The sequence below is a fragment of the Carassius carassius genome, chromosome 20 (genome assembly GCF_963082965.1).
Source record: "Carassius carassius chromosome 20, fCarCar2.1, whole genome shotgun sequence".
NCBI classification, from domain to species: domain Eukaryota; kingdom Metazoa; phylum Chordata; class Actinopteri; order Cypriniformes; family Cyprinidae; genus Carassius; species Carassius carassius.
In genome coordinates this window covers 4773967-4918145 of record NC_081774.1, presented here as the reverse complement: position 1 = coordinate 4918145, position 144179 = coordinate 4773967, and the positions used below count along the sequence as shown (strand labels likewise).

The 144179-nt window shown below is 37.5% G+C and overlaps 3 protein-coding genes across 4 annotated transcripts; 2 read left to right on the top strand and 1 right to left on the bottom strand.

Annotated features, from left to right (window-relative positions):
- Positions 1-60496: 60496 nt before the first annotated feature.
- On the top strand, positions 60497-89443 carry wu:fb63a08 (MAM and LDL-receptor class A domain-containing protein 1). The gene is made up of 51 exons (XM_059502641.1): positions 60497-60964; positions 61062-61102; positions 62013-62102; positions 63709-63956; positions 65932-66013; positions 66141-66496; positions 67282-67822; positions 69232-69428; positions 69593-69973; positions 71677-71960; positions 72517-72782; positions 72918-72968; positions 73045-73182; positions 73320-73576; positions 73699-73783; positions 74031-74096; positions 75541-75678; positions 75763-76022; positions 76148-76232; positions 76367-76471; positions 79890-80027; positions 80161-80450; positions 80534-80618; positions 81306-81565; positions 81691-81775; positions 81910-82014; positions 82191-82328; positions 82461-82720; positions 82831-82915; positions 83054-83158; positions 83305-83442; positions 83583-83842; positions 83956-84040; positions 84174-84278; positions 84448-84585; positions 84716-84975; positions 85101-85185; positions 85321-85425; positions 85568-85705; positions 85819-86078; positions 86189-86273; positions 86415-86519; positions 86666-86803; positions 86944-87203; positions 87314-87398; positions 87536-87640; positions 87785-87922; positions 88036-88295; positions 88406-88490; positions 88625-88754; positions 89070-89443. The coding sequence occupies exons 1-51, from the start codon at positions 60888-60890 to the stop codon at positions 89104-89106; spliced, it is 8301 nt and encodes a 2766-aa protein (XP_059358624.1). The 5' UTR covers positions 60497-60887; the 3' UTR covers positions 89107-89443.
- Positions 89444-89847: 404 nt separating this feature from the next.
- LOC132096957 (uncharacterized) lies at positions 89848-91970 on the top strand. Its single transcript, XM_059502640.1, has 4 exons — positions 89848-89968; positions 90805-90933; positions 91511-91745; positions 91805-91970. The coding sequence occupies exons 1-4, from the start codon at positions 89896-89898 to the stop codon at positions 91968-91970; spliced, it is 603 nt and encodes a 200-aa protein (XP_059358623.1). The 5' UTR covers positions 89848-89895.
- Positions 91971-108806: 16836 nt separating this feature from the next.
- On the bottom strand, positions 108807-138302 carry LOC132096116 (paired box protein Pax-3-like). 2 transcript variants are annotated; one of them, XM_059501299.1, is made up of 9 exons: positions 137932-138302; positions 136711-136946; positions 135971-136100; positions 135241-135384; positions 120819-121018; positions 120011-120176; positions 119255-119475; positions 112398-112661; positions 108807-110339 (listed from the first exon to the last, which is right to left on the bottom strand). In XM_059501299.1, the coding sequence occupies exons 1-9, from the start codon at positions 138014-138016 to the stop codon at positions 110322-110324; spliced, it is 1464 nt and encodes a 487-aa protein (XP_059357282.1). In that variant the 5' UTR covers positions 138017-138302; the 3' UTR covers positions 108807-110321. The 2 variants fall into 2 exon arrangements, with proteins under 2 accessions (XP_059357282.1, XP_059357284.1); XM_059501301.1 differs by having other exon boundaries at positions 135971-136097.
- Positions 138303-144179: the final 5877 nt, after the last annotated feature.

The window sequence follows — 144179 nt, the reverse complement described above, 5'->3', positions numbered from 1 at the left end:
GGCCTTCTGTCCTCCTCCCTTTCGGGAGCCAGACCAAGAGAAGCTAAACTGTATGTGTCCAGTGCGAGCACTGGACGCATACGTCCACAGAGCTGCCCTGTGGAGAAAATCAGACCAATTGCTTGTTTGCTACGGTCCTTCTAACAAGGGTTCTCCTGCCACCAAGCAGACCCTTAGTCGTTGGATAGTCGAGGCTATCAACGTCTCCTATGAGTCCTCTGGTCTTCCCCCTCCTTTGGGGGCCAAGGCTCACTCTACTCGGAGTATGGCGGCCTCCAAGGCCTTCTCAGCAGGTGTGTCCCTCTTGGACATCTGCAACGCTGCGGGGTGGTCCACGCCCTCCACATTTGTCCGATTTTACCATCTTGACATGCGAGCCACGCCGGGCTCTTCTGTTCTCTCGTCTTAGCTGTGCTCTTTTGACTACACACTAGGCAGGGATTTGGAAGTCTGGCAGCGTGGGCACATCGTTCCCCAAAAGCGTTTCGACGCAGCTCGAGTTCCTGAAAAGGAACGTCTCAAGGTTACGTATGTAACCCTAGTTCCTTGAAGGAACGAGACGCTGCGTCGCAGAGCCATACTCCCGGCACCCCTGCCGGCGCTTGCTTCCCTACTCGAAGCTGAAGCCAGCTGCACGGCACATGCTTTTATAGCTTCCTGGTCGCTACGTCACCCCGCCCGTGACGTCACGCCTTCCCGATGGACTGATTGCACACGATATTCAGAGTCAGTCTCGTCAGGGACGTTCCCCAAAAGCGTTTCGACGCAGCGTCTCGTTCCTTCAAGGAACTAGGGTTACATACGTAACCTTGAGACGTTTTTTCAATGAGAATACAGTAAGTAATGAAAATTTATTTTTTCCCTCATCTAGACAACCTTAAATTTCAAGATGGTGTTAACTGGTTTTTGACCCAACACTAGAAGCTTAACTGCTTAAACTGGTTAATGTTGATAACTAAAAAACATGTTTTAGTTTAAACTCATTTAAGCTTTGCCAGTTTAAACATTTAAGAGCCAAAGGACGCAAGCTCACGCGCAGTGATAAGATTTTTGCGTGCACTCATCCGAAGGGCACTAACCCATGCCTCAGAACACACACAAATATTAAGGTCTCTCTGCAGTATTGTGTTTAAATGGACAAATTCACACAAAAATTATGTGAAAATGCTCATCTTGGTAAGTATCCTACAGCATATATAGCCGGCTGAACATAGGACTACTGTACCAGTGCACTCTCTTAAATGTACAGTCTTTATATTAATCAAACAGCAACAGCAAACAAATCAATCACTGCCCGTGACTAAAAAGCTTTTGTAACTTTAATAAATAACAATCTTTATTTTATACAGTCCAATATGCAATGTTGTTTTACATTCGATTACTTTATTCAATTTCTGTACCTAAAAACTATTGTTAGACCTCACAAAAATAACTAAAAATCACTGTTTATTTTATTTGTATCTTTACTCTATTGTATTTATTTGTGCTGTTGCTTGTACTTGGATAGTAGTATAGTTTTTCCATAAACATAGCACATACCGAACCGTACTAAAACCGTGAAACAAACCGAACCGTGAAAAAGTTTAACCGTTCCACCCCTAGAAAATATACTAGAGCTAGAAATATTGTGTGAAATAAACTAATGTTTATTTAGCTTCTAGGACAGACTGAGAAACAAGCTCTGTGTGATACAATGTTTAAGCACTTTTCAAAAGGGAAGTAAAGAAAGCCTATTTTCATTTTGAAAAAAAAAATGACAAAAACATATCATTCATATATTATGTTGTCAAAACTGTAATTTCTCTCTAAAGTCTCTTAATTTTGGTCAGTGTGAACAAACCTTGCTGGGAATCACCTTAGCTGGTCTATGTTGGTGTTTGCACCAGGATTGAATGAAAGTTTATCCCTTGGGAATACTTGTGGCTGTCACTTCAAAGAAACATTCAAAACCATTCAAAGACACTCAATTCCAATCGCAATCGATGACCTCCAGTCACTCAAAGGAACAAGGTCACTCTGGGTATAAACAGAGCTTTAGACAGTGAGACCAGGAGACAGAAAGCCAGGGGTGATCTCCCTCCCAGCAAGGTCGAGCAGCCCCTGTCATTTCATTGCCGTCCACACCTGATCTCTGTGCTAGGCTCTCTCGGCACCTCGACTACGCAAAGAGAAATTGTGTGTGTGCTGTGTGTGTGTGCTGTGAATAATCTCAGTCAGGGGTAAATGAAAACCTTTAATAAGCCATCTTAGTCTCCTCAGAAAGAGCTGCCACTCACTGTGGACACGCTGTCATTTGCATAGCTACAATCAGGACCTCTCACATGGTCTCACCTGCTCCTGCACCAGAATTTTAATTTGAGGTCTATATGCTTGTCTGAGATTTTCATTTTTACAAGTGTCTGTCTTTCAACCAGAATGACCGCCCCTGAAGAGAAAACAGTAGAGAGTTTTCAGCAAAGTCACCATCGCTCTTTCACTGATTAGGGTTGCTGCCATCATGAATGGCTTGCACTTTTTTCATAAAATAAGTGTTTGAAGGGACCATGGGCTTTCAAGTTCTGAAATAAACAAAATGCATACCCCATACGACTTATTCAGTACATTCCATGTTTCTGAATTCATATAGGTGGAAATTATAGTGAAATAATTTATGCAACTCAATATGGAGCCTATTGAGCAAATTGGATGTCATGACCTCAAGCATGAGACCTACTAGATAGATACTACTATGGGCTACTATTGTCACAATAGCAACAGCACTGCACTTTTTTTATCATACATGATCCACTATCCCCCATTTTCTGCTGTTTCCTACACTTGGGTGCACACGAGGGTTAGGTTAATGTTACAGTTACATACATAACACACACATATCCACCCGATTATCACATCCTACGTTAATATCCCACAATAAACACAAACAGACATCAGATAAGGTTACATGTAAGCGTTTATTGAACTTACCTGCACATATAAAACACATATTGTATAATATGATGAATATTTATGATTATGTTTATCTGTTATAATACTGAAGATTATATGAGTCTTGTGTTTATTGTTATTTATGTAAGTGCATCACGTTAATACTCACCCTTGGAAATATATCGTAGAGTCCATGTGGGGAGGAGCATTGGATTTAAAAGCCAAACCATTATATCTATTTAGTATGGGGTTGTAGTTGGAGGCAAACAATTTAAGTGCTTTATGTGTACTATCTTTTTGTAGAAGGTTTTAACAGCAAAGCATTATGTTGTATATATATATTTTTTTCTCTGTTTTTACGGTTATCACTTATACATTTTTTGCACTTTGGTGGACTATAAATAGTCTGTGAATTGATACGGACACTGTCAATAAAATCACCTTTGCACGGAAGTTTTTGCTGCAAAGTCAAACTGTTTTGACCTGTTGGTCAAAACCGAAAACTCAGCTCAAACATGCATAAAACACCTTTTAGAAATCGACTGTTATATTGAAAATGTAATCGATTAAATTCAATATAATACCATTAAATATGAAGTGTTTGTATACTATCGTATTTGATTAAATTGTAGGGCTTGGTTTGTTTGTTTTATGGAAAGCTTGGTTTATTAGGTCAATATAACACTATTGACTACAAATCTTCCATTTTATTATACAAATGTGACATTAAAATATAAAATTTTATATTAACTGTTCCAAGTAAAAAAAAAAAAAAAACATCTCTGGTTCACAGAGATCATCACTCCCTGGCAGCAACCCATCAAAATTAGTACTGATAAAAAAAAATCTGAAACAGTTATGACAATGAGGCCTCATTGACTGAAATCACAAGACTTTGGAAGTTTGCCATGTGCTTTATATCTGATTTGAAACAAATGATTCACATAGGTTTCTAAGCTTCACAAAGCAATGTTTCAAAAGTGCCTACCACTACCAGTGTTGGGGAAAGTTTCTTTTAAAAGTAATGCATTACACTATTCCGTTACTCCCTAAAAAAGTAACTAATTATGTTACTTAGATACTTTTTATGGAAAGTAATGCTTTACATTACTTTTGCATTACTTTTGCATTACTTTTAAATATGAGCAGGCCTTGACTGTTTTTAATATAAGTTGTATTTATAGCAAATATGAAAGCCCTTCCACACCAAAAAGTGTAATGAATAAACCTCAGGCTGAAGGAAAAGTAAATTCACACCTGTACAGTAGAACACAAGAGAAGAAGGTTCAATAATTTTCAGCAATAAAAGAAAAAACAATGAAGCACAATGGTTAGTCTATCTAAAGTAATTTTTCCTTATTAATATGGTTGAACTGGATCAGCAAATGTCAGCAGCAAAGACACTGGTTAATAAAATGAGATTAGATGCATCTGTGTTCATTCATTTCATTCATTTCATATTTTATTTCATTCTTTAAAAAAAAAAAAGAAATGAAAAGGAGCAGAAAGAAGATAAACTTATAATATCTGCCCCTTATCAACATAAGTCAAATTACAATTCCAAAGAGGTGCGCTTACAACACACGTCTACTTTGCAGCACATATACATAGTCATAAATCAAATATCACATTTTCCTGCTAAATAGAAGCATAATTTTTCTTTATTAGTAATGCTTTCACACTCTTCTTAAAAACAAAAAACGATGTTGAAGTTTTCATTTCGCTATTTAGATTGTTCCACAGACTGACACCTTGTATTGAGACACATCTTTCCTTTAATTTTGTTCTGAACTCAGGTTTCTGAAAGACTTCAGTTCCTTTTAAATTGAATCTACTAACTCTCTTGATGAATCTATTTTGCAATTTGTCAGGTAATGTTTTCAAATGAGCTTTATACATTATTTTTAGAAGGCTATATTCGAATAAGTCATTGAATTTTAAGATTTTTAACTGTATAAATATTGGATTTGTCTGGGCCCTATGTTCACTTCCATTTACAACGCGAATGGCACGTTTTTGTAATTTAAAAACTGGTTCTATATAAGTCTTGTTTGCACTTCCCCATGCTTCAATGCAATAGGTCAGATGTGGAACAATCAATGAATTATATAACAAAATTAAGGCACATTTATTAACAGATACTTTTACCTTATGTAACACGACTATAATTTGGGATACCTTAGATTTAACATGGTCGATATGGAATTTCCATGTCAACTGTTCATCGATCACAACACCTAAAAACTTAAATTCATGAGTCCTTTCAATCTGTACTACTTGTACTGACAATGCTGCATCAAAATCCTTATTTATACAACTAAAAATCATAAATTTTGTCTCACTAATATTTAAAGACAATCTATTGGCGTTAAACCATCTCATAATTTTCCCAAACTCATACTCTACAACTTGTAATATGTCATTTATATTTTTGCCAGCATAGAATAAAGTAGTATCATCCGCAAACAAAATACATTTTAGTAACTTAGAAACATTTGCTATATCATTCACATAAAGAAGAAAAAGTACTGGACCTAGTACCGATCCCTGGGGTACACCACAAGTTATTGGACAATTTTTTGATTTTGTGTTATTGATTTCAACAAACTGCTCTCTTTCTTTTAAATAGCTTTTGACCCACTGATGAGCTATGCCTCTTATACCATATTTATATAATTTACTCAATAATATTTCATGGTCTAAGGTATCGAACACTTTTTACAAGTCCACGAAGACACTTACAGTAACATGTTTCTTATCCATAGCATTGGTTATTTCTTCTACCAGTTCCAAAATCGCTGTTGCAGTTGAATGATTTGAGCGAAATCCATATTGACTATTATTTAACAATTCATTTTTATCCAAAAAATGTTTTAATCTAAACACAAATAATTTTTCTAAAATTTTAGATAACTGTGGTAACAGGGATATGGGTCTATAATTGGAAACATAATTTTTATTTCCTTTTTTGAAAAGTGGAAACACTTTGGCTATTTTCATACGTTCTGGAAATTTCCCTGTAGTGAATGAAAAATTAAAAATGTAAGTAAAAGGCTCAACAATAACGTCTATAATTTGCTTTATCAGTGACATTCATATCTGTATAATCATTTGACTTTTTATTTGCAAATTCATACACAATTTTAAAAATTTCACTCGCTTGTACCCTCTCAAGGAAAATGCTGTTTACACTATGTGGAATAATAATATTTAATTATTATTGTTATTGTTATTATTATTAGTGTTATTTAATATATTTAATTATTACAGGTTTGCATCATATTATGAGTTTGCATTTCACTGTTCCCTTTCAAAAGGGAACTCTACACTACGTCAGAATGACGCTTTGGGGGGGAACGCCTCAGGCGTGACAGGTGTCTGAAATCACTATCAAATCACGGCAATCATAATGACCGGCGACAGCCCGTGAATCATTAACGTGAATGATTAACGTGCGACCTGCAAGTATAAAAGGGAGCCTTGCAAACATGACAAACATCTTTTCGTCTTCAGGGACTGTCTGTTTGATATCGCTGGAAAAGTCGGCAAAGAAAATGAAACGCACGGAGAAGGCTGAAAGCTTCAGGAAGTGTGCGGATCCGTGCCCAAGGTATTTGACGCCGGGTGTTTCACACGAACTGTGGGTTCTCTGTCTGGGCAAAGAGCATGCACAGGCGGCTCTTGAGGGAGCTGTCTGTGCAAACTGTGAGCGTTTTGCTTTGAAAACGCTCCGCTCTCGTCTAGCCTTCTTCTCGAGTGAGGAGGGCTCACCATCTGTACCTCGTGGCTCAGGTCCCGCTCGCGCTGAGGCAGAGCGGCGACTCGCGTCATGGGGTTCCCAGAGGGATCTCGCCGATCGTCTTGAGAGGGGTGTTAACCTCTCAGATGATTCGGCGGATGACGAGGGTGAGTTGCAGGTGGATGACGAAGAGGATTTTTCTCCTACTGTTCCTGCAACAGATGCTCTTCAGGACGGGCAGGTGATGGATGATGAGGAGGTCATTCAGGTGGACCCTGAACCCTCTCAGCCACCCTGCCCCGTGTATGCTGAGCTGCTGGATGTAATGGAACGCGCCACTGACAGGTTGCAACTGCCATGGCGGCGCGTTAGGGGAGAAGTTGTTCGTGGCAGGCTGGACGATCGATTTCTCCCCGGCCATAGACCACCAGCTCAGGCGAGCCTTCCATTTCTTCCTGATCTCCATACTGAGATCGAGAGGGCATGGAAGAACCCATACTCTGCTCGGATCCACCGACATCAGCGGGCTAGTTTCGCTGATGTTGAGGGGATCGGCGAGTATGGGTATGTGTCGATGCCGCCCATTGACGAGACGTTTGCGAACCATCTCGTGTCTGGGCGGGCGTCGACACTGAGTGCTCCAGCCCTGCCAACCAAACCGCTCAAGACCACAGCGCGATTGAATGGCAGAGCATACAAGGCAGCGGGTCAGGCCGGTGCTGCCCTGCACACTATGGCGGTGTTGCAGGCGTACCAGGCCGACCTGCTGGGGGATCTAAGACCTGTATACCGCTGAGATCCGGATCCGAGCCCAGACAGGCGGGAGAGCCTGGCCCTTCACGACCTGAGGGCCGTAGACAGGGCCAGAGAGCTAGTGTCGCCTCTCGTGCACCCCCTCCATGTAGGAGCAGGTCACAGGCGTGACTCCCGCAGGAAAATGAAGGATCTGAGGGAGGTGATCCAGTACAAACGATCACAGCGTTAGTGATGGATCATCTCCTGGAGGGCTGTTACTATCCTAGCCCTCTCCTCTTTTTCCCGACTCCCCAGGCGTTTCTTACACCAGGCCTGGGGCTGGTTCTGATGGCCCGCCTCGGCTTGGTTGGTGAGAGCGCCTCTTTCAGGCATGTAAAGTGATGGCCCCCAGGTTCATAGAGAACTCTCTGGCGAGTCTTCACTCTGCACGCCGCAGGTGGACTGGTTGGTTTTTAATATAATTTCTGTGTGTATACTAACACTGATTTGTATTTCTCTACAGACCTTGTTCCCTGTATAGACCTAGGGAGTCATTCTTAGAGGAGCAATGAGGTAAGGTATTGGAACTTCAGGGCCCTGAAGCCCCCCCCCCCCCAGCTTGTGGCTAGAACGATTTAGGGAGAAGCTCAAAAAAAGATTTGACTCCCGTGTGAGTAGGTGATGGCCTTCCTGTCATGACATTTTTATGCGTGGTGGTCCACCACTCATTTCTATGTTAGCCTCAGGGCTTTAAGCCGCCTAGGGGTAGAGTAGTTGGTCTTCCTAAAAAAAAAAAAAAAAAAAAAAAGAAAACTTTTTTACTTTAGGTTTAGACTGACGCTGGCGCTTCAGATAGATCTTATGTCCTACCTTTCGGTTTGTGACATTGGTATCCTGAGTACTTCGCTCCCCTGGCAGTAGGTTGAGTGTTTCACAGCCTCTCAATCAAGTAGGCTGTGGCTCCTCTGAGCCCTCAGGTGGATCTATGGTTGTAGGTCGGCCCTAACCCGGGCCGCCTCTGTAGCTGGCCTAGGCTATGTTTGGGATGTTGGAGGCGTTTTGCTAAGTATAGCTGCCGCATTTTATTATGTGTAGGCTTCCTCCCCGAGATTTCAGCCTCCTCCCTTAAATGGGAGTTGTTGGCCAAAGCCCGCCCCTTTCACTGCATTCAGGGGTGATAGAGTAATGCAGGGTGGTAGTTGAGGTATGATCCTTCAGGCGGGTCAGGCTGTCTTTCGCTCTGCGATGTGATAGTTTGCCAGACCCTGCCGAACAGAGCTACTTGTTTTTAGGCCTCTAGAGCTGGCTCCACTCAGCCCGTTGAGCTGAACCGCTCGGACGATGGGTGAAAGTTGGTTGGCTTGCAAGCAAGCTCCGCTCCCCCAGGCTGGGCACAGGACAAATCCCTGTCACCCTTTGGAGCCACTTGCAGGCCCGCTCCCTGTCTAACATTTCAGGGGCATATGGTGTTACTCCCCCGCTAACGCAGGGTAGTTTTGAGTAATCCATTCTCAGCTCTGTATTATCTTCCTCACACCATGATGGCTCCGGTTGAGCAGGGAGTTCTAACTACATTTCATTCCGGTATTTGAACTCCGCTCCCTTGAAGCCAGAGGATTGCCATGAGCTGATGCCCTTGCATTTAGTAGGTAGGCCCTTAAAATGGGGCCTCCACTAGGCAGAGTGGCGTATGTTGTACTCCCCTGCTATGAGGGTATTGCTTTTTGCTGAGTACACTGCCTTTGGCAATGTGATTAGGTACCAGGATGCTGTTAGTGCTGTAGTAACAGTTTTTCTGCCTTGAAGGCTGCACAGTTAGGTAGTAGGCCCCAGCAGGCCTCCTTGACTGGGTAACCCCTAAGATAGGGCTCCTAGGCCAGCTCACCTTTGCTGGTTGGCCCTGGTAGTTTGGGCAGAAGACTCACTACCGAGTAGTAGGTCTTAACAGGCCTCCTCGGAGGTGGGTCACAACATTGTGGAGCATACACTAGGTCAAAACTTTAGGAAAGTTTTTTATTAGTATGGTTCCAGCAGTGTTCATTAAAGTAGCAGAAAGACTCGCTATCAGCTAGTAGGCTCGACCGGGCCTCCCTGCTAGGCGAGTCCCCAGCAGCAGTACACATCCAGCTGATTAGACCGTTTCAGGAAGTAGGCCTCTTCAGGCCTCCCTGAAGATGGGCTCCCACATTTTTTGTGGAGATCAGGTAGTAGGCTTTACTAGGCCTCCCTGAGGGCTGAATCCCTCATACTGTGGTACTAAGTGGCCCTGAGGTTGAACTATCAGGTAGTAGGCCTCATAAGGCCTCCCTGAAGGCAAAGCCCCATAGACAGTCAACTGGACTGCCAGTCTGGCCCACTGTCAGCTGTGGTTTTCAGGTAGTAGGCCTCTCCAGGCCTCCCTGAAAGTAAGCTCCTTCATGTCATGGTTCTCTGGTAGTAGGTCTCCCTGAGTAGTTTCACAGTGGTGCTGGGTTTTGTAAGCTAGTGGCCGCTTACTTTCAGTTTAGCAGACCTTATCAGGCAGCTACCAAAGGTGAGCTTGCGCCCTGGCTCGACTCAAGTTTTTATTCTCTGCTACGGGTTCCCTCCTGGAACCTCTTTATCTTGCTACAGCCTGGTTGCCTACCAGGTAGATCTAATGCTCCCCTCACTGAGGGTCAGTATGAGTATGTGGTCTCCTGAGTCTGATCAGTCGGTCGTAGGCCTCTCATGAGGCCTCCCAGTTAGATCAGTCCTTAGGCCCTCACAGGCCTCCTTAGTGTTTTGAAACACAAACACTGGGTTGATCCGTGGATCGAGTAGAGAAAGTCCCCTCGCTGGCAAGGGTTGTAATGCACTATGCTGAGTCATACTCTCCAGGATATCCCGTCTCTGAGATCCGGTCCGAGTGGTTCACTGCCTGCTTCGCAGTCCCTCGGGTTGGATGCCTTCCTAAAGGCAAGTGTCCAGAGGCTCTGTCTTCGGACAGACAGGATGTGGCCAGACTATAGTGTCTTGTATGGTGACACCAGGTCAGGCCTGCCTGGTGGCATTTCAGGTGGCACGTTCCCCTGAGTAGTGACTGGCTGGGGTTCCCTCAGGTTCCCTAGCCACATTCCCTAGAAGGGACCCCTTCTAAGAAGTTGAAGTTGTGGTCCTAGGCCCTTGAGCAGGCCCAGGTAGACCTTTCACTAAAACTATGCTTTTGGAGGTTTTTCTGTGGTATCATATAGCTTGGGCTATGACCGTAGGGAGTGCTGTCACTGACAGCCCAGTGTGACCTGAGGGTGAGTGGTTCTAGCGTTTCATTTGAATTTGCTAGTTCTGTCAGTTGTCACTGCCGCTTGGCAGGCACTCCCCTTAGCATGGTGGCGTTGCTATATCGTTCCCCAAAGCGTCATTCTGACGTAGTGTAGAGTTCCCTTTCGAAAGGGAACGTCTCAGGTTACGACTGTAACCTATGTTCCCTGAGAACGAGACACTACGTCTTCCTGCCATGCCTCGGGGCCTGCCTGCAACAGTCCCTTCAGACGATAGGATGTTTGTCATGTTTGCAAGGCTCCCTTTTATACTTGCAGGTCGCACGTTAATCATTCACGTTAATGATTCACGGGCTGTCGCCGGTCATTATGATTGCCGTGATTTGATAGTGATTTCAGACACCTGTCACGCCTGAGGCGTTCCCCCCCAAAGCGTCATTCTGACGTAGTGTCTCGTTCCCTGTTCTCAGGGAACATAGGTTACAGTCGTAACCTGAGACGTTTTAATTTATTTTGATAAATACTAAAACTGTTTTTTTTGCGATTGGGATGAATTAATGCACATTCACATTTAGTGTAGAACTACAATAACAATGTTCACACAACGCCTCTGTACTTCCGATTTCTCCCAATATGGGGACAGGAGACTTGTCAGTCAATAAATGGGAAAACAAAGTAACTGGCGTTACTTTTTTGAAAAAGTAACTCAGATATTTTTGTGTAAATTAAAAAGTAATGTGTTACTTTACTAGTTACTTGAAAAAAATAATCTGATTACGTAACTCACGTTACCCACAACGCTGATCACTACTGGTCAATATAAACCACAAACACACAAACACAGACACAGACACACAACAGCAACAGAGTTTTGGAATGACATGAGGGTAAGCAAAAATGTCAGAAACTATTGCTTGAAGATGCTGCACTCATTCTAGGTCACCGATTGAACAGTCATATTTGTGACACTGACCATGTTGGACAAAAGGTCAGATGTTCTTGTTTCCACTGAAGCACAAGATGCTCTTTGGATCAGTGTCACATCATTCTGAATAACATAATAATCAAGTTTAACTTGTGGGTTTCATGCAGCTCAAGTGCTGCTGTAAATAAAACAAAAGAGGGCAAACTAACAACTAAACCATTATACAACATTAATTCATATTTTTCCATTCAGCCTTTTAAATTAAACTGTTCTAATATTAATATATTTTGTAATAAAAAATAAACCCTACTGTATGTTTAGCATATATTTTGATTTAGTTGATTAACAGTTTTTTTTCAACTGCTTACATTTTCAAAACTTTGCCTCTTTTTTTCAAACTTTATACACAAATACTATATATATATATATATATATATATATATATATATATATATATATATATATATATATATATACAGTACAGACCAAAAGTTTGGAAACATTACTATTTAATCCAAATTTGTTTATACCAGACATCATTGATGCTGAAGGTTCTCACCTGTGTCTCGCTAACATGAATGACAATGACATTTGCGAGCTGCAGGAGACAGGGCTCAATGACTGGCCTTGCATCTAATTAATTTTAGGGGGAAATGATTCTGTGTGCTATAGTTGATCAGCTAAAAGCTTAGACTTCAAAAGACCAGATTCAACCAACAAGAATCCATGTAAAATACAGATATACAATACATGTTATCATCCACAAACATGAAGTCAACACTCAGTTGACCTACATGTGTGCAGAGCATCCATTAATATTGAAGTTATATGTCTTGTACAAAACTACACAAACACTTATTATTAACAGATGCTGTGGTTAAATGATTTTTGGTTAAACTGATTAATAAACAGCCAGATTCCAATCATTTAATTGGTATTTGATTAAACTGGTGAGCACAGACCCTGGAGCAGATCCAGACTGCAGAGCTTCACTCGTCCAGCTGAAGATAATTCTAAAGCTTAGCAGGACAATTAAATAGGTTTGAATGGAACACTGGGTAAAGCCTCTCTAGCACAAAAACTCTGGATCAGTTGTGAAAGTTAATGATTTCCCCGAGACACCAGCCTGACTCATTATCCTTGGATTTGTCAAGGAGACGCTGAAGAGTCCCAGTGAAAATCCAAACAGATTAAAAAAGAAAATAGTGAAGAAAAAAAAAGAACATTTTTGTTCACTGAAGTTAAGACCATTTTTCCCTTTAAAAATGTAATTGTATTTGGGAGAAAGTGAGCAAGTGTGAACTCGTCTTCTGTTTTCAGAGGGAGAGTGCGTCAGACTCCGTGACATAATATTCAAATTAATTCAGGACTTTGGACTGTCTTCTAATGAAGTTTTAACTCCCTTTGTCTCCATAATTGAACTCATTTGAGAGGATTTCAAAGTGATAAATCTGGCACAGAGTCTGAGCAGGTTCAGGAGGCAAGAATGAAAGAGAAACAAGCCGTGTAATTTTAGAAAGACACTTCCACAGTATTCATCTCTTGTTTTAGACTTAACAGGAAGGAAATTAAGATTTGAATTTGAAATGAGAAACTATATTTGTCCTTTTTGATGTCGGATGGAACGGTTTAAAAACAAAACTCTGCGAGAAGAAAAGCTTACGTCGTATTAGTCCAGGCCGGTCTATGTTGGTTTGGCCGAGGTTAAAACTTGCTGGTTAACCCGCATGACCTTTTTGGTGAAGCTGGTTAACTAAACACATCTTGCTAGGTTTGTTTGACATGAATTACTTTGAACAGAATAGATGTTTTTGGAATGTATGCAAATGAGACTCTAGTGATAAAATGTCTAAAATGTGTACTATTTTAATAGTTTTTAGCCGAATGACTTCAGAAGATTGAATAATATATGCCTGAGCTGTATAGACTACAATGTTGGAGTCTGACAACCAAGACATTATATTACATATATACTTAAGTATATAAGATTTTACTCCATAAAATAAAGAATATCAGACAAATTTCATTTTCATTTTGAACTTTCATCACACACTGGGGACAAGAATCAGCAATAAAACTCTTTTCACCATATTACCAAAGACTCCGCAATAAAATTAGTCTGGTTGACTGGTACAGTTACTGAATCAAATGATTTAATTCAAAGAGCAATAAAGAAATCCACAGCTTTATTCATCCCAGATTGGATCAGCAAAACCAATCTGCATCATTTCATCCTATTACTGATAGACTCTAAACATTTCTGCTTCTTTGACACTTCGGGGAATGGCGGTTTAAGCACAATCCCTTCCTTACTCTCTGATGCATTATTCAATGATGGACCTGTTCTCTTATGGAAAGTAAAGTCCCACGGATCTGTCTAAATGCTGGCTAGAATGCAGCACTGATGGAAAATGCATGTGTGCTGATGTCACCTCTCTCTCTCTTTCCTAAAAGCTCTCATCTTCAAAGACACGACCAGGAGGAACAGCGCCGCATTAAAAAAAAACTACCGCAGTATGACTGCACCATCAAAACATCATCTCTGGTCTTTAATTAGACCCTCTGCACTGCACACACCACAGGCAAAAAGGAAAGGAAGCAATACAAATTAAAATAGCAGAAAAAGAAACTGAAGGAAGAAGAAAATGGTGTCAGTCATTCTATTTGAATGTTATTGGGTTGGCATGCTATGTAGAGCAGATATCAGTTCCCCCCGGACAAATCAACACTAGAATAGAGGGCAAAGAGTCAGATTGAAGTAGAAGAAGCTGTGTAAGGTATTTCAGCATAAAAACCTCCATTTTATTCATTTATACCATTCACAAGCCAGGTTAACCACCCAGGTATATTTACAGTAAATGAAGTCATTGTCGTTCTTTTTAGCAAAAACACACCTAGTATGTAAATTATGGTTATTATAGCATTGTTAATGTATTGCAGAAAAAATCTTGTTTTATTTAATTCAGCATAAATGAATGGCAGCACCACAAGCACACTGTAAAAATATTTATGAACAAAGATTATTGGAGTGTGTTTCTACAAGAAAATATTATTAAAGTTTTTCTACTCCAAAATGTCACTCCTAATTCAATGTGCTACTTGCCATTTCTTTGTAATTAATACTTAATTTAATAAATTAATAAACATCATATTAGGAAACATACGCTATGTTGTTTTGCCGTACACATAGGGTATGGCAAAACAACAAATAAAATAATAAAGTCCTAATAATAATAACAATGGTCCTACAAATTCTATACTAAGTCTATACTTTTATTTTGTGGTAAAATACAAACCAGACATGTTCTTGAAAAGTTTTGTGATATTTATCTAGTAATATCTTGAAAAGTGTCTTTATGGCTTCTGTCAGTCTGCAGGCCTTGGCAAGCATTGGGCCTGTGTGTGTGTGTGTGTGTGTGTGTGTGTGTGTGTGTGTGTGTGTGTGTGTGTGTAATTATCACTAAGCAGTTACACACTCTTTGTCTCTCATTTCTAGTCCATTTGATGGCCAATGTTTTATTCATGCCTAACATGCTTGTTTTACAAAACATGATGCTGGGGACTTGGGTTTAGACACAGTGCCAAGACTGGATACAGAACAGGAGAGATGGACAGATAGAGCAATAAAGAAAATGAAGAAAAGAACAGAGGAAAGGAAGCCAGAAAAAAAGCAAAAGAAAAGAAAATTGACCCTGGTGATTGTTCCGAGTTGCAGTGTAGTTTTCAGATGTGGTTCCAACCAACCCCATGATCTACAAATGAGACAAGGACAGGATATGTGGCTCCACATAAAATAATAAAGCACCTGTATGGTGCAGAAATATGAACACAGGATCAAAGTAAGTGCCAGTCCTGAGCAGTGATTGAAACGGCTCCAAATGAGCCACTGAACTCAATCCACATGCAAGCAGTGACACAGGAACCAAAAAGAGAGTGAGAGAGAGAGAGAGAGAGAGAGAGAGAGAGAGAGAGAGAACAAGGGACACATTATAAAATAGATCAGCCTGGCTTTTGAATATTTAATATGACATATAGTCAAATACTCCTACCTGACGAACTTAATGGCAGACACTGGTAAATAAGCTCTAACTACAACTAACTGTTTCCATCATTTAAATTAAGAAAAAAAGAAAGTTAAATTAAAATATTAAAATAATAAAAAATAACAATAACAGAAAAAAATACAAGAATTAAATAAACTGCTAATTCAAATATATTAATACTAAGAATTAATACTGTAAAAGTGTAAATCAATAATTGAATAAATCAATCAACCAATCAATCATTCATACTGAATTATCACTGAGCATAGCTTTTTTTTTTTTTTACAATGGTTTCTCAAGTTTCACTTAATTTTAATTATATTATATTTATTTATTTTTATATTATATAAACTATAACATGACTCTTTCTGAATCTTTTAATATAATAGTTGGTCTGCCCCTGCCGGGAAGCTGCCGGGACCATTATCACATCCTCACACACGTCCCGCACTTATCACAGCCATGCTCTCTGCAGCTGAACCCAGGGGAGAGGACCAGCTGATTGGCTGATGCTCGCTGACAGCAGGTGCTTCTCATCGGCCATGTGAGAACAGAGACTCAGTCCGCAATACAGGCTCTGTCAGAACATAAGGCATTCTGGGAAAACTCAAGAGGTCCCCTAATAGACACTGCCAATAATGGGCAGATCATGACACCCTGCACTGACTCGCTAACAGAAACACAGCAAACACACAAACACAGAGACTAGAACAATAAACATTACACACAGGGGTCTTTTCCAAAACTTAGCATTTTAATGTGCCACATTTAGGTGTCAATTTAAAGAATCAATTAAGACTAAAGAAAGAAATGATGTTTGGAACAATAGCATGAGTAAACGATGATGGGAAATTTCATTTTATAAGCCCTTTAAACTAGGAACCAAAAATTACGCTACCTTTCAAGATCACTTTAGCCTTATTCTAAGGCAGCATTATATGTAGACAAGACATAGTAATCCCAGAATGCACCACGATTAGTGTTCAGTCTCTGTGTAAATGTATTTCTTCTCTGATGATGGTGAAAAAAATAGTGTCCGGTCAGAATCCTGTGTAATTTAGACGGCGAGGCAGAAATCAACACGGGGTTCAAGGGGTTGCGTCAGCTGGCAGTAAGCAGTCTTGACACTCAATAAATGGAAGACATAAACATGTCAAACTCTATCTTCTCTCATGTCAGCCGCCATTGCCAGCCATCGATTAGAAGCTTTTTGTTTCCTTTATTTCTTTGCTCCATCTATCAGTTCCTCAGGCTGCTCTGGGACGCAGCTAAAATGCAGGGCTCAGCCTCCTCCAGCTAAAAGCACTAATCCAAACATGAACAGATATGCCATAACAGGTCTCAGGATCAGTGATAAAAGTGTCGACTTTATTATCAAAGAGAAGTAATGATAATATGCTTGCCACAAAGTAAATAAAAGAGATCTAAGCAAAGGGGTAAAGTTTATCCAAATGGTTCTCAATTGGTGGGTCGCGGATCTGCTGTAAATGGATTCATGGACAGCAGGACAAACAATGCTACTTACAAAAAATAAAACTCAAAGTAAAATAAACTGACTTTTCAACTTCTAATAGCAAGACACAAATGCATACCAAATGTTTTGCTTCTGACATCACTCATTATTCATCCAATCTCCCCTGTATTTTGTAGTTGAATTAATCAGATGCCAGCATGGACAGTTTGTATGATATTATTATCTTAGAAAATGCTGCAAGTTAAAATATAAATAATAATCTTTCAATGGCCATTTAGCTTAGTTCTGCATGGTAAATAACTTTGGTATTGTTTTGGGTCACCACTTTATATACATACTTATATCTGTGACCTAAAGCAAATCCAGCAGAAAGCCAATGATTATTATTAATAATAATAATAATATGTTTATATTCATAACTTTGACCTAAAGCAAAAAAAATTTAAAGTCAATTGATTTATTTATTCAAAAATACAATGAAAGACAAAAAATCCCAATTATTTATAGAATAATGCACCATGAAATCTGAAATGTGTTAAATATTCAGTGAGAATCTTTATACTTATAACAATAATAATTTATTATTATTATTATTATTATTATTATTATGGTGTGTTACAATTTTGTATTTTTTCAAAAAAAAAAAAAAACACTGAACTTTGAACAAATTTCAGTTTTCATGGTGCATCGTTCAGAAAATAATTGTAATTTAATTAAAATGTTTGTCACTGTTAGAGCAAAAATTAACATCTATTGCCAAGGTAATTATGGTGAAAAACCCTGGAGTAAATTCTTCTATAAAAACAACAATAATACTTCCTCAGTAATACTGTAAATACATTTAATGTGATGATGTTGCTGCAATTTACGTGAAGCACACAGTTTGTAAGTAATCAAACAAGGCTGTACAGAAATGATATGCTTGCGAGAGAACACACCGAAGCTCAGCTTTCACTAAACTGCATCACCTTCGTTAATGTAAAGCTACTAATCATATTTAATTACAGCAATGGCTTTGAGTTTTGCATACAGTGTGACTAACTCAGGAATATTTAGGTGATCAAAAATTTGAACATATGGAGAGAGCTGATGAAGAAGAGGATCCAAGCGGATGCGAGATAGATTCCAGAGACATTTTAAAGCTTGAAGTTTACAGTATTCATGAGAGAGTCAAAGTGTTTCACTGTTTTTGTCCTCCCTGATCCATTCATGCATTTATGCCTGAGATTGAGCAAAGAAGAGAATGGACAGTCATGCTCATAAGGTCACAACAAGGACCCTTGCTGTCACACTATGGGATTGGGAAATGACCCAAACCAGATTTAGGTCATCAGTACATAACCGGCACTATGGGTGAATCTAGGTACATTTTGACACATTGAGGTGACTGGGCAAAAATGTCCTGGTTAACCTAAATTCATCCTACTTGATGATGGAGCACACAGTGTTATGCTGTAACTAACTAAAATTAACATTTAAAACATTTAGTTTAAAACGATCAGTTCACATATGATTATTGCTTTGGTGACAAACAAATAATAATGATACTGAACTCAAAATTATCAGACAGACAGACAGACAGACAAAGACAGACAGACAGATAGATACTAGACCTAGGCATGGGCCGTTTACCGGTTTCAAGGTATACCGCGATACCGAAAATTTAATGATTTCAAAAGCACTAATATTTTCCAGTATACCGTTCCTGCAGTATGCGCTCTTTTGCATGTATCGTCAATGACTGAAAGAGTAGGACTCCCTCAGGCTGAGTACAGTTTAGAGAGTAACACTGACTCCTCCTCCTCCTGTTGGTGCGAGCAAGCGGTCAGTCAAGTGTGTGTAGGATGGCCGAACTTAAGGACCCGGTACATTTCACATTCAGCGTTCCTTTCCATCTCACGCACAGCCGCGTCCACACAGCTTTCAAAAGTATACTCAACCGCAGATGAGTGCGGATGGATGAGCTCGACACATGCGCAGTACCACGGGGTGTGCGGCAATCCGCTAGCCCTCTTGATGACGAAAATAACGTAATGCCAACGGTGCGCGGACAGTCAAAATATAATTCGGCCTTTACATGATCGGCAACCAGCCATTTTTTGCCTTACTGCAACTCTCTGTCATGGACTTGCACAAACTACGTTGCAATGCAATCATTTTCCAAAATGTAATTTCATTGAAAATATGAAGTCTGTTGACGCCCGTTAACACAGGCCAGAGACGCTGAAGGCAGGCAGATCACTCACTGTTCATGATGCACGAACATTTGGAAGAAAATCCTCAATACTGATTTGGGGATTTATATGAATGTGTTTCTGAGGGGAACTGACTGTCTTCTGAAAAGTTTACATGGTATAATTTCACAAAGCTTGTCAGAACATTCTGTTTTTGCTTTCAATTGGATTATTAAATCAAATGATGTGTATGATTATTATTATATAACTAAATTATATGAAATTATATAAATTATATGTATATGAATTATATAACTAAAATTAAATAACTGTAATTACAGATTTAGGTTAAATAAAGATGTCAGTCTATATTTTGTTCTTTTTAGGAAAAAAAAATCTAAGAAAAAAATTAACTAATTCTATTGTTGCTTATATTCTGTATGTTGCTCAAAAACCAAATATATTGTGTCCAGCAGGGAAAAAAAAAATTCAGATCTGTAACAACAATACTGTGAGACCGTGATATTTTTGCTTAAGGTTTCATACCGTCAAAATCTCATACCGACCCATGCCTACTAGACACACAAACCAAATGCTTGCCCTTTTACTCAATTATAGACTTAGTATCTCAACTCCCCTTAGCATTAAAATGGACTATGCAGGTGCACAAACAAAGTCAGTTAGTGACTCCAGCCACTGTATGAAACACAAGAAGGATGAGTGAGAGGGAAGGAGTTAAGAGAGAGGAGCGGCATGAAATGAATGAGGATCTCGACGACCCTCAGTCCCACCGTTATCAGCATTTACTCAGACAAATTGGAACAAGCGATGACATGCATTATACATTAGATGCCATTGTGACACGCTTGTTGGACTAATGGGATAAGAAATTGTATTTACCCAGCATGCCTCTCAAGAGCTCTCGCCGGCCTGTGAGTGACAGTGATTGGTTTACCCGATTCTATAATTTCCACACATCTGTAATGTACACTGATTTAGTATTTCAGTACATGGGCATTAATGTGTTTTCCGACAGAATTCCAATGGATTGATTTTGTTCAAAGACGCAATAAAACTAATCTGAACAATACATCTGAGAAAAACTGATGAAACGGATCATTATTTATTCAGCATTCAGAAAAATACACTCATAAAGAGAACCAAAAATTTGAGTGTTGAAAATAAACCTGTTGATAAACACAGCCATTATAGTGAGATTTCCATGGACATATTTCTTTCAAACAGTGCTTCGCTACATCTACAATAATTGTGATACATTTTTTTTCTTCTTAAATGTTAATCATGACCGATTCATTTGAGTGAGCCAGTTCATTCAAACAATCATTGGAAAAATTTCAGTGCCAAAATACAGATTTTTATCATCATGTCAACGTGGGGGGGGGGGGGGGGGTCAAGTGTTCCCAGGTCTAAGTGCACAAAGTGCGTGAAGTGGGCGAGCAATATACTAATGTTTCATGTTGATGTCAACAAAACGGCTTGGGATTCATTATAAAAATTACTCGTTTAAATGATTCAGAGTTGACTCTTTCTTTAAGAGACAATGACTTTATACATGGTGCACTTTCATATTTAAAACTTTGCAGGAAGTTTACATTCAATTACAGCTGTTACACACTGCATGAAAGGTAATTTTCAAAAATACATAATGGGGCACTTTAACAATGTTGCGAACGATAAATATTACTTTGCACAACTGACAGAATATTTACTTGCCATTGCTGCCATGCTGCAGAAGATGATGACAATTTAAGACCATATATGTAATGTTGATTTTGTCTATGACCTAGACACACCAGTAACTTATATTTTGTAATATCATGATCATGCCAGAAGAATCAGATTCTTCCTCACACTCAGCATTTCTAGATACATCTGTGTACCCTGTTTATAGAGAGTTTTTTTGAAACTAAAACACCATTTCTAATACAGTATATCCAGATTAATGTGGATGTAGCCTTAAAATCCATTTTCCAAGCTCTGGCCTACCAATCACGCACTACAATTGAATCTGCCCAATCACTGCCAACATGCAGTCTGAAAACAGCACTTCTGTACCTGCATTAAACCCCCGAACTCATTACCCTTAATTAAAGCACTTGTCTAGTGAACGATCTGCGTATTGATTGCACAAAAATTACACTCTTCATTGATTGCACTCAAATGTGTGCATTGTGCTATGTTCTGTATTCTCAAAACAATCAAAAACCTTCTCTAAAAGCAATAGCACCAATGGGCTGATTTACTACTTTATATCTTAAATTATGAAGCACTTTCAATAGCTGACTGCCTGTTATATAGCAATACGTAAAGGTTTAGACAAATTTGTCCACTAAATGAATTAATTACAATGCAATTTAAATGTTTTCCATGCTGGACGTGATTCATGCCTCCTCTAACTCTTTTCTCTGCTACTAACACAGGTTCTAAGTTTATTAGTGTGGAATTTCAATGCATAAAATCTGTCATGTACATGTTTACGTGTCTCCGTGAAACCGTGGCTTATATAATGTAATTGGTATGTAATGTAATTTAATCCTTATTTATTGCATGGCATTAAGAACTAATTGGCAGTGGAGAGCACTGAAAGGAGAACATCTGAAATGAGCTCATTACACTGATAATGTATTTAGAGAATAATATGTCAAGCAGGCATTTACACAGCAATGAATGTGCAATAAAGAAAAGAAAAGAAAAGAAAAGGTGAAAAGACGGTAGAGAAAAATAAAAAAAAATTAAAAGAAAAAAAAAGAATGAGAAGAAAACATTCCTTCACTCTTCTGACACTGTTTAGGAAAAATACAAGGGACAGTTGTTACAAAGTAAATGTTATATGGATTCACAAAGTAAGAAAACATCAGTGCTGCAGTCATCCTTTGAAACCATGCCCTCTCTGCATACAGTAATGAAATCTGGATGATATGATCAGGCTTTTCCACCTGAACTACCTGCACATGTTTCTGTACAAAGACTGACACGAAACAGGTAGATCATTCTAGCACAAACACAAGCAATTTACAGGAGTACAGGATGTATTATCAATGTAAGGCAGTAGAAGGCAATTAAAATTCAAGGGGATGTGAGGAGACTTTTCAGTTTGTTCTTGAGTATGTGCAATTCATTACATTTAATTCTGGCTTAGTAATTAGAGTAAGTATTAAGCATTGTTGCAGTGTTGTATTAATCTGAGGAGTTGATTTCAGGGGTTCTGTGAACTCCAGGATCTATCTGTGAGTGTGTAGGCAATTAGCAGCTCTTTCTAACTAAATACCCAGATGCAAGTTTTAGCACTTTCCTGAGCAGGTCATTTATAAGCCGTGTGACTAATTAAAACAAAAAAAGGGAATTGTGAGGAAGTGAAAAAAATGTGTTTGTACTACCTTTTGTTTGGTTATAATTCTTGGCAGCTGTGCAGAACATTGTCATAAAAAAAAAAATAATAAACAAAAACACGGGGGTGTAGAGCATCCTGTGTACTTGTCTCACTAATTAGCTTTAGTCCTTGAGAGTGAAAATAATTGAGACCTTGTGTCAAGACAATGACCGTTTGAAACCGAAAATAGCAGAGCTTGTTGATGCACTATATACAGGCGGTAAAATAAGTATTGAACAGATCACCGTTTTTCTCAGTAAATATATTTCTAAAGCTGCTGTTGGCATGAAATTTTCACCAGATGTCAATTACAACCAATGTAATCCATACATACAAAGAAAACAATACAAAAAAGTTCAGAAATTAAGTTCTGTGTAATAAAATGGAAAATGGAAAAGGAAAAAGTATTGAACACGCTTACTGAAATGTATTTAATACTTGTTGGTAATGACAGCTTCAAGATGCCTCCTGTATAGAGAAACTAGTGGCATGCATTGCTTGGGTGTGATTTTAGCCCATTCTTCAAATCTTGAAGATTCCATGGGCCTCTTGAACTCTGATCTTTAGTTCTTTCCATAGATTTTCTGCTGGATTCAAGTCAGGTGATTGGCTGGGCCATTCTAGCAGCTTTACTTCCTTTCTCTTCCAAATGAGAGTTTCATTGACTGTGTGTTTGGGATCATTGTCTCACTGGAATTATTAGAATTTATCAGGATTAACCCCTTGAGATGTATCATCTCGTTTTCGAGGGGGTCCTTACAATGAAACACAATTACAACTTAAAGAGCAACAAGATTACAATTAACAAAACATCAACAAACAGGCAAACAATAAAACACCACCAAAAACACTACCAAAAAAAAAAAAAAAAAAAAAAAAACAACAGTACACATAACAACAACGACAGTTTCAATGATAGCATGTGCAATCTACTATAAAATAAGATAATAGAGATTGTTTAAACAACCGAAAAGAAGTGATGGATCTAATATCTATAGGCAAATTATTCCAGTCTAGTACAGATTAAAACATAAATGCTCTCTTACCAATTGTTTTTTTAACACGAGGAACAAGAAAGTAAGTCTGGACAGAGTGCCTAACTTGATGATTTGAAGAAAAGAGTACAAAGTATTGTTGTTGATAACTAGGATAATCAAAGTAAATACATTTAAATATAAATTGGAGCCAGTGAGTCTGCCTTCTCACATTCAAAGATGGCCACTGAAGTGCATCATACATTGTACAATGGTGAGTGGAAAAAGAACATCCTAAAACGAATCTACAAATTCTATTATATGCCGAATTAAGTGAGACAAGATCAGATTTTAATGCAGTCTGATAAACCACATCACAGTAATCAAAAAAATGGAAATATTAATTGAACAACTAGTTTCTTACGAACATTATAAGAGAAGCAATTTCGAGATCGATGCAAAATACTCATTCCAACATTGACTTTTCGTAAAACATGATTAATATGTGGTTTACAGGAGAGTTTAGAATCAAGCCATACACCAAGATATTTAATAGTGTCTACTCTATGCAGAGGAGTACCGTCTTTACATGAAATAACACAAGAACAGGTTTTAGAATTAAGTTTATGTCTAGAATCAAAAATCATAGTTTATGACTTGGTTTTATTAAGAACTAATTTATTAGCCAAAAGCCAGTCTTGTAAACTATTAAAATCCGATTGAAGAGATAACTGAATTTGTAAAGAATCAGAATTACATGTATATATGACAGTATCATCCGCATAAAGTTGAACCTGACAATTTTTAAGAAGTAATGGTAGATTATTTACATAAATAGAAAAAAGAAGTGGTCCCAGAACTGAACCTTGAGGCACACCTCTTTGCTGAATCAGGAAATCAGATTTATTCCCATTTAGGACAACGCATTGTTTCCTGTTGTGCAGATATGAATTAAACCACAAAATTGTACTTTTTGAACAACCAATAGCATGAAGTTTATCTAAAAGCAAATAACGATCAACCAAATCAAAAGCTTTAGTCAAATCAAGAAAAATAGCTCCTGTAAGCTGTCCACCCTCATTTCATCTAAATCATCCCGGTGGATGGCTGCAGATTTTTATCAGGAATGTCTTAGCAATTTTTCAATTCCTCCTTCCTTCAATTATATGAATTTTGCCAGTGCTACACCATGATGTTTTGGGGCCATTTGCCCTTCAAGCATGGGGTGAGTTACGGCATCCAAAGAGTATAATTTTGGTCTCATCTGACCAGACTATATTATCCAAGTATTTCACAGGGTTGTCTAAATGTTGTGCAGCAAACTGTAAATGTGCTTCAACATGCTTTTTCTTCAGCAATAGAGCCTTGTGTGGTGAGCGTGCATACAGACCACGGTGGTTGAGTGCATTACTTTTTGTACTTATTATTTTCTTTGAAACAATTGTACATGCTAATTCTAGGTCTTTCTGAAGCTCCCCACAAGTGGTCCTTGGCTCTTAGACAACATATATATATATATATATATATATATACACACACACACACACACACACACACACACATATATATACATATATATATATATATATATATATGCTATTATAGTATATACTATGTATACCATTATATTAGTATAGTAGGTTTATACTAAGACTCTCTATTCTAACTTTTTTTTTAAACATCACAATGTTCCGGACCCCTGTGGCAATAAATAAATTCACTCACTATTCATCTGACTATTTATTTAGTTTAAACAACAAACTGAAACACTGCACCAAATGTGTGTTTACGTATCAACACCATATATGACATGAATGTGCTTGTCAAGGCCCTACAAGCACACAGATATTACACAAACAGATATTACACAATCATTATCGTTTTGTGCAATACTTTTTAATACATATTACAATTTCAAGAGGGATTTCAATTCTTGGTGACATGTAGTCAATAATTTATTGATTCAGGCTAAATAATTGATGGTAGTGTGAGAGATGGATCATTAGGATGACTGTGATCCTCTACTATGAGATTGTGAGATTTCTGTTCAATAAATAATGGGTTTAGAGACCATTATCCAACATTTTACTAAAATGGATTAAACCCAAAACCACAAAGAAGTTTTAATGCCAGCTAAAAAAGCATTAAGCGAAGCGACTAGGGGATGAGAATGGAGTAAACCTGAATAAGGTCATAATGACACTTCATTCTCCCAATGAGGCTGTCGATATACAGTAGATGAAATAAGTAGAAAATATAAGTAAAAGACTGGCACCTTGACCGGCAGAGACAGCAGATGTTTAAAATCCAGTTATGTGATATAAGTTCCTCAAGGGAGGTTTTTTGCTTGACAATAAGGCCTGGTATACCTGCTATTAAGATCTGTCTCGGATGATCACAGACGATTAAAACAGACAGATCAGTGCTTACACTTAGTAGCAAAAAGGTCTGATTTCATGACTGCATACAGATATGTATACATATATATATACACACACATACATACATAATTTATATTTGTTTCATGGCACCTTTTTTATGCCTGAAAGTGAGTATCACTGATATACTACTGATGTCTCTAGGAAATAATTTTCTTTCCCTTATTATTTAACCATTGATAATAGCCATTCAACATTGCAGTATAATTGATCGCTATCAATTTAACATTTAATAGACTTACAACAAATTAGACAGATTCTAACAAATTAGACTTAATAACAAATTCTAAGTACTACTAGTTCCACCTGTGTTAATTGTGTTAAATATTTTTAATGACGTTAAACTGAAAAAAATTAAATACCTGAATTAACGTGCAAATTTTAACAGCAAATAGTGCATATATACACAGAAAGTGGGAGGGAGGGAGGGAGAGAAAGGGAGAGAAAGACAAACAATAAAGGATATAGGAAACATTTTGACAGATCTGAAGAACAGCACTTTCTGAACAATAAAAATAATAAATACACCACACAAAGCATAAACGGCCTGGTTTCAAAAACTAGTTGACAATATAATAAACACTGTAACATATATAGAGTGGTCAAAAAGTATGAGACCACATTATAACCACATATTCAAGCCTGCTAATAAACAGAAAGATTAAGGCTTTTTTTTAAAAAGAAACATTATGATGCCAGTTAGTTTTTACATTTACATCTCATCTCTGTAAAAATGTCTGTTAAATTGCAAAACAGCTCAGTCCTACTGCAGGGCTAGCATGCCTCCACACATGCAGAGCTAGCTGGCTAATCAACGGGTATGTCAGCACCTTAGCACAGTAATAGCCTATCTCACACTGATAAAGAGTCAGTCACATGGGATGCGGAAACCCCCTGTGGGCGAAGACGCTGGCTCTGCTGCAGACCCAGAGAGACGCAAGAGGGCTTCAGCACAGGATGGGCCAGTGGGCAACAAGCTAGCTGGCTGTTGGCCGTTACTCGGTTGGAAAGCTCAACTAGCCTGGCTTTCCAAATCTCCCTCTCGGACCCCTGTGGGTGTCGTGCTCTTGTGACATCTGTCTGAGACTGATACCACAAAGGGTATAGGAGCCTCTGGGGAGGCTGTACACCTCCAGCTCTCTTTAAGCTACCAATGCGGTTTTCCTGATATGCTTAAACTTATGACAGAGTTCATAACTTTGACTATTTAATTAGTGAAGTGTTGTTAAAGCAAATGTCACTATTGCTATATAGTGGAGCAACGCCCGGTCAGTTTTTTAGTGTCTCAGTTCCAAAAGTATTTTCCCCATTTATTTTTCCCAATTGGATTTTTAAAAGTCTTAGTTCATGAGCTATAAAGCAGAACCAAACCAACTGATGTAAATCACAACTTTGGTCTGAAGTAAAAGCAAATAAAATAGTACTTACTCTTGTGGTGTACCCATTTAAAGAAATGAATTGTTTTGTACTGTATGTTATACATAAGCATAAAAAACCTTACACATTACAACACCTTATCAGTTTGAAACTACTCTCAAAGAAATTGTTTAGAACTTTACCCTTTAAATGGTGCATTTCATATATAATGTGATGTAATGTAATATGTGAACATTAATAAAATGTTAAAGGGGTCATATGATGCTTTTTTAAAGATCATTATTTTGAGTATTTGGTGTAACAGAATATGTTGACATGCTTTAATGTTAAAAAAAAAACATTATTTTTCAATTACTGTGCATCATTGTAGGTCTTTTATGCCAATTGGCCCAGTGTATTTTTGTAATATGTATTGTCCCAGACTACATAAATAATATAATATAATATAATATAATATAATATAATATAATATAATATAATATAATATAATATAATATAATATGATATAATATAATATAATATAATATAATATAATATAATATAATATAATATAATATAATATAAACATTTATGGGGATTTTAGTGTTCAAAACGTGTATTCATGTCTTGAATTCTTGAATTAAGTCTTTCGTTCTTATTATTCTTTCTTGTATTATTTAAGGGAATTGTAATTCAATAAAATTACACGTTATAAATGCACCAAAGTAGTTATATATTTATACTGCTTAGCAACTCTGTGGTAACCACCCACAGTATTTAAATTCAGAACAGTTTTATGTCTGAACTTTCAGAACTCCAAAGTCCTGCCAGCACACTTTTATTTCAGTCTAGCTGATAATCCAGTACATTCCACCATAAACACTCCAAACTGTAAGTGTTCTACTTCTCTCCTCATAGACCAAAAGCTGAAGCCATCCCTGCTGGGATGAGTTGGTACAAATGTGTTGCAGTTACTTAAATAGGTACTTACGATAGCAGTCGCCACCCCTTTTCACCGTATTTTTGATAATGCACTCAACTTTTATTCGTATCGTGCGTCCTTACATTAACATCTGTCATTTCCTGGCAGTGTGTTGTCAGGAGAGCAGAAAATATCTGTAACATTCCACAAATAGTGACTCTTTCTATCTCCTTCCTGTGCTTGTTTAATGAATCCGTGTCATAGGCAAGATGGATCCCATTACAACGTGTCCCTCGACTCCCATCACATTAGCATCACCGCGCAGCGAGAGGAAGCGTCCACAATGGCAGGTAATAATCATAAGCTATCTTGTACAACACCTGAATGTCGTGATTACATCTGCCAAGACGGCTGTTCAAAGAACCAAATGGCTAAAAAGCATCATTGGGTTCAATAAACTGGCATCCTGCACATTAAGCAGATTTTTTTAATTAAGAACGTACATGCTTGTTTCATAACACGGTTAGTGTTTTTTCATGGCAGCGGGTTAATGCGACTGAAATTGTTGGCGTGAACCCGAGGCCATGGCGAGTGTGACTGAGCATGTGGTGGGCTGAGCATGGAGTGTGATTTTCAGAACAGCACCTGAGATCATCAGACGATGAGACATTTCCAGGTCAGTAAATAGTCTGAAAAAAGGCACGAAAGGTAACAGAATAGACCAGAATACACCTGTATTGACAAAAGATAAACATGATATGAACCATCCCAAACAGTATAAGTACAAGGATACACTATAGTGATATAAGATTAACTCAGAACTCCCTGATCACATGCCACTTTAATATAATATAATATAATATAATATAATATAATATAATATAATATAATATAATATAATATAATATAATATAATATAATATAATATAATATAATATAATATAATATAATATAATTTTTAATAATAATATCAACTTATCACAGACGACTCCGTTTCAAGGAATAACTTATAAATGTTTTAAGAACTAAAACCAAATTCACTAACAGCTGGGATACTTCTATATAGATCATTGTTCAGCATAAAACCCTTTTTCATTTCCATACACAACCTAGACTTTTAAATCAAATGATGATAAAATTATAGAGAACCACCAGCCACACTAGTACTACAGCCACACTCATCACTTTCTATGAATTACGTTCACACTGTTTTTGTGGTAATTAATTAAATACTGGTGTAATCAATCAGTAAATCATAAAGAAGTGCAGAGATCATTATAGCTAATTATGTTAAACTAATTATGATCTCAACAATGCCTTACTGTAATGGTGGTCAAGTCTCTTAATCAAGTACAAAAAGTTAAAAAAAAATCTAATGATTAAAATATTTCACACTGTCATTTTCTTTACGCTCTGTTCATGAAGTAAATAAGAAAGAAAGAAATACAAAAACTGTATCCAAAATAACAAAAACTACTTGTATATACAAAAATCTTGGAACCAAATCCACCTTTTACTCTAGAAAAAAAAAATGATGATACATGGTACAGTTTATGTTAAACTAAACTAAGCAAAGCAGCTTGTAGTTATACATTTTGTGTTGTTAGACAATTAAATGTTAGTTTCATCTAATGCTGAATTCTTGTCAACAGTTTTAAAAAAATAAGATGCCCAACTTAACATATATACCTAAGAACATGATTTTCTTTTACAAGTTATTAGCATCATTACTTGCTAAGTCACCTAAGTACTTGCCTGTGCTGATTATGCCGCACTATTTACCAGGTAATTATGATCTTGTGTTTAGCGCTTTTCTGTACTCAGCAAAGCCGCTAATTGATGCCAAACAGTGGGGGGTGCCGTGACCTGCCGTCTTCAAAATCTCACCTGGTTACTTATCAGCTAACATGCAAATGCTCTTAAATTAGAAGTGACAGAGAAATCAGTTCATATTGAGCTCCTCTGCATTTATCAGCTCTTGACCTTTGACCTTGGCTAATGGCCTGTTTACTTTAGCATTCTGGCACCCGCTGGTGCCAGCAGGAGTCATTCATCTATTGATTGTTCGTTTTGGATCTGAAAATGCTCATTAATCTGATCGATCACATATAGACGTCCAGCCTGGGCCGCTATCATTAGACACACCACATGTTAGCAGGTCACTGTGACTCGCAGGTAACTCATCTGAGAGGCAGTGAACTCTGAAGAGCACAAAGGGTCAGCAGGTGGTCAGACGACATAAATAAAAGGCTGAGGCAGACTGCATGAGTAGCCTAAATATGGCACACATGAGAAGAGCCAGATGACCATCTCAAACAGAGGGGAAAAAGAGAGAAAGCCAAAAAATGTATAGCATGAATATATATATATATATATATATATATATATATATTCTACCTGATATAAAATACAGCATGCAACAAACAGACCCCAATCATTTCAAATTTGCCTTTTTTTTTTTTTTACTAAAATGTACAAGTAATAATAAAAGTTTTTTTTAAGCTAAAGTAAATGTAATGTTAATTTTGTATCAAATACCATGTCATCACATCAACATATTGTGTAATTAGACTGAATTATTGTTAATTGTTTTACCTAAAAATAAAATATATAGTATTTAAAACTATAATACATGCATACATACGCATATGTAAATCCAGAAAAATCAAGCATTTACTCATATACAGTATATATATATATATATACATAAAATAAATAAATAAATAAAAAACCTGACTGACATAACTGGGCCATGTTATATTTATATAAACATCCTTCAATATTTTTTTTTTTTTTTACATTAATATCATTTCACTTAATTAAGTCATGTCTGTACTGCTTGTTCACGTTACCTTTCTTCAGAGCAACTTTCATTTCCTACACTCAAAAGGTCACACAGACAGAAGAATGCAAATGTAGCGATTTCCCCACAAGATTCTTTACCTGACTCATTTCCATAAGTTTTGTTTCCGGGGAACCACATCAAAGAAAAATGCAAACAGCTCACTCGTCAATGCAGTGACAGGTCAGCTTTGATCTCGTTTCATTTCTTTCCTGTTATATCTCGTTCTCATTTATTTTTACCTCACTTTCTGCCTGATTAAATGAATTAAGAGAGAGAACTGAGAGTGTACGTGTATCTTGAATGGTGCGTGATGTATGGAGAAGAGTTGTTGTTTTAGTCCACACAGTTTCTCAGATGTAGTTCAGCGACTGATACTGTACTCAATGATACCATTTACAGTTATTTACGTCACTTACGTCACTTCCTGTTTGTTGTTGGCAGCTGTACTGCGTTTGAGCTCCGTCACTATATTCTTTTCATTGACTATTTTTAACCCAAAAATCAATTTTATACATCATCGTTTCCGTTTATATAACGTGTGAATATATCCTCTATTGTATTCTACAACAAAAACAATCAGAGCGCCTCGCTATCACTAGTTTTATTTTGATCTCCCGGGTCCGCTATTAGCTTTTAGCCCGTTAGCATCAGCGGCGTGGTTGCGCTAACATTGCTAATACTCTATTCACACACATTACCACTGCTGTACTCACTGTTACTTGCTTTAATGGCGGATGAATGTCTCCACTCTGTGCAGCTCGAGCTCGAGGCCGTGGGAAAGCAGATTCGCAACCTGGAGGTGAGGCAGGCCCAGCTGAGAGAGCGGAGAACAGCGCTGGAATCATCCCGGGCTGACGCTCACAAGTCCGGGGTAAGTATACAGCGATCTGCTAACAGTCCCACCACGTCTACTCCGTGTGTTTCTCTGCACAGGCCCGGTGCACCCAGGACGCGATCTTCCCAGATGTCCTTCACTGCGACGCCGGGACACCACGGACCCTGGGTGCATCCACAGCGGAGGACGCGAGCCGGGTCCCGGGCGACGACTTCTCCCCCCCCTGCCTTCGACATCTCCATCCGGAACCGCTTCGCTCCCCTCCGCGAGACAGGACGCGACGCTGTGATCATCGGAGACTCCATCGTCCGACACGTAAGTGCTACGTTAGCCGAAGGTAAAGTGCACACTCATTGTTTGCCTGGTGCTCGTGTTCTCGATGTTTCTGCGCAGATACCCGCGATCCTGAAGGTCGACGAGAGCCCCAGAGCGGTCGTGCTTCACGCCGGGGTTAACGACACCACGCTGCGGCAGACGGAGACGCTGAAGAGGGACTTCAGCAGCCTGATCGAGACGGTTCGCAGCACGATGCCCGCGGCGACGATCGTCGTGTCAGGACCACTGCCCACGTATCGACGAGGACACGAAAGGTTCAGTAGACTTTTTGCTTTAAATGAATGGCTGTTGTCATGGTGTAAAGAACAGAAACTGCTATTTTTTAATATCTGGAATCTTTTTGGGAGCGTCCTAGGCTGTTTCGCGCTGATGGATTACACCCCAGCAGAATCGGAGCGGAGCTGCTCTCTGACAACATCTCCAGGACACTTCGCTCCATGTGACTAGTAAGACAATTCCCTAATAACTATTATGATGAGTTTTGTTCCACCCGCTTAAATGATAAAAGTACTTGTGCTGTAAAAACTATTAAGACTGTGTCTGTTCCCCGAATAGTGAGGTCAAAATATAATGTAGGATCTAGAAAAAATCTCATCGTAATTAAACCAGAAAAATGTAAAGTAAATGAACAAAAACAATTTTTTAAGTTTGGGCTCATAAATATTAGATCACTCACACCCAAAGCAGTTATTGTAAATGAAATGATCACAGAAAATAGTTTTGATGTACTCTGCTTGACTGAAACCTGGCTAAAACCAAATGATTATTTTGGTCTAAATGAGTCTACTCCACCAAACTACTGTTATAAGCATGAGCCCCGTCAGACTGGTCGTGGAGGAGGTGTTGCAACAATATATAGTGATATTCTCAATGTTACCCAGAAAACAGGATACAGGTTTAACTCTTTTGAAATACTTCTGCTAAATGTTACACTGTCAGACATGCAAAAGAAGTCTAATGTATCTCTTGCTCTGGCTACTGTGTATAGACCACCAGGGCCGTATACAGAATTCCTAAAAGAATTTGCAGATTTCCTCTCAGACCTTCTAGTTACAGTTGATAAGGCGCTAATCATGGGAGATTTTAATATTCACGTTGATAATGCAAATGATACATTAGGACTTGCGTTTACTGACCTAATAAACTCCTTTGGAGTCAAGCAAAATGTCACCGGGCCCACTCATCGTTTTAATCATACACTAGATCTAATTATATCGCATGGAATCGATCTTACTGCTATAGATATTGTACCCCAATGTGATGATATTACAGACCATTTCCTTGTATCGTGCATGCTGCGTATAACTGATATTAACTATATGTCTCAGCGTTACCGTCTGGGCAGAACTATTGTTCCAGCCACCAAAGACAGATTCGCAAATAACCTGCCTGATCTATCTCAACTGCTATTTGTACCCAAAAATACACATGAATTAGACGAAATTACTGACAACATGGGCACTATTTTCTCTAATACATTAGAAGCTGTTGCCCCCATCAAATTGAAAAAGGTTAGAGAAAAACGTACTGTGCCATGGTATAACAGTAATACTCACTCTCTCAAGAAAGTAACTCGTAGTCTTGAACGCAAATGGAGAAAAACTAACTTGGAAGTTTTTAAAACTGCATGGAAAAACAGTATGTCCAGGTATAGACAGGCTCTAAAAACTGCTAGGGCAGAGCATATCCACAAACTCATTGAAAATAACCAAAACAATCCAAGGTTTTTATTTAGCACAGTGGCTAAATTAACAAATTACCAGACGCCACCTGATTCAAATATTCCACCAACGTTAAATAGTAATGACTTTATGAATTTCTTCACTGATAAAATAGATAACATTAGAAATTCAATAGCAAATGTAGATTCTACAGCGTCTAACACTTCAGTTTCATCCATCGCACCCAAAGATAAACTGCAGTGCTTTACAAATATAGGACAGGAAGAGCTAAATAAACTTATCACTGTATCTAAACCAACAACATGTTTATTAGATCCTGTACCCACTAAATTACTAAAAGAGCTGTTACCTGTAGCCGAAGAACCGCTTCTCAATATCATTAACTCGTCGTTATCTTTAGGTCACGTCCCAAAACCATTCAAGCTGGCGGTTATCAAGCCTCTTATTAAGAAACCAAAACTAGATCCTAGTGTACTGGCAAATTATAGGCCTATTTCAAATCTTCCATTTATGTCTAAAATTTTAGAAAAAGTTGTGTCTGCTCAATTGAGCACCTTCCTGCATAAAAATGATCTGTATGAAGAATTTCAGTCAGGTTTTAGGCCCCACCATAGCACAGAAACTGCACTTGTTAAAATTACAAATGATCTGCTTCTTGCGTCAGATCAAGGCTGCATCTCATTTCTAGTCTTACTTGATCTTAGTGCTGCGTTCGACACCATAGATCATGACATACTCATAGATCGATTACAAAACTATACAGGTATTCAAGGGCAGGCTCTAAGATGGTTTAGATCCTACCTGTCCGATCGCTACCATTTTGTTTACTTAAATGGGGTGTCATCTCATTTATCATCAGTAAAATATGGAGTGCCACAAGGATCCGTCCTAGGTCCCCTTCTATTTTCAATATACATGTTGCCCCTTGGTAATATTATTAGAAAATACGGAATTAGCTTCCACTGTTATGCTGATGATACTCAGCTATATATTTCAACGAGACCAGATGAAACTTCCCAATTATCTAAGCTAACAGAGTGTGTTAAAAATGTAAAAGATTGGATGACAAATAATTTTCTCCAATTAAATTCGGATAAGACAGAGATATTAATTATTGGACCAAAAAACACCACACAGAATCTTGTAGATTACAATCTGCAACTAGACGGATGTACTGTTACTTCCTCTACAGTCAGAAATCTGGGTGTTATATTGGACAGCAATTTGTCTTTTGAAAATCATATTTCCAATGTTACAAAAACCGCATTCTTCCATCTTAGAAACATTGCCAAGCTACGAAACATGTTATCTGTTTCTGATGCAGAAAAGCTAGTTCATGCTTTCATGACCTCTAGACTGGACTATTGTAATGGACTTCTAGGTGGTTGTCCTGCTTCGTCAATAAACAAGCTACAGGTCGTCCAAAATGCAGCAGCTAGAGTCCTTACCAGGTCAAGAAAATATGATCATATTACCCCTATTTTACAGTCTCTGCACTGGCTACCTATTAAGTTCCGTATCAGTTACAAATTATCATTACTTACCTATAAGGCCCTAAATGGTTTAGCTCCTGCGTACCTAACTAGCCTTCTACCACGCTACAACCCATCACGCACCCTAAGGTCACAAAACGCTGGACTTTTGGTAGTTCCTAGGATAGCAAAGTCCACTAAAGGAGGTAGAGCTTTTTCACATTTGGCTCCCAAACTCTGGAATAGCCTTCCTGATAATGTTCGGGGTTCAGACACACTCTCTCTGTTTAAATCTAGATTAAAAACGCATCTCTTTCGCCAAGCATTCGAATAATGTATCTCTTAAATTGTGAGTGTAGTTGCATCTGCATTTTTATTCTTTAGCTTGGGTTAAACTAATTTTACTTTGTTGGATCAGCAGCTATGCTAATGATGTCTCTATTTTGTTTCTATGTTTTGCCACGGGATTTACATCCCGTGGCATAACTAGGATTTACACAAGCTCCAGTCTGGATCCAGAACACCTGAGAAGAGATGATGCTGACCCTCAGAGGACCCCAGATGATGCTAACCTTGAATCAACAAACAGAACTAACAAATATTGCTACATGTGTGACTGCATCCTATAAATTACTATTAATTATTAATATTGATAGTTCATCATCTAGCTGACTACGTCTTGTATTATTATTATTATTATTTTTATTTTTCTAAAATCCTGTCAAACGTGCACAAACTACTAGCTACTACTAAATATTGTAGAAACATAATTTTCTGTAAAGTTGCTTTGTAACGATTTGTATTGTAAAAAGCGCTATACAAATAAACTTGAATTGAATTGAACAGTTATTTACTATGCTTATAAAAAATCCTTACATGAAGAAAAGGAGTCAATTAGTTTACAAACTAGCCTAAAATACAGCAGTCTAGAAATGTGCCCTTAAGAACTGTAATAGTAAATCAATTTTAGAAGCATCCAATAGCCCTCACAAGGAAAATGGCTTAATAAACATAATAAATAATGACTTAATGTATAATGCAAAAAGGACAGTGTGAGGATTAGGGGATAAAAACATCATTAGCCAAGTATAAAAACATGCAAGTCCTTGCCAAGATGGGCAAACAAAAAGTGTGTGTTGTGTGTGTGTGTGTGTTACTCCCAGCAGCACCCCAAAAGCCTGCAGATGTTGTGTGTATACGTGTGTGTGAGTATGTGTTTCAGAGTGAATAAATCCTTTGATGGTTGGAAAGTCAAAAGCATCACACAGACATCAAAAGGTTTTTTTTTTCCTTCCCACACACAGCACTAGCCACTTCAGACTGACTAAACTGCACATATCCTGTACACAGACCGTACAATACTATGAAGCTCCTGAAAAGACATGGTGATGGAAAAAATATGAGATGGCAAAAACATTTTTATATATATATATATATATATATATATATATATATATATATATTTTTTTTTTTTTTTTTTTTTTTTTTTTTTTTTTTGTCAAATCTGTCTTAGTGTTTAATTTTTATACCATAATTTACTCACTCAAAATTAGTTTTAAACCTGATTGAGTTTCTTTCTTCTGCTGAACATAATTAACTATTTTAATACAACTATTTTGAAGAACGTGGAAAACCAAACACCTGCTGGTCCACAGTGGCTTTGTATGTATTTCCTACTATCAAATTCAATGTGGACAAGCAACTGTTTAGTTACCAACATTCTTCAAAATATCATCTTTTGTGTTTGGCACAAGAAAGAAATTAATACAGGTTTGGGATAACTTGTGAGTGAGTAAATAATGACAGAAAATTATTTTAGGGTGAACCATCCCTTTAATGGCAGTCAGCTGCATGTTTAATACTGTCCCTTTAAGAGCTGCACGCATCAAATATACAGGCATGCATCTGTTTTTCTCTCAAATGTTTATTTTCATTTTAGACATAACTCTATATGTAAGTCTATATGTAAACCTTGTGGGTTTTGACAGTATTAGCGCAGAAGATAACTTAGTTCAGTAATCAGGCGGTGTTTGACAGGTTTTTTTAGTTTTCGGGTGTAGGTGCTCAGAAAAAGCGCACACCAGAATAGCATGCGAATGAAACATATAATCGGTAAGGCTTTTAAACAGATGTTTTTGTGATTGCAAAAAAGTGCAGTGTCCTGTAAGAGTATGTATGTATGTATGTATGTGTATGTCACGTTATAGCCCACAGTATATTGAGATTGAGACGGAGGCACCAGAACTGTAACTGTTAATTACAGCATTTGTGCTTAAAGGGGTCATGAACTGAGAAATATTTTGACATTTAAGAGATCATTGTACTATAAAACAATGATCTCGTGGGAAGTCGTGGCCTAATGGTTAGAGAGTGGGACTCCCAATCGAAAGGTTGTGAGTTCGAGTCCCAGGCCGGCAGGAATTGTGGGTGGGGGGAGTGCATGTACAGTTCTCTCTCCACCTTCAATACCACGACTTAGGTGCCCTTGAGCAAGGCATCGAACCCCCAACTGCTCCCCGGGCGCTGCAGCATAAATGGCTGCCCACTGCTCCGGGTGTGTGCTCACAGTGTGTGTGTGTGTGTGTTCACTGCTCTGTGTGTGTGCACTTCGGATGGGTTAAATGCAGAGCACAAATTCTGAGTATGGGTCACCATACTTGGCTGAATGTCACTTCACTTTTTCACTTTCTATAAGTTGTAACTCAAAACTTTCTCGCTAGTCTAAAAACAGCTCATACTGAAGTCAGTCTGCCAAAACCACAGCTTGTAGAATGTGACACTTCATTGTTATTGAATGTGACATATTATACATGTAATATTGCAGCTAAACACCACTTCCACAGAAGATGAACAACACCTGCTTCTACAATGCTGCCTGTTTAGCCCCGCCCACTGATTCGCACACGTAGTGCTTGCGACAGAGGCGAATGCACAGCTCTTAGCGCAGAAATCAAATGATAAACCTGCCGGAAAGTTTGCTTAAGTGAGATGTTTCAAACCCCAGAACAAACTATGTTTGATTTTGTTCTAAATCAATGCCACACCAGTTAAGTCTTCCATTTCTCTTTAGGTATATCAGGACCTTTAAACTAGTTAGGGAACACAGTAAATACACCAGCATGCCATGGTCAACAACATCCCCAACCAGCCATTCAACAGAAGAGAGAGAGAAATATCAGGGCTGAAGATAAGGAGAGTTCTAGTATTAAAAAATAAATAAATAAAACAGAAATGCAGAAAGATGGGCTGAGGGTACAGACAGAGATGGAGAAAGTTGAGAGGAGGGACAGGCCACCCTGAGAACTCGGAGGCCATGTGGGGTTGAGAGAGGATCTCTGGGGTCTGCCGTCAGGGAGAGAGGAAGATTAGATGATTGAATCCTGAGTCGTGCTGTCTTCAAAGACTCAGAGGTTCATCTGAAAAGCAGTGGGGCAACCGTAACAAACATACAAGCCCTCAGCCACACTCTAATCCGTCTGTAACTTCATACACACAGGGAGTCACTCACATCGTGACTATTCGTTTGATATCATAAGCCATTAGTAACATCTTAAGTCATTCTGTTGAAGAAGTACTGTACCATTTCAAACCCTAAACAACTGATAAACTGCAAAAAAAAAAAAAAAAATGCTAAAAAGTTGAGTTTTGCTACCTTAAATATACTACTTGATTATTCATTTCTATGGTAATGTATTTAATTCAATAAATATTATACACCAAAACTAAAAAAAAAAAAAAAAAACTTGTTATTATTTGTAACTGTATATTCTATTTTATATAATACATATAAAATGTAATTTATCTGATAAAGATCAGATAAATTATATTTTATTTATATTTTAATAAATATTTTAAAAGGAAGTATACATGTATACAATATATATATATATATATATAAATATATATATATATATATATATATATATATATATATATATATATATATATATATATATATATATATATATATATATATATATATATATATATAAACACAATATTTTATATGATATAAAATATACTTTTATAAATGTAACAATATATTATAAATTATAATTAATGTTTTCATTATAATAAATAAATATAATAAATACATTTATCTATGTTTGTGACATTTCCTTTCACATAAATAACACAGAAAAAAGTGTTTAATTTTCACATATTGCTGACTCTTGAATGTTAATGATATTGCGACCAGAGGCATGATAACAGGGCTAGCAGCAGCCAGGGCCGGATTATGGCATCACGGGGCCCCTGTTGATGTTGATTTGGCGGCCAATCACCCGTTGACTGCTGGGGATCGTCTCTGGCCTTTTGCACTGCATCCTGCTATTTGAAAACATTTAGATGGCCTCATGTGGCGGTCATAAGCCCCTGGGCAGGTGTCCAAATGCCCATACCATTAATCCAAACCTGGCAAGTTCTCAAGTTCAGAATATCCCAAGACACTCATTTATTATTAATTTAGCAAATGCACATAGCACTTAAATGCAAGTCTTTGTTTAAAAAAAAAATAAGATCTGACCAAAATCTACTTTTCTGCATTAAAACAGAAACTGGAAAAGGCACCCATTTGATAAAACGACTCAAGAATATGGCTGAAATGGCATCAGTCAATAATCCACTGTCTGACATTTCAGAGATCACATGTCAGCCAGCTGGATCAAAGAGTGTATATATTTTTCACAAATCCAGGAGATTGTCTATTGACTATGTCTGCGTAGGTGTTCACCGGCCCTCGTCAAAGCCACAGATATGATAGTCTGTCTCCAAAATGATGGATTTCCATGTGTGTTAAAGGGCCCATACTGTATTTTTCACTATTTTATTTTTTATTTATTTTTTTTTTTTTGTCTCCGTTATAATCCTAGTCAAGGATTCTTGTCCGCAAAACAGCTATAATTTAGTGTTTTTCTGTAACACAACTGGCATAGCATTACGCTAGAAACTCCAAGGACATGCGACTGATTCCCAAGAAATGCACATACTGATATTATAAAGAGAATTTTAAAGGGATAGTATAACAGAATAATGCATTTCCCTTGCAAAGCACACAAAAAAATGTGGTATTTCTATATTTGACCCTTTTGAAACTCGCTCTCTCTGCAAGTCTCAGGGTCCTCGAGGAAGACCAAGGTGAGTGAATCATGCTAATATGTGTCTGATCTCAGTTCCCCCCTAACATCTGTTGTGTCTAATGAGTCACCTCAGTCCCACAGTCACCATGAGCTTTCTTTTACCCAGCCAACAAAAATGTGTCATCTCTCACATCAGATCAACTATTTATAAAGAGCAGACTACAAACCTCAAGAACAGCGGGAAAGAAAAACCTTTTCTTTCTCTTAGAAACATTCTCTATTTGACTTTCACACACAGGTTTCCTACTCAAAATATTCTTTACATTCTCATTTTGACTGAGGGTCAATAATAATAATAATAATATACACACTCCAAAATTAATAGAAATAATTTAGATAATTAAAATGAAGCTTATTTCTAAAACCATGTTTTGCATTGTGACACTTTCATGATAATTAAGCACATAATTATATCAATTATTTTAGTTCATTAATAGCTACATGATAGTTATACAATTCATTTTTACAGTGACAGAAGCTTTCTCCAGATACTACAAATGAAAAATAAATAGCTGCAGCTAATTCGGTTAAAAACTGTATTTTCATTGCTTATTAATGTGCGCTGTCTCTTCCAAAATAAATGAATAAATAATAAATGTCTCCAATTTCTAATTTCTCTAATGTACAAAAATATTCAGATTTACTATCAATTAAACGCCAAATGCAAAATACTTGATTAAACTCATAATCGTATTAAATACTAATAATATGAATAACAAAATACCAGTAACATTTGAAATATCTTCATCCAGTTGTTAAAATTTTTCATTTTTCCTTTATTTTTGGGGTAATTGACAGATTTCATATGATTTGCCCAATAAAGTTCCCTGTGTTTTGACTCTTGCCTTATTAAACCAACACAAAACTATTCACTTTAGTAAAAAAATACATCAGTCATGCTCCATCTGAGGGAAAGAAATCACACTCATACATTTAAAACATCTCATACCTTACTCCTGTTATTATTATTCACAGCTAGAGAGAGCGATTCAATAAGAATTGATAGGAAACGTTTGCCATTTCCCAGCAAACTTCTGATATTTGACGCTTGACATTCTCAGGTGCTCTGTACCTGCGTGAGACCGAGGAACGGTGTGTTATCTGTGCCTGCCGCGCACTCAGAAGGAAGTCTGGAGGTCAGAGGTCAGGGCTTGGTGTTTCTAATGCAGTGATGGAGAGACAGCAGGGGTGCGAGAGAAGGAAAGAGACATTAGGACAAAAGCGGGAGGAGAAAGACCTTCTTAGCATTTCACACAGAGCCTCAAAGTGCAGCAAGCCTCTGCTGCTGGCAAACCACTGATAAATGTCCTTAAGCGAAGCTTTTGTGGTTGTGTCTGTGTGTGTGTGTGTGTGTGTGTGTGTGTGTGTGTGTGTGTGTGTGTGTGTGTGTGTGTGTGTGTGTGTGTGTGTGTGTGTGTGTGTGTGTGTGTGTGTGTGTGTGTGTGTGTTCAAAAGACTGAGAGACTCAAAGAGTCAGAAATGAAACAAGTCACCAGCGCAGCACAACAAAAACAGAGACAAACTCTGTATTAAATTCAGTTAACCATTCGTGACCCTGGACAACAAAACCAGTCGTAAGGTTTTTTTTTAAGTGAGAACTGAATAAATAAGCTTTCCCTTGATGTATGGTATGTTATTATAGGACAACTATTTGAAAATCTGGAATCTGAGGGTGCAAGAAAATAAAATCTAAATATTGAGGAAAATCGCCTTTAAAGTTGTCCAGATTAAGTCCTTAGCAATGCATATTACTAATCAAAAATTAAGTTTTTATATATTAATGGTAGGAAATGTACAAAATATCTTCATGGAACTTGATCTTTACCTAATATCCTAATGATTTTTGGCATAAAAGAAAAATCCATCATTTTGACCCATATAATGTATTGGTGGCTATTGCTAATAATATACCCTATCGACTTAAAACTAGTTTTGTGGTCCAGGATCCCATTTGTTCCTCATGGAATAGTTCACCCAAAAATTAAAAGACTCAAGTATTAGCCAGAAACAATTGTTTGAATTTAAAAATGTCTTGTTGGATTTTTAATTACAAATAGGCAGCTTCTGGGACAATGGGACAATTACTTTTACTCCATTGTGAAAAAGGCCCAGCAGAGGCTATATGAACTTTGCTCAACCTGCCACAGGAGTGACCCAGTTCTACTCAGCCATCATTGAGTCTGTTCCGTGTTCGTCTATAACCATTTGGTTTGGTCCAGCTACCAAATCAGACATCAGAAGACTATAACGGACAGTCAGGACTGCTGAGAAGATTACTTGTGCCCCGCTGCCCAACCTTCAAGAACTTTACACCTCCAAAGTAAGGACAAAAACTAGGAAAATCACCTGGGCCCCTCACATCCAGCCCACTTTCTCTTTGAACTGTTGCCCTCTAGCCAGTGCTACAGAGCACTGAGCACCAGAACAGCTTTTTCCCTCAGGCCATATTCCACCTCATTTCAGGACATAACTTCATAACTTCTCAAAACTTTTCATCTGTAAATAGCATATTTGTTCAACTGTTTTTGTCCATACCATGACATTTCCAAAGTGAAACTCGACCCCAGTGACATTCATCAATAAAAAATAAATAAACAGAATTTTCTTCTGTGAAACCTTGAAAGTATATTTTTAATAAACGGTAATTGCAGATAATATAACATTTCTTCAATTAAAAGCCACTCTAGTGTAATTAAAGAGAGTGCACTCGTTAAATGAATAACACTTTTAAAAAAGTGCACTTTGTAATAATGTACAATTAAAGGTGTTCCTTTAAGGTCCATTTTTAAATGCTTTAATAATCTTTTGTCATGTATATAGTAGTACACTTATTTTGAAGTTTTGACTAACATACTAAAGCACATGTAAAGTACTTCATTATCATTTGAACTTTAGTCTATTTATCATTTAACTGCTATTAACATGCAATAAAGTGTACTTCATTTTCTCAAGGGTATTCCTTTATTCCCAACATTGCACCAATATATAAAGTCACTGAAAATATTGAGTCATAATTTATACGAACCAAATCTATGCTAAATGGCTATACAGTATATTACGCTGTTTCATGGAATAGGGTGTCAGGGACAGACTATGTGACCAAAACACGCTTTGTGATTTTACCTGGTCTACCTAAATGCTAAACAGAAAGGCTGGAGCATAATGAAATGTGTCCCAGCACCACAAACACACACTTCCTGTGCCAGTAATTTACACTTCAAAGCTATGTGTCCTCTCTGCCTTGCATGCAAGCTTTCTCATTTATACAAATACACACACACACACACTGCATGACAGCTGCAACACACAAAAAAAAATATCACACATAAAAGTCCCTGTATGTGTGGATCCTCATTTAGACACTGTAAGATATCACACACCCACACAGCACAAATAATTTGAACTAGTCTTGGCAGGTCCTCTATATTTCCGTTCCCTCCCTCTCTTGTGATGAAGCACCCTGTTTTTCCTCTCAGACTTTTGGCTCCAACAGTGTTTGTTTTGTTTGTTGCTTTCTGATTGTTCATATACGTGAACATGAATGCTCAGCCAACGCATTGCATGTGTGTGCGGCACCCATATACACAAGTGGAGCCCACATCCTTGTTAGCTAATGGAAGAATGTACGATCTACTGCTGTCGGCTGGCATTAAAAGCACTTTAATTTTTGATGTTGGCCTATAATTTGCGATAGTTGTGCCTGGTGATATTTCGAAAATGTAAATGTGCCTTTTTGGCCTTGCACTAAGAAAAAAAAGATTAAAGTATCTGTGCACAGATCTAGTACATTTTTGGAGCGGTTATGATTCTGTCACTTATCCAGAACAGGGTTGCCCAGACAGAGATATTGGCAGGGTCAAAGAGTTGGAAAAATCTGAAAATATGAGCTACTAAAACATGTCCAGCATAGCCGAAGCCAACATTATTCAAGTGTGGACTGTTGCAAGTGTAACAAAGCTAGCAAATAAACTGTCAAATGCACATTTGTCTTTGTGAACTTAGAAAAAAATAAAAAGATGGACTGTTCATGCCAACTACATTTCATATATTTGTGTGGAGAAATTCTGGAAATGTTTTTATGAGTTTTACTACAGGCTAAAAATATAATTGTTAATTATATTATTTTTTTTATTTAAATATATAAACAAATATGTACATATATTTAAACATATGTGACCTGGACCACAAAACCCAGTCATAAGTAGTACGGGTATATTTGTAGCAATAGCCAACAATACAATGTACAGTATGGGTCAAAATTATAGATTTTTCTTTAATACCAAAAATCATTAGGATATTAAGTAAAGATCATGTTCCATGAAGATATTTTATAAATTTTGTACTGTAAATATAGCAAAACTTAATTTTTGATTAGTAAATGCATCACTAAGAATTTCATTTGGACAACTTTAAAGGCAATTTTTTTCAATATGTAGATTTTTTTGCACACTATATTCTACAAAATATTCAAATCTTCAAATCTTTATCCTAACAAACCATGAATCAATGGAAAGCTTATTTACTCAGCTTTCAGATGATGAAAGCTGAATGAAAAAAGATGAAAAAAAGATGTTTCTCTTGTTTTGAAATAAATAAATTAGAAATAAAAAATAAATACTTCTAATAAAATAAAATGAAAAATCTAATGAATCAAAGTAAAAAATAAAGTAAAACTAGCTTGATGTTGTATCTCAAAATGTTGTATCATAGATTTGTGTTAAAAAAAATAGGCAAATATCTAACGATTGTAAATTGTGGATATTTTATGAGCTTAACTACATACATACATATATATATATATATATATATATATATATATATATATATATATATATATATATATATATGTATATATATATGTATATATATATGTATGTGTATATATATATATATATATATATATGTATGTGTGTATATATATATATATATATATATGTATGTGTATATATATATATATATATATGTATGTGTATATATATATATATATATATATATATATATATTTTTTTTTTTTTTTTTTTTTTTTTTTTTTTTTTTAAGATTCTTTTCTTTTTAAAAAGGTCTAGGAATTATTTTTCTGTACATTTACTTTACATATCTTACATTTGTGTGGAGCAATAGCCAAACAACTGACAACAGTCAATTTTTAATTTTTATTTTTATGTACTGTGTACAAAATAAACTATACAATTTTAATTTCATATATTCTGTGTTTTTTTATTTATTTTAATATATAAATGCACTGTATATTTTACATAGAACAAAAAATAAATCAAGTAAATTTAAGTACAAAACAATAATAATAATAATAATAACAACAACTAGCATGACAGCATGGAACTCCTGTGGCTCATAAATATTAATCTGTTAATGTGACTGAACGATTATCAAGCAAACGGTCAGCTTAAATTAATTAATATTCATGAGCTAATTTCCTGACCATCATTCGTCCTGCTGCTGGATGTCCATACTTAATGTTTTTGCTTTGCTAACAAACCTTTTCAAATGTCGATGACATTAAACCAGACATTGTAAACATACAAACTTTTCTAATATTCTCTTCAAACTTTTCTAAATCATGAAGATAGGTGACCTGAAAAAAAGCCGACCATAAAACAAGAGTTTAAACTAATTCCCGGTGGGACTGTGCAATTGGTAGGCCCTTTCTCGCCATGCATTATAAACAGCAGTCTGATGCATTTCATAACTCATTGACACAGGTTTGTGTAGCTAGAAGTGTTTTCGTTAGCTATAGTTGCACAGGCTATGCTTCGGGCCTTGAAAGGAAAACAGGCAACGTTTGGAGAGTGTTTGAGTTGAATTTGCAATTAATGTGGCATCAGCAGGAACAAAGGTACAAGCGTGTCCTGCATGTGGAACGGCACACGCGCACACGCACACACTCTCCTGCATCCGCTCACACCCTTGCTCAGCCCTAGGGGACTCTCCTTTCCTTCTGTCAAACACCTCCATGTTAACAAAAGGCAATTAAACGCTGGCTGCTCACATCTATTGATCATATCTAACACAATGCACTGCTCTGCCAATGTAGAACAACAGGAGCCATATTCAGCCAGAAATCCCCTGCCTCCATCCACCCTCGGCAAGACAGACGCCCGTCTAAAGATCCATATCTGCTGCTCATTTAACGCTTGTTCCTGTGAATCTAACAAAACATCACATTTCACCTCCCAAAAATAAGCTTTAAATATAAATGTCTGTATTTTGCATTAACAAAATGAAGCCATTTAGAGCCATTAAGATGTTTTGCTTTGTGCCATTATTTGGATGACAGTTAAGCACACTTGCCCTTGAATTGCCATTACTAATGTGTCTGGATGTTTTACTTTTAAGCCTTTTCTTGTCCTTTTCCTTAAAGTTTTTAACATTCTCAGTGGAGACTTTTATGACTGAAATACATTAATTAAAAAAAGGTATTAAATATTATACAAAACAATGATAATAAAAATCTGGATACATTAGTTAGTACCACCATATGTAAACAATATGTAAATGTAAAGAGATAGATTATGTGTGTGTGTGTGTGTATGTGTGTTCATTAATCATTAATCATGTCTATATTTGTGATGGTAATGAATGTGATAGGAAGCAAAAGCAGTGTGAACATATATTTATTGATGACAAATACGGTGAACACAAACTCCGTGAAGACAATGATGAACTCCGTGGGTGATGATGTTATCTCTCGGCTGGGTGGCGCAGTGGCTTGATGGCTGGTGATGACGTGGCGTGAATCTCCCGTGATGAATACAATCCAGTGACGATCAACGGCGAAATAAACAATCCAACACGAACAAGACCAAGACAACCCAACAAGACAGTCCAACATCCGGAACAACTATCAGACAAGGAAGGAGAGAATGAGGTGAGTATATGTAGCTGACGGTAATGTGAGACACCTGGTGCGGGGACTGATTAGCAGCTGATTCCAATGAGCATGATGTAACCACATGAAAGACACCAAATCACAGGACCTGAGAACACAGCCGATCCATGCACCGTGACAGTACCCCCTCTCTTAGGAACGTCCCCTGACGTTCCCAGCCTCCTGTACCTGTTGATTGAAATCATCAATAAGAGAGTGATCCAATATATCTCTAGCAGGAACCCAACTTCTCTCCTCCGGACCGTAACCTTCCCAGTCCACCAAGTACTGGAATCCGCGTCCCCTCCGTCTAGAGTCCAGAATACGATTGACCGAATAGGTTGGTTCCCCGTCTACGAGCCGCGGCGGTGGGGGAACCGGGGCAGGCGGATTAATACGAGCAAAAAATACAGGTTTAATTTTTGATACATGGAACACGGGATGAATCCTCCGGTACGCTGGAGGAAGATTGAGGCGGACTGCCACCGGACTAATGATCTTGGTGACAGAAAACGGGCCAATAAATTTGGGAGCAAGTTTATTAGCAACGGATCGGAGAGGAATGTTCTTGGTAGAAAGCCACACTTTGGAACCAACGACGTATACGGGAGGCCTCGACCGGTGGCGATCGGCTTTGGCCTTGGTGCGCGCTCCCACCTGGACCAGAGTCTCACGGGCTCTGGTCCATGTGCGACGGCACCTCTGGACGAAGGCGTGAGCGGAAGGGACCGCGACTTCGGATTCCAGACTGGGAAAAATAGGTGGCTGGTACCCTATACTACATTCAAATGGGGACAGGCCCGTGGCAGACACTGGTAAGGAATTGTGTGCGTACTCCACCATCGACAGCTGCTGACACCAGGAGGAAGGATTTCGAGCGACCATACATCGTAGTGTTCTCTCCAAATCTTGGTTGGCTCTCTCAGTTTGCCCATTGCTTTGAGGATGGAACCCCGAAGAGAGACTAACAGTGGCCCCCAGAAGTTTACAAAACTCTCGCCAAAATTTGGACACAAACTGGGGTCCTCTGTCAGAGACCACGTCTATCGGGAGGCCATGTAACCGAAAGACGTGATCAATGACTGTTACCGCTGTCTCCTTGGCTGAAGGTAATTTGGGCAAGGGGATGAAATGAACCGCCTTCGAGAACCAGTCCACCACGGTCAAAACTACCGTGTTACCCAGAGAGGGTGGGGGGGCAGTGACAAAATCTAGCGCAATGTGGGACCAGGGTCTCGAAGGGATTGGCAGCGGTTGTAGGAGCCCATCTGGGGGTCTGTTAGAAGTCTTAACAGTGGCACAAACTGAGCAAGCCAAAACAAAACTGCGAACATCATGAGCCATGAGTGGCCACCAAAATCTTTGCTTGACCAAATGTAAGGTGCGACTTACCCCTGGATGACATGCCACATTGGAACAATGACCCCATTGGATAACTTCGGACCGAAGACTTTCTGGCACAAACAAACGGTTAGGTGGGCAACCGGCCGGAGGGGTTACCCCATGTAAGGCTGTCTTTACCTTCGATTCGACCTCCCAACTGAGAGTAGAAACAATAAGTGTCTCAGAAAAAATACTCTCGGGAGTGGACGGGCGATCGGAGCGGTCAAAAATTCGAGATTAAGAATCGGGTTTGATGTTTTTGGAACCCGGGCGGTACGAAAGTGTAAAATCAAAACGTCCGAAAAAAAGTGCCCACCTAGCCTGCCTAGAGTTTAGTCTTTTGGCAGTTCTGATGTATTCTAGATTCTTATGATCGGTCCAAACCATGAAGGGTACCCCTGACCCCTCCAACCAATGACGCCATTCCTCCAATGCCAGCTTGACTGCCAACAGCTCTCTGTTACCAATATCGTAATTTGACTCTGCTGGCGACAAACGATGAGAGAAAAACGCGCAGGGATGCATCTTGTCGTCCGAGGGTGAGCGCTGTGAAAGCACCGCACCTACCCCCACCTCTGACGCGTCGACCTCTACCACGAACTGACGTGACGGATCAGGGGTAACAAGGATGGGGGCCGAAACAAAGCGGCGTTTGAGGTTGGCAAACGCAGCTTCCGCTGCGTCTGACCACCTGAACGCCGTTCTGGGAGAGGTCAAGGCAGTCAGAGGCGCGGCTAGTTGGCTGTAATTGCGAATAAAACGCCGGTAAAAATTGGCGAACCCCAGAAACCTTTGTAGGGCCTTACGGGAATCTGGACTTGGCCAATCTACCACAGCCTTGATCTTCTCGGGATCCATGCGCATACCCTCGGCTGACACGATGTACCCTAGAAAAGGAACAGACTGTGCATGAAAGTCGCATTTCTCCGCCTTGACAAAAAGCCCATTCTCTTACAGCCTCTGAAGCACTCGTCTGACGTGTTGAACATGTTCCTGGAGAGAAGAAGAAAAAATCAATATGTCGTCCAGGTAGACATATATGAACTGATCGACCATATCTCTCAACACATCATTAACGAGTGCCTGAAAGACACCTGGGGAGTTGGACAATGCGAAGGGCATGACCAAGTACTCAAAGTGCCCACTGGGGGTATTAAAGGCAGTCTTCCATTCATCTCCCCTCCTGATGCGAACCAAATGATAAGCGTTTCTTAAGTCCAATTTAGTGATTTGTGGTGAGAGTAGTGAGCGGGTTGAGAAGAGCCTGGAGAGGTGGAGGTACGTGCTGGAGAGGAGGGGAATGAAAGTCAGTAGGAGTAAGACAGAGTACATGTGCGTAAATGAGAGGGAGGGCAGTGGAGTGGTGCGGTTACAGGGTGAAGAGGTGAAGAAGGTGGAGGAGTTCAGGTACCTGGGGTCAACAGTGCAAAGTAATGGAGAGTGTGTTAGGGAAGTGAAGAAAAGAGTGCAGGCAGGGTGGAGTGGGTGGAGAAGAGTGACAGGAGTGATTTGTGATAGTAAAGTATCTGCAAGAATGAAAGGAAAAGTTTATAGGACTGTGGTGAGACCTGCGATGTTGTATGGGTTAGAGACAGTGGCATTGAGTAAAAGGCAGGAGGCGGAGCTGGAGGTAGCAGAGCTGAAGATGTTAAGGTTTTCGTTGGGAGTGACGAGGATGGACAAGATTAGAAATGAGTTTATTAGAGGGACAGCGCATGTTGGACGTTTTGGTGACAAGGTGAGGGAGGCGAGATTGAGATGGTTTGGACATGTGCAGAGGAGGGACATGAATTATATTGGTAGGAGAATGCTGAGGATGGAGCCACCAGGAAGGAGGAAAAGAGGAAGACCAAGGAGGAGGTTCATGGATGTGGTGAGGGAAGACATGCAGGTAGTTGGTGTAAAAGAGGCAGATGTAGAGGACAAGGTGGTATGGAGATGGATGATCCGCTGTGGCGACCCCTAATGGGAGCAGCCGAAAGAAAAAGAAGAAGAAGAAGAAGAAGAAGATGCTCCCTGCAACCTCTCGAAGGCTGAAGATATCAACGGCAAAGGATAAGTATTCTTTATCGTGATATTATTCAGCCCTCGGTAATCAATACAAGGTCGCAGAGATCCATCTTTCTTCCCCACAAAAAAGAACCCCGCCCCCGCTGGAGAAGAGGAGGATCGAATGAACCCAGCTGCTAGAGAATCAGAAATGTATTTCTCCATAGCCTCTCTCTCAGGAATAGAAAGTGAGTATAACTTGCCCTTAGGCGGAGACGTACCTGGCAGTAATTCTATAGCACAGTCATAGGGACGATGAGGAGGGAGAGAAGCAGCCCGAGACTTACTGAACACTTCCTTCAGGTCGAGGTACTCCGCGGGCACGTTACACAGATCCGCCGCCTTCTCCTGCAACACAGACTCAGATACAGACGGACAGGCAGACACAAGACAAGACTCATGACATTTAATGCTCCACTCAGACACCGATTTCAGCTGCCAATCAATCCGGGGGTTGTGTTTGATGAGCCAGGGATGTCCTAAGACCACGGGTGCGTGGGATGAGTCCAGGATGTAAAAGGAGATGCTCTCACGGTGGTTACCAGATACCGTGAGAGTGATGGGTTCCGTGATGGTGGTGATGGTGGGAAGCGTCTGACCATTGAGTGCGTGGACTGCAATAGAACTGGTGAGGGGGAGGAGGGGAACATGATTTTGATGCGCAAAAGTAGAATCCATAAAGTTACCTTCAGCCCCTGAATCCAAAAGTGCAGTGCAGTGCAGGTCCAGACGATGCCATCTAAGCCTGACCGGGAGGAGCGTGGAGGTAGATCTGAACGAGGACTTGATAGCGGAGATCCCACCCGACAGTAGCCCCTTCCTTACTGCCGGGCTGGCCCTTTTACCGGGCAGCAAAAGGCGAAATGTCCCGCCGCCCCGCAGTACAGGCAAAGGCCGTGAGATCTCCGCCTCTCCCTCTCCTCCCGAGTCAACCGAGCTCGACCCACCTGCATGGGCTCGTGATCCTGGCATGGACCGACCGCGTCGTTGCCACTGGCTCGAACTGGAGGTCCCTCCCCAGGGGGAAACCGAGCGGTTAAACCCCAACGCTCGGTTCGGGAGAGTCGAGCGTCTACCCGTAGTGCCAGATCGATGAGGCCGTTGAGATCAGCGGGTAGATCCAGGGCGTAGATCTCACGTTGGACACGGTCAGCCAGCCCATGCAGGAACATGTCCCACTGCGCCTCCTCGTTCCATCGGCACTCCGCCGCCAGGGTGCAAAACTCACTAGAAAAGTCTGAGACGGATCTCTCCCCCTGTTTGAGATCCGTCAAACGCCGCGCGGCCTGCGGTCAAACACCCGCTTCATCTCGGCGGAGAGCACCGAGAACGAGGCACAACACGGATCTTGGTTCTCCCATACCGCCGTGCCCCACAGTGCCGCCTTCCCCGTTAACAGTGTGAGCGCGAACGCCACTTTGCTTACCTCACTCGTAAACGTGCGAGGTTGCAATGAAAAGTGCATGGAGCATCTAGTGAGGAAAGCCCGGCAGAAGTTTGGCTCACCGCTGTAAAGCTCTGCTGGGGGAAGGCGGGGTTCGGGTGACTGGGCAGCCCCGGATGGTTCCTGGTGGGCGGGCGGCATGGGTGGTGGGGTTGGCGCAGTGGGTTGTTGCCAGTTCTGCATCCGCTGGGTGAGCTCAGATACCTGCGCCACAAGAGCTCGGATCGCTGTTCCCGTATCCGCCGAGCTCTTCTCCTGGGTCTCCAGCCGAGAGATGCAGGAACGTAAAGCCTCCTCAGCCGTGAGTGGGGTGGAGCCTGCTGCTTCCATAAGTGGTCTGATAGTTCTGTGATGGTAATGAATGTGATAGGAAGCAAAAGCAGTGTGAACATATATTTATTGACGACAAATACGGTGAACACAAACTCCGTGAAGACAATGATGAACTCCGTGGGTGATGATGTTATCTCTCGGCTGGGTGGCGCAGTGGCTTGATGGCTGGTGATGACGTGGCGTGAATCTCCCATGATGAATACAATCCAGTGACGATCAACGGCGAAATAAACAATCCAACACGAACAAGACCAAGACAACCCAACAAGACAGTCCAACATCCGGAACAACTATCAGACAAGGAAGGAGAGAATGAGGTGAGTATATGTAGCTGACGGTAATGTGAGACACCTGGTGCGGGGACTGATTAGCAGCTGATTCCAATGAGCATGATGTAACCACATGAAAGACACCAAATCACAGGACCTGAGAACACAGCCGATCCATGCACCGTGACAATATTAACATACATATATACATACATACATACATACATATATATATATATATATACACACATATATTATAATAATAATAATAATAATTTTTTAGGAGTCAGAATATGATTCAGGTTTTCTGAGATTCCACTTGTGCTTCCCAAAAAGAGCTCTGAGCCATCAAAGGTGACCCTCTTTCTCAGCAGCCTCCCAAATGCTGTGCAAACAGTGAATTTCTATTCTGACTTTTAAAAGCCTTTTAAAAGGTCTGAAGATGAAATAAGACCCAGTTTGAAATTACTGATTACAGACAGATACTGCAGAGACTGCAGACGAAAACACGAAAGGTCAGCGATTGCAACAGAATGGAACAAAAGCAATGACCTTGACCTGATAATCTCTGTGCGTGTGTGTGTGTGTGTGTGTGTGTGTCTGTGTGTGTGTGTGAGCAGCAGGAAGATGATGCAGCACACAGTCTCTCCTATACTGCACGGTGTGACCTGTTCCTCAGTTAAAAAGGGCAAGGTGTAGATTGATTTTCTCCACCTGCTGACCTTTAGTACCGGATCTGATATGGCCTGCTGATTAGACAAACAAAGAGAAGAAGAGAGAAAGAAAGAAACAGTTTGTGTGTGTATATTACAAAAGAAGCAACAAGGGTGAAGTCGACTTGAGCTGGTTTTATGGTTTTAGCTAGTTTAAACCAATCTAGCTGGTGTTTCAGCCTGGTGTTTCACCAGGTGGTCTCCCAGCTGAGAAGGACCCAAGCCCTTCTAAAACCAGCAAATCAGACTAGTTTGACCATGATGGGAGACCTTGTGAGACCAGCCTAAGCAATGTCAGAAGACTTTATACAGAAGACAGAATACAGCAGTTCTCAACATTTCAATCAAGAAGAAACTTGGTTAAAGCTGGCACCTGAACAGAAAATGATATTGTGACACTGTTGATTGGCTGATGGCACCACAACAACAAACACAGTCCAGAACTTTCTACTAGTGACTAACCTGAGCTGATCAGAGCTATAAAATACCAATGTTAGATTGATCAACGAATCCTTCTGTTTGAGCCGATCCTTTTTTAAAGAATAATTTACAATGGTTCACAGACCAGTTCCAATGTTCCCTGTGATCTACTTCGGATTACGATGTTTCTGGGAAAGACAGCCCTGAATGACTGGTTCACAAAACTGAGACAGTACAAATGGTTCTTACTCGCTGAACTGAAAACCATCTTTCTAACATGCACAATTCGCAATGAGAAGAGCATTTGTCTGATGAGGCACAAGAGAAGTTGCATTATAGCTGATATTACAAACAAAACATACTGCAAAATGATAATAAAACTGTACAATCATGCTAAAGACAGTAGACAGGGGGGGGGGGGCACTGGCTGCTTTCAGAGAGATGGTTTAATAGCACTTTGGAGGCTTTCCTTCCCTCTTTCCATCTTGTCTGAATGGGTGTGGAGAAGACCTGTAATATTCAGAGGGATAGAATAAAAAAACATGTGTAGAGAGACTTAACAGGTAACCTTCAAATACTATGGAGAAGAGATTCAGGCTTAGAAAATAGCTTTTAAATCCATGCTTAATTAATCAAACTAAAGCAGTTTTTAAAGTTCTGCAACATAGTCAATAACAAACTCCATCAGTCATTATTTTGATCCTGAACATGACAGGAACCCCTGATTACTAGTGCAAACTGTACTGAACACTTCAAGTGCTTTGGAGAGTTGCAGTAATGAATTTATGGCTTCAGAAATGAATTTAAACAAGTAAATAATAAGCTTTGAGGGAAAAGCAACCATGATGTATGTTGAAAAATAGAAATAAATAAATACAAGTAAAATCTACTGGTCTGGCCTATCACTTTCCGTTAAGCAACACTAGATTGGACCTTTCTGGGTAGGTTGGTTAAGTGAGAATGACTCCCCGGTAGAAACACACAACACTGGTACAAAAGAGTTTAATCTGAGAGTGTGTTGTTTGGGGATTCTGAAATGCACACTGCTGCAGAAATCATTCCCTCTTTCATCTCTCTACATCCTGCTCTCATTTGATATTCCCCTCCATTCCCTGCAGTTAGTCATGCAGTCAGGTCACAGGTGCGCTCAGCTAATGTATTCAATTTATCGTATAATGCAGAAGAGACACGATTCACTGTAATTTCTGCTCTGAGAAGTGGGACTGTTTATATGGGGAGGACTGTTTTTGTTTCGTTCGCCTTTTACATCGTCCATGTTCTCTACTATTTTTTTTGCTACCATGTTTTGAAACAGATTTGTGTACCATTCAGTCTTTAATTGAGAAAGCACTTTAAATTCCAATTAAATTCCTGAATTTGAACTGAGGTGGCAAATAGGACACAAACCTGCAATTCAAATTGGAGTGCAAGGTCGTAAAATGAATTTAAATTCAAATAATACATTTTTGACTTGAAAATGCATGAGTTAGCAAGTAAAGCTCTGCAAAACATTTTTAGTTACTCAGAAATTATAAAAATATATATTTTATTTTTTTAAGTTTGGGATTCATGCAGTTTTTAAAACGTTTTAGAAAAAAGTCTCTTATATGCTTACTAAGGCTTCATTTACTTGATCAAAAAAAGCGTAAAAGAAATTATTTAGGAATCATTCTGATATGCTTATTTGCTGCTCAAGAAACATTAATTATCACTATTATCAAAAACTTTTGAATGGTAGTCGTTTCTTATGATTTTTTGGAGGGGGTGGTAACATGAGTGTTTGTTTACTTGTCTTATGCCAAATTTGTTTGGATCTAGTAAATTGAAACATGCTACCATTTCAAATGCCTTACTATTTGACTCCCTCAATGCGGTCAAACTCGGTGTGTGTGTGTGTGTGTGTGTGTGTGTGTGTGTGTGTGCGCGTATATGCAAGGTGAACACAGCGGGGTGCCATCCACTCAGATCCACTAAATCCACCAAGATCTTTCCTCCTTTCATGCACTGATCTTCCTCCTCTTCTCCTCTTTTCTCACTCCCTCCTCTCCTTCACTCACAGCCAGAGATAGAGGGAAAGAAAGACAGGAACAGCTCTTTGATCTTAGTCCCCCCCCCCCCCTCCCCCTCTGCTTTGGCCAGAAAGGCACAAGCATAAGATCATCTCCTCTCTGAAGTTCACCGGATCGATGAGACCAGAGAGGCATGAGCGGGGAGTTTGTTCTTCAGCCCTTTCTTTTTAGTCTTTTTTAAAAACTTCCTTGTATTTGTTCTCAGTTTTGATGGGTTTGCGTGGTGCTGAGGTGGCATGCAGGGCGTGGAAATGACTTTGAGATCAGAGCTGCATGACCCTGTCTGAACACAAACAAAGTCACATAAACACACAATCTAGGACAGACCAAACACTATTAGAACCTGTTTGCACGTGGTATTACCATTTTGGGTGATACCCAGATGGAATGAAATGAAATGCTGAGATTCCATCATACTTCGACCACATTTAAATGCATGCAAATACATGCAGAGAACAACTTCAGTTATGTCTGATAACAACATGCAATGACAGATCATGTAAAGCATCTCTGAAATGCAGCTAATACAGATTGCTGACAATAACATCTGCTCAAAAGCATCACTTTATACTGAGAAATGTAAGATTAAAGTCAATTGTAAATGTTCACCAGCATAGATGGATTTCACACATTTTTAGCTCTTGCTCCTTGCACAAGATTTAAATAAAAAGAAGCAGAATGAAAAGAAACAGTGGGGTTTGGCGCTCCCTGCTGGAATTTACATGTTAATGCATGGCAATCTGGTAAATGGATTACTTTAAAATGTGTCTACTAGCTTATTTTACTTGTCCTCATATATTCTGGGTGTACAAATGTTTATATTGTATAATTGTACATGTTCCCTAACAATAAGCACTCTAAACCAGTCAGCCAATCAAACCAAAGGGACCAAAATTAAGTGTGTAAATTACTTATGATCTCAAAAAAGTTTCTGAACTATGTGGATTGAGTTCTTTTAACCTTTTGAGCTCTTGGCAACATCTTAGTAACCAGTTCTGAGTTTGGGGCTTTGCCTCATTTTGAAATGGGTCAGATCACGTCTGAAATAAAACACTATGAAGAACTGGAGCTTTGTAAGTGTACAGTCCTGAGTGTCCAGGGAAAACGGTTTGGAACAGCACACAATATATCACCTCTCCAACATTACACTTCAAACACAGAGAAGCTCTCAGCTTAACCCGCCTGGGCTTCTGAAACAAATCCCTCGCTGAGCAACAAACCACAAACACGTCACTCCCAAGTTTCTCAAACAGCTCACACTTCTGAAGTCTCTGCAGGAAAGTTTCAGAAACTCTAATTAAGGGCTGTGTAAAAACAAACGAAACTGCTGTAAAATCTTTAATACCAAAAACATTTGGATCAATTTATTGTAAATGGTATAGAAATATGAATGTGGCAATAATCATAAGAAATTGACTCCAAACAGCTCATCTAGACCATCTTTCTCCTGTAAGTGATATATATACAGTGTATATACAGTATATATATATATATATATATATATATATATATATATATATATATATATATATATATATATATATATATATATATATATAATTAAACCAATAAAACAAATATCAATTTTGACATTGAATGTTTAAAATCTTTTAATTTTTTGGTTAAATTTTTTATCAAAATCTTTATTTTAAAATTAAATTTTTTTTATTAAAAAAAAATGTATTCAGATTTATATTCATATCATATATATATATATATATATATATAATCACAGTTCTAATTAACTATACTCAATATTTAACTTTTTAATTGTCAAACAAATCTAACAGAACTAACAAAGAAATTGGACATAAAATGTTATAACATTTAAAAATGTATTTTAATATTTGCATTTTTTTATATAATAAATGTAACATTAAAAATGCAATAAACTGAATATCAATTCAATATATGTTTTATTTTTGGGGCATTTCAAGTAAAAAAAAAAGCACAGGTATTTGATGTTTAAAACTAGTTATGCCATGTAAAAATCTATTTTTAGAATTTATCATAACAGATCTTTTTCCCCCACAACAAAACTGTGGACCAAAAAAGGGACAGTGACACACCAAAATGTACTGTTTTTGTCAGAAGAGCCATCTAGTTTTCATATAACTTCACTTAAAAAAATAATAATAATAAAAAAATCTATGAATGAAATATTAAAATGTAAAATTAAACAATTCATAAGAGAGCCAAACTCTCTCTGTGTGCAAACAGTGACAGACAATCTCAGAGAGAAACTTTATGAGATGAAAAAGGAACAGAACGTACCATTAATATTCTTTTAGTTCATTCCATATTGACACAAATGAGAGTAAGAGTCAGGGAACGGCCGGGGGAATGTCCATTTAGAGCTGTCAGTCTTCTGCTCTCATAGAGAGACTTCGCTTATCTCTGACAGTTAGCAAATACACTTTAGACAAACAATCTCATTGACACCAGCCTTTATCTGGACCCTGTGTACACATCACATACCGGTAAACTTCCCATAAGGGCTCAATAAAAATAATTCTAACACATGATTGTATTCATCTCTGAAAACAGGGAGTACTCTGCAATCATTCAACTGAAAAAATATTATTAAATATCTGAAAAAGGCATGTATGATCTAATCCATGGTGGATAAGATTCCAGGTAAACATTTTAATTTTCACCTTTCTGATATTCCAAGGAGAGAGCAAATTATGGTTATTTAAAAAAAAAATTAGAATAATTACAATCGGTGTGGAGTAGAGCTGAAGTATGTTTTATAGAATGTTTGTCGCTTAAATTATAGAATGCACTGGCTTCTTTTAGAAATACTTTTAGTTTTTAACAAAAAAAAAAAATGACTGAATTAAACCGAAATAAAAAAATATGATATGATACATACATTACAATTAAAAATTTGGGGTCCAGCTAGTTTTCAAATTATGTTAATAACATAATAATGATAATAATAAAAATAGTTTCATTATGACACTGAAGACTGGAGTAATGGCTGCTGAAAATGTAGTTATGCACCAGAGAAATAAATAAATATTTACATTTAAATATATTCAGATATAAAACGTTATTTTAAATTGCTATACAATATTAATGTTTTACTGTATTTTTGCTTTAACAAATGCAGCCTTGGTGAACAACTTGGTTAACGCTAGCAATAGCATACACGACTGCAAGTTGTATCTCCTTTATGTAATAGGCTAAGTCATAACTTACTCAGCTCTTTATACTCGAGGGCTGGACCTGCTCTTGACCTTGGTTCTTTTATAACCAAGCATCGAAGAAAAGCTATTTCTTACCTCTCTGAGGGCGTTCATTTCACATCATTCATACACACTTTCTCATTAAAACCAAGCGCTGAGAGAAAAGCAATGTTCATTTTCTGATATTGTGCATCTGCTATCAGAGGACGACACTTAATGGCCCACTGAGGGTAAACAGCAATTGTAATCTTATCTGAGATGAAAATTGCAGTCATTCACCTGTCTCTGCACCTGCAGTCTGTTTCACAGCTTACTGTAAAGGAGAAGCTTTGTTTGCTGCAGTCCAAGAGTTTAGTTGATAGCACATGTATGACACCCAAATCCTGGAAGTCAGACCATTTACATATGCCTGAGATGATATCATTAAAGAAAAGTATTGCATATGTCAATCTCTTATAACAAAGGCTTGCTGGCGTTCTCTTATCTGTCGGACAGTTTGAAGAGAAGAACAGGAAATACATATAAAAAAAGAGTGGCAAGTGGAAACTTACTTGTGAGGTCTCATATAGCAAATAAAGCCAATGGCTTGGACATAATTACAGCAAAGTCCATTAGCTCCAACTCAATATAGCTGTCCTATGAAAAGTGTTTGTGCCAAAGAGAAATGAGCATTAAAAAGAACAGGGGTACAAATATGGGCAAGGTGTCAGTGCCTGGGATTAATCTAAACAGTGCTTTTGCACTTTCTTGATCTCTACAAATGTAACGTCTAGTGAAACACACCAATGTGTGTTTAATGGCCAGACAAGGTTCAATTAACCTGAGGACACCGCAAATCTATTCGCATAAACTGTAATACAGTACTTAAATAATAAACGCACTGTTAAAAAGTCCAATTAACAATCACAACAGTGTTAAGAAAATCTATCTGGCATGCTATGATACTTGAATTTTTTTATACAATTTAAAAAAAAAATGTGTTGCTTAAAGTGCCATTTGTCTTTAATAATATGTAATAAATAAATAAATCAATTCAACTGCTTACTCGATCTGATCAAGTCTTGATTTCTAAATGTTCAAGACCAAAGACCACCACACCAACCACGGAAATCAGCTAAACACCAGCTTGGCCATTCTGAGACATTAGCCCAAACCGGCTTATACCAGCTTTGGCTAGAATCTAATATTTCAAAAGCAATTTTGCATTAGACAGAATTCATTAAAGTTGTTGCTAAAACACAAAAGCTGGACTTTGAAATGGACGTGACTGGGACTAAATTGAATGAAATAAAGTACAGTGAACAACATGCGTAACTAACTATACATCAAAACCCCTCCCCACTGACAAAACCACACCTCCTAAGGGTCAATGGTGCATTTTCATCACCTTCATAACAGCCAGCACATTCGAACGCTTCTCATTGTCCTGAGGTAGACCCAGCTCAGCTCAACACTAGAGGACTCTTAAGAGACACTGGAGACAAACTATGTCAGGGGACGCACACCTGAGGTTGCTCTCTATAGTAGCCTATTTATGTGTTCTCAACACTGAGGCTCATTCAGGGTAGGTTTTTATTCTATCACTCTTATATTGTGTTTAATAAAGCCGAGTTTCTTAACATTTATTAACTTAGTTTTTTTTCCCCGTTCATCACTTGCAGTGGTTTTCCACTCACTCTTCCTGACTGGAGGTCAAATGCAGGTAGGAACTACATCAGCACAAATCCAGATGTCTCGCTTCCATAAGGTTCTAATTTAAGGGGGGTAACACTTATATAAATTAAAAATGATTTTTATAATGTATATAATGCATTAGTTATAACTTGTAATGCACAATATAATGAGTTCTATGAATAAGTTCAGTCATTAATGTTTTAAAAATATATATAATTTTACAATATACTACTATTATTATTAATATTGTATAATATAAGATAATATACATTATAATATTTGTGTATGCATTGTTACACCTTTATAAAATGTATATGTAAGAATCTGCAAATATTATAATGCATTTTTAACTTACAATACTTATGAAAAGATAGCTTTAAATGTTACTGAATGTATAATGCATTATGCAGGTTGTATATTATAATGCATTATATTATATATTTTAGAAATAATTGTAACCAAATGCGTTATCATACATAAAGGGCTATTTGTTGTTTAATGGATTATATATTCTAAATGTGTAACAACTAATAGATAAGTGATATATTCTATTATAACAGTGGTTAAAATTACTCATAAAATAGTACAATGCATTATGATTTGCATTACAAGGCATATTTAATGCAACATCTATAATGCATTATATAGAAAAGCTTTAATTAAAGTGTCACCATCTTCTGTGGAACTGAAAAGAGGACCTGTTAGAAATCATGCTATCAAACTCTGATGAGTTGTAAACCTTTTAGTCTTCTCTAATAGAAGCACTCACACCGGTATGACCAATTTCACGCAAGAGTGGCTGGAGACATGGACATTTGTTGTAACAATCCAAACAGAACTGTTTTCGGGTTCCTTTCTCTTTTTTTTGGGTTAGGTTCTTATTCTCACTTCACTTTTTTTTTATTGTCCTTTAATCACTTTTCCCTCCTGTGCTGTAGATTATTTCGCAAAGTGTGATTTTGGCAGTGATTTGCCGGCATCCTGCGATTGGACCTCTGAGGGACCCATCAGCACTCAGAAGGCAACAGGTAATTATACTGCGGAGACGAAATTGCTGCAGAGACAGTAACTGCTTTGTGTTTACAACCAATCCATCCACCTGCGGCAACAAAAACAGCAGTTAACAGGTTGCTTACAACACGCAGAGCTCAAGTCAGTTCAATTTTTGCCGATCTGTGGTAATTATGTGTGAAACATCACGTCGTCATTGTCTATAAAACAGTGCCACTCTAAGGAGTTAAAGGTGATTTGCATTTATTAAGTCATCAGATATTTAATTATTGTTGAGCAGAGAAAATATCAAAAAAAATACTGGCACTATTATATAGGCCTACCTCCTCCTAGCGACCCTATTAACTTTTTACCAAAAAATAATAATAATATGTAATAATAAATAATAAAATAATAATAATATAATATAAATTTTATAATAAAATAATAATAATATAAGTAACATGTATAATATTACATAGTGGTGGACGAAGTACACAAATCAAGTACTTGAGTAAAAGTACACATATGTATAATAAAATATTATTCCAGTAAAATAAAAGTACTAATTTTTTCAATTTTACTCAGGTGTGAGTAAAAAAAAAGTACTTGATTTTTTTTATGTACTTAAGTAGAAAAGTATTGATAGTTTTATTTTGCAATTTTATATATAGGCTACTTAATTTACTTTTATATTAGCACATCTTTTTTTATAATCCTGCTACTCAACATAGCTGGGATTTTCCCAAAATAACCACTATATGGAGTCAAGATATATTTTTTTTGTTGATATGGACTATGTTGAAGAGAGTGATGCAGTAGTGTTCACTGTGAAGCTTACACTGTCATGTACCTGCAAGAGAACAGATTTGACCATCTGATTTTCACCTGTAAGAAAAGGTGTTATAAAATTTGTTTTGCAGAACATCACAGTTATATATGACATAAGAATAAGGCCTGAATTTAGGAAGAACATTTCACAGAATAAGAATATGTGACTAACTCAATTTTGATAAGAATGTCAGAACCTTAACTCCAAGGAGATGTCGACAAGCTACATTGAAAGAATTCGCAAAACACAAAGTACAGATCAGAGTGTAACTTGTGGCATATGTTGGCTTTGAGTTTGCAAGCAGGTGATTTGGTAATTATTTATGACTGCATGCTTTTAGAGGTCAGTCTATGAACTATATGCAAAAGCATATGTTATTAATACAGCCTATGCTTGTAAACATGACAAACTCATTGCGTATGAGAAAACATATTCATAGTACTATATTCTGTACAAAACAGAGCTCTTTTTGGGCCTTTGTACTACTTATAAGAACAATGACAAGTAACAACAATCCAGATTCGAACTTGCACAGTTCACATAAGCACCAGAGCGCTATGTATCAGGATACATTTTACCCACAAACACAGCATTAAAACTGAATCAATTATTGGTTATTGTTGGTTATTGTTATTTTTATTGTTTTATTTATAATTATTGGTTATTGTTATTACAAAAGTGTAAATTACAAACTTTTAAATTGCTTAAATTTTCACAGAAAACCAAAACTGATAAGACAGAAATCATTTCAGTAGCTCTCTTGCAAATCACTAAAATTTTCACTATTTCTGTTTTTTGTCTGTGTGCTATAGAGGAAACATCTCTCCATCCTAACAGTCCATCTGGTGCGTTTCGCCTCAAGAGTGGATTTCTTAAGATCTCAGAAGACTCCTGTCTGGAGTTCTGGTACCATAAACTTAAGAAGAGTTCTGAACTCAAAGTTTTGCTAGAGGCTGATTTTCTGCAAACATTGATTTGGACCTCAGAGACATCTAGCACTGGAGACTGGAGACAAGTCTTCATCCCTCTCACAAAGCAGTCTGACAAAGACAACATCCAGGTACAGCAATTTAAATATTCACATTTAGGTTTTGGGCATCTTTATAGAGAAATATAGCAGATAACCCACATGGAAAAAACCTATATAAACATATATGTTTCAATATAGGTTTTGATATAGGTTTTTAATATATGTGACATATATAAAATTGGCTGATTTCCTATATTATATGTACATATATGTACATATATGCACACATATATATATGTACCGTACACATATATGTACACACATACAGTACAGACCAAAAGTTTGGACACACCTTCTCATTCAAAGAGTTTTCTTTATTTTCATGACTATGAAAATTGTAGATTCACACTGAAGGCATCAAAACTATGAATTAACACATGTGGAATTATATATGGAATTATATACTTAACAAAAAAGTGTGAAACAACTGAAAATATGTCATATTGTAGGTTCTTCAAAGTAGCCACCTTTTGCTTTGATTACTGCTTTGCACACTCTTGGCATTCTCTTGATGAGCTTCAAGAGGTAGTCACCTGAAATGGTCTTCCAACAGTCTTGAAGGAGTTCCCCGAGAGATGCTTAGCACTTGTTGGCCCTTTTGCTTTCTGTCTGTGGTCCAGCTCACCCCTAAACCATCTCGATTGGGTTCAGGTCCGGTGACTGTGGAGGCCAGGTCATCTGGCGCAGCACCCCATCACTCTCCTTCTTGGTCAAATAGCCCTTGATGTCTTCAGTGTGACTCTACAATTTTCATAGTCATGAAAATAAAGAAAACTCTTTGAATAAGAAGGTGTGTCCAAACTTTTGGTCTGTACTGTATATGTGCATACATATACCTATATAGGTACATATATGCACATATATATGCACCTATATGTTCACCTATAATAGTAAAATTAAAATCCATAGCTGCTAGGCAACATAAATAAAAGTCAAAAATGTAGAAATGTACATTATTTATTTACTCAAGATCAATCAAATATTACAAAACAAAAAATATGAGCTAGGCATCATGTATGACAGTCAAAAATGAGATCTGAGCTACAAAATGACCAGATCCTGCCATTAGCTATATAGAAGGCATATATTGTATGTATAGGGCTCATATGTGGATATGAAGAAGCAATACAGGAGACCTATATTTCCTGTATATGCACATATATGCACCTCAATTTGGCCTATATGTGGCATATATACGCATATGCAGTATATATATGGCATATATGCAGCATATATGCAGTATATATACACACACTTATGCACCATATATGCGCATATATGCAGCATATATATTATCATATATGTGCATATATGCAGCATATATGTGCATATACACTGCATATAGGTTTCATATATGCGCATATATCCACATATAGGTTCTTTCCATGTGGGAATATAAAAAGGTCTTTTGAAAAAGAAAAAAAATTTCCCCATGTGTTTTAACTGTGTATGCAAAAAGTTTTTTTGCAACCAACGAAACCAACAAAACAATGAATCATCATGCCGGCACAAAAAAAAAAAAAATTATATATATATATATATATATTAATCTTGCATTCATAATTTGCTGTCCAGTGATTTCAAAACTTTCTAACCTTTACATTTGCGCAAAAATCTATTTAAAAAAATAGAAATAAATAAATAAAACATATTTGTGGTTTTTGTTTCAAAAAAATTTGGATAAGCAATACAGATACAAAAATAACTCCATTCAATTCACCAATTGAGACTGATTAAGTAGGAAGTAACCCCCTTGAAAAACCTCCAGTATTTGACTTCTAGACTCATGCAATGTAAGTTAAGCTGTCTGACATCTTAAAATACAACATGACTTTCTGTAAGTTGTCTGATAAAAGAAAGCAATCTGTGAAAATAATGAGCACAATAGTAATTGTAGTTATTTAAAAAACGTTTGAGTGAACAACATTTTGCAGTGAAAAAAACATTTTGCAGGCACTGAAGAAACACTATTACTCCCTGCAACTGTAATTGTGTTCTTTGGCAGGTTATTTTTGAGCTATTGAAAGGTCTGCAAGACGATGAACAAACTGCATTTGACAAAATGGGAATACGGAAGGGACAATGTGGTGAGTGACATTATTATTATTATTTTGACCTAGTACATCACTTACCAACATACAAACATCCTCAAGCTAAATTCACCAGATGTACTGGCCTTTGGGAAATAGTAAAGTGTTAATTTATCATCCACAGGGCCACAATGTAGGCGAGGAGACACATTTTGGACTGATAAAAGCACTCGCTGCACTTGCACTGATGAGCAACTCATCTGTTCTCACGACCCTCGGTCCAAAGATACTTTTGGCACCTGCCATGTGGCCTCTGACCCACACTACACTACTTTCGATGGGGTCAGCTTCCAATTTAAGAGTCCTTGTACCTACGTCTTGTCAAAGGTCTGCGATGACTCAGGGTTGCTTCCTGAGTTTGCAGTAGAGGTGCAAAATGAGAATAAAGGGGACTCGCACGTATCCTCCATTCAGCAGGTGAACATCAATGTACATGGTCTGAGAGTGACCATGGTGAGGACAGAGAGGAGCAAAGTCATGGTGAGCTGTCAACCAAAAATAATGATGAACATATTTGTCTTTTGTCTTAAGCAATAGTTCACACAAAAATGAAAATTTGCTGAAAATGTACTCACTCTCAGCCAAAAATGTAGAGGATTTTGTTCATTAGATTAGATTAGATTTGGAGGACTTTAGCATTACATCAGTTGTTCACCAATGGATTCTCTGCAGTGAATGGGTGCCATGAGAATGAGAGGCCAAACAGCAGACAAATACATCACAATAATCCACACGTAATCCACACCACTCCAGTCCATCAACTAGCATCTTGTAAGGTGAAAGTGACATGAGGTGACATGACATTCAGCCAAGTATTGTGACCCATACTCAGAATTGGTGCTCTGCATTTAACCCATCCAAAGTGCACACACCCGGAGCAGTGGGCAGCCATTTATGCTGCGGCACCCGGGGAGCAGTTGGGGGTTCGGTGCCTTGCTCAAGGGCACCTCAGTCATGGTATTGCTGGCCCGAGACTCGAACCCACAACCCTAGGGTTAGGAGTCAAGCTCTCTAACCACTAGGCCATTACTTCCCAAAGCTATGTGTTTTAATAAACTAATCCATTAAGGTATTTTAACTTTAAACCCTCACTTCTGGCACTTAACCATTCTGACGGCACCCATTTACTGCAGAGGATCCATTGATGCAATGATGCTTAATTAATCCAAATCTGTTCCAATGAAGAAACAATCTCATCTACATCTTGAATTTTCATTTTTATTTAAACTACTCCGTCAACCTCTTTCCACTGTTGTCCTTATCAGGTTAATGGGATTTGGAAGAATCTGCCTCTACTCCTGCAAAAAAACAGAGTTACGGTTAATGCCCAGGGAGATGCTTTGGTCCTTCAGACAGACTTCAAACTGTCTGTCCTCTACTTGAGATCCGGTGCCGTACAGGTGATTGTCCCCAGCCATTACTCAAACAGAATCTGTGGCATGTGTGGTAACTTTAACCACGAGACAGAAGACGACTTCAAGATCCCAGACGGGTCACTGGTGCAGGACACACATGTTTTAGGGCAGAGTGTGTGTGGGGAACCCACCCTCCTCAGGGTCTGTACAGATGCAGAGGAACAGAAGTACGCCAGCGAGGTTTACTGCGGCATTCTAACATCCAGACAAGGGCTATTCTCAACGTGCTCATCTGTTCTGAATGCAGATAGTTTCTTCCGAAGCTGTATGTTTGATATGTGTACAACTCATGGAGATCCCACAGCCCTCTGCGATGCCATTGAGGCCTTCAGTGCCACCTGCGACAAAGTTGGGATCTCTGTTCTGGCCTGGAGGAACACAACATTCTGTCGTATGTACTTAACATTTTCTAAAATTATCTATAGAAAGAACATTTTGTTCATAAACTCAACTGTAGTGATCAATAAAGAATGTGTCACAGTAATGCAGCCACAATGGAAGTCTCTGAGGCTTTTTTGGCCATGATTTATGCAGTTAAAAAAAAGTTTATTATTTGATCTGTAAAGTTGTCCTTTTTAAATAGACTTTAATATGTGAATGAACATCTGATTATGCATTACTAATGCAATTTCTGAAAGTGCACCAGGATTAACATATATTATGGTCGATACTGATAAGACAGTAATTACTTTTGGGTGATGACCAATAAATAGCTGTTATTTTAAATTACTTTATTTAAAAAAATACTACAAGTGAATTTTAGGCATCACATTATGATGTATAATACGAAATATAGACAAATATTCCTTTTGAAATCTCCTATAAAACCACAATTATTATTCAGGCTCTGTGTGTCCGTCACCATTCCATAACAAACCGAAAATATTTTTATGCGTCATATCATCATAAAAGACATTACTTTGTCAAAGCATCTGTAAATTGTGAGTTTATCAAATAGCAAAATGTTGCAAATAATTCTGCATGTCTGCAGAACTGTGTTGATGCAAGCAGCTCATGGTCCAGTGTTTCAATGTCTCAATTCAAAGTGAACTCAATATTTGAATGTGCTGGTTACTATAAAAAAAAAAAAAAAAAAAAAAAAAATATATATATATATATATATATATTATACCAATAATTAAATAGTCATTACAATTACAATATTACGATAATATTCATAATTTTCCTCAAAAAATGCACCAGATTGATGCATTTAACCTTAAAATATCAAAAAGTTTCTTCAAAGGCACAACCGCCCCGAAACCTACTAGAGGGACGGAAGTCCACCTCTCATAGTTAAATCTTTGCCATAATATATTGTTATCCCTTCAACTTCAAGTTTGTAATATAACCCTTTAAATCTCAAAAATAGGCATCAAGCAGCATATGTGAAACTGGCCTTGAACTCTTGACCTTGAATATCAGTTTAAAGCCTTAGTATCTCATCTCCACCCAAAACTATGAAACAATGGAGACAAGCGATACAAGTACTGCCAGTATTATTAGACGAAGCATAAATATAAATTAAGGCTTGACATGTCAGATTAGACTACCTGATTTGAGCCCCTGTTGAGCAAATGGCCTAATCTCAGCCCTTCTGTAATCAGTAGCAGTAGTGCGGTCTCCACCTAACAACCCACACAGATGGACTACACATAGTAACTGGTTATTAATTAATAATCTCCCACACCTTCACCAGCTGATCCGTAACTTTCCATTACAAACCACAAATTCACTGAGAAACATTGTGAATCTATAAATCTGATTATTTATGCTTGATTCTTCACGTTTCTGTTTTAGCTGTGGCGTGTGGCCCTCAAAGCCACTATAACGCCTGTGCCAGCGGCTGCCCTAAGACCTGCTCCAGCCAGGATGCTACAGGGTCTTGTGGGATATGTGAGGAGCGCTGTGAGTGTGACGATGGCCTCATGCTCAGCGGAGGAGCATGTGTATCAGCTGATGACTGTGGATGCTGGGCTAATGGACAGCATTATATGGTACAGTAGCTTAGCCATCTTATTGTTATCATCACATCATGATGGACAGACAGAGAGACACAGATAGATAGATAGATTTTGTTAATACACATAGCTTACTAAAATATTTATTTATATTTTACTAAAATAGTATATTTTAATCTTTCTCTTCCTTTCCTATCTAGGTCAGAGAGACATTTATGGAGGGTGAATGTGAGCAACAGTGCCAGTGTTTGGGCAATGGGAACATTCAATGTTCACCTACGTCCTGCAAAACTGATGAAGTATGCATGGTTAAAGAGGGATTCTTGGGTTGCTTTCCATCCAGCCCGGTGACCTGCAGCGTCTACGGTGACCCTCATTACATCACTTTCGATGGCAAGGCCTACTCCTTCTGGGGCACCTGCAACTACACCATAGCAAAAACCTGCGGGGCTACTGACACCCTGTTCACAATAACGGCACGAAATGAGGGCCAGAGCAACTCTTCAACTTCCTCTCTTAACTCTGTAGCTCTTGACATGGATGGCCTACATATTGTCATTGGAAAGAACAAGCAGGTTTATGTGAGTGTCTTGTTTTTGTCATTCGTTTGGATTTGACTACACTGTACTATCAGTGTTTGTACTGACATAATGTATTCACTTACACCATTAACATGCAATGCATATTAAAAAATAGGAAAAAAATATGAATTGATTAACCATTTGTGGTACCATAAGTGTACGTATGGCATGAGTTACAAAGGAATTATATCATGAGGAATGAGATCTTGATTCTTGAAATACTATGAAAACATTTAAAAATTTCAGAACTCAAAACTGCCTAGTCCAAACAAATTCCAAGCTGCAAAAATGGCAACTTTGTAACATCATAAAGATAAATACATCAACACATGACCACCCATATTTACACATCAATCCGGTGATTATACATGTGATCAGAAACTAGAAAGATAGCGCCAGAGAACAAGAAAAGCAAACAAATTACAGTGAGGGGAAATCTTTGTTGTCTGTGTTTTCCACGTAGCACTAATCTCCCAGTATGTACCTAATCATTCATGATATACATGGGCAGTTCATGGAAAGAAATGTGGGCAGGAGCTGCCATCTAAAATATATGACCCATAATTAGTGTTTAGTGTAAGTAAAATGTTCATATTTTAAAGATAAGTGATAAGAGACGTGTATGCTTATGACGTCACATGTTATCTTTCAGTGATAACATTTGAGAAGTGTTCTGATAGTGACTTCTGCTTCACATAATCAGGCCACTGTCACAGATATGTAGCTGCAGTACTTCAGATCTAAACCGGTCGTATTTTTTTAACCAAAGTATTCATCACCATGTTATCAGTAACATGACACTCTCTGGCCCTCACACTGAAAATAAAACAATGTGCCAACAAATGAATGACCCAGTTTTAAATGTACAAAAATCTAAGCAATTTTTTTGATTAGCATGATGATTTGGGATAGTAATCAAATATCCCTTATCATACATTTACTGAAATAGTTTCCGGAAGAATACTAAACTTACTCTAGTTATTTTTATGGCAATACAAATGTGACAACTTGGCAGCAGCTGCCAGTAAAAGAAAAAAAGAAAACAATAAGAAATAAGAAACAGAAAGACAATAAAAAAAAAATAATTCTGAAAGCATCGTTTGAAGATAACACTACTACAAGAAATGTATCATTATTTCATGTTAGCAACAGGATGACTAATTTTTTTTTGCAGAATCTATGGCCATCATAGTAAATTTTATATCCCTCCTTTCCCCAGTCTTAAAACCTGAACCTCACAAAAAACTCAATCTAAAAATGTAAAGAAAATAAATATGACTTTATATTTTTCTTATAGCTTATTGTAGGACCATTTATTTTTTCCATAGTTACATTAATTTTAAGACATTTACCACAATATATCATTATTGTAATATAAAAGTCATTAAAAAGCTGCATAGGGAAACAAAAACTGCAGTAAATTGTAAATTAATGTATAAATAGTATTAGTAGTTACAGTGAACTGAATTTTAAACATAGGCAATTTAAGTAGCCTATACTGATAGATAGATAAAAAGAAAGAAAATGTTAAAATATCTGGCTAAATTAATTCTGATTAATTACTGAACATATAATAATCAATAATAAAAAAATGTACTGTAAATAAATTCGTAACGGTCCAAATCTAGGCCTCATTTCCTCGAAAGGTTTGTTGACGTATAATCAAAAAGTTCCTTACCTTGACACGTTTTTCTTCGCTCCAGGTAAACGGTGGTCGTGTTCGCCTCCCTGCGGAGTTTGGTTCCTCTGTGTCTGTGTTTCAGTCGGGGCCCTACGTTCAGGTTAATACAAACTTCGGGCTAAGGCTGCTGTTTGGAAACGCCAGGCTGTTCGTCCAGGTGGATGAACGCTACAGAGGAGTGTTGTGCGGCCTGTGCGGGACCTACTCCGGGAGTCAGTTTGACGACTTTCTGACACCCGACGGCAACACAGTAGCGAATCCGCACGAGTTCGCCAGCAGCTGGAATACCAACGACAGCGACTGGACGTAAGAGTTTGGAATCCTCACAAAAAATTATATTGATTCCTAAAATATTAAGCTGAATGGATAAAGATAGACAAACAAACTGATATTGTGCAATGATACTGACAGATGTTGCGCGGCACCTCAGTGATTTAAAGGAGTACTACTCAACTCAGACACCAAATAAAAAAAATAAAAGTCGTGTTGACAGTTCTGTAAGATGAACAGACTGAAAGTGATGTTGTCACTCTCTACAAATGACATGCACACTTGATCTTGGCGTGTTTTTGAGAGTGCTTCGTGAACGAGTCATTCTTTTCAGTCGGATCTTTTGATACTTTTCACAAAAATGATTCGAATGGTTCGGTTCACGAAGTGACTCGCTGACTCATCGATCCAGTGTTATGGGAAATGGAAAAGTAACAGCAGCCTAACTGATTCATGGAATGTGAAATACAAAGGGGCAAAAAGTTTTGAGACACTATTAACATTAATTATTTATTGATTTCTTTGTTTTTTTCATTATCTGTGATGAAAATCAACATCGTAATATCAAATGTTTTTTATACCTTTTTTCCAGTTGCACTAATGGCTCTCCAAACCCCCCTGAGTGTCATCCAGACCTGGAGGATGATGCATATACAAAGTGCAGTGAACTGTTTGAAGATGCTTTCAAAGAGTGCCACTGGTTTGTTCCACCACAGATTTATGTCAGCAGCTGCGTTTCTGATTACTGTATTTCCAAAGGTGACAAAGCTCAGCTCTGCACCTCTTTGGAGGACTATGTGTCTGCTTGTGAAATAGCTGAGGTCTTTCTGCCAGACTGGAGGAATCACACCTTGTGTTGTAAGTAATTGGTAAAAAAAAATTATCATAAATATTCTAAATTAAAATAATGAATTGATTGTTTTCTTATATGTTTTTCAGTATATTAGTTGAAAAAAAAAACAACTATATAAACATTTTTCTGTTTCCATACAGTTGCCGATCCACTGCCAACAGATGACCCAACACCAAGTCCATCTTCAGCAAGTAAGCACTATTTCTTCTATCTATCTATCCTTCTTCTTTTTTCTATATTTATTAGAATTATTTTGTCATCACACAGGTTGCCCATGGAGCTGTAACTTTGAGCAGGATGAATGTGGGTGGGAACAACTTATCCAAGACAGTTTTGATTGGACCAGATGGTCAGGGTCAACACCAACAAACTTCACTGGGCCAGCCGGTGACCACACCACGGGAAGTAGGTTTTCTGTACAAATTGGTTTATACAATCTAAAGTACACTATGGGATTCTGATGACATTGGGGAAAACTAAAAAAAAAAAACCTGGGTTGACTGCCCTGTTCACCTCTCTGCCTCTCTGACTGTTTTATATAGGTGGCTATTACATGTATATAGAGGGGGATAGTGTGGTTCATGGCGACTCAGCCCGAATAATGACCCCCGTCTGCCACACTACTGGCAAGCAGTGTTTGAGCTTCTGGTTTCACATGTATGGCTTGGCAAATGCTATGTTACTCAACCTCTACATATATGAGAACAATCGTGTTTTCAAAATATGGTCTAGAACTAACAACCAGGGCAACAGTTGGTACCAAGGCCAGGTTGAAATCAAACCACAACAGCCATTCCAGGTATGTTATTCTATATGCACAACCCAAGAAGAGTGAGTTAATGTCATTGAATTCAGAGGACAAAAGATGACGTGCTCTAGGCAGATATGTTAAATATGATGAGTGATTGTTTGTTGTTTCAGATCATCATTGAAGGCATCAGGGGCTCAAATCCTCGCTCAGATGTGTCCATAGATGATGTGTCCATAATGCATGGTGCATGTGTCCGTAAGTGTTACAGACTGATCTGTAAAAACAGTTTGAAGCTTTTCTGTGACATGATCCATGACTATTTTCAGTGTTTTTATTTTTATTTTTTTAGCTTTGCTAGTCTTAAAAATACTACTTCAGATTCTACTTCAGAAATGTTGTTAACTGGATATATTTTGATATTTTTATATAATTTTTTTGTATATTTCAATTATATGATTAAAACAAGCTCCAGTTAATTTTATCTCAAACTATTTGTCTGCAGAAGATTTGGACTCGACCACTCTTGCACCCCATCCATCTACTCCAAACTTACATGACCCCCATCCAAGTAAGACTTCCAATAATAATATTGTAAAACGTAAAAGTGATGTAAAACACTGTTTGCGACCCAATTTATTTCCGTCTGTTGCATGGGCGTAGGTTTGGTCTCAGCTTTGGTGGGGACACCCCCATACCCCACCTCCACCCCACCCCCCCCACCCCGAATTCTTTTATTGTACGATACCAGTGATTTAATGATTTCCTTTTTTATTTCAGAATGTTGGCAATACAGAATATCACAATACAGAAGTGAATCTATTTCATCTCATTATATTGTGTTATGACCCCGATATAGCATCCTGTCCCTAAAGAGCTTGTATAACTGTATAATCTCAGAAATGCACTCTCAAAAAAAGAAGAAAAAAAATACTCTGCCACAAGGAAAAAAATCTAAATAAATAAATATAATAACCTTTTTCTATGATAAACACTATTTACCCTCCAGTAGACTCACGTTTATGGTGACTGCAAGATTCTAAGTTAAGGTACAAGCTAATTGACATTCAGTTACCTGCTAACGTAGCATTCTATCATCCTGGCCCTGGTAACACATACTATCACCAGTTAATACTATTTTCCACAGTAGAATCTGCATTTGAAAGCCTGGTCAGTTACTTCTGCTAGTTTATTTGTGTGGCTCTAGTTATTTTGCCTACTTACACTCTGACTCTGCTTTATGAAAAAGCCTCTTATGTCCCTTTTCTTCTTCTTGGGTGGCATCTACAAAGTAAAAAAGGGGCAAAAAAAAACGGAATATTAAAATGTTTTTACTCTGGCCTTTGTATGTGGCAAAGAGACAGCCCTGGTAACTTACTCGGCGTCGTCAACATGCGCGCGCGCTCACACACACACAGCGCGCGCAACACCCACTCGCTGCTAGTGCAAGCACAAAAGTAGTCCCGGCCCGCGCGTGTAGCCTGTCAGATACCCCGCCGCCAATCAAATTACGGCGTTTCTTGTACTGTCGGCATCCTTGCCGTTATAATCGATCCAAATAGCAGTGCAAAGATCCAAATAGCAGTTCAAAGGAGCTTGCTAAATACTGGTGGGGACAAATTTGTCATCTCAAAATATTGATAGGGACTAGTACCTAGCGTCCCCCCCTAAACCTACGCCCATGGTCTGTTGTTTTATTAAGTAAGATGAGATATTGACACATTATTCATAGGTAATTGTTCCTGTACATGTTTTTGTAGTTCAAACTGCAGAGAACATGAGTTTGATTCTTATGGAATGGAATCTTATGAAATGTAAAGTGTATGGATTGTGAAAAGGGAGGGTTACATAAAAAAACATTAGAAAATTAAAACTAACATAACTGGATTTGTGAGATATCAGACATCACTTTATAGTTATGATGTTTAAAAACATGGTCACATGCATCATCTTGGTGGATCAGAGTATGGTTAACTGCTTGGCATGATGATTATATGGTTGCCTTGTTTTGTCAGATTGCAGAATGAACTGTGATTTTGAAAGCGACATTTGCAGTTGGACTCAAACAGTGACTGATGTTTTTGATTGGACAAGACACAAAGGCTCCACCCCCACATCAATGACTGGTCCCTCCTCTGACCACACAACAGGAAGTAGGTTAATTTAAAATATTATTTCACATATTGGTTAAATTTTTGACTGTTTTCCTAATCAAATGTCTCTTTTTCCTTTTCCAGGTGGGTTTTACATGTACATTGAGGGTGACAGTGCTGTCCATGGCGACACGGCCCGTCTCCTCAGTGCAGAATGTGCTGATCCTCAACCTCAGTGTCTTCAGTTCTGGTATCACATGTATGGCTCCAGCTGGACCATGGGACTGAGTGTCTACCTGCTGCAATATGGCAATGTGGCCAAGGAGATGTGGAGGAAGAGCGAAGACCAGGGAAACATGTGGCATCTTGCACGGGTGGACCTGAGACCAGATGTTAAGTTTCAGGTCAGTGAATCTTCTTGGAATTCTTTATATGTTAAATGAGATGCAATACACTATAACTAGAAATATCTCAGCAGTGACATTTAGGAGACTGTTATTCAGATAAAAATCTGTTATCGTTCTATCAGGTGATCTTTGAGGGCCGTAGAGGAAGCTCAGCCCGGTCAGATGTAGCCATTGATGACGTCTCACTGCACAGAGGAGCCTGTAGCGGTAAGTTTCTACTCTGCAGCGGCACTTAGTAAAAACATTCAGCTTTAAAATCAAGTCAATTTACTCAGCTAAATGACTACTATGTTTTGCTAATAGTTTAACTTAACGTTTAAACAGTTGTAAATATATTTCAGATTTACCAAACCAGGCAGCTCCATCTTCAGTTCCATTGCCACCAGCTGCAAGAATGCCACAACCTGCACCCATCCAAACTACAGAAATACCAAACACCTTGTCTTGTAAGCTCACTATCGAACAACACAGTGAGATCACATTCTGTAATGACTGATGATGCCATGAAATAACACTCACAATTAAATCTTCCTTTGTTTTCAGAAATACACATGACAGCTCTTTGTCAAGTACCTATGGAAGCAGATTAGTCTCAAATATAATTCACGCAAAAAACACGATTCACACATGCGTAGACAATTTCACATGCATGAAACCTAATTCACGTACACACAAAAAAAATTCACGTGTGTGAAAAAAAAATATATTAACAAAAAGCAATTCACAAGCGCAAAATAAAATTATATATTTATAAAATACATTTCACAAATGCAAAAAACTATTTGTAGATATACAACTGTGCACAAAAACCTTTGAATGTTTAAAATGTACGAGTGTCTGAATGTACGAATCGTCATTTACTACGAATCCACTCGGATTTGTGTGTGTGTGTGTGTTTGAGACTTTCCTGGCAGAGCTCTCTTCCCACGTGGGTCTGTCTACTCTTTAGCCAATCAGATGCGAGCTTACCATTCAACCAATCATATCATAAGCCACTGAGTGCATTCAAGGAGCACGATTCTGCGCACCTTTAGCGCAATATGGATTAATTAGAACGGAAATTAAGCCTTTACATCAGTAAAACAGCATGGCGAATGAAGATTGAAGAATGAAGATGCTGTCTTCAACGCACTGTTCTTCTTTTATGTACTGCAGGCTAATATGCGTACCAACTCGTTTTATTCATTCCATAATATATATTATAAATATGCTTAACTGGCTGAAATCAGAGAAACTGTCAAGTCGGACATCTTAAAGTTAGTCAGGAGGAGAGGGGCCAAGAGAGAGTGAGGATTTGGAGGCAACCAAGACGAAGAGAATAGAGAAAGAAAATGAGCAAATAAAAAATCTTGAGGAAATCTCTCTCTCGCTGCAGGCTGAGCGACGTTTGCGCTGCACTCGAAAAGTTCCAGATGCATCCTCTTTCATTTTATTTTATGTTTGAGCCTATGCTCTTTGCAACTTAATTATGTTGTGGATCGTGTGTAGGTTATTTATTGTCGCACTTGAAAAGTTTCAGATTGATCCTCGTTTTTATGTATTTATATATTTCGGAGCTTATTCTCTTTAATGATGTGGATCGTTTGTAACTTCATTGCAATTTAATTCAATGTACTGTCGTTCTAATTTCCATAACCGTTATGTTATGCAGCGGTTCCCAAACTTTTTTTCCTGTGCTCCCCCTTCTTTGTCCCAACCGGGTTGGTAAAAAAAAAAACGCAACAAAGCTGTCTTTTATCGCCATATAAAGAGTCATGAACAGAGAACATCAACAAAGTGTCAATATAATGCAACAAAGCACAAGCTTCCACTTTTAAGAGGACGAGTGACAGACACAGGCAAAGTAACAGAAAGCACAGTTATTTTCAGCCGCGTAAAAGAAACAATAGGCTAGTCCTATTAAATGACCATGGAGCTAGCAGCAGCATCATCTCAACCCGCGGCCCGTTACGAATTCAAATGCGTCCCACCATGCTGAACACAATTAATTTTTTTTTTTCAGTTTTACAATTATTATTATTTTTTTACATTAATTTAAACATTTACTTAAGAAATGTAAGCTACAGCCTAATGTTTTTTTATGTTAAATTATTTTGTGTTTCATATATTATTTTCAGACATGATCAGACCTACTCACATAACATTACTCATTTAACGAACACATACAAGCGCCCACTTTGGCAGAATTCAATCAACAGCCATTAGTTCGGTAAAATTGAGCATCATAATGGACAAAATTGTTTTTAAGGGAGAAAAAAAAGAAATGTGAAAAATGCCAGCGAATGAACACGTAGAAAAAATAATAGTCGCAGTATCAGTAGTGAAGGACAGTGCTAGATTTTCGGTTTGCCCCGCATTTTACTTGAAGTTCAGGCAAATGGGAACACCATATATTACATAGCAATCATCCTTAATTGAAGAAATGTGGCAAAACATCTCTGGAGAGAACCTTATATTATTAAATTCGAATGTGCTTTCCATATTTGGATCAACATAGGCTACTTTTGTGAACACACATTTTCTGCAATGTCGCGTCAAGTCATGGTCCCGTGCGCATCTTACAAACTGCATCTTAAGCCATAAGTTAAACTTTCCGCGTCCGCGGGGAGTCCGTTATGGACCGCTTGGTAGGCGTGACGTAATCATCGTCATGGGAGAGTGTGTGCGGAGGCTCTGAGAGGACGAACGCGTACCTCCCATTTTTTTATGACCGCACGGACAGGTGCGCGTGGTCAGTAGGCTTCAAAAGCACAATTGCACATGTGAAGGCAGTGTGAAGAAGCCCATTGCTACTCGAACCTGTGCAATCCGCTTGCACTTGGACTTGGACCATAAGTGCGGCCCAGTGGAAAAAAAGGTTGAGAACCACTATAACATATATAGTTACAAATTAAACAACGTTTCTAAATATGTGATGTTGTTTATCTTGATCGAACTACATTGCTTCAACGTAGTGGTTAACAATGTCTAGGCTACATGTTTTAAAATGTATTACTGTAAGAAAGTACACACTGACCTAACAGACATCAATTTATAAAACAAGATTATTTAGAATTATAATTTCACAACTCTCAAAATGTTACTTTTGTCTTTACAGGTCTTTCTTTTTACTATCCTGATTGCAGTTTAATTTATAATTACTGTAACTGTCCTGTTACAACTGTATTTTTTTCTAACTAGTTTTCTAACTAGAAAAACTGTCTTGATTGAATGTGTAAATGATAAAATGTGTAAACTCAGACTTTTATGAAATAAACTAAACTCTTACCCGTGCTTCCCGTTCTTCATTCGCCATGCTGGATTACTGATGTAAAGGCTTAATTTCTGTTCTAATTAATCCATATTGCGCTAAAGGTGCGCAGAATCGTGCTCCTTGAATGCACTCAGTGGCTTATGATATGATTGGTTGAATGGTAAGCTCGCATCTGATTGGCTAAAGAGTACGACAGACCCACGTGGGAAGAGAGCTCTGCCAGGAAAGTCTCAAAAACACACACACACAAATCCGAGTGGATTCGTAGTAAATGACGATTCGTACATTCAGACACTCATACATTTTTAACATTTAAAGGTTTTTGTGCACAGTTGTATATCTACAAATAGTTTTTTGCATTTGTGAAATGTATTTTATAAATATATAATTTTATTTTGCGCTTGTGAATTGCTTTTTGTGAATTTTTTTTTTTTTCACGCACGTGAATTTTTTTTGTGTGTACGTGAATTAGGTTTCATGCATGTGAAATTGTCTACGCATGTGTGAATCGTGTTTTTTGCGTGAATTATATTTGAGACTAATCTGCTTCTATAAGTACCTGCTTATGTATTTCAATTGTAAATTAATTAAATGTACTTATTTTTTTCTAGCTTGTGGCATCAGCTGTGATTTTGAAAAAGACATTTGCACTTGGACTCAGTTGGCGACTGACGTTTTTGATTGGACAAGAAATGGAGGCTCCACCCCCACATCAATGACTGGTCCCTCCTCTGACCACACAACAGGAAGTAGGTCCTATTTTCTAAAGCTATAGCATAAAAATTAAAGCAATTTTTTTACATGACCAAATTAATTGTACTGTTAGACAAATTATGACAATTTCTCTGTTCAATAATTTTTTTTTTTTTTTTTCTTTTCCAGGTGGGTTTTACATGTACATTGAGGGTGACAGTGCTGTCCATGGCGACACGGCCCGTCTCCTCAGTGCAGAATGTGCTGATCCTCAACCTCAGTGTCTTCAGTTCTGGTATCACATGTATGGCTCCAGCTGGACCATGGGATTGAGCGTCTACCTGCTGAAATATGGCAATGAGGCCAAAGAGGTGTGGAGAATGAGAGAAGACCAAGGAAACATGTGGCATCTTGCACGGGTGGACCTGAGACCAGATGTTAAGTTCCAAGTCAGTGAATCGTCTTGGAATACTTTATATGTTAAATTAAATGCAACTATGACTAAAACTATTTCAGCAGTGACATTTAGGAGGCATAGAAAAATCTGTTATTGTTCTATCAGGTGATCTTTGAGGGCCGTAGAGGAAGCTCAGCCCGGTCAGATGTAGCCATTGATGACGTCTCACTGCACAGAGGAGCCTGTAGTGGTATGTTTCTACTCTGCAGCGGCACTTAGTAAAAACATTCAGCTTTAAAATCAAGTCAATTTACTCAGCAAAATGACTACTATGTTGTGCTAATAGTTTACTTAATGTTTAAACAGTTGTAAATATATTTCAGATTTACCAAACCAGGCAGCTCCATCTTCAGTTCCATTGCCACCAGCTGCAAGAATGCCACAACCTGCACCATTCCAAACTGCAGAAATACCAAACACCTTGTCTTGTAAGCTCACTATCGAACAACACAGTGAGACCACATTTTGTAATGACTGATGATGCCATGAAATAACATTCACAATTAAATCTTCCTTTGTTTTCAGAAATACACATGACAGCTCTTTGTCAAGTACCTGCTTATGTATTTCGATTGTTAATTAATTAAATTTACTTATTTTTTTCTAGCTTGTGGCATCAGCTGTGATTTTGAAAAAGACATTTGCACTTGGACTCAGTTGGTGACTGACGTTTTTGATTGGACAAGAAATGGAGGCTCCACCCCCACTTCAATGACTGGTCCCTCCTCTGACCACACAACAGGAAGTAGGTCCTATTTTCTAGAGCTATAGCATAAAAATTAAAGCAATTTTTTTTACATCACCAAATTAATAGTACTGTTAGACAAATTATGACAATTTCTCTGTTCAATAATTTGTTTTTTTTTTCCTTTTCCAGGTGGGTTTTACATGTACATTGAGGGTGACAGTGCTGTCCATGGCGACACGGCCCGTCTCCTCAGTGCAGAATGTGCTGATCCTCAACCTCAGTGTCTTCAGTTCTGGTATCACATGTATGGCTCCAGCTGGACCATGGGACTGAGTGTCTACCTGCTGCAATATGGCAATGTGGCCAAAGAGGTGTGGAGAATGAGAGAAGACCAAAGAAACATGTGGCATCTTGCACGGGTGGACCTGAGACCAGATGTTAAGTTTCAGGTCAGTGAATCTTCTTGGAATGCTTTATATGTTAAATGAGGTGCAATACACTATAACTAGAAATATCTCAGCAGTGAGATTTAGGAGACTGTTATTCAGATAAAAATCTGTCAATGTTCTATCAGGTTATCTTTGAGGGCCGTAGAGGAAGCTCAGCCCGGTCAGATGTAGCCATTGATGACGTCTCACTGCACAGAGGAGCCTGTAGTGGTATGTTTCTACTCTGCAGCGGCACTTAGTAAAAACATTCAGCTTTAAAATCAAGTCAATTTACTCAGCTAAATGACTACTATGTTTTGCTAATAGTTTAACTTAATGTTTAAACAGTTGTAAATCTCTTTCAGATTTACCAAACCAGGCAGCTCCATCTTCAGTTCCATTGCCACCAGCTGCAAGAATGCCACAACCTGCACCCATCCAAACTGCAGAAATACCAAACACCTTGTCTTGTAAGCTCACTATCGAACAACACAGTGAGATCACATTCTGTAATGACTGATGATGCCATGAAATAACACTCACAATTAAATCTTCCTTTTTCAGAAATACACATGACAGCTCTTTGTCAAGTACCTGCTTATGTATTTCAATTGTAAATTAATTAAATGTACTTATTTTTTTCTAGCTTGTGGCATCAGCTGTGATTTTGAAAAAGACATTTGCACTTGGACTCAGTTGGCGACTGACGTTTTTGATTGGACGAGAAATGGAGGCTCCACCCCCACATCAATGACTGGTCCCTCCTCTGACCACACAACAGGAAGTAGGTCCTATTTTCTAGAGCTATAGCATAAAAATTAAAGCAATTTTTTTACATCACCAAATTAATCGTACTGTTAGACAAATTATGACAATTTCTCTGTTCAATAATTTGTATTTTTTTTTCCTTTTCCAGGTGGGTTTTACATGTACATTGAGGGTGACAGTGCTGTCCATGGCGACACGGCCCGTCTCCTCAGTGCAGAATGTGCTGATCCTCAACCTCAGTGTCTTCAGTTCTGGTATCACATGTATGGCTCCAGCTGGACCATGGGATTGAGCGTCTACCTGCTGCAATATGGCAATGTGGCCAAAGAGGTGTGGAGAATGAGAGAAGACCAAGGAAACATGTGGCATCTTGCACGGGTGGACCTGAGACCAGATGTTAAGTTCCAGGTCAGTAAATCTTCTTGGAATGCTTTAAATGTTAAACACTAATCTATAACTTAGAATGTTTGAGCAGAGACATTTAAGAGGGAAAGGTAAATCTGTTATTGTTCTATCAGGTGATCTTTGAGGGCCGTAGAGGAAGCTCAGCCCGGTCAGATGTTGCCATTGATGATGTCTCACTGCACAGAGGAGCCTGTAGCGGTATGTTTCTAAACTGCAGCAGAACTTAGTAAAAAAAAACATTAAGCTTTAAAAACAAGTCAACTTACTCAGCAAAATGACTTCATTTTGCATAGGGGTTCTTAAATTAATGTTTAAACAGTTGTAAATCTCTTTCAGATTTACCAAACCAAGCAGCTCCATCTTCAGTTCCATTGCCACCAGCTGCAATAATGCCACAACCTGCACCATTCCAAACTGCAGAAATACCAAACACCTTGCCTTGTAAGCTCACTATCCATCACCGCAGTGTGATCACATTCTGTTGTGATTGATGGCATAACATTCTAACGATTAATACTCGACATATTCCATTGATTTTTAGAAAGATGCTAATTAAATCATGATTGAAATTTACTTCTTTCCTCCAGCTTGTAGCATCGACTGTGATTTTGAAAGAGACATTTGTGCTTGGACTCAGTTGGCGACGGATGTTTTTGATTGGACAAGAAACGGAGGCTCCACCCCCACATCAATGACTGGTCCCTCCTCTGACCACACAACAGGAAGTAGGTCTTGATTAACAGTCTTAAGATCTTGAGCTGACTTTCCAAAATTGATCAGTTATTTCACATTAATAAATTGATAGTTGTTGCACAAATTCTATGACAATTCCTCTCCTTAAGAGTCTCATGGTCTAAATTTCCAGGTGGGTTTTACATGTACATTGAGGGTGACAGTGCTGTCCATGGCGACACGGCCCGTCTCCTCAGTGCAGAATGTGCTGATCCTCAACCTCAGTGTCTTCAGTTCTGGTATCACATGTATGGCTCCAGCTGGACCATGGGATTGAGCGTCTACCTGCTGCAATATGGCAATGTGGCCAAAGAGGTGTGGAGAATGAGAGAAGACCAAGGAAACATGTGGCATCTTGCACGGGTGGACCTGAGACCAGATGTTAAGTTCCAGGTCAGTGAATTGTCTTGGAATACTTTATATGATAAATTAAATGCAACTATGACTAAAACTATTTCAGCAGTGACATTTAGGAGGCATAGAAAAATCTGTTATTGTTCTATCAGGTGATCTTTGAGGGCCGTAGAGGAAGCTCAGCCCGGTCAGATGTAGCCATTGATGACGTCTCACTGCACAGAGGAGCCTGTAGCGGTAAGTTTCTACTCTGCAGCGGCACTTAGTAAAAACATTCAGCTTTAAAATCAAGTCAACTTACTCAGCAAAATGACTACTATGTTTTGCTTATAGTTTACTTAATGTTTAGACAGTTGTAAATCTCTTTCAGATTTACCAAACCAGGCAGCTCCATCTTCAGTTCCATTGCCACCAGCTGCAAGAATGCCACAACCTGCACCCATCCAAACTGCAGAAATACCAAACACCTTGTCTTGTAAGCTCGAACAACACAGTGTGACCACATTCTGTAATGACTGATGATGCCATGAAATAACACTCACAATTAAATCTTCCTTTGTTTTCAGAAATACACATGACAGCTCTTTGTCAAGTACCTGCTTATGTATTTCAATTGTTAATTAAATTTACTTATTTTTTTCTAGCTTGTGGCATCAGCTGTGATTTTGAAAAAGACATTTGCACTTGGACTCAGTTGGTGACTGACGTTTTTGATTGGACAAGAAATGGAGGCTCCACCCCCACATCAATGACCGGTCCCTCCTCTGACCACACAACAGGAAGTAGGTCCTATTTTCTAGAGCTATAGCATAAAAATTAAAGCATTTTTTTTTACATCACCAAATTAATAGTACTGTTAGACAAATTATGACAATTTTTCTGTTCAATAATTAGTTTTTTTTCCTTTTCCAGGTGGGTTTTACATGTACATTGAGGGTGACAGTGCTGTCCATGGCGACACGGCCCGTCTCCTCAGTGCAGAATGTGCTGATCCTCAACCTCAGTGTCTTCAGTTCTGGTATCACATGTATGGCTCCAGCTGGACCATGGGACTGAGTGTGTACCTGCTGCAATATGGCAATGTGGCCAAAGAGGTGTGGAGAATGAGAGAAGATCAAGGAAACATGTGGCATCTTGCACGGGTGGATCTGAGACCAGATGTTAAGTTTCAGGTCAGTGAATCTTCTTGGAATGCTTTATATGTTAAATGAGATGCAATACACTATAACTAGAAATATCTCAGCAGTGACATTTAGGAGACTGTTATTCAGATAAAAATCTGCCAATGTTCTATCAGGTGATCTTTGAGGGCCGTAGAGGAAGCTCAGCCCGGTCAGATGTAGCCATTGATGACGTCTCACTGCACAGAGGAGCCTGTAGCGGTAAGTTTCTACTCTGCAATGGCACTTAGTAAAAACATTAAGTTTTAAAATAAAAACCAACTCACTCAGTAGAACAACGACATCATTTTGCAAAAGGGTTCTTAACTTTGTGTAATAGTTGTAAATGTCTTTCAGATTTACCAAACCAGGCAGCTCCATCTTCAGTTCCATTGCCACCAGCTGCAAGAATGCCACAACCTGCACCCATCCAAACTGCAGAAATACCAAACACCTCAGCTTGTAAGCTCACTATCCACCATTGCAGTGTGATCACATTTTGTAATGATTGATGATGCCAAAAATTAACACTCATGTTTAAATCTCTGAATCTTCCTTCATATGTAATTCAGTTATAAATGAATAAACTGCTTCTTTCCTCCAGCTTGTAGCATCGGCTGTGATTTTGAAAAAGACACTTGTGCTTGGACTCAGTTGGCGACTGACGTTTTTGATTGGACAAGAAACGGAGGCTCCACCCCCACATCAATGACTGGTCCCTCCTCTGACCACACAACAGGAAGTAGGTCTTGATTTCTAGATCTTCAGGTCATTCTACCATTGTTACATCAAAATCATAACATGAATTCTTTCGCATCAATAAATTAATAATTGTTTTAACAACTTCTGTTCCAGGTGGGTTTTACATGTACATTGAGGGTGACAGTGCTGTCCATGGCGACACGGCCCGTCTCCTCAGTGCAGAATGTGCTGATCCTCAACCTCAGTGTCTTCAGTTCTGGTATCACATGTATGGCTCCAGCTGGACCATGGGACTGAGTGTCTACCTGCTGCAATATGGCAATGTGGCCAAAGAGGTGTGGAGAATGAGAGAAGACCAAGGAAACATGTGGCATCTTGCACGGGTGGACCTGAGACCAGATGTTAAGTTCCAGGTCAGTAAATCTTCTTGGAATGCTTTAAATGTTAAACACTAATCTATAACTTAGAATGTTTGAGCAGAAACATTTAAGAGGGAAAGGTAAATCTGTTATTGTTCTATCAGGTGATCTTTGAGGGGCGTAGAGGAAGCTCAGCCCGGTCAGATGTAGCCATTGATGATGTCTCACTGCACAGAGGAGCCTGTAGCGGTATGTTTCTAAACTGCAGCAGAACTTAGTAAAAAAAACATTAAGCTTTAAAAACAAGTCAACTTAACTAAGCAAAATGACTTCTTCATTTTGCATAGGGGTTCTTAAATTAATGTTTAAACAGTTGTAAATCTCTTTCAGATTTACCAAACCAGGCAGCTCCATCTTCAGTTCCATTGCCACCAGCTGCAATAATGCCACAACCTGCACCCATACAAACTGCAGAAATACCAAACACCTTGCCTTGTAAGCTCACTATCCATCACCGCAGTGTGATCACATTCTGTTGTGATTGATGGCATAGCATTCTAACGATTAATACTCTACATATTCCATTGATTTTTAGAAAGATGCTAATTAAATCATGATTGAAATTTACTTCTTTCCTCCAGCTTGTAGCATCGACTGTGATTTTGAAAGAGACATTTGTGCTTGGACTCAGTTGGCGACGGATGTTTTTGATTGGACAAGACACAGAGGCTCCACCCCCACATCAATGACTGGTCCCTCCTCTGACCACACAACAGGAAGTAGGTCTTGATTAACAGTCTTAAGATCTTGAGCTGACCTTCCAAAATTGATCAGTTATTTCACATTAATAAATTGATAGTTGTTGCACAAATTCTATGACAATTCCTCTCCTTAAGAGTCTCATGGTCTAAATTTCCAGGTGGGTTTTACATGTACATTGAGGGTGACAGTGCTGTCCATGGCGACACGGCCCGTCTCCTCAGTGCAGAATGTGCTGATCCTCAACCTCAGTGTCTTCAGTTCTGGTATCACATATATGGCTCCAGCTGGACCATGGGATTGAGCGTCTACCTGCTGCAATATGGCAATGTAGCCAAAGAGGTGTGGAGAATGAGAGAAGACCAAGGAAACATGTGGCATCTTGCACGGGTGGACCTGAGACCAGATGTTAAGTTCCAGGTCAGTAAATCTTCTTGGAATACTTTACATGTTAAACACTAATCTATAACTTAGAATGTTTGAGCAGAGACATTTAAGAGGGAAAGGTAAATCTGTTATTGTTCTATCAGGTGATCTTTGAGGGCCGTAGAGGAAGCTCAGCCCGGTCAGATGTAGCCATTGATGATGTCTCACTGCACAGAGGAGCGTGTAGCGGTATGTTTCTACACTGCAGCAGAACTTCGTAAAAACATTAAGCTTTAAAAACAAGTCAACTTACTCAGCAAAATGACTTCTTCATTTTGCATAGGGGTTCTTAAATTAATGTTTAAACAGTTGTAAATCTCTTTCAGATTTACCAAACCAAGCAGCTCCATCTTCAGTTCCATTGCCACCAGCTGCAATAATGCCACAACCTGCACCCATCCAAACTGCAGAAATACCAAAAACCTCAGATTGTAAGCTCACTATCCATCACCGCAGTGTGATCACATTTTGTAATGATTGATGATGCCAAAAATTAACACTCATGTTTAAATCTCTGAATCTTCCTTCATATGTAATTCAGTTATAAATGAATGAACTTTGCTTCTTTCCTCCAGCTTGTAGCATCGACTGTGATTTTGAAAAAGACATTTGTGCTTGGACTCAGTTGGCGACTGACGTTTTTGATTGGACAAGAAACGGAGGCTCCACCCCCACATCAATGACTGGTCCCTCCTCTGACCACACAACAGGAAGTAGGTCTTGATTTCTCGATCTTTAGGTCATTCTACCATTGTAACATCAAAATCATAACATGAATTCTTTTGCATCAATAAATTAATAATTGTTTTAACAACTTCTGTTCCAGGTGGGTTTTACATGTACATTGAGGGTGACAGTGCTGTCCATGGCGACACGGCCCGTCTCCTCAGTGCAGAATGTGCTGATCCTCAACCTCAGTGTCTTCAGTTCTGGTATCACATGTATGGCTCCAGCTGGACCATGGGACTGAGTGTGTACCTGCTGCAATATGGCAATGTGGCCAAAGAGGTGTGGAGAATGAGAGAAGACCAAGGAAACATGTGGCATCTTGCACGGGTGGACCTGAGACCAGATGTTAAGTTCCAGGTCAGTAAATCTTCTTGGAATACTTTACATGTTAAACACTAATCTATAACTTAGAATGTTTGAGCAGAGACATTTAAGAGGGAAAGGTAAATCTGTTATTGTTCTATCAGGTGATCTTTGAGGGGCGTAGAGGAAGCTCAGCCCGGTCAGATGTTGCCATTGATGATGTCTCACTGCACAGAGGACCCTGTAGTGGTATGTTTCACGTGTGTCTGGAGGCCCTTAGTATAAAAACCCTAATATGTTCAGAATTTTCAATCAATTTAATACACATTATCTAAATCCAATAGCTAAGCATTCCAGCGAAACCTCTCTCTCTGTCTCTGCAGAAATCACTCTCTTGGAGATGCATGGAAATTATGACAGCATAAGCGAAAATATCATGATGAACCCAAACAAGGAGGTGGCTAAGAAAGAAAGCTGGAAAGCAACAGATGACAAAATCACAGCAAGAAGAAGGTAGAGAGCCTTTTATATAACTATTTACCATATACAATTAATTCAATATGATTAGGAACTGATTAAAAGCCATGTATGTATGTGAGAGTCATTATTAAATACTTTTTGTAGTGCATGTTACATAGTTATACATTTAAGACATTTACTGTATTGCATGTTTTGTTTTGATATCTGTCCTCCTTTCTGCTCATATATAATATGAGGAAAATGATGCATCTGTTTAAGAACTACTCATGTTAGCTGTTTTTTTTGTTTGTTTGTTTGTAACAAACATTGCTGACATCAGTTATTTTGCCTATAATCTTTGGTATGCAGGCGGTCACTACTGTTTAGGGAACGTTCTCGGGCTTGAGCTGAAACACTACGAGGCAAACCATTAGCTGAAAGCACCTGTCATCTGTCAATATGAACCCACTCAACATCAAAGCTCAAGAGCTACTCAGACCAGTTTTAGCAAGGTCATTTGCTGTGTTGTTTTCCTAGGAAATATCTCTAACAGTTATTTCATATTATGATTTAAACATGACACCATTGAAAGATGTGTTTTCCCCTAAAATCACTGTGATTTTTTTTTTTCCCTCAAGTTCACGTCTCCTAGCAGAGTAACCACTTTACATTGATTATGAGAATGTTACACTAATATTTACACATCCATAGAACGTCTGAATACTTATTTTAATTTTCAACAATTAATCATAAGGAATTAGGTTTTTGGTAATCCTAAAGGATAAAAGAGTTCACTTTCTATAACAACATATTGCAAGATGTTTTATCATTTATAAAACGAGCTAAATTCTTTTTGCTGAATGTTTTATGTGCATGCATGTTATCTGTAAGTTTGTGTTTTTGTCTTTCATTTAATAAACATTAATTTCATTCAGTAAATCTTCTGAAGGTCCTTTTATTTTTTAACTTTGTGATTTTGTATGATTCTGCAAATTATTTAGATGTTACAAAATAGTTTTCCAGCATTCCTGTCATACTTTCAGATTTTAAGTGTAATGCAAAGTTACTTTTATATCCAGCAAAACCTGTTTAGCAAGATGCAGATGCAAAACAGTATGTAGCCTCAAGAAATCTCAGCAGCTCTATTTAAACATGTAGTGAAGTGAGTTGAATTGGACACATTTACCTGAACAGGATGAAGGTTTTAGTTGTCCATTTCTGGCTTCTCTTACTGCTTCTGTACCAAAGAAAGGAGAATCTGGCGTCAGGTAAGTCAGACACTCTCCAGGTCTGCAGATCTGCATTTATACACGTGTTCTGTGAGAAACTACAGGTAACAATAAACTCACATAAGATAGCCACAAAGGAAAACCTCCCTTTGTGTATGGCAAGGCACTAAATTTGGTTTCATGTGATTTATGATACCAGAATTTTTCATAACTGTGAAATTTAACGATTTCTTGATTCAAATGAATCAAACTGGTTTACATTTTTAAGGCATGTATAACAGTAGAAAACAGTACAAAAGTGTAATAAATGTAAAACAACAATCTTTACTGTATAAATTAAAAGTTATTAAGCAGGACTTGCATACACCAAATGGTCTAATTTTATTCCAATCTATATTCTGTAAATTTCATATCATTATTCACCATCATTTTATTCCTAAAAACAAAATTTATTTATTTTTGTCTCTCTTAATGTACTGTGATTAATCCACACACATTTATTTATTTGTTTAACATGGAGGTCACAATTACACTGGATGAACCATATGCATTTGCTTATGGGTTTTTTTAAGTGTTTAAGTGTTTTTGCACACATCCGAATATAAAATGCACATTATATGTATATATATATATATGTGTGTGTGTGTGTACATAATTTAAATAGTATTTAAATATTACTGTAAAGTACTACAAACAATCCTATTTGAATTTTTCCTTTTTTAAATTTATTTGATTTATTTTGATTTATTTTGATTTCTTACATAGCAATAAAATGTGCAGCAATGAACACAACATAAGGAAAAAATAGGAAAGGATGTTGATCATTCTAAGAGCTGAATTCAACTCTGCATTCATCTTGTGTGTTTATCTTTCAGCCCTGTGTTCAGTGCCCACAGTGCTCTGCTGTCTTGGCAGGGATGACAACTGCAGACGAGAGTGTTATTGTGACGAGTTCTGCATCATAATCGGAGATTGCTGTTCTGACTTCAATCAGATATGCAATCGGAGTAAGAATAAATACTCTCAACACATTAATACAATAAATAATCATTTGTCAAAAGTTGATTTTGCATTCAAATTTGAGATAGGGTACTGTAGGTAAACAATTTTTTAAAAAAGTTTAAAAACAGCCTGGGGCCAAAGCTCTTCAATGTCATAGGTCAGCTGGGTTCTTCAAATCTTGCCCTGGAAGGCAAATGTATTGCAGAGTTTAACTCCAACCTTGATAGTTAGCATGCTCAGGTGTGTTTGGTTAGGGTTAGAACTAAACTCTGCAGGATAATGGATCTCCTGGGCCAGAATTGAGGATCCCTTTCATAGAAACTCCCCAGTTCTGCTTTTTTAACCACTAGAGGGCAGTACATGATAAGAAGTGACAATGTAAAAAGGTACTGGTGTATGATTTATTTTGTGGTAGGTTTTTTTTTTTTTTTTTTTTGGTGCCTTACAAATAAATTTTACCAAATTTATAATGATATGATAGATATCCAAACCAAATACTGCTTGAATCAGTCCAGTCACAAACTGCATCAGATTCAGTGACTAATGGATTTTTTCCCCCACACCCTTCCATATTTCCAGCTTCTCCACCAAACTCAACATCTATACCATCAATACTTTCACAAACAGAATCAAAAGCCTCATTGCTTCAGCCACATCCAACATTCCAACAGTTTTCAGTGCCAATCTCACCACAGTCATCATCCTCACCCACCATTAAACCATCACCATCATCCTCATCTTCTACACCATCAACAAAATCCTCTTCATCTTTACCAGTGTCATCATCTTTAACACAATCATCTACATCATCTTCGTCACCAGTATCATCATCATCAACATCTTCAGTACTTTCATCCACACCATTCTCATCAGTCCCACTATCATCATCATCAACCTCACAAGCACAGCCCTCAATATCAACAACCTCTACATTATATTCCACATCCTTAACATCATCAGCAAACTCACAGCCTTCATCACCATCCCCACAAACATTAAAATCATCAACAACATCTTCAGTAGTATTTACTCCATCTAAACCATCATTTGCACCATCTTCATCAGTCCCACTATCATCACCATCCTCAGCATCATCTTTATCAGTTCCACTATTGTCATCATCATCACTCACATCATATTCTTCAACATTATCATCTATAACATCTTCATCAACTTCACAATCTTCATCATTAACATTACCATCATCTTCATCATCATCCACACCCTCAATACTATCATCTACACTATCTTCATCAATCTCACTATCATCATCAACCTCACCAACACAGCCCTTACTATCAACAACCTCTACATTATCTTCCACATCATTACCATCATCAGTAAACATTCAGCCTTTATCACCATCCCCATCATCTTCATCACCAACATTAACATCTTCAATACCATCATCATTTTCACCATCTTTATCAGTCCCACTATTGTCAATATCATCATCTTCAACACTATCATCTACACTATCTTCACCAACATTACAGTCACCTTTATCATCAACACCACTGTCTTCAATACTATCAACTACTCCATATTCATCATCCTCAGCCTCATTTTCATCAGTCTCACTATCATCAACCCAGTTAAAACATCCTTCAACAGCAGCAACCTCTACATCATTGTCCTCATCATTACCATCATCAGTAACCTCACAGCCTTCATCACCATCCCTACCTTCTTCAACAACACCATTATCATCAACATCTTTAAAACTATCACCTACACAAAACTCATCATCTTCAACATCCTCAGCAGAAACTTCATCAGTCCCACTACTGTTATCATCATCTTCTGCAACATTATCATCTAGACCATCTTCATCACCAACATTACCGTCACCTTTATCATCAACACCACCATCTTCAATACTATCAACTTCTCCATCTCCATCATCTTCAGTCTCATCCTCATCAGTCCCACTATCATCATCAACCCAATCAAAACAGCCCTCATCGTCAGAAACCTCTACATCATTATCCTTATCATTACCATCATCAGCAAATTCACAGCGCTCACCGCAGAAATCATCCTCACCAACTTCAGCACCATTACCATTATCCTCCTCGCTTTCAGCAAAACCAATACTAATGTCATCACTCACTCCATCTTCATTACCAAATTCACCATCCCCAACCTCCCCGTCTTCATCAATAACCTCACCACCATTATTACCACCAATAGCAGCACCACCATCCTCTTTTTCTCCACCAATCTCGTTGACTTCAATAACTAGATCACCATCTTCATCATCCTCACCATCATTACCAACCATCCCATTATTTCCATCACCCTTACTGTCATCGCCACCGTCATCATCACCAAACTCTCCATCATTCTCAGAATCATCTTCACCACCATCGTCATCAATCTTGCCATCATCCCCAAACTTTCCATCATTTAGACCATCCTCACCATCAACACCCTTTATGGATAAGAAGAAAGTGACCTCAGGCCTGCATGTGTATGTGCGCTCCAAGGCTAATATGCAAGCAACACTGAAGGCTGTGCAGAATGTAAGTCATTCCTAAAATTACTTTCAATAGTGCACAAATGTGCTTTACTGTGAATGTGGTTCTGTGTATGAGAAGTATGTTTAGAAAAATTAACAGAAATTAGATTTTTTTTAATACAACCCGAATTCCGGAAAAGTTGGGACGTTTTTTAAATTTTAATAAAATGAAAACTAAAAGACTTTCAAATCACATGAGCCAATATTTTATTCACAATAGAACATAGATAACATAGCAAATGTTTAAACTGAGAAAGTTTACAATTTTATGCACAAAATGAGCTCATTTCAATTTTGATTTCTGCTACAGGTCTCAAAATAGTTGGGACGGGGCATGTTTACCATGATGTAGCATCTCCTTTTCTTTTCAAAACAGTTTGAAGACGTCTGGGCATTGAGGCTATGAGTTGCTGGAGTTTTGCTGTTGGAATTTGGTCCCATTCTTGCCTTATATAGATTTCCAGCTGCTGAAGAGTTCGTGGTCATCTTTGACGTATTTTTCGTTTAATGATGCGCCAAATGTTCTCTATAGGTGAAAGATCTGGACTGCAGGCAGGCCAGGTTAGCACCCGGACTCTTCTACGACGAAGCCATGCTGTTGTTATAGCTGCAGTATGTGGTTTTGCATTGTCCTGCTGAAATAAACAAGGCCTTCCCTGAAATAGACGTTGTTTGGAGGGAAGCATATGTTGCTCTAAAACCTTTATATACCTTTCAGCATTCACAGAGCCTTCCAAAACATGCAAGCTACCCATACCGTATGCACTTATGCACCCCCATACCATCAGAGATGCTGGCTTTTGAACTGAACGCTGATAACATGCTGGAAGGTCTCCCTCCTCTTTAGCCCGGAGGACACGGCGTCCGTGATTTCCAACAAGAATGTCAAATTTGGACTCGTCTGACCATAAAACACTATTCCACTTTGAAATAGTCCATTTTAAATGAGCCTTGGCCCACAGGACACGACGGCGCTTCTGGACCATGTTCACATATGGCTTCCTTTTTGCATGATAGAGCTTTAGTTGGCATCTGCTGATGGCACGGCGGATTGTGTTTACCGACAGTGGTTTCTGAAAGTATTCCTGGGCCCATTTAGTAATGTCATTGACACAATCATGCCGATGAGTGATGCAGTGTCGTCTGAGAGCCCGAAGACCACGGGCATCCAATAAAGGTCTCCGGCCTTGTCCCTTACGCACAGAGATTTCTCCAGTTTCTCTGAATCTTTTGATGATGTTATGCACTGTAGATGATGAGATTTGCAAAGCCTTTGCAATTTGACGTTGAGGAACATTGTTTTTAAAGTTTTCCACAATTTTTTTACGCAGTCTTTCACAGATTGGAGAGCCTCTGCCCATCTTTACTTCTGAGAGACTCTGCTTCTCTAAGACAAAGCTTTTATAGCTAATCATGTTACAGACCTGATATCAATTAACTTAATTAATCACTAGATGTTCTCCCAGCTGAATCTTTTCAAAACTGCTTGCTTTTTTAGCCATTTGTTGCCCCCGTGCCAACTTTTTTGAGACCTGTAGCAGGCATTAAATTTTAAATGAGCTAATTAAGTGGATAAAAGTGTAAAATTTCTCAGTTTAAACATTTGCTACGTTATCTATGTTCTATTGTGAATAAAATATTGGCTCATGTGATTTGAAATTCCTTTAGTTTTCATTTTATTAAAATTTAAAAAACGTCCCAACTTTTCCGGAATTCGGGTTGTAATACAAAACTATTTAATCTGGCCTTAAATTTTTATGAAAAAGAGCAGTGGACTTTAAAATTTAAGAGAAACTACAGCAAATAAAAGACTTAGAGCTTAAACATGTGTGTTCGCTCAAGAGCCAATGAGGAGGCAATGCTAAAGGCTATGCAGGATGGAAGTGTCTTTAACAAATAATTTTACTAGAGCACCGCTGTTTCCTTAAATCTGGGTAATTTGTCACCAGTGCAGGGTAAATGTATTCTGAAAACCAAGCTACTGCTTTACTGCTAAATAAAACTGCTCTTTAATGAAAATATGAACAGAATATAGATCATCAACACCACCATCTTCAATACTATCAACTTCTCCATATTTGTTTAGTATTAAAACATTAAACTCATATATTGATAGTTGACTAGCATTAATAAATTAACAACACTGGCAACAGCACATTTACATTAGAGATTACTGTAAGTAATATTGTTTTACTCTTGGTTCAGTTTGTTCTGCACATGGAATCCATCATGAGGAGACAGCAGGCTGAAGACTGCAGGCTACGAGTGTTACACAGCACACCAATGAAAAAATAAACGTGAAATGAACACCTCACTGAACATGACATCCATGGAACAATAGCTGCTCTATGTAAATATAATTTTTCTGAATATTCTGTGTTTTACAGAAAACTAATTTTCAGAGTATGTTACTCAATGGAAGTGTGCTTTTTCACTAGGTGGCACTACAACATAAAACATGAGTAAATAGCAACTCACTGGAAAGAACTAGGCTTTTTGTAAACTGTATTTTGTCAAACATTTAATGGATAAAATCAGATTAAATATGTCCAAGAAGGATAAAAACATAATCGGACTTTACAACACATATTCTCATACTCTAAGCTCTCATTACTATAGGCAAAAAAATGCATAGCCCACACAAATATCTGGTTAATTATGCTGAAATCCATATGAATTATTTTTGAGGGTTTTTTTTTTGGCCAAACAAATTTTGTTGTTTTCCAATGTTTTTTTATTTATTTAATTTTTTAATGTGTTGAGTCTCAGATTTTGTTTACATTTACATTTTTTAAACACGTTTGTTTAAATTTAGTGTGATGGAATTTAAATCTGTTTGCATACTTTGCATAGAAAATATTTGGAATTACATACAAAACATTTTTGAATGTGCATTCTTTGAAGAAAAATCATTTTGCAGCATTCCACTAATTTTTTTTTTCTTTTGAGGAACATAACTTTCTACCTTGATGCCATGCGTCATAGCAGAAAATGTGTGTTAGGTTGCCAGTAACGGAAGCAATCTTTAAAAAATAAATAAATGTACGGTGTTTGTGGAAAAATTACAAATTGCTTTGGGTCAGTTACTTGAAGACAAATATATTGCATTTTAACATATTCCAGAAAATATATAAATATATTGATTTTTACAGCATTGTTCCATAGAAGAGTTTTCCTGCAATCTTTTCTTATTTGGATGATTAGTATTTTCCTTCAGACAAACAGGAAGTAACAATTAAATATTAAATTACATTTACGACACCACGCTGCGAGAGACGGAGACGCTGAAGAGGGACTTCAGCAGCCTGATCGAGACGGTTCGCAGCACGACGCCCGCAGCAACGATCGTCGTGTCAGGACCACTGCCCATGTATCGACGAGGACACGAAAGGTTCAGTAGACTTTTTGCTTTAAATGAATGGTTGTTGTCATGGTGTAAAGAACAGAAACTGCTATTTGTTAATAACTGGAATCTTTTCTGGGAGCGTCCTAGGCTGTTTCGCGCTGATGGATTACACCCCAGCAGAATCGGAGTGGAGCTGCTCTCTGACAACATCTCCAGGACACTTCGCTCCATGTGACTAGTAAGACAATTCTCTAATAACTATTATGATGAGTTTTGTTCCACCCGCTTAAATGATAAAAGTACTTGCGCTGTAAAAACTATTAAGACTGTGTCTGTTCCCCGAATAGTGAGGTCAAAATATAATGTAGGATCTAGAAAAAATCTTATCGTAATTAAACCAGAAAAATGTAAAGTAAATGAACAAAAACAATTTTTAAAGTTTGGGCTCATAAATATTAGATCACTCACACCCAAAGCAGTTATTGTAAATGAAATGATCACAGAAAATAGTTTTGATGTACTCTGCTTGACTGAAACCTGGCTAAAACCGAATGATTATTTTGGTCTAAATGAGTCTACTCCACCAAACTACTGTTACAAGCATGAGCCCCGTCAGACTGGTCGTGGAGGAGGTGTTGCAACAATATATAGTGATATTCTCATTGTTACCCAGAAAACAGGATACAGGTTTAACTCTTTTGAAATACTTCTGCTAAATGTTACACTGTCAGACATGCAAAAGAAGTCTAATGTATCTCTTGCTCTGGCTACTGTGTATAGACCACCAGGGCCGTATACAGAATTCCTAAAAGAATTTGCAGATTTCCTCTCAGACCTTCTAGTTACAGTTGATAAGGCGCTAATCATGGGAGATTTTAATATTCACGTTGATAATGCAAATGATACATTAGGACTTGCGTTTACTGACCTAATAAACTCTTTTGGAGTCAAGCAAAATGTCACCGGGCCCACTCATCGTTTTAATCATACACTAGATCTAATTATATCGCATGGAATCGATCTTACTGCTATAGATATTGTACCCCAATGTGATGATATTACAGACCATTTCCTTGTATCGTGCATGCTGCGTATAACTGATATTAACTATATGTCTCAGCGTTACCGTCTGGGCAGAACTATTGTTCCAGCCACCAAAGACAGATTCGCAAATAACCTGCCTGATCTATCTCAACTGCTATTTGTACCCAAAAATACACATGAATTAGACGAAATTACTGACAACATGGGCACTATTTTCTCTAATACATTAGAAGCTGTTGCCCCCATCAAATTGAAAAAGGTTAGAGAAAAACGTACTGTGCCATGGTATAACAGTAATACTCACTCTCTCAAGAAAGTAACTCGTAGTCTTGAACGCAAATGGAGAAAAACTAACTTGGAAGTTTTTAAAATTGCATGGAAAAACAGTATGTCCAGCTATAGACAGGCTCTAAAAACTGCTAGGGCTGAGCATATCCACAAACTCATTGAAAATAACCAAAACAATCCAAGGTTTTTATTTAGCACAGTGGCTAAATTAACAAATTACCAGACGCCACCTGATTCAAATATTCCACCAACGTTAAATAGTAATGACTTTATGAATTTCTTCACTGATAAAATAGATAACATTAGAAATACAATAGCGAATGTAGATTCTACAGCGTCTAACACTTCAGTTTCATCCATCGCACCCAAAGATAAACTGCAGTGCTTTACAAATATAGGACAGGAAGAGCTAAATAAACTTATCACTGTATCTAAACCAACAACATGTTTATTAGATCCTGTACCCACTAAATTACTAAAAGAGCTGTTACCTGTAGCCGAAGAACCGCTTCTCAATATCATTAACTCGTCGTTATCTTTAGGTCACGTCCCAAAACCATTCAAGCTGGCGGTTATCAAGCCTCTTATTAAGAAACCAAAACTAGATCCTAGTGTACTGGCAAATTATAGGCCTATTTCAAATATTCCATTTATGTCTAAAATATTAGAAAAAGTTGTGTCTGCTCAATTGAGCACCTTCCTGCATAAAAATGATCTGTATGAAGAATTTCAGTCAGGTTTCAGGCCCCACCATAGCACAGAAACTGCACTTGTTAAAATTACAAATGACCTGCTTCTTGCGTCAGATCAAGGCTGCATCTCATTTCTAGTCTTACTTGATCTTAGTGCTGCGTTCGACACCATAGATCATGACATACTCCTAGATCGATTACAAAACTATACAGGTATTCAAGGGCAGGCTCTAAGATGGTTTAGATCCTACCTGTCCGATCGCTACCATTTTGTTTACTTAAATGGGGTGTCATCTCATTTATCATCAGTAAAATATGGAGTGCCACAAGGATCCGTCCTAGGTCCCCTTCTATTTTCAATATACATGTTGCCTCTTGGTAATATTATTAGAAAATACGGAATTAGCTTCCACTGTTATGCTGATGATACTCAGCTATATATCTCAACGAGACCAGATGAAACTTCCCAATTATCTAAGCTAACAGAGTGTGTTAAAAATGTAAAAGATTGGATGACAAATAATTTTCTCAAATTAAATTCGGATAAGACAGAGATATTAATTATTGGACCAAAAAACACCACACAGAATCTTGTAGATTACAATCTGCAACTAGACGGATGTACTGTTACTTCCTCTACAGTCAGAAATCTGGGTGTTATATTGGACAGCAATTTGTCTTTTGAAAATCATATTTCCAATGTTACAAAAACTGCATTCTTCCATCTTAGAAACATTGCCAAGCTACGAAACATGTTATCTGTTTCTGATGCAGAAAAGCTAGTTCATGCATTCATGACCTCTAGACTGGACTATTGTAATGCACTTCTAGGTGGTTGTCCTGCTTCGTCAATAAACAAGCTACAGGTAGTCCAAAATGCAGCAGCTAGAGTCCTTACCAGGTCAAGAAAATATGATCATATTACCCCAATTTTACAGTCTCTGCACTGGCTACCTATTAAGTTCCGTATCAGTTACAAATTATCATTACTTACCTATAAGGCCCTAAATGGTTTAGCTCCTGCGTACCTAACTAGCCTTCTACCACGCTACAACCCATCACGCACCCTAAGGTCACAAAACGCTGGACTTTTGGTAGTTCCTAGGATAGCAAAGTCCACTAAAGGAGGTAGAGCTTTCTCACATTTGGCTCCCAAACTCTGGAATAGCCTTCCTGATAATGTTCGGGGTTCAGACACACTCTCTCTGTTTAAATCTAGATTAAAAACGCATCTCTTTCGCCAAGCATTCGAATAATGTATCTCTTAAATTGTGAGTGTAGTTGCATCTGCATTTTTATTCTTTAGCTTGGGTTAAACTAATTTTACTTCAGTTTCAGCAGCTATGCTAATGATGTCTCTATTTTGTTTCTATGTTTTGCCACGGGATGTACTAGGATTTACACAAGCTCCAATCTGGATCCAGAACACCTGAGAAGAGATGATGCTGACCCTCAGAGGACCCCAGATGACGCTAACCTTGAATCAACAAACAGAACTAACAAATATTGCTACATGTGTGACTGCATCATATAATTACTATTAATTAATAATATTGATAGTTCATCATCTAGCTGACTACGTCTTGTATTATTATTTTTATTTTTCTAAAATCCTGTCAAACGTGCACAAACTACTAGCTACTACTAAATATTGTAGAAACATAATTTTCTGTAAAGTTGCTTTGTAACGATTTGTATTGTAAAAAGCGCTATACAAAATAAACTTGAATTGAATTACCTATAGATGAATCTGAATCTGAATGAAATGCATGTAAAAAGCTAAATGTTTACATGGAAATGATGCTGGTCTCTGGGTGTGGATTTCAGTAATGCTTTACTTAAAAACACACCCAAACTACAAAGTGCACACTCAGCTGGACTAAGATGAAGGTCTCAGATGCTCACTCCTGGCTTCTCTTATTGTTCCTGGACCAGGTTTCAGGTAAGAAGCATGCTTCAGTCCTGTAAAAAACTATAGCAAATAAAAAAAAAAACAGCTTAATTTTTTGTGTTATTTTTGTGAATGTGGTTCTGTGTATGAGAAGTGTGTTTAGAAAAATTAACAGAAAGGAGAATTTTTTTTAATAACACAAAAATATTTTATCTGGCCTTAAATTTTTGTGAAAGAGAGCAGTGGACTTTAACATTTAAGAGAAACTACAGCAAATAAAAGACTTAAGAGCTTAAACGTGTGTTCGCTCAAGAGCCAATGAGGAGGCAATGCTATGCAGGATGGAAGTGTCTTTTACAAATAATTTTACTAGAGCACCGCTGTTTGCTTAAATCTGGGTAATTTGTCACCAGTGCAGGGTAAATGTCTTCTGAAAACCAAGCAAGTACATGTTTTTACAATTTGCAATACGTGACTACAAATACAAATTGCATCTCAACCTTAGATCTCAATATTAGATTAAAAGGTGTATTTTACTGTGACCCTATACATTTCTATATTCATTGTATTAATGCATGTTTGTATTGACCCTTTTCACTATGTTTCCCAATAATCTAAGTGGGTTAGAGTCTGTTAACACACTTCCAGTAAGCCTCAATAGACTGTACAGCATGTGTAAATGCAAGAAAATGGTCTCCTCCTCAGTACCATAAAGTCAACAGGCTAAACAATATTTCAAAATCTTTTGGTGTGAAAACAGTTAATTTCTGTCATTTGTTTATCTAATTATGTCTTATCATAGTATATTTATTCAAGTTACAGTTAACTGTAGCGATAGTTTTGGCTGTTACTTTGCACATTCTACATTTTTGAGAGTTCAAAGGGAGAAGTTATTTTTAAATCTGATAATATTTAGCACACTCGTTTTAGATAACACTTGAGGATTATCTCTGTTTGTTTTCCGGCTTCAGATTATTTTCCACCTCGAGGGCTTGATGAGAAGACAGCGATGTGAAGACTGCAGACTACGAATGCTAAACATCAGCAAGAAACATTACTGACCAACACATCAAGTCATATTTATTATTTTAGAGCAGCAGAACCTCGGTGAGAATAAGTAGTTAGTCATTTTTTTACCTGACCCTCAGCGTCTGGTCTCCGTCCACGTGTTTGGCGGGTCCTCCGCGAAGGCGCGAACGCGATGTGTAAATGGTGTCACTAGATGGCACTAGAGGGCCAAACCTAATGGAACCTCGCCTGATTTCTTTAGGTAATATCAGAGCCGTTGAAAAACAATTTTAACGGCTCTGGGTAATATATTGTATTGTTATATGCAATTGATTATAAAGTTTCTGTAGGCCTATATCTTTTCAGGTTATTATAACTAATCTCAAACAATCTAGTAGGCTATATAATTAGCATAAAAACTTCAGATGACTTCAAAAACTTGTCAGATGATTAATCGCGATTAAACGCATCCAAAAAAAAACATGTTTACATAATATGTGTGTATACTGTGTATATTTATTATGTGTATATAAATACACACACATGCAGTTTATATTTTGAAAATAATTCCACGTACAGGCTATATTTATATTGATATAATTTATATTATGTATCAATATTTTAAATGTATAAACATATTTTTTTCTTAAATATATACATGCATATATCCGTATTTATATATGTATAATATGTTATATGTGATACAATATATCACATATATTATGTAAACAAAAACTTTTATTTTGGATTCGATTAATCACGACAGCACTATTAGAAATAAAAGAGCTGTTGATAAAAATGAGTATCAGGTCTAAAGGTGATAACTGAATAACTGAACAAACAAGAAAACTTAAACCAAATTGTGTGTTTATAATCACAAACATTACACTGCAGTTGGACCAAGGAGGCACTAAATGAATACATATGCAAATTACAAATTGTAATGTTTGTGGGGTTACTGCTTCAACGTTGTGTACCCATTGTTTACAGCATATTCTGAGGTAAGATCTAAACCAACTCTACATATTTAAAACTTTAAAAAGTCCACTTTCATCAAGACAGTATATGGTCACATGCCTCTATAAATGTATTCAATTTATTATATGTAATATTTGTTGGTGAAAACAATTTTTGTTTCCTTTCATAACTGGTTTTGTTTAAATTTTGCATAATAATAAGTCTACACTATACATTTTTATAAAGTATTATATTATATATAAAGTATACCATAATATGAACTCTAAAAAAATATAAATGTAAAATTATACATATTTGTAAAATCATAAATAAATAATAATTTATGGTTTTAGTCAACAATTATAATTTTTTTCTTCTTCTTCTTCTTTTTTCAAGTGAAAACATTTCTTGTTTTGTTAGCCTGACTTGGCCCCTTCTGTGAAGTTGTGGAGGTATGATCAGGTCAAAGAAGTGAGATGGTCAGCTCTGCCCCCGGGCTACATGTCTTCAAAGAACAGCAGGCGGACAGATTAAATTAAGACAGGTCAGGCTCTTCCTCGGGTCAGGAAGGATGCTCCTCTCTTAACCCAGGATACACAGCTGAGTTGTGGTCAAATATCTAGCCACCGATATCCCAACAAAAAGAAGTCATTGTATGTATTTACCTCTATGGAATAAAATATTTTATAAAACTGTAAAACACCAGTGATTTCTTTTAGTGATTTCTGTAAATAAACATTATTATTAAAAAGAATAATTATTATTAATACGTTTAAATATTTTAAGATACTATTTATTTGTAAAACTGCTTTAAAACAAAGTCTTTAATGGGAAATAATTGTGGAGAACACTACAAAACTATTGTGACATGTTTATCATATTGTTGTTGCAGCATAAGCCACTCAGAGCAGCTCACAGTGATTACAGCAATATACAATATATAAAAAACAAAAAAAACTAGTTAACCTATCCCAAACATTCCATCTCGTCTAAAATCAGAAAACAGACCAAACCATTCTGAGCAAGATTAAACTTTTTACAGCATTGTTTTAGTCTAAAAGCAATCAGTAATTATATTATTAATAAATATTAATAATTAATTTCCTTATTATTTTCCTTTGGTAACTTCATGAAGACAGTGTGTTGTAATTCTGTACAATGACAAGATAAACCCAATAAATATTTAATAACTTAGTTTAAGCGAAATAGGTTGCATTTGGTGTAGAGGCATATATTGATATGATGATTATGGTACAGTGTGTTGATTTATATGACTATACGTAATAGATTATAAACCAGGCAAAATAAGCCAGTGCGTTGAGGCATCAAAAGTTTCCAACCCCTGGAAAAAAGCCACTGCAAATGTTCAACTGATATGGACCGACAACAGCACTTGAATGTGTTCCAGTGATAGTTTTCTAACAATAAATAGAGTTTAATATTCCTCCTCAACACTAAGAGCGCCATATGAACACCTTCTGGCAGCTTTATTCTTGCATAACGGTACATTATCTCTTTTATAATGTATCACATGTGCTGTAATACACTTTATTTATCATATCAGTGATGTAATTGCTTTTAATTAAATTTTTACTTTAAATTATTGTAATTGCTTCTTATTTCCAGGTGCAGTTTGCCGCTCAGCTCCATTCGCTTCTCTCGACCACCATCACCCGAAGAGCCCTTGATTTTCTTCTGAAACTCGAGGAATAAACTTCATATACGGAGGGGTGCAAATATAAGTTGTTTGTCCGTTACAGAAGATTACACCGCTCTCTCTCTCTCTCTCTCTCTCTCTCTCTCTCTCTCTCAATCTGGCTTTCATGATCTGTCCGGCAGAATGTCGTCAAAATGAAAAGCGTATGTTCTTATTAAAGGCATCCCCCGCCATTCTTGCTAGATGCAATTGACGTTAATTCACAGGACCGATAAAGTCTAAGGTTCCATGCGTCCTCTCCGCTCTGGGTCGAAGATGTGAGATCACACGGGGTCAGCGGGAGGTTCAAATTAGACGAGCGCTCTCCGCTGCATTTTTCGCCGCTTTCTGCACGGATCAAGTCCCGTGCACGGCCGTCCCCTGCACCGCATCCCTGCCTTCTGCCTTCTGCTTGATTAAATCTAACCTCTCCACATCAAAAGACCTTCGAGCACACATCGTATAACTTACTTCCTAATACTGATTTTGTCAAAACAAATGTAATTACAGGGCTGCGTTTGTTCATTTGTAAATTCACTTTGCAATTGCTGGTAACTGCGCACAGGGGTCACGGAGAGAGAAACTGCTGGTCTTGCTATTAAAATGGTTGCCAACACAACATAAGTTGGAAAAAATAGGGTTATTAATAGAGAAGTTCACGTTAAAAAAATATATAGTTGTATTATGCATTTAATACATTTAGAGTATACATATATATATATATATATATATATATATATATATATATGCACTTTATGCACTTTAAGTTACTTTGGATAAAATCGTCTGCTAAATGCATTAATAATTTAGGCCTATTGTGTATTGCCAATAAACCAAAAGGCATTTAGAAATTAACTGGTTTTATTCCAATCAAATATGGCGGAAGATATACTCATATTTACATTTTCAATAACATCTTCAATGAATTTTACAAACCTTTTTTTTTTTTCAACTGAAATATTTTTTGCCTTCTTATATATAACGTACAATATGCTTAGTTGTATAATATTGTTGAGTATTATAAACAATTTAAAACATTTTACTTCTATTGTAATACATTTTAGAATGTTTTTTTTTCCTGTGATGCAATTCTCAGCAGTCATTACTCCAGTCTTCATTGTCACATGATCCTTCAGAAATCAGTCTAATAGTCTGTTGAGTTGCTGCTCAAAATAAAAAAACTGTTAGAAACATTTTTTTCATGATTTGTTTATGCATGTAAAGTTTAAAAGAACAGCATTTATTTGCAATAGAATGTTTTATCTTTACTCTCACTTTTGATTAATTTAATGTCTTTGCTGATTTTTTCAGTAAAAAAAAAAAAACTTCTCACCTCAACATTACAGAAGAAATAAATATGATATATATATAATCATATAATTATATAATGTGTTTTGTGCAGAATCTCATTTAATAATGCATGAGAAATCTCTGGTGTTGAGTATACTGACATGTCTCTTGTCTCAGATGCTGTTTTCCTCCTCAAAGTCAATTTTGTCAGCGGCTGGGCCTGCGTTGGATTTCTGCTTTGAGGAGTCAGTGGAGGTCATAAACTCTTTGTATGGATCATTCTTGCCTTCATCATACTGAACAAAACCTTTGAACAGAGTCAGAGCCAGGAAGGAGTAGAAGAACATCACAAACAGGATGTAGAAGTAGGCATTGTCGTAGGAACGCCTGCTTGTTGTCGAGATCGTGGCTGTTGTGCTCACGTTATCTCTGGAATCCTGATGGTTCGTCTCGATTTCCTTCAGAATGGCTTGTCGGCACCTGTCCAGCAGGGCAAGAAGCAGTGTTTGGTTCGTTGTAGTGCCACCTAGAGGCATGTTGATAATAACACTGAGGTCAGATTCAAGGTTTCAATCTCTCAAGAGGAAACAGATGCTGTAACTTCACCAAATTACATCGGTTTGCTGTTCTCTTCCAGGTCAAAAAGATGATTCCTTCACCTTGAGCTGTGACGAAATCAAGATTTCAGAATGTACACTTTTTGATATTTTCACGAAGACTTGCTGATACTGATGTAAAGGGCAGATATGGAGCTGCTGGAGCAGTATGGGATAGATTATCCGTGCCGTTCAGATACTCTGATGGAGGCGTTAATTCCAGAACGTCAGTGAAGTTCTTTTTCTTTTGTCACTCAACTTAACTGTAACGTTCAAACGTTGAAGCTTCAGTCCTGGACACGCTGAGTCTCCCAGTTATCAAATGCAGCTTGTTTTGCTCCTTAAACTTCACGTCAGAGAGACTTCAAGAGGACTTTGCTGAAGTTCATCCACTGCAGTGGTGAGTTGGGCTTGCTCTTGTGATTATGAGGTTTCTATCTGTTTTGTGAACAACATGTAGCCTGACCAAAGAAAGAGAGAGAGAGAGAGAGAGAGAGGGGACTGATAGCGAGCGAGACGCTTTTGGAAAGGAATGCTGTCTGCCATGCATTTGTTCTTTCACTGCCATGATAAACACTCTTTATCATTTATGTTGTGATAAAGCCCTGGTCAACATACACAATCCTTTATACTCTGATAAAGCTGTGAAAATGAATTGAATATGTTTTCACGTCACTTTTTAAATTTACACACATTGCATAAAATCTCAAAACACTCATCTGCATAAAAATGTAAATCGTAACACAAAGCCATTTGTACAAGTTTTTTTTTCTTTTTATCATTATTTTGCATAAAAATTTAAACCATACATATATATGATTATTATGTCATATGTCAGGCTTTACAGGGTAAAAATTAAATACTGAAATTTGTTGTACCATGAACAGTAATTTGTAGCCCAAACACTTTGTGGTTGATATAAACCTGCAAGTTTATCATCACTGCATTATACTTGTATTGTATTGTACTTGTATTCAGTGCAATCTGTGTTATTTTTCTTTTACTTTATGTACTTCATAGTATTTGAGCATGGGGACATCACTCCGTTTTTAAAGCCCTGTTGTCTGTGACCCATAAGAGCAGACCTATGACCCTATCACGATCCACCAGCTCAGAGCCACTTCTGTAGATACTTGATTGATGACTAGTTCTGGACTGATGTAGTTGTTCAGGACATTGGCAAAACACCTTCAAAAAGTTGAACTCTTGAATGATTTGCTCTGTCCTGCACATTTTCGTATGAGCTGTGAGATGTCATTTGTTACTGCAAGAAACAGTCTCATGTCTTTCATGTTTTTCTCCCTGTTGTTTTTTTTTCCCCCTTTCTCTCCTCTTTCAGCCGTCTGTCTCAGAATGACGTGGGGGAGTGGGGAGTAACTCTTGCCCTGTCCGCTATGCTGTGATTGTCTACTGATTTCAAAGAGTGCAAGGGGTCAGAGGTTAAGTTGTCTCCAGTATATGTTATTGTGTCTGACACCAGGCTCCATGCTGGAAAAGCGAGCAAAAGAGAGGGACACTTGACATCCAGATTTTGTGGATGTAAAAAAAACAAAAAAAAACTGTAAAGACATAAAGGTGTGCTACATTAAATTTAATGTCCAAAATATGGTTTAAACCAGCGATTCCTGACCCCAGGGGATCCTGCAGGCTCCAGAGGGGGTACGTCTTTTAGATTTTAGCTGCCTATAAAACAAAAATGATGACATTAAAATAAAAATATATGGGCAAAATAGAAATTAAAAGTAAATTTAATAAAAATCAATCAATAATTTTATAATCTTCTTGTATTTTTTGTTTCAAGTTTTTTTTTTTTTTTTTGCCGCAAAGAACATTCTTTTACATTTTAAGAAAAGAAAACAAAATATGTGTGTGGATGACAGATTTCTAAAGAACACATTTCTGATCTTTTTGCACACTTAAGCCTGGGACATGAGGCAAAAAGTGTTAAAAAACAGATTTGTGGCTTTTTAAATTGTAATATATTTTACTATACTAAATAAGAACCTATACTTGTCAAAAACATCCACTCAGTTGCACACATTAATACACAAGAAAAAGCTGATGAATTTATGAGAAAGAAAGAAAGAAAGAAAGAAAGAAAGAAAGAAAGAAAGAAAATGACTTTGTTCTCGTTCTCTGTTGTGTTTGGATGGTTTACAGCGCTCTGCTTTAGTCATTAACCCTGTTTAGATCTCTCTGGAGAGAAGGACTTACTCATGAAAGAGTGTTTTTATGAAACTGAATATATTTCTACATGAATAAAAGTGCTCTGTGAAGCTGAAGACTGAATAAATCTGATAGTTATTGTGAACGGTCACGCTAATTTATTTACGGTTTATTATTTTATACAGGTGCAGAATGATTTTTTAAAATGTTAAACATGATCGAGGAAAATAATGCAATTTGTTGTTTATTCTTCCACAAGCAAATGTGGAAGGATTATTTTTTTAAAAAGGGGGGGGGGGGGGGGGGGGCAAGACAAAAAGATGAAAAAAATAAATAAATAAAAATTAAAAGTAAAATATTAATAATTTCAAAACAATAAGTTGAATGTAATTTATTTATTTTGTTCTTATAAATAGTAAATAGTGCTGCATTTTACACATTATCCATCAACAATTATATGCAGTCGAGAACAAAAAAGAAAACATGAAGGTATAAAAACAAGGTAAAAAAATAAGACATGAACATTGTGTTACAGAGACAGAACAAAGAACTTCATCTGCAGATCTTCTCCAAACTGAAGAGTAAAAATAAAGGTGGCATCCATCCACATATGAAAGTCCTTTCTTTGCATGAAAAACAATCAGAGTTTAAGAACAGATGATTTTCGTGAGCGAGTGAGGTATTGAGTGTGTATTGCACTTTCCTTGGGTTCGATTTGTGGCAGGGGTCTCTCTGAATGTTCAGAATAGCATACTTCCATGCTACTAATATTCAGTATGCACTATGTATATCGTGTGCAATTTTTTCCGCAAGCGAAACTAATGCAAATCATTCGACTTGACTTTCCTATTACACTGTAACCAGTAAATTAAATATTTTATTCCTGTTTTCTTGACACGTCATCAGCCAAATCAAAGACGTTTTTACACTAAATCAGATTAAAAATGCAACCTCATTTGCAAGGTAGCATACTACTTTCATTGCATTCTTTTAGTATACACTGTAGTATAGAATTAGTATACAGTATGCAATAAGCAGAACAATAGTATTCCATTCTGAACATCACGCCTGTCTCATAACAAGCTATTTTGTGTGTGCTCAGATGACTGGGGTCTGTATAGTCTGTTTGCACTACAGAAGGCCTGTGAAATGCCATCGGACACTTGAGTGCATTCTGTTTAGGTCACCCTCCTTCCCTCTATAAAGTGGACCTGAGAGCGTTGTGCCAAATGTGAGCATGTTTTTGTGTATTCAGTCATTTATTTATGATTAAGAATAAGGAAAGTTGGCACACCTGTCTTTTCCGAGGCCTCATTTCCTAAATATGTCAACAAAGTCAAACAAAATGTGTCTCCACCAAAGAGTCACCATCGAGCTGTCACAAACCAGCCACTAAAGTGCGTCCGTCAGTGGACAGCTGATATCACACTCTTCCCTGCCATTCCATGCTGTTTATAAGCACAGTCTCAGTCTTTGAGTTATTTGTCCTTTCCCTTTGTCCTCCTCGTGTCCCATGGCTTGTGGCTCTTCAGGAAGGAGTTGGCAAGTGTCGTCAGAGCGTGTGATGAGATGAAAATATGGAGAGGCTGCTTCCTCCAGGTCTAAATGGTCAAACTAACCCATTCTCAGTCCTGGTACTAAACCAAACCCAAGCCCACCCGCAATATCCCCCTCGTAAAAACAACTCCGTTGCACTTTGTACCCACAGGCGTTAGAGAGGACCGCCGGCACCACTGGCCTCTCCTCAGCGCTCCTCAAGCGGGAGTCTGAAGACGAATGGTCATTTTGGTCAAACATTCAAGGGTTGGAGGAGAGCTGAAGTGCAAGAGTTCACGGCCATCCATAGATCTCTTCATCTCCTTTTATGTCTGTCTTCATTAAGTCGATGCTGGGTTTCAGATAATGAAAGGCACCTGAAAGAGACAGAGAGAGAGAGAGAGAGAGAGAGACGTTAATTTAAGGTCAGGGTCATTATCGTCATTATGAAACCATGAAAAACTTCATTACTTGAAATGTATGATGAGGAGATACCCCCCGACAATGTAAAGTGCTTTGAGTGCCTAGAAAAGCGCTATATAAATGTAAGGAATTATTATGTAATAAATATTAACAGAAATAGATTCAAACTTATTTTTAATTCAGTTAGGTGCCAAGACAACAATTCTCATTTTCATTTAGTTTAAGTTGAAGTAATAAAATTACTAAAATATAATAAAAACCATTACCATACAGGCACAAAACTAATAAAAATGACAAAAATACACAACATTATGAAAAAATTTTACTAAAATTCAAAGGAAAACAGAAACTTTAAAATTAAATGTTTATTAATTGATAACAATAATTGTATTGTTATATATAAATATATATATATATAGATAGATAGATAGATAGATAGATAGATAGATAGATAGATAGATAGATAGATAGATAGATAGATAGATAGATAGATATATTTGCTACAGAACAATACACACACACACACACACACACACACACACAAAACTCATGACATTAAATACATCATATTAAAGTCTTGGAAGTCTACTGATGCCTCCTAGTGGGCTCCGACACAATGGCTCAGAACTACTGATATTAATATATGACTATATTGACTGTAGCCTTTGGCAGAAGAAAAAAAAAATCGAACTATGCAAAAGCGTAAGATCCAACAAAACATAGAACATGATTGAGTGAGCCGGTGCGTGCCAATTCCACTAAGAAGACAGACAGAGAGAGCAAGAATGAGAGATTGAGAGAGAGGGGGAGAAATGAAAAGAGAGCTGTCCTATATTCAGTTCTGTACGGATCAGAGTCAATGATCAACAGCATCTACAGATCTGACCCGTCTGAAACACATGGTTCTAATATCTGCCTGCCACGGGCCATTCTACTCCTACACGAGACCCCCGCTAACTCCTCCACGGACCCCCAGCTCTGTGCTTACGGGGGTGCGGACCCCAGCAAATTAATGATATCAAGATGCAGTACTGGATTGGGCACTCGACATGTCTCCTCTCCGCTTCTGAGATGGCTGCTCCTCTCGTTTCACTGCGTGTTTGAGTGGATCATGAACGATATCTTTGTTACCCAGAGCTCATTACATGGCTGGCTGACGGATGACTGGAGCTGATGAGATACAGCTCATCTCACGGGGTCATGAAAGGTCGCAGGTTAAACACCGTAAACCACGGCAGCGTTTACCTGTGTGGCGGCCCGGCGGATCACAACTAACAAATGTAAACTTATGATTATGCCTCAGATTAAAAGACCAAAACTTTACTGAAAATAATCTCAGTTGACATTTAGATGATCATGTTTCTCTATAGAATCTTTGCTTTAAAAAAAAAAAAAAGTTTCCCGGCTGAACTGTAGCTGTTAGGACGGTTATTCTAGAAAGTCGAGCTGTAGTGATGCATCTCATCAAAATCATATGCCATGCATCAATAAAAGTGTCAAAAAGTGTAAAAATACTGCAACCGTTAATGCACTTTTTAAGCATGGTTGCACAAACAAAACATATTCATTAGAATGAACATTAAATGGAAATTCATGTCAGATCTATTTTCTTAATGCACGTTATTGATCTAATTGTGAATGATTCATCCATTCACATATATTTATTTATTTTTTACCGTGTAATTTTTCATCAAAAGTGTAATGACAGAATTCTCTTTGGTGACTTATGCAGGACTTCTCCAATTTTGTCTGCATTATTCCCACCCCTTTCTTACAATCGACTGCATTCAGATTTGCCTTCATCCAATCAAAAAATGGATGAATTGATCTACATGTTTTCTTTTCAATAAACCCTCAAAATAAAATATAAAAATAATATAAAAAACAATTCAAAATGAATAAAAACTGCAATAGTATCTATAAAATATCCCAGCTATGCATCGAATGCAAAATGTAATTTTTTCCGATTCCACAACAAACTGAAATGTTTTTAGAACAGTGCTGGTGTTCACCTTGCTCTGCCCGTATTGGCTGTACTGGTAAGACGCCACGTGGTCCACGCTGTACCCGGGTGAACTGTAGCTGGAGGGGCAGTAGGACTGGGAGCTGGGCAGAGTTGGCATGCTGGGCAGGCCTGGCAGAGCCTCAAGTCTCTGAGAGGAGTGGCAGCTGGGAGCCATGCCTGTGCTGGGCTCCAAACCGCCCGTCAGCGGAGAGAGGGCAAAATCACTCTGTGCCTGGTGCGGCACTCCACCCGGATTCAACAGCCCCATCACCTGAAGAAAAACAAGAGAACATTTAGTACAACTATGCTAAGGTACTTTGACAAGCAAATGCTGAAAAGACCAGCCTAGACCAATGAATTTCCGTGCTGTTCAAGCTGATTTATGCTGGTTACCCAATGCATGACCAAATACTCATTGTATTTGAGTTCATAAAACCACATTTAATCAACTGCATGCTTACAAATCAGTTTTATGTGACAAAGCAGTGTTTTTACTGTTAAGTAAATCCAAAAAATAAAACCTTAAAGGGCATTACTGTTTAAATATATATATATTACATTTCTTACTGTCTGAGCTGAAGTACTAAGATAGCTAAAATGTAATTTATATATATATATATATATATATATATATATATATATATATATATATATATATACAATAAAAATGAAAAAAAAACATACAAAAAAATACGAAAACTTCATTTAAAATCTAATTCAAGATATTAACAAAACCTATAGTTATATTTCATCGATGCACATATAAAACAGGAAAAACAGCTGTCTTATTAAATGTTTATTCATGCAGGTATGCATAATTTTAAGGTATATATACACTTTTCCAAGAAAAGTATATATATATATATACATAGTCTTTTAGTATTCAGAACTTCTCAGATTAACTTTTTTTAAAAACATATTTTTAATGCACATGGATTAACTTAAGTTCTCAGACCTATCAGAATTCTTCATCTTCACCAAATAAAACAATGAAAATTTGCTTTTGTTTTAAACTCTATGATGTGAAATGAATTCAACACACCAAACTGAACATAATGACAACGCTAAAGTTTTTAATTTAGCCCTCCCTTTTATCAAACAACACACATCTGAAATGATTTGGTGACAGCGAGTGAAGATCTCTCCAGCTCTCAAACAGCTTCTCCGGCCGGCTGTGTCTAATTCTCACCAGTGATAGACAGATGGAAGTGAGACGCGAGTGTGCCATCAGTGTCTGTGAGCTCTCGGATGCTGCTTGATGGGCCAAATACAGATCAGTTCCCTCCCTCTGCTAATCATTAATCAAAACCAGACCAGCCCAGAAAAAAATCTCCTGCACACTGACTGACCGACTGAACAAGCGGCCGGCCCACTGACTGTGTCCAGAGTCCATGAGAGTCAAATTATTCCCCATCCTGCTGAACACATGGTTCCTTTTAAACCGTTACCCGGTCCAACCAAAGAGGGGTGGAGTCAGTCGAGACGGCTGTATTTCTTTGCCCGGTTAACATTTTCCTGAAAACGATACTGAGTGTAGAGTTGTGTGTTTGAGAAGAGAGCATAGCCATGAGAGTAAGGAAAAAAGAAAGCAAAAAAGAATGATTTGGCATTTTCTATCAAGATTTGATCTTAGAACAGAAGAAACATATGGAATAAGTACGTCATACAGTATGTTGGTGGGTTTTTGTGGGGTATTCTTTAGGGACAAATCTGTCCTCAGACGTGAGCTAAATCCGACAAAAAACTCCCTGTGGGGACATCTGGAGAGGTACTCAACTGGAAAAACAATCCATAAATAAAGTTTTATTTATATATAAAAAAAATTAAAAAAAAATAAATCCCAGTTGAGATGCACTTACTATGGTAATGAAGGTTGCCAGTATTAAATTATTAAATTACTTTTTCAGTAGTATAGCCCCAAAACATAACCAATGTGTATTAACATGGTTTCAGCATGAAAAAAAACAAACCTTAATAGACTTTTCTGTGTAAATTTATATTCAGTTTTATAATCTTTTTAAATAAAAATGTTAAATGACTCTAAAAATGAAATAACAAACAAATAGAAAAGTTAATGTAAAGGGTTTTTTTGTAAATAAACTGATACACAATTTACATAATATTTTATGTAAAATATGTATAAAATTACACATTATACATTTTTGCTTTTCAAATACTAAAAATCAGCCCCATTCACTTCCATTATAAGTGTCTTTATTTTATAAGGTTTATGCTTTTTAAAACCATGAAGGGAACATTGGTTTTCATGTGAAATGTTAAAAGAATCTGCAATTATTTACTCATGCTCATATCGTTCCATACACATCTGTGCAAAGTTATGTTGCTATGATAACTGCAATGCCTAAAACTGTAAAATGACTATAAAATGAATGAAAATTTAACAATGCACACATTTCTAATACAAATGGTTTAAAAATTTAAAAGCGATCAATTTTACGCCATTTAGACATTTCTGATTTCAAAGCCTCCAAAAATGCTCCCCATTCACTTCCATTGTAAGCGCCTCAACATAACCTGGATTTTTTATTAAAACTAAGGCTAGTCAAAATTATCAACATTATGCTACAATTGTGCAAAAATTAACTTAACTTGTATTGAACCTGGAATATTCCGTTCTAGAAAAAAATGGGTGTCTATGGTATTTCCTCATTTTGCAAGGAAACCATGTGTGTCTGTGCGGTTAACTCTTTTCCAAGCGGTGTGAAGGGTCATGAAATTCCTCTTGGGGTTCATCTTCAACAGCTGTTCAGAAGAGAAATGGACTGAAAGCTCTAAGCGCTTGCAGATTTTCAGGTGCTTTCCCCACCTTGCAGATAACTCGCGGATCACACGAGCTGACAGCGTAGGCCTATATCATGTACAGCAGCGCATGTGTGAGTCACACGCTGATGTGTGATGCTTAACAAATGAAAAGCACATGGAGGTTAAACTCTCTCGTTCACCTCCCCATGGGGGGCCCTGGATGGCTACATGTGAGGTGAAAGCTAAAATGTTCCTTCCATATCCAGACCACAGACAGCAGTTGGTGACAAATAGCTTCCTCATAAAACATTTTCCCAGCCAGGACATCTCATGTACTGTAAACAGCTGTCCGGAGGAAGCAGCCCACATTCGCCAGAGCTCAAAGTGCTAAAAGGCAATATTCCCAAATCCAAATAAAACGCCATACTGATTTCAGATTAAATACGTTAAGCAATTTTCGTGATTGCAATTTCTGGTTTTGTTGTTGTTGGTTTCACAAACTGATGCATCAGATTTAATCTCAACTATTTATTTAATTTAAACTGTGCAAAAAAAAAAAATATATTTATATATATATACAAATGACTGCAAAAATAAATAAATAAATTAAACATGTTACTAAGTGCATTTTTAGCACTTTTTGAACACATTTGAGACCAACTTGAATTGATTTAGGTCAATCACTGTTCTTGTAGAAGTAATGTTTTACAGCAAGAACAAAACCAATAAAAAGGGAAAACCATGTTGTTGTTTTTTTTCTTTTTTACATATACCATGGCAGTAACTCAGTACCAAAATTAATAAATGCTGTAACAAAATTATTGCTCTTTGTTAGCTAATGCATTAACTAATGTTAACTAATGGAACCTTATTATAATGTGCATCTTTTTTTCTCTAATATGCAAAAGTTGATTTTAAAAAGCATAAACCTTATGAAATAAAGAATCCTCTTCATTCATATTCTCCTAAGCTTTATCCATCACTGTACTATCATATTTTTTTTATTAATAAACAAAAAATAAAAATAATCTCAATTTCACTTGGTATTAAACTACAAACCAATCTGCAGGCCCGAGTCTCCTCAGCACACCCAGAATCCCAAGCTTATTTCAGCATACATTCAACCACAGATAAATACATAATTCAAACAATTAGCCAACAAAGTGGCTCATTTGCATAAATTACACAGAGCATTATGATGGGTAAATTGTCCCATTCCAATCAATTAAGAGTCCAGAGCATCCCATAATTAGAATCCCAGACGCTGAGAGTTCCAGCATCGTCATGACGACGAGAATCCCTGCCCTTCAACAACAACACAACAGCACCAGCTGACCCTGTGCCAGGTTACACACACACACACACACACACACACTAATGGCAATAACAGACCGAGTGTGAGTGTGAGAGCTACCTGACCTCTAAGTCAGTCCTGACGCAGGAATGCTGTCTTAATGACTAGGAATTGGTTCTGATTACAAACCCTGCTGCTGGGGGCGCTGCAATTAGACACACTTCAATTAATACGTCATGTTAAATAACTTTGTGCAGTTCAATTACTTTACACGAGGCGAGAGTCCAAATCCAAACAGAAGATTCTTTATTTCATAAGGTTTATGCTTTTATGACATTTTAATAACACTTTAAAATATGTTTCATTAGCTAATGTAAAACATTAACTAACCATGTGGAATATAATTTTTTGTTACACTTTATATCAAGGTGTCTTTGTTACAGTGTAATTATACATGTAAGTACTGAATAATATTAATTAACATGTTTAAAAAAAAAAATTGTCTTGAACTTCCCACATCATTCCAAGTTTGTATACTGTAAAATTTTCCTTGTAATAAAAATTGTTTTTTTTTTCTTTTTTTAAGTGACAGATTTTTCCATGCAATAATATTTCATAGTGAACAGCGGCTTTCAAAACTCAAAAAGAAAAAAAAAGTAGAATGGGAGTCATATATAGACTTAAATGAGGAACAGACTCAAATTTAAGTTGTATGAACTATTATGTTACTATTTTAGAGACTGACAACCATAGTAACAATGAACTGCTGTTTTATCACAAAAGCTGTAGTGATTCCCCAAAATGTTCTCCTGAATTTCGTACAAGTTTGAAACAGTAGGGTGAGTAAACAATGACAGAATTTTTTTTTTTTTTTTGGTGAACTGTCCCTTTAACAAAAACCTTATTGTACCATAACATATCTAATCAATGGGGATGTGTTTAGATGGCAGTGTTTTCCATAAATCGTACTGGTAATCTTACTGGCTTTCATTGCTTTTTTTGTGTATTATGAGAAAGAAGCTCATTCTCTTACAGCCCCAGGGGGTTTTCTATCTCAGTCATTCTATTTTTTCCTCTGCTTCGATTTCTTTCTTTCTCCGTCCATCTCTTTCATTCCATTTATCTGTATCACGCAGCACTCCGAGGGGTTTGAGTTTGAGGACAGCACCCAGAATGCCGCTCATGTCTAACTACCGGATGCTTTGAGGCAGTTAGGAGCTCATTTTCTGGTTGTTAGCATGACAGATAACAGCTGATGAGTGTGTAATCACAAATAATTGTCTTTCACTTCTGGTTTCCATCATCATCATCCTTTTAATCGTGTCCCACCTCTCCTCACACCTTCATTCTCACATTCGCTCACATTGTCATTCAGCTGGTCAGTGTAAAAACAGAGACTTCCTCCAAGTTTGGGCTCAGTAGGATTTTTCTTTTTGAAAGAAAGCAGTGCTTTTATTCAGCAAGGATGCATTACATTGGTCAAATATGACAATAAAGACATTTAAAACCACTGTTGGGAACGTTACTTTGAAAAAGTAATTAGTTATAGTTACTCACTACTTGTTCCAAAAAGTAACTGAGTTAGTAACTGAATTACTCTATAATAAAAGTAACTCGTTACCAGGGAAAGTAACTATTTGCGTTACTGTAAAAAAAAAAAAAAAAAAAAAAAGTTGCTATATGTCAAAGAATTTTTTTTTGTTTGTTTTTTTAGCAGTTTTCACAAGTCAGTTGAAATAAGTAGAACAGACAGGTGTTCGTACATAACTTTCGAGATTTATTGCACGTCAACAGACAGCAAGAGTTTTATCCTGCACTCTTTGTAAGAAAAGTGTTTTTGGCCACTAGCTTTGTAGATGCGTGTGTCACACATTACATGCACGTTCTTGCCTTTGACTACAATGAATTTGAAGTAGTGCTTATATCTCCACCTTGAAAATGCCAACTTTTCATCGGATTGCTCCTGACTCGCCATTTCTCCTGCTGCTGCGAATCTCTGTGTAGCCGTTGCGTGTGTGTGACTGTGTGTGTTTGGCGCCGCTGGCGCGTATGTGTAAAAACACTGGCTCTGATTGGCTACCATGAAACACATGACTCTGCCTTAGCCAATCATAATCGCTTATCTCGTTATTAACCCACCTGCTCACTCGCTGTGTGAGCCAGGGGTGCGTTCGGATTGCATATTAAATCAATGCATAGTAACGCACCGCATTTAACGTTCAGTAACGTTAACGGCGTTGTAACGACAGGAAAAAAAAATTAGTTAGATTACCCCGTTACTGAAAAATAACGTCGTTACCTAACGCCGTTCTTTTAAACGCCGTTATTCCAAACACTGTTTAAAACAAGATTTAAAATAAAGGCTACTTCGTATTCAACAAAAAATCTTGAAAAACCTTGTCACAGTTTCCACAAATATATTAAGCAGACCAACTGTTTTCAACATTAATAATGATAGTATGTTTCTTGAGTATCAAATTAACATTAGAATGACTTATCATTCTACTTTTTGATAACCTCAGATACAAAGTTTTGCAATATTTTCATGCACCACAAGCTATTTTGCACAATCATTTTCTACTCTTTCAAATACTCTAAAACTTGAATCAAAAAGGCATCTTTTGCAACTGTACCTTTAAGATTTCCTCATATGACCCTGTAAGATTGCCTAACCTCTTTGCATGTAAATTGAGTAACACTGCCCCAACCATAACACTGATTGTTTGGTGGAAAGCTCTGGCAGCTGGTCTGTATCTGCAGCCATATACTGTATGCCCAGACTGTATGTGAAGTGAAATGATACTGACCTGTGATGGGAGGCCGTTGCTGATGGTGGGGTTCACTGGGTTTGCATGACCAGGCGCAGCCACATAGCCGTCAGAGTAACTAGAGAAACCATGACGTCCAGAGGAGAGGCAGTAGGCCGAACTCCCGTCCTGGGACCCCGGTCCGCTGCCAAGCCCAGTCTGATGCACTGAGGTGGGGGGAAGAGGCTGAGGCCTGTGCACAGTGCTGGGCTGCTCCGATACTGTTGAGAGAGAAAGAGAACAAGTCTTCAGTGTCACATGATATGTTCATTTGGTGCTCAAAAAATCATTTCTTTTAGTATCAAAGTCGAAAACAGTTTTGTTGCTGCTTAATATTTTTGTGGAAACCATCACACATTTTTTCCCCACGATTCTTTGATAAATATAAAGTTTAATGGAAACTGAAACATTCTAAATGTCTTTACTGTCACTTTCGATCAATTTAATGCATCGTTACTGATTTTTTATGTTTTATAATTATTATTATACTGACCCCAAACTTTTGAATGGTAGTGTATTATTATTAGTATTATTAGTGTATTATTAGTGTATTATCTGCTTACTAAAAAAAAACAGTGTTCCCATGGCTCAATTGGTAGACCATTAAGTAAGCAGCGCAAGGTTGTGGGTTTGATTCCCAGGGCGCACATGTTAGGTAAAAAATGTTAGCCTGAAATCACTGTAAGTCATTTGGATAAATGTGTCTGCTAAATGCATTTATTTATTTGATTTATTATTCTGTTTTACAGTTCTCACCTTGTGAGATGGATGAGGGAGGGTAAGGGCTGTCTGCCAGCTGATAGGGCTGAAGACTTGACATCGCAGAGGGTGGGAAACCACCAGGTATCAGGTGATTAAATGCCATGAGCTGATTGGCTCCTGCCTGCTTCCTCCAGCGAGCTCTTCTATTACTAAACCAAACCTCCAGGACAGAAAATGACAAACAGCACACTTACATTTAACACCCATACACTCAGAATAACTATTTACTCACATAAACACATCTTCAGATTGGTTTTATACACAAAACGGTGCCAAATTTAAAACACGACACATTTCAGCATGGGCTTCCCATAACAACCCCCTTTATTTGGGAACCAGATATGGAACCATGTTATTCCTGTAAGAATGTGTTTGTGTGTGTGATGTATCTGAGTGTACACAGACGCTCTTTGTGTGTTCAGTAGCCGAAGGCATTAAAAAGCGGTGACATCATGTCACGGGTTCTGGTTTAATTGGGTTAAAAGGACCTAATAATAGAGTTTATTAAAAGATTTTGTTTTGAGGTTTTTCTGCGACAGAAACTAGGGTAAAGAGACAAGAGGTCAGAGGTGGCACAAAGGAGCCTGTGTTTATGCGGGTGTGTCATGTGATTTCGGGGGCAAAGAATGCAGGGATAAATGCTGGTAAATTTAGTCCCCCAGTGTAAACCACATTTACATTTTATTTTCAACAGCAATGCAATTTACTAGAAAGTGTTTGTAGATTGATAATTTCCAAAAAGATACAAAGCTTTTACAGGAAGTAGTAGAGTTGAATATCAAAGGTTTGTGTGTTGATGTACCTGTACTCGTGCCTCGGTGAGTTTAGCTCTCTGAGCGAGCTCTTCTCTAGTGTAAATATCAGGGTAATGGGTGCGTTCGAAAGCTCTCTCCAGCTCCTCCAGCTGCTCGGCTGTGAACGTGGTCCGACTGCGCCGCTGTTTCCTCTTTAATGGCAAACCCGGTTCTGAGTCCACATCTGAGCCCTCGTCTGAGTGGCTTGCTGTAAGAAAACATTACAATTGGATAATTATTAAATAAAGAATAAATCCAGAACTCTATGAGCTGTGAGAGATTTTCATTTGTTTCAGCAGAGCACAAACTTTAAATGAATAGTTCATGACTTGAATTCCCATTCTCTTACAAAGCTATTGTATAGAGTTCGGAAAATAGTCATGCCTCATACATAGTCGAACCACATTTTATGATATTTTAATGGTGTTTTTGACAACCCCAGCCCTCAGTGACATTCAATGTATATTAAAAACAATTTGCACAAAAAAAACAAAGTGGCATTTTAAAAATACAATAAAAGATACTACAGCAAACTAAATAAACTCATAAAACAAACAAACTAAATAAATGAATAAATAATTCCTTGGACTAAAGAAAGTGGCAGATTTAAATAATAATAATAATAATAAAGCAAATTAAATAAATTCATAAAACAATTTAAATAAAAATAACTTTATAAATAAATAATAATTAAGCACATTTTTAATAAATCAATTTAAATAAAGACTTTTGAATGAATTAATCAAATAAATAAATTAATTAAATATATTGTTTTGAGCAGCAATGCTGTGGAAATTAAAGGGACCCCTAAACACATTCTACATACTCAATATACAAATATACAAAATATTCCCATTACAATAATAACAAAAGTGAAACAGGATCCAAGACTTGTCCAATCAATTCTATTAACTATCTGCAAAAGAATATCTGGGAATGATTTTTAAAAATTTGTTACATTTGGCAAGATAAACTGACAACAATATTGAAGTTGTTTTGTTTCTATGTGCTTATAACTGAAGGCTAGTATATCTTAACACTTTCCCTCACCGAGCACTCTGTATTTACCACACATCAGCACTTGCTCTTATGCAGGTATTATTTGTGAAGTTAGACTGGGTTAGAGGTTCTTTCGTAGCTAATTCAGCAGAAGAGAATGTTGGTGTGAGTGGACTAAAGCTCAGGGAATCTGTACCCAGAGGAGGGGGCCCTATCAAATGATTAGGCTCCTCAAACTAGCGTGACAGCCAGCTTTTGTCCAGTAATACGCCTCGAAAGAACTCGCCAACGCCACATCTGCTTCATCTGACACTAGCCATCTCCCTTCTCTTGTTCGCTCTCTCTTCGATTTTCACCCCCATATGGTCGAAAACACAAATCGTAAAAAAGACACCCGAGTTTGCCCAGCAAAACAACATTCACAGACCCTTTAATTAAAAATGCAAACCGTCCATCAAATCTACTTTTCATTGAGCTCAGTACAAATTTACAAAGTATAACAACCAACAAGTAAGGAATATGCAAAAAGTTAGATCTGCAATGTGTCAATCAAATGAAAAATTATTTTTTTAGTTTGAAAAAATAATGCAGATGTCAGAATGCTTCTATTTCATAAACAAAAACTAATTTGGACTTCCCAACTAATATGCAGGTGTATTTCTCCTGCAGAGAAAGAGAGCAAATAAGAGAAAGAGTGAAGAGGAAAGAGAGATTTTGAGGTTTAATTAAAAGTGAAGAGTCACGCAAAGCAAACTCTTCGTTCTCCACCCTGGAGGCACACAGGAAATGCTGCCGCCCGGTGCCAGCGTGAATCTCTCTGGGCATCTCACAAGAGATTGGAAAGAAAAGAGAGAAACAAGGAGGGAGGGAAGACTGTCCTTTACCACTTTTCCAATGTAATGCTACTGAAAAAGTCACTTCTCATGCCATTTTACACAAAAGTCTGGACTATTTTCTGTAGACAGCACCTGGAATGAACAGCCAGTTATTGAGGATATGGCATCCATCATTTTCTTCATAAAGAAAGCCCTCAGAGAACTGAGTCGCAAATTAAAATAAACACATAAAAACACTATATTCGCCAAAACTAACATCCAGAAATCAAACCATTAGATCAAATCCTGCGAGGAAAAGAGAAGGCTGAGGAGTTTCCAAATCACTTTATGATTTGGGTAAAAGTAAAACATCTCACTTTTCATTTTTTTCTTTCTATCATTATGGCTGCAAAAAGTCATATAAAATTAAAAAATAATATAATAAAATATAAAGAAATAAAATAGATTAAAATAAAAAAATAAGTAAATAAAAAAAAAAGGAAAGAAGTAAATCAGAGTCAGAGTTTCTTTCATTTTCACCGCAAAAAAACTCAAATGATAAGAATCAAATAAATTAAAAGTAAATGAAATAAAAGGTAAGGTAATCATTACCACTGCAAAAAGTGATATAAAAAGGAAATAAATAAGAAGTAATTAAAGTAAATAAAATTAATAAATACATTTAAATAATAAATAAGCCAGCATTTCCATTAATTCCAGCAAAAAGTCAAATAATAATAATAATAATAATAAATTAAACACAAAAATACAAATATAAAAACAAATAAGATAAAAAACTTAAAATAAATACAATAAACAAAAATAAAAAAACCTATCATGCATAATTTGGCTGCAAAAAAGCTAAATAAAATAAAATAAAAGAGTAAGTCAGTCTTTCTGCTTTCTACAAGTGGGTCACATGCTGTCTTAACTGCTTGGAGTTTGTAGCATTACTGCTGCAAAAAAAGTCAATAATCTGTAAATGACACTGTTGCATATGGGTCTTTCTTTCTCTCGCGCTCCCTCTCTCACTCACTCCATCTCTTTTGGGGAGTTATTTGGCAGTCTTTTGTTGGCCTGTTTAGTGAGAATGGTGACTGAGCTCTTTGGAGTCTGATTTCCACGCTCCATCTGTAGGTTCCATGAGCTCGGTCCGGGCAGCATTGAGGCCCCTGTCACCTGCCTGGCAGGGGGCGGGGGGGAGGTGGGCACAATGAGGGCTGGATGCAGGGCAATGGGGGCTCCACAGGGGAACAGCGGGGGGCCGCCCCCGAACCCTTCCTCCTCCACGGCCAGGGGGTTACAGAGGTGGAGGTGGAGGGGGTTGATGGCGAAAGAGCAATACGGAGAGAGTTAGGGGGAAAAAAAGAAGAAGAAGAGGGGGCAGATCGCTCAGTGGCACCTGGGGGACTAGTTTAGTGACTAGTGAGGGGTCTGTGGGAATAGCAATCCTAGTTTAAGATGATTGTCATTCACGGTCTTGTCCATCATGTCCATTTACAGCATTGACGTATGCTAAACTGACGCTTCTCACTCAAATGTATCATTCTGTGATTTTCCCGGGATTTTGAACTTCACAGACATGGGATTTCAACAAACAGCATCAAGCATTGATTTAACATGAATCAGATTCACTCTGATAATCATAACGATACAGAAATTGAGAGAAATTGCATTGCATATTTCCCATTAAAAAAAAAACAGGATTTTAATAATTTAGAATATCAAAGCATTAAAAAAACTGAAAAAAGCATGCAATTTCATTCACCTGAATAACCAAAAGCTTGAAATCTCCCATAGGGAGATCAATAAATGTCAGAAAATTATTTTTAATCTGGAAATGTGGGAAAACGGCGAGAGCAACAGACTCTGAGTTGCTGTCCATCAGAATTTCAGCAGGACAGGAATCTCATACTGTGGCCACTTCCCACAGCATACCTGTCCCAATACACCACCAACCGCTTTTCCCATCCATCCTCTCTCCCTTACGCTCATCTACTCTGCATCTCTTTGACTTTTGGACTGAGGTTTTGTCTTTCATCGTCAAAATTGTGATTAAAACAATGAGTGATGTGTTGCACCAAGAAAAAGAGACAGAGAGAAATACTGATGAAGCAAGACGAGTAACATCTGCAACACTTTATCTGCATAACACTAACAGTAAAGATATTATCCAAATGAAATACATTTAAAAAATAAATGTAAAACAACAAAGATAAGCAATAGGGGTGTAAATATTTGCTCTAACAAAATAAATTATGAAATTTCATGATTTTTTTTTTACTTAAAAAAATATACAAAGTGTAACTGGAGAGACCATCTAACGCCACAAGTTGAATGAGGAACTGAAAATAATATACATAATAATATAATAAAATGAAGTTTTATTGAATTAACTAAAATAATAAATCATTTTTATTATTAATTCAAATCAAAATAGAATTCTTTAATCAATGCATTGAAATTTTGTCAGACTGATGGTGGTAAAATAATTCTCACTCAAACATTCCTAATACATTTTACAAATAATTACAAAGAAACAGCAAGTAACACATTGAATTAAACTCAAACTTTTTAAGTAAAGGCTGAAATAGTATCTCTTGTAAAGTAACCTTCTTGTCTCCAGTTATCTTTGTTTTATTTGAGACGTTGAAAATAATTTACATTGTACACTGTACACAGTGTTTTTACTTTAATGTGTCTTTAAGTATAAAAACATTGTGAAATGATCAGCTCAGCTATATATATATATATATATATATATATATATATATATGTAGGCCTATTGTTATTTAGTAAGCGTTAATTCCTCTCGCTCACACATCAGATTTATATTCCTCTCACACGCAGGACAAACCCCACAATCCTGCAGCCTGCCAGCTACACACAGTATTTATCAGTGCACTCGAGAAAATAGAGAGAGAGAGAGAGAGAGAGAGAGAGAGAGAGAGATGAGCGCTCTACTGAATGAACTCCGTAGCATTTGGATGGACGTTAAAGAAGTTGTGGTGAATTCCGAGCATAATCACAGAGAAACAGAGAAGGCTGAAAAACAGAAGCCAAAATGACGCAAAGCAAATGCAGCTTTGTGCAAAACTCCAAGAGAGTTGGTTGACTTTAAAATGATGGATTTGTAAACCTAGAAGAAAGCTATTGCTCAAAGGTTGCTAGAGACTTGATTGAGTTCTCAGTAATGTTTCATTTTAAGAGATACTCCACCCAAATACAACATTCTAACATCATTTATTCACCCTCATGTCATTTCAAACTTTCCTTCTTCTGCGGAACACAAAATAAGACATTTTGAAGAACGCTGGGAACCAAGCAACATTTGAACCCATTGCAGACAAAATCTACAAATATCTTCTTTTATGTTCCACATAAAAGCCATATTGGTTTGAAACAACCTGAGGTTGAGTAAATGATGACAGCTTTTGTGTTTTTGGGTGACTTATCACTTTAAGGATCAACTTTGTCTCCTCCTAACATTTCTAAAAATGACAGAAATGAGTCAATTACTGACATAGACGAAGAACATAGAGAAATAAAATAAATCAGATTATATTTGATGAGAAACATTTGCATTCATGCTGAATTTTTTTGCTCAAATCTGAGCACAGTACGAAACATTCTGAGGTCTCTTCTGCAACACGTGAGATTACTTAAGTGTTTTTCCTCAGGAGAAACATCTGGGAACCTGGAAACTCCATTTGCTGAAGCCACTGAGATTTGAAAGCCATCTTTTGTGATTTTTCTTCTGGAAAGTCAGGTTGGCAACTCTAACGCAACACACACTGTGACGCGCAAAAACAAAGAGAGCAGATAAAGTGAAAGTAAACACAGGGATGTTGGAGCGAGAGCACCAGAGTCCACAGACGACCATCTGGGCAGTTTATAGCTCCTGGTAGGGGAGAGTCTTCTCCTCAGGGGCTGTTAAATGGCTGGGTAATTGAGCTTGTGACATGTGTTCCCCAAACAAAACAAAAGAGAGAAGAGACAAATGAAGCATTTATTTGCAGCGTGGAGGAGTGCTGGCCCTTTCAGCCCGTGCCCCAGCCAGCCACTGGTGAGTGAATTAAAGAGTATATAGAATCCCAGCAGATGTAGAGAGAAGAATGGTTAACGGAACGATCACGACTCCATCTGGGGTTGGCATTTTGTTAAGAGGGAGGAGCAGGGAGTCACTCAACTCGCTCAAGAGCCACGACCCCAGCAGCTGCCCCGAGAGAAACCGAGCGAGAGAGAAAGAGTGATACACGAAGAAAGAGAGAGACAAAGATGAGAAAAGATCATTTTCAACCTTGCAGGTGGACTACAATGCGACTGGACATTTTGGACACACTTTTGGACAGCATCATCCTTGAGATACTTTCTGGATGTTAACTATACATGCCTAACCAACTGCCAAATGTGACCATGGTACTGATATATAGTACTATCAGGGGGTGTGTGGGTGCAAATGAGTCAGATGCACCCTCCAAAAGTTATAAAACCTAAATCAAAATGCCATGAAATTGCTCATATCATATATATCACTATATGATAAATCAATATATCAATATACACTTGTAATCAAAAGTTTGGGGTTAGTAAGTGTTTAATAATGTTAGCCTCTTACGCTCACCAAAGCTCCATCTATTTGATAAAAAATTCTGTAAAACCACTAAAAATCTGAAACATTATTACAATTTAAATACCTGCTTTCTATTTTAACACAATTCAAAATGCAATTTATTCACGTGATGCAAAGCTGAATTTTCAGCATCATTAATCCAGTCTTCAGGGTCACATGATCCTTCACAAATCATTCTTATATGTTTATCTGATCCTCAAGGAACATTAAAAAAAATTCAGCTAGAACAGCATTTATTTAAAACTGATATTCTTAAGCATTACAAATGCCTTCACTGTAAAATGTAAGGTGTCCTTGCTGAATAAAAGTATTTATTTTGTAAAAATAATAATAATAATAAAATTATATATATATATATATATATATATATATATATATATATATATATATATATATATATATAATCGTACTGACCCAAAGCAGTAGTGTAATGAATAAATAAAAAGTATAAAAGTAAAATAAACTGAATGATGGTTTAAAAGAGGCCATTGAGTTCAAAACTGTTGTTATGGCTGTTAAAAAGAAATACATTAAGATCCATTTTTGGAGACCGACACAAGAACCATAAAGAAGAGATGCTGAGGCATTATGGGTTCCCTGCATGCTTTGCTCATTATCATGTCTGAACAGTACAGAGGTGCCTGTTGCAGCATGGAATCGCTCTTAACAATGGGACAAAGCCAAAACGCAGAACCCACGCAGCGATCACACCGCGGGAACACACACCACATGCTTCAAAATATATGAGTACTCATTACATTGACATCACGTTATATTCATGTTCTTGACTCATGCTTTCCTACCAAGCATGCACATATTGAGTAAGCCATTACTGTGACAAGTGGGTCACATGCTAAGCTGACAAAATGACATAAAAAATAAATCCTGTGACATTTGCCGTTACAATCCACAAGTGTAGATCTCACCTCTCATCATACAAAACACCTTTTTGATAGTCACTTCTACCTCTAAAGAACTAAACCTCATTGCACTGCATAAAATGCTTGTTATAAATTTATAAATAAAATGTACAAATAATTGAATAATTTAAAGATGTTGTTTAAATTAAAAAGAAAAAGATAACATATAAAAAATACTTTCATTCAATATGATCTTATTTATTATGCACTTCTTCTCATGTAAATTGATCTTGTTTTAGGATTTTTTTTATATATATTTTTTAACTTGAAAAGAAAGAAATTTACAGATTTTTTACATTTCTGAATTTTGATGAATCCTCATTTCTGGATGATCTCTTCTATGTTTCAGTGGACACAGATGCTCGGTAATACATGTAAAGTTCTTGAAACACCTAAAACCTATAATGAAACCATTTAAACCCAGTTCTCCTTTGTCTTCTTCAGTTTCAAAGCATTTATTGGCCATCATAGACTGTTACCTGTCACGCTGAACAAACACATTATCTTAACCCGCACTTCCAACAGAGAGGGAGTTTGCACAGCCACTGACCCAGGACTCCCCCTTGACCCTGCCCAGCCACATCTTACCCTCTCTGGGGTACAAATAAGAGTCTGACAGCCCCCATACAAAGCCCTGCAGCCCTGACTCAGACACACAAATATATTCAGATTCAGATATTCATATATTCAGAGTTCTACAGCTTAATGCCAAGAGAACCCAATTTTAAATTTTAAATCTATTAACTGATGGAATTCACATCAAATACCAAAAAACCATTGAATCAGCATGACTTAATTTTGTTTGAGCTAAAGCACTTCTAAGAAACATTGAAGAACCTTCAATTCTAAAGTTATAAGACTATGCTGAAGCATAATGGTCAGTTATGAAACATGAAATTCACAAACCTACACAACTAATCATGAAATGAATAAAAGGCACTTAGACAGTGTTTCCTTGCCAATTTTACTCATAAAAATCACAAGAGTTGGAAAACGTTTGAAGTTCCAATTGATGCCAACAGTAAGCCTTCTCTAAATCCTCCAAAATCAAATGAATTCTGTCTGAAACAAATCATAAATTGCATGTTGGAGTTGGAAATTATGATTCTGTTTGTCTAAATTGAATGTAGTAGAGAAAGCGAGCTAACAATGGTCTACTGTAGAAGCTGGATGTCATGAGGCTCCAGAACAACTAGATAGAGAGTGAAAGTCATGATTTTAGTCTTGATTCTGCTATAATTTCTCTCTCTCTCTCTCTCTCTCTCTCTCTCTCTCTCTCCCTCTCTCACCAACATATTTTGGCAGTTAAGAAGTGAAGTTCCTCAAGTTAAGTGATTGACAACGGCGTCTAGCTCTTCTCAATTAACTGCCTCATTGTGAGTCTTTATGGCAAGGCCCCTGAAACCTTCGACCTCTCCTTTACCCTCCTTTTCATCGCTCCTTTGCCAGAGTTTCACTCACGCAAACACTTGCAAGAAAACAGAGCACTCTATTCGGCGAGGATCCCCTATTCTCATTGACCTTCTATTGCCCACTTTTTCTTTTGGACGCTTCAAACTGTCTTTGAGAAGAGAGGAGTGGAAGAGGAGTCCATCACTCGCTAGGGGCTGGTCCGGGTTTGACCCCGCACCCCCCACTTCAAAGATGGTTTGCATTCATTAATTGTTCTTTGAATTAATATTTGAGGATCACAATGCTGGTGCCAGCATATAAAGCCGACCTAATTAAGCATACAGGCGGCATTCTCTTGGAGATAAGCTCAGTGCGACCGTGTGCATGTGTGTTTTCTTCCTTTGCGTCTTTGAAATCGAATGGAATGACATCATTTGGAAATGACGCATGGCATGGTCTAGGCCGCTTCTGAGAACGTCACACATCTTTATCACCTCCCTAAAGACTCGACTGTCGTTCGGATAACTTGTGCTATCCGTAACCTCGATAAACTTGCACTGTGTTTAACAAGAGAAGGAAAGAGAAGGGCGAAGATTGTTAGGTTTCGAGGAACAGCTGAATAAAAGGCAGATGATTGCTCATCTCCATTCCCGCAGGGCCCCGGAATCATGACTGAGGAACATTCCAGAAGAGAGAAGAGCCCTTGTTTATTGATCAGAGAGACAGACCTCATAAAACATACAAGACTAGACCCCCAAGAGCCAGATTGGGCTAGAGTTGCCCAATTGTGGTCCAATTTTGAATGAGTACATCTGGCTTTACTGCTCAGAGTACATATGCGGTTGTGAAAAAAATAAATTGTCCCCAACATAGCTGTTTATTATTGTGTGACACAGCTGTCTGTATTTGCAGAGCATCTTTTGCTTTCTCTCCCCCATTTTCTATTGAGCGAGTATCCACTCAGCAAAGCAGGCAAAAGCCCTATTTTATTTACACAAACAAAGTCCTCCTTGCTCTCTAGGACAAAAGCAGCTGAATCTTTCATGTGTTGTCACTGCTTGATTCTCTCTGTCCTCCTGGCTATTGGCCTGCCGGGAGACAATGAGCCCAGGAGAAAAGCAGCAGATTGTTGGAATGCAGCTCAATGAAACTAATTATTACATGTTGACTGCGTTCACCATGGCACGTCTGAAAGCACTAAGCTCATTCAATTGGCCTCCACGGGACTCCCTTTCAAAAAAACTTGATCCCTTTGACTGTTTGTATTTCTGAGTTTTCTTTTTCGCCTGCCGTGAATGAGAATCTGTGAGAGAGGGGCCGTGGCTCTTTGATGACTTTAGTTACTTTTAATTAGCTAAATGAGGCTCGAGGATTGTCAGTTTTCCCAAAGTTAATGGTATAGGAAAAAGGAGGGGATGTGGGATAAGTTTAATCGATTCACATAGAATGATTCCAGGCACTAGAACGATCCCTTGCCGTTCTTAAAACTTTCTTTGAAAAGTTTTAGCTTTTGTTCCGGCAGATGAAGTACAGATATAAGAATAGACATAAATATATATTGTTGTTATTTTCATTTAAACATTATCTTTCAACCTAAACAGGAGAGAAGCCTGGATTGATCCAATAATTTTACACAGAAAAAAGGGGTTTTAAGTAAAAAGATATACATCTCTAAACCAATCTATATACATTAATTTATACCAAAAAAACTGATTTTAAGTTTAAGATTTTACAGTCTAGGGGAAAACGAAAAGTGATGAAAAACATAATTTCATATAAATTATCACTTTTTATTTGAGTAAAAAACTTAAAACTTAAAAAAATTACAAATACTACCGAAAAAAAAAAAATCTACCTTTTTGTTCGGAGCTTCCTCAGCAAACAGTTTTTGAGAAACATCTTTTGAGGTGTTTGCTCATTTCAGTATTAGTAAGCAATGGTCCTCTACACTGGCTTTTCCCAGAAAAATAAATCTGAAGGGGCCTTTGCTTTGATCTCATTCTCAAGCCTTTAAGGGGCCCAACAATAGGTTTTGAAGGAGCAGGGGCCCAGAGCCAACACACCCCTCTTACCCGACAACTATAGACTCAGCAAACACATACTTAATCAATATTTGGCTAGAGAACACCCTCTTGATTCTGAAAACACCCTTTTGAGATTTTAACTGAGCACCGAATAGGAAAAAACAACAACTCCCACAAGCAGGGAGGAGAGAGTGAAATACAGCCAGCGCAGAATCAGCCCACTGCAAACAAACGAACGAGAGTGAATGGAGAGAGGAGAAGTTTATAGTGCGTCAAAGGAGATCAGGACTCATTGAGTTTTATGATGTAGACACATCTACATGTGAATAAAAGCCAGAGGCGATGGATCCTTCTAGGAAAACAAAACATTAACAGAGCTTTGAAAAGGCTGTTTTCCTTTCTCCTTTCCCCTTGCGCTTCCTTTCTTTCATTCACTGTTTTGTTCTTTCTTTCTTTTTCTTTTTTTCAATGCCGATATAGACATCTAAGTTATTCTGTTGCAAGTCCAGGTTTAAAAGTACACAAATACAACATAAAATCCATCTAATGCTTTAGGCCTAAAAATGTGATGGAAAATATTTGTGGGACATTGATCAAAAATAACTCATCAATAACTTCTAATAAGATCTCTGTTTCCTTCCATTTGACTCACAATCATTTCTGCCAAAAAAATCACAAATAATTTCAGTGATCAACTTAAAACTATGAATTACAACCTATCCTTGAGTTCTGTATTAGTGGAATGAATAAATATGAGGATTATTACTATTTATCAATTGGTGTATATTGCTAAATGTTGACGTCAAAGTGAGCCTATAGATTAATGTTCTCATTTCTTAGCTTGATTTCATTATGTTGAAAAAATATCCTCTACAAAATGTAGTCTTGAATATTAACTATAGACATTGTTCTTACTGAATGAAAACTAAGCCATGATGAATTCTGTCTCAATATGTGCAAAATTCCTTTGACCTAATTTGCTTGCACTCATTTAAAAGCTCAATGACCATCACACAACTATTAACAATGACAGCAAAACAGCACAAAAAAGTCAGCAAATAGCAGAACATTTTGTAACACCATAATGCAATCGTGCTGAAATGCATGTTGGGAGCTTGCAACAAACACTCATCAAGACAGCGAAATTTCTCAATGTGAAACTCACTATATTTATCTATGATTAAAAAAGCCCCATATTCCTGATAAAACGATACTTTTTTGATGTTACTGAAGTTCATGTAAATGGAAAAAGTATGCTAAATAAGAATGGTAGAACAAATACATGTTTTACATCATATAGCATTATGTATGTGTTCAAAAGCAAATACGATGTAGTTATATCAGTGTCTGAGCTGAAACAATGAACAATCCTAAATCAATCTAGCTCTACAATGTGGAGCTGAACTAATGGCAACCCATTTTTAGTTTACTCAAGTTTTTTTTAACGCAGCATGCCTTTTGCAGTGTTGTGCGTTTCAAAAGTTCATATCAATCAGCCATCTCCGAACAACAACATATCGACAGTCGTTTGTTAAACTAATTATCAACTGATCTGTATTCGTGATGGCGGTGCTGGAGAAGAGAGAAGGAAAAGGGCAGTGAGGAATGAATGCGCGCCCCGGGCGGAGAGGAAGGGGGCGGGTTTTTGTCCTCAGATGAAAGTGGGGACGAATAAAGGACTCGATTTAATCTACTAGAAAAGGTTTTCATTGCAATGACTGAGTATAATATGCGCCAATTGTAGCGCGGCCCATGACGCGGGGTGATCCAGCTAGCGCGCTCACAGCTCAGGGTTCTCTCTCCACTTCACATCCAGAACAAACTCCTCTGCGCAAGAATTTCATCCCGGTGGGGGTTAAAAAAAACGCGCTGCCTGTATCAATTTCCAACTTAATACATACAATTCAACTGGGAAAATAGGTACTGCCTCGAGGCTATCCGCTGCTTGGATGTTAAAAATGTTCGTGGTAGCTATTTAGTTGTTTTGACTTTTGAGTGTCAGTAATTACATTTTGACGAAAAACTTTAGCCTATCTAGCGTATAAACTGTTAAACGACTTTCGCGGGCTAATCGTCTCTTGCAACACTAGGCCTAATGTAAGCTATGTTAGCTGTAGCTATTAACATAATGCATTTTAGAGAAGAAAAATTTTAAGTATAAAAAATGTATGATATACCGGTGAGATATATATATATATATATATATATATATATATATATATATATATATATATATATTGAACAAATTAATCTGAGAGAAGGCTACTTTGTTTTGCCGCTGTTGAGCAATAGCTACTCGTGCTAAAGCGGCAACAATGTTGCTATGGTTACCTCTGCAGGTGAACGCGGCTCATTGGTAAATTTGTGATTGAAACGTTTATACAGCATATTCATAAAAACAAGTAACAGACTGATTTGAAACGTCAGTCTTTTTGTTTGGACTTTCCTTTATGAAAATGTTAACGAAAATGTAAGGCTGTAAATATTTTGATCTTTATAAAAATCCAAAAAGTTAGACCTATTAGCTTACGTTTTTATTTGAAATAATCAAACAAGTAATTCCATAAATCCAAATATTTAAATGAGACACTTTATTTTTAATGGTCTCGAAAATGCATAGCCTGCACTCTAATCAACAGGTGTTAATTCTTAAATAATCTTAACCGTTAAAACATATTAAAATTATATATTGTTGACGTCGTTTTGGGAGGCTAAAGGGAAAATTCCAAGACACGATCTAGCTAAAACTGGACACATTATTCAAGCCTCGAAATGTATATTTCTGATTCGGGATCACGGTCATTCTTGAATAATTCATCTCTCATTGCCCGTCCATAATGTCCTCTCTGCGTCTTTTGTTATACCGTTTTTTCTTCCTTTATTTCCAAATTTTGAAAAGCTTGGAGTCTTTTGTCAGGACCAAGCTACTGCTAGGCCGAGCTTTGTCCTGGGGAAACTGAAGCGTGAGTCTCATGGACTCTTTCGCTTTTGTTTTCCAAGTTCATCCTCAAGTGTCCGATTGTGCACCGCAGGAGCGTCTTTTAGTGAACGCTATTCTTGGACAAATGTTTGATTTACTGATTCGGACAGTTTCATGAACGTTGTTTTAGGAGGTTAATCTCTGATGCTCCTTAATTCAGTTTCAACAAGTTTAAGGAAAGACACAAAAAACCGCTATATATATATATATATATATATATATATATATATATATATATATATATATATATATATATATATGGCCTACTAAATCAGTCTATTTTGCATTTGGTGGACATTTGCAATTTGCATTTGCACGACTCTGAAACATTAATAGCGATATTCACTGGGAAAAAAATAACATGTAAATGTGCTTATGACATTTACGAAATTTCTAACGTAGGCCTATAGTCTACGTATTTTTCCACAAATTTTCTTAACAGAACAAACATTCGCTTTCAATATTAGAACATTTATTATTATTATTATTATTATTATTGCTGCTGTTGTTATTGTTAAGAATGCATTTATGACCTACACATATATATATATAGGCCTAAATATTTTCTATCTAGGCTATAATAAAACTTTTGTAGATAGGCTACCTGTAAACTCATTGTAATCATCTCAATTGCGCTAAAAAAAATATCAAACTCATCAGAACTTACATCTGTCACCGAGAATCCCGTCGATGCTGTGTTTGGCTCTTCTTTCGTTTTCTTCGATCTCCCTTTTTTCCACTTCATCATCATCTTCATCTTCATCTCCGTTTCCGCCGAATTTACAGCGCAGCATGCGGCTGATGGAACTCACTGCGGACAGACATGGAAAGCTTCATCAAATGACATCAGAACTGCACTTGCTTTATGTTTAAACAATTGAAAATGTGCAAGCATAACATTTCAGTCCGTCACCACGAGGCATTTAAAACGATATTCTATTAAATATATACAGGCCTATACTGTCCACCACAATGATACTTAGTATGCATGTGTGTTTCTAGTTAAAGACTGGTTTCAAATATTCACAAATTGTGATTTGTTACAGTTTAATAGTTCTGTTATAATATTCCATTCTGTTACTGTGATGTTCATTTAATTATAATTATTGTAATAATATTTTTTTTTTATCTTTTTGTACATGTATACTAAGCTTTGGAAATATTGTATCATTTACAGTCATGCCAATGAAGCAATTTTGAATTGAATATATATATATATATATATATATATATATATATATATATATATATATATATATATATATATATATATATATATAGGAGTGCTTAAGTCACAAGCCACCTTTGTTTCCCCCCAAGCAACAGGTGTTGGAGGCAATATCTTAAAAACAAAAACTAAACTGCACACATTGACAGATAAAGTTTAGTAGGCCTACCTGAGGGCACGTTATTTCGATCGCAGATCCCATCTTTCAGAAGTTTATCCCGCATCTCCCAGCTGAACATCCCTGGATTCTCTCTCTTGTATTCTTCGATTTTCTTTTCCAAATCGGGAGTTGTGCTCTGCTTTCATTACAATGGTTACATAATAATTTATATATATATTTATATATTTATTTCATTTTATGATAACTTTCAAAATATCTAGAAACGGTTATTATAAGAATGTATACAGATAAAAACGTCTGTTTCCATTTAGTTATGATTATGCGACTAAGTTCTGTACAATTAATTTACACTGGATTGCTATCACAATAATATGTTTATTTCATTTCAGTCATAAGATGTGTAAACGAGGCAAAAATATTTGTGTAAAAATCTCTTAAAAATAAGGGTTTCACAGACTGATGCCATGGAAGGACTTTTATTTTCTAATTATTTAAGAAACATCTATGCATTAGTGCTTTAGGGACAAATGGACTGATGTGAAAACTTAAAATAATTGTTTTAAGATAATAAAAACAATAGATAAAATGATTCTAAACAATGGAAACTGTTTATTGTAGAAATTATTTGCTGAACTTCTGTACACGCTTAAAAAAATGTGGGCATAATAAGTTAGTCGTGAAGATAAACACATTTTATTTACAAAACTTCATATGAATGAACTTTCTAATAAATTCTGTAATACAATTCAGTTCTAGAAGGGCATGAAATAGCCTCGGTGATGTCCTACCTTGGGTTTGCTGCCACCAATAGCACCGGGCCGAATGGATCCCGTCTCCTGGTACCTGCATAAAATTTTGGACACGCATCCGTGCGACACGCGCAGCTGTCGGGAGATGACGCACGGTCGTATCCCGTGATGGGCCATCTCTACTATCTTGTGGCGGATGTGATTGGGCAGAGGGCGTCCGTTTATGAAGACTCCACCGAGCTGGTTCACGCGGCCCTGACCTAACGGCGTGGAGACTGAAGTAGGAAGGGGAAAGGGTTGTGTCAATGACTGACGACGATTTCCTTGTACCAAAGTGAAAATATATTTTGTAAAGAAAGATATATAACCGCACACTCACTTTTAAGTTTACGGTGCCATAAACTTAACTGAGTTTGCAAAGTCCTCCACCCCCCATCTTGCATCTCTAATAGTTGTGCATTTGCTTTAAGTTTCGTTAATAGTGAAAATATATTCAAGCATGACAGCTGTATGTTCCTTTCTTATACAAATACAAAACAACTACAACACAAAAACAATAAAACTAATATTAACAATAATAAATGATAACTATTTATTTAAATAGCCTACTACAATTACTAAAAAGTTTTTCCATTAGACCAAAAATAGGCTATCGCATTTTTAATCATTTGCAAAAATCCTACTTGTTGACAGAACACTTTTTATATTATATATTTGTAGCCTATTTAAATTTTTATAAAATAACTAACATTTAGGCTAATAGAAAAGTTTTATTTTACAAAATGCTAGCTTAGCATTAAATAAGCTTCACTAAATTAGAATACATGTTTCATTGTTTAGAAACATTAAAATATAATAAAAAAATATGTTCATGTTGTTTTGTTTTGATTCAGATTGAAATAATAAAGGCATTCCAAGTGATTGGGAGCTAGCCTTTAATTTTTCACATCACAAAATAATTAAACCTAGGTTTTCACTGCTTGTTAACTTTATTTTTTATAATAAAATTTTAATATTTCAATGTCATTCCCTTTCTCCATTTAGATTATTGACATTCAATAGATCAGATATGTCTTATACCGAATCCACATGTTGAATTGATTTAAGTTCAGGCTGTTGCAGCCTCATCTCACGGCAATTCGTACATATTTTACAAAATCGTACGAATTCGTATAAATTAGCTAACTCGTAAAATACGTACAAATTGGTCGTGAGATAGCGTTGGCTGTTCCATCGTAACCACAGATGCTAACACCTTACCCTCCAAGGAATAGCCTCCTCTCGGGTAGTTTTGGGGTGGCGTGGGGCGCATCATCCTGGAAATGCCCCCCGCTAATGCGGTCATATCTCCTCTGCAAGATAGAAACGTCTGCACGGAACACTTGATGAAAAAACTGAAGTTATCCAAAAGAGAAGCGCTGATCGTCAAGTGTCAGAGGACTGCTAAAGTATGAAGTCTTCCGCTGAAAATGAAAAGTCAACTTCAAAAGTCAATCCTCGGAAGTTAATCACGGAAGCCCAGGGTTTCAATCGTGGTTCATCTCAACGCAGTTTGGAAGATAAAACTATCTGAGGTTCTTCCGTTGTTGTTGACACACTTGTTGTTGAGAATTGGAACAGTGATCAGTGGCGAAACATTTTATCAGTTGTTGAGTTGTTGGCTCCTTCTACCGATCGACGACTGTGATTGGTCAAGGAGGGAGGGTCTAAAGACTTGAGAAGGCATTCTGATTGGTCCAAATACTTAAACTTTCTTGTGCCGTGACCTCGGGAGTTCAAGGGGATGTGTCACCGATAACACCCTCGGACATTAACGGTGAAGCAGAGAACAATCTGGAAGTTAATACTGACGTTTTCTTCAAGTGATTGAAAACATTTCAGTTGTGTTCAGTGCAGTGGACTGGGGACGTCGTTTGGATGTCTTGTGTTTATCAGTGAATCCCTATTAAACTCATACATGGGCAATATAGGTCTATATGAAAGTGCCAGAGGTAGACATTCAAAATGTCCTGGGACGAGTGGGGAAGCTTCCAGGAACTGCATTTTGCCCACCGTCGTCTATTATAGCTATTGGTATTGAACATGCTCTCCAAACTCTAACTTTCACGTAAAAACCCAAAAGCTGCACAGTACAGAGGTATTTGTTGTATGCATGTGGACAGTAGCGTCTCTACAGAATGAAAGGAGCAGCTCGCGGGGGTCTCAGCAGGGTATGACGCCGAGAGTGCCGTAAAAGCTGTCTGTGGAGACGAATACAATTGTGAAGAAGCGTTATTTATAACGCAGAGACATTCAATATAGTCATCCATCCCACTCATTCTCTTGCATTACTCCGCTTTTCTCCCTCACTCTCTCCATCTCACATTCAGATGCTCCTCCTCTGTTCCCCGCAGTCACTGAAGTTCCTTTTCTTTGAAGGAACTCATTGAGAAAGTCACGTCAGTCAAACGGCCCACGTTCATTCCGAGAGAACCCTGTTCAATCAAACAGCAAAACTGTTCAACCAAAAGAACGCATTGTGAACGTATAAAATTAATTCAAATGCATTATAAAATCATAAAAAAAATGTTGCAAAACAGACTGAAATAATCTGAATTTAATACGAGAAATGTCCTCGTCCGCTTTTGTCTGATCTCCTAATATGACAAATACACGCTGGCTGTCATCTATCAACCCAGAGACGTCGACAGTTCAATCAGGGGGTAAAGTGTCCCTCTGGTCCTCTGGGATGTGGGCATTATCGCATTGCTGTGCTCAGATGTGCGTGTTTCGCGGCGGCGACGGATAAGCGCATGTTATTGCCGTCCACGGTCCCAGGTGCTCCATAAACGGATTAGCGCAGCGGCGTGGAGAGAGGAGCCCGAGCGCCACAGGCCAGGCTGCCCTCAAAACAAGAGCAGCGCCACGGCAGCCCGTCCTGACTTTAATTGACATCTGACCGCTTCTGCCGGATTGGCCTGAGGGACAAAACATCAAAAGTGATATTTCGGTTTATTCGAATTATTCCGATTATTGGAAATTTCCCAAGTGAGATTCATAACATTTCTATCTATCTATCTATCTATCTATCTATCTATCTATCTATCTATCTATCTATCTATCTATCTATCTATCTACCTACCTACCTACCTACCTACCTACCTACCTACCTACCTATCTATCTATCTATCTATCTATCTATCTATCTATCTATCTATCTATCTATCTATCTATCTGTCTGTCTGTCTGTCTGTCTGTCTGTCTGTCTGTCTGTCTGTCTATCTATCTATCTATCTATCTATCTATCTATCTATCTATCTATCTATCTATCTATCGAAACCCCTATCTATCTATCTATCTATCTATCTATCTATCTATCTATCTATCTATCTATCTATCTATCTATCTATCTATCTATCTATCGAAACCCCTAAAATCCATAAAACATTTATAATAATTATTATAGGCTACCGCATATTCACATTCATATTACATAATAATTATCATTTTAGATTTTTGGATTATATTTTATTATGTAACATTTTTAAAGAACAACATGAAAGGAGGAAGAAAAAGTTTGTTGTAGTTGATTCAGCCTACCACACTACAAAAAGGACTCGCATGTGTTTCTTAATATTCTCCAAAAAAAAATATATATAAAAAAATAATAACTTGAGCCTCAGCAATATTATTATTATTATTATTACAGATCAAAGAACACTTAACTTGTCCAGCCCATTGGGGAGATGACTTTCATTCAAGCAGTAGCCTATACTCATAATATTTCACAAATTTTATAACTAAGTTTAAAGAAGAATTCATCTAAGTCACGCAAATATCACCCGATTCTAGACTTTCCTCGGTTGTGAATCGTTTAATAGTGCCCTGAAATCTGTCTCAAGAAAAGACAACTGGCGAAAAAGTTATTTAGTAGGCTATGGGCTATATTAAATACATGCACACATATAAAAGTGCAAAAGTAAAAGGTTGCTATCTGAAGATTATTTCCAAGTGACCGGACCCCTTAAAACTATCTCGTTAGCCTAGTAGTCAGGTCGATTAATAGTTATAAATCATAATCATGAACTGAATTATAAAACAACTCATTTGAAAGTTAAAGCGCATTTTCGATTTCCTGACCAAACTATTTCGCATGTTTGCATTAATAATAATACAACCTACTTTGCGTATGAGGTTAAGATAGCGTGTGCTGAACATGTATTTGGCTGTTTTAAGCCTCTGATTTAACAAAGTCATCCTGATTACTTTTATGAATTTTTAAGTATTCGTGACTGTATTGGTAGACCACTTTTGGCGCAACTGACCGCGTACTAATTGCTCCTTTGGCCTGGTTGCTAATGCTCTGTGTGTGTGTGTGTGTGTGTGTGTGTGTGTGTGTGTGTGTGTGTGTGTGTGTGTGTGTGTGTGTGTGTGTGTGTGTGTGTGTGTGTGTGTGTGTGTGAGGAAGAGAGAGAGAGGGGGGGTGATGGATCTTATAGCATTGGCACAACAAACTTTAATTAATTCTTTGCATTGCATATCTCAGAAACCCCTGCTATGAACAAATGTTTCGGGCAAACATGAGCTCTTTTCCCTCGCTTACAGTGCAATAAACACTATAATAATGTTTTCAGATTGAAGAATGTCTATTGCTTACAACAGGCTCGTGGTAACTCGATATGGTCATAAAGTGAGTGGGGATATATGCGGAATGAGGAGATACTCAGTTTGATTATCTTTAAAGGGATACTGGATATCCGTGTCAAATCAATTTCGGAGTGAAAAATCCAAGTCAGAAATTTTCTACATCGGTGGAAGAAAAGACATCATAAATAAAGAGGCAAACGCCACACTGAAGAAATGTAAGCGCCCCTGGTTTAGTTTAGACTCTAAAACCAAATAACCCCGGGATGTGTTTCATAGAACTCTAGAGAAAAAAAACTGTCATTATGATTAAACTCAAGAACAATGTTTCAGCTGTGAGGAGAGACTGACTGCGATAGACTGAAACAGAAGCGAAGTGACTCCAGATACGGATTTGATTTTCACTCTCAGAAGTAGGTCATTTCTGATCGTAATTTATCTTTTTTGAATTTATAAGTTCCTTTCTCGTTTTCAAAGGTCACATGTAAAAGGTAAAATGGCCTCTTTGCTCCAAACCAGATAAGGGTCACATAGGTTTTCAAAGTAAACTCAAATATACTTGTAAATTCGAGTTTACAGTGATGTATTCAGCCCACTAAAATTAAAGTAAAATTAGTAACGTATTAAAGTAAAACCAAAAGGTCCAAATTCATTGCACTCTTTTCATTACCGCTTTTGAAACTTGAAAAAAACACATATAATTATACTAAATGGATAAAAGACAAGACGTGTCCAAGGAAATCCACAGAGTTACAGCAGGGGGTTAACATGACTCACAGTGTGACACTAATCTAAAACTTTTAAAAAATACTTTTAGAATTATTACACGATTGAGACACATGGACGTTTTGATTCCATTTGTTAGGCTACTCACAAAACTATTTAAATGCAAAGTTAAAAGTGATGAAATAGTCAAAAGTGCAACTAACAGTCCTCCTCAAATATACACATTTACATAGGACCTATTTTCTACATTTTGATATAAAATTATATTTACTGAATGTCAGATACACCCAAAACTTCAATTTGTCAGGGTTCCGAACAAATCTAATGGTTTGCGTTGCAGATATACATATGAAATAACACGCAGCTTATGGAAACAGCTCGAACACTGTAAAAAATGATCTGATCAAAAAGTTATGATAACTTATATATGTCATTAAATCAGACATAAAAAAAATGTGTTTTGAAATTTCAACTTAATTGTTTGAGTTTTCAATCTTCCAATTCAGGTTCATAAGTTACTTGAATGAATCAAAAATTCCAGGTGCTTGAATGAACTTGCCATTTTAAATTGAGTGGAGGACAGCTCTTTGCTATGGAATGATATTGCGGACTTTATTCAAAAGGAATTGCAAATTGTATTTGCAATTGCGTTTTCAATTTGTGGACGCATAAAATGTGACATAATCCAAACGCAAATGCAAATCGCGCATTACCGTTTTCATTTTCATTTAAGCTAAGGCACAGTGTCTGCCAAATTTTAAATGGAAATGCAAAGTCCGTTTGCAATTGTGTTTCCCATATCTTACGAGCCTGTCATATTTAAATAGCAATATTAATTACCACATTTGCCTTTTCACTCTCTCTGCACTGTGCATGTAAACTTCCAAAAAATGGAATCGCAATACCTTTTGCATCTGAATTTCAACGTCTACACGGAAACCTGTCAATCAAGTTACAGGGGTGGGGCCATTTTATTGGGAGTGTTTGCATTGGGAAGTGACGTCACTCACAGTCTACGGTAATAAAAGGGGCAATTGATATAATATTTAGTTTCATTTGTAATGACTGTATATATACACATTTCCCTGAACTAAGTACATTTCTGCTGCTATTATTATGTTTAAATGAAAAATGAAAGGAGGCAGTGGTATTTCATATCCTTTTTCATTTTATTGTAAATATACAGTGAGGAAAATTGCAGTAGTCAAGGCGAGCTGACATGTTATCAAGTACGCTGCTGTTTGCAGAATTACCGGACCTGCGTCCTCGCAGACATCACACTCCCGAGTTGAATGCACAAAGTCTGAACTACTGAGTATGCAAGTCCGAAATCAGCGTACTTTGTATTGCGAAATGCCCGCAGACCTACGTCACCATCCTATTTGCCTAATTTTCCCGGTGTTACGGTTTAACTGGTTACCGTGTTATCTGGTGACCAACTTCCTGGTTCTGGTCTCCGCTGCAGATGTGCTGGAACGACGGCAGCAGATTTGGCGATTCTGAAAGCACAAACTGACGCGATATTAAGTATTTAATAAACGCAGACTTGCTCATTGCATGATTCAGATATTCTTGTAAAGATTACAAGTCATTAGTATGATCGCCCATTTCGTGGCTGAAGTTAGTAGGATAAACAAAAAAATTAAGAACGTCTGTGTTGACACGGGTTACGAAGACGGTGCGCCGCGAGAGACGACAGTCACTAACCACCGAGCTACCAATCTACACTGAATGAGCACCAGATCTCTAGATTCAAGACAGGACTCTCGGCTTTACATCGTGCAGCTGCTGAATCAAGGAAATGTGACCGTGTTAACTTGTGACCTGTGTTTACCTATTATGAAAATAAACAATAGCAGAACACTGACTACATTTTATGGTTCATGATGTTAAAGAACATTTCATAACGTCTCAGACAACTGTACATTTGTGGCTACTGTGGTTTAATTATAAACACTATCGTTAACTCATATTTACCCTAGTAAAAACATGGTACATTTTAGTACGATCGAAGATACAAAAATTCTACTAGAACAGACTTGTATATGTGCATTCCCAGAAGAGATGAGAAATGGATTCGTGTTCAGCACCACAAAAAGAACATAAAGTGTCAATATCAGGAAACATCTTTTTTAAGTAAAGCTTCACAGGATATAAAA

Coding starts and splice junctions, on each gene's coding strand:
- wu:fb63a08 (XM_059502641.1), top strand. CDS start 60,888: ATGTCAGGGGACGCACACCTGAGGTTGCTCTCTATAGTAGCCTATTTA. Junction 69,974..71,676: donor GAAAGAACAAGCAGGTTTAT/GTGAGTGTCTTG, acceptor TCTTCGCTCCAG/GTAAACGGTGGTCGTGTTCG. Junction 88,755..89,069: donor AAAATCACAGCAAGAAGAAG/GTAGAGAGCCTT, acceptor TTTGGTATGCAG/GCGGTCACTACTGTTTAGGG.
- LOC132096957 (XM_059502640.1), top strand. CDS start 89,896: ATGAAGGTTTTAGTTGTCCATTTCTGGCTTCTCTTACTGCTTCTGTAC. Junction 89,969..90,804: donor AAAGGAGAATCTGGCGTCAG/GTAAGTCAGACA, acceptor TTTATCTTTCAG/CCCTGTGTTCAGTGCCCACA. Junction 91,746..91,804: donor CAATCATCTACATCATCTTC/GTCACCAGTATC, acceptor CATTCTCATCAG/TCCCACTATCATCATCATCA.
- LOC132096116 (XM_059501299.1), bottom strand. CDS start 138,016: ATGACCGCATTAGCGGGGGGCATTTCCAGGATGATGCGCCCCACGCCA. Junction 135,385..135,970: donor TCGAAATAACGTGCCCTCAG/GTAGGCCTACTA, acceptor GTCTGTCCGCAG/TGAGTTCCATCAGCCGCATG. Junction 112,662..119,254: donor GCAACGGCCTCCCATCACAG/GTCAGTATCATT, acceptor GTTTTTCTTCAG/GTGATGGGGCTGTTGAATCC.